We start from the raw sequence: 136,574 nt of genomic DNA on the forward strand, positions 1-136,574 counted from the left end.
TTTTTCTAAAAAAAAAATATACATATATATAATTGTATATAAGTTCAATGTCATAATGATGTCAAAGTTATTTTTCATTTCCGAAAAAATATCAAAAGGAAATAAAAGTATATATATATTAGGTATTATTTTTCTTGATATGGTTATATACGTAGATATAAACAACGTAATATAATATTATAAATAAATAAATATATATATATATATATATATATATATATATATATTGGATTGTATATAGATGCTAACTATATATATTTTTTGTTATGATACGAATATATATAGCCTTTTTAAATTCAATAGAAAAGTATTAGGTTATTATTATATGGTTTTGTTATTATATACGTTCATGTACGTGTTGTTTATTTGTTGTTTAAGTAGCCTACAAATTTATATTCTTCCGCTTTGAAAACTCTTTTGTCCAGGTTAGAAAAATAATAGGGACCAAGTCTTTCGCCTAGCTAATTTTTGCCATATGAGTACATAATTACGATAATAATATACCGTATAATTTTAATACGTGGATTTTTGTTTTGACTTGTTATGAGACTATATTAGGTTAGTTTTTTTGGTTCCACTCACTTTTTCCTCAGGCTCTCTCCAACCCTCTCACTCACGATTTCTCTCCCCATTCCTCTCTATCTTTTTCTTTCTCAAAAATAAAAATAAAAACCCTAATCACCAAATAATCACCTTAATTTCTAAGTTTTGCTTCAAAAATTATAGTGAGTTTTTCCAACCTCTTTTAAGGTACTTTTTCGTGGTCAGTTCATACTCTTTCTTAATTTTTATATGCTTTTATTTCATTTTTCATAAGAAAAAATAGGTTTAATATTCCCTTTTCAGAAATCAGTTTAAAGCAGTGTCAAAATCGCACGTTTTAAAATAGCTACAAATGGTTTTTTAATCTAATTATTTTACAGAGTATATTTTCACATGTTATTTAATTGTGGTTTAAAGTTTAGAATTTTTCAAGTTATCAATATTATTTTATGAATTTATTACTATCAGTGCGCAGACTTGTTTTCTCTCTGATTCTTTTACAACAAAACGTCTTGTTTATATACCTAAATTTTTTTTTTTTTACCTATTTTTGTACACGATCTAGTTTTATATGTTTTTGGTATCTAGTACAAATTTTAGATTTTTCGGAAGCACACAGAATATAGTTGGAATAAATTTCAAACAGTGCGCATAATCGTTCCAAAACAGTTTTTGTTTTTAAAAAGATTCATTATTGCTTTCTTTTACTTTTATTAAATAATATGAGCATATTTTGTGTGTCCTCTGAAGTAAGAAGTTTTCCAAATATTATTTTGCTTTTATAGTAACTTTTATAGATTTATTTTTCAATAATTTATTTTTCAATAATTTATTTTATCGATCCTAAGGGTATTTTTGTAATTTTACACTTTCAGCCGAAATTCAGAAATTTTCAGAACCTGAGTTGTCTTTAGAACTTCTTCAACAAAATCTTAATAATATTTTCCATCGTTTAGGTTCCGAGCCGCTTAGCTTTCCCGAGCCGTCTAGTTTTCCCGAGACATCCACGACCAACGGTCATACTTTCCGAAACATAAGTGAGAATAATCTCACTGCAACACGGATTAGTTAAAAAATAATTTGAATGATTATGTGATCTGAATTGTTTGCGTGTTATGTGTTTTTTTTGTGTGATTTTTTGGAGTGTGTTCGATATGATATGATATGATGTGTATAAGAATATCTATAGCACATCTTATTCTTCTAGCGATGTTATCATGTATGTTTATATCTTATGTCGATCATGCATTTAACGTAACAAACACGAATAATAAGATAAGTAAGCAAGAGAGTCGTACCGTCTCGAGCTACGGAGGTAATTAGAGGAAAGCTACGGGCTCACATAGAGAGTTCCTCATATGTTTATGTTATATGACGGGGCGTTCTATGGGAGGTCACAGCCCCATGGTTCGTTCCAAAGTGTACACTGAAATCGGTACGGCTACTCTAGGGGACACCCGAATTAAAATACGATAGACTTTTAATAGGGTATCTCATGTCACGGTTTAATTTAAAATACTAATAACCAGTTCATGTTAAAAAAAATTACCTCAAATTTTCTAAAGTTTTATAAAGTAAGATTAGTAAGACGGTCCGAAAAGTCGGGTCGTCACAAGTATCCCAACATCTCATTAGCCTTTAACGAATGAGTTAAAGAACCCGGCAATATGACCTAGAAATCCATGATCACTTCAGGATTTAGATCAAGTCTCAATGTGGCCATCATAGCGACCCTGGTTAGTGTGTCGTAACAGTACTTAAAACATCAAAAGGTTGTCCAGGCCGTACACTTACCACAAGTTCAGAATGCTCCCACAAAGTGATTAACATTCACTTGTGTTCCACATATATGATTTTAGATACAGCGATCTAGACATGTATCAATCATCGACCATGTTTTAGCTCACCGTCCGAACTCAGATGCTCAGCATGTGATTCAGTTTAATGCGGAGGCTATGGATGATAGTTGTTATTGATTTTGATTCAGAAAATAATCTACTAATCATATGATGCTAATAAAGTAAACTTCTTATCCAATTCAGTAATCATTCATGTTTATTTATTATCTTCAGTGGACAATATTCCTAACACCTGCAGGGGAGACTTCGAGAGTGTCAGGACGAGTAGAAGATGTCTGTAGGGAGTGAGTAGCAGACGGAGATGGTTGTTCCGAGCCTTGCCTCGGACCATCATGGTCGCCTTCAATCTCTTACAGTTCAGGTTCTGAAGACGACATCTCTTCCCTACACAATAGCGAGGAAGGATAAAATATCATATCCTTGAGTTTTCTATTCTCATATTCAGAAAGTTCCAAAGGTCGATAGTAAACTTTGGAAAAGGCAATCGCAAAGACTGGCCAGTCCCACCCAACCTCTGGTTATACGTGGTACCAATCAAAATCTCGGAAGAAAGGAACCTCATTCCCAGAAGGGAGAATAACATCTCAGATATATCAATAAGTATATCTGAGACTACATGGAACGAGCTTGTCGTTTCTATACATCAAATTATAGAAACAATCAGCTCAGTCAATTTACTGGTGTCATAAGTTGGTCCATTATTCAAACTATAATGACACATGTTTTTGAGTCATAATCATCGATCATTCTCAAAATATCGATTTGTTTTAACAAACCTTCATGTACAATCATTCATGGTCTGTCCATCACTTGGATCAACTTTTCATATATCAAATAGTTTTAGTAGTTAAACTACTATGATCCATGTCATAAGTTTTTTAGAACTTCATCCATAAAGGACCGTTCATCTTCCACTCAGAAGATCCCAAGACCATAGCAAAATCTTGAAGCAAACATGCTTGAAACGAACATGCATTCAGAAAACAAATAATAAGAATAACAAAAGACTCACCCAATAAAGAAATCTTGTGAGAAAGTTGACGAAAAGAAGAAATCGCGTGCGAGAAGACGAAAATTCAGAAATTGCGCTGAAAGTTTAAGAAAATGCGAAATAAAATTCAAAAGAGGGAAATATATATTTATACCTCGATCTTGCAGACGAGATTAAGCGTGCTCAAGAAGCTTTTCCATTGAACAGTCGAGGCGAAGGGTCGCGCCGATTCATAGAAGGATGTCGCCAAAACGATGATGTAACAACCAACTGGTTCTAAATATCAACTCAAAGTGAGTGTTCTCAGAAGAATACCGAGAAGAAATAAGTAAAAGTGAACGAAGTATGATTGAATAAAAGATTATAGAAAATAGTTCCTTACCATTTTTACTAAAACACCAAGAAACTGGAAAGCTGCTGTTACTCATATAAATTGCACAGTTCGAGTGTGAGCTCGAAAGCTCCGAGAATAGGAGATATACAACACCGAGTCCAAGTCAAATAGGTCTGTGGGATATGAAACAAAGAACGACCCAATCATAAGGCAAGAACGAAACCTACCTAGCATAACTTTGAGAAAAGAGAAGCTGATAGGTCACTAATCAAATAAATAAAACACGTGTAAATAAACAAAAACTTAAGTAAACGCACAACTTGATGGTTACTCCGAGCACTTAAGAAAATAACCACCTACTACACACATTTTGGGAGCGGTTATTGAATACCTATCGGGACGTGGGCTAGGTCACCCCACGTACTCAACCCCAAGCACTATAAATAGACGAAAAAACAAATGAAGCGAGGACAATGTAGAATTTACACCCAGAACCTGACCAAAAATTCTTCACTTATCGTTCAACATCATCATTTACATTCTCTCTTTTATTAGATTCGTATGTATTTAGAGATAATCTTGCCTAGATATTTGGAGTTCTCGAAGACTGCGTGCTCGAAACAAAGTGCTCTTCATGAGACAATTGTTGTAACATTTTTATATGTCATCAGTTTGATGCTAGAAGGAGGGGGTAGCATTGAAGATCGATGGTTAGTTCGTCAATTCCAACCGGAGATGTCAACAACACCACCGGCATTGATGCATAGTTCGAGCACCATAGCCGCATATTGCCACTTACTCCAGATGAGCTTTCTGAGTATACATTCCACGCCCTAGCCTGGCATAACAGTTTAAAGATATGAAATAACGCCTCTTAGCTTTGGAGGCAAGTATTTTTGACAAGATGTCACTTAACATGATCCGACTATATCATCTTGGCTGTTGTATTTTGATATCACGGTATTTTATTTGGTCCGATATCCTTGGAAATTTTTTGGTTTTGTTCAAGATTGCACGTGCCAGATTATGAGAATACTTTGTACGCGTTTAATTCGCCTTCCAGCCTTGTTGACCATTATAAAAGAGATATTCTACCCTTAGGGATCTTTTCCAAGCATTATTCATACATTTTGGGTTCTTGAGTGTCTACGACTAGCGAGTCGAGAACATTGTATATGATTGATGCATGTATCTCTATCTTTTGTTCCTGGTTACTTATGACTGATAAAGATTGGGGTCAATAATTCGTGAATTATTGTTTCACGCTCATTGTGATTGACAAAAACAAACACTTGGGTGAGTATTTGAGTGAGAGTGAGAGGATATCAAATATAGGAGGAGGCTGAGTTGAAATTCACGGAAAAATAATGGAAAAGACTTTGAATTGATGATCATTTATATAAGACCACATCATATAATATTGACTGTTTATGATTCAGTGAATTTCGTTTTCAATTGGCAACAACTCTCCAGATACAAGTAATACTGCACACCAGTGGTAGCTAGCTTGGTCTAGCGGTAATCCCACACTCACCTCGACGGAGATGTCATGGGTTCAAGCCCCCATGGGATGCAGAAATGCATGCCCCCTAGGATTTATTCTATAAGTATGTAATCTTGGTCAATAGTGCCACCTACTATGTAATCTTGGCCGATAGTGCCACCTGCACTTTGCACTGCTAATATATCATGTAATCTTGACCGACAGTGCCCTACTAAAAAAAAAAAAAAGTAATACTGCACACCAAACTTGGCTACCATTTGTTTGTTATCTATTAATTTGTGCTTAATTTAATCATCTATCTATCGTATATCACAACATACGGTCAGACTCTCGGTTTCTATATTGTGTGACACTTATCTCCGAATAAACAGAATTGTAAGAAAGATCTTAATTGGACCAAAATTAAGAGCGACCAAAAAAATTAATTTATCAAATACGTTTGGCATTGATTTATCAATTAGCAGTAGAAAAAAGTTAATATATAATTCGGATACTTAAATAACAAAGTGATATATTCAAAATTGAAGTAAAATATTTATTATGAGATTTTGATTGATGGTGATCTTTACTGTTTTGTACTCTTTATTATGTTGTTATTGTCAATGCCTTGAAAATTTTATTGCATTAGCATACAAATTGTCCTCATGTAGCCGACTTGGGAAATAGCTCCCATGGCCGACCTCATAAGGAAAAAATAATTGGACCAACAGATTGTTATCCTAGAAATTATCAATAAGACAATCGCAAAAATTTCAAAAATTAAAAAAAAAAAATGATGGGGTCACTCACACACGTATAAATTGATATATAAAATAATGCCTTCCATTATTTTATCATGGGACAGGAACTCGTAGAACGCTACCTATATATAAAATAACTGCAGATAAATATTTGGGTCAAGCGGTTATATAACCAAATAGAACTTAAGCTTTTGCAAAATAACCATAGTTTGCCAACTGTAAGCAAACTAGCCTAAGTAAGATTAATCTAGGCTGGATTAAATTTAATTTCAACGAACTATAGAGACAGAATGTAAGCTTTATGAAGACTGGATTAAAATTAATCGAGGCAGGATTAAAAAGTCGTAGTACTCTCAATTGGCTATTTTGCTATACCTAATGAAACTATGGCTATTTTGCAAAAGTCATAGTTTGAATTGGCTACTTCATATCATTTTTCCTAAATATTTAACATGGCTATAAAATAAACAGATAGCTTTCTCTTCATATTCATTTCCTAGTTAATTATATATATATATATATATATATAAATATATGATATATATACAATTCTCGTACTTTAATCTTATATAAAGAGTGCAGCATAAAATGTGACATTATATTTTTAAATTTGTAACTTTTGTTTCACTCTTTTCAAATCTATTTACAGAAAACGTCTAAGCTAAAAAATAAATGATAATATTTGCTCATAATTCATATTATGTATCTAATCGGTATAATTTTATATTGTCAAATAACATTATATATGACATCACAAACTAATAGATATATAATTTCACTTTCAGGTAATTAACATTTGTATTAATTTATGTTTTTTTTTCTTTCCTTATTGGTTTCACTCTTAGCCATCTTATCTGTTGCAGATTAATAGTTACCCACAAATCAATTCTTGTTAGTTATAGAGAATCATCACGTCGATAAACTATTTAGTTATAAAAATTATTTTGTCAAAATAAACTATGTCAGGAATCAGGATCCATCCAACAGGTACTATGGTCTGAATATAAAAGACCCGGATTGAGATGGACAAATCATGTCAATGCTCTGCTCGCAATAAATGGAAATAAATTTTTCGTTTCCATAATATTCAATTTGAGGTCGGCAATGACCCTATTCAATTTTTGACGATACGTTACCCACCGTTTTTTTCACCGTCAAACTAAGACCACCAAATCTAAACAATAATGGATATGTATAAAATATATGATATATACTCATCCCTTCCTTTTTTCAACGAATTGAATACTTTTTATTATTATTTTATGACAATATAATTATAAAAAATATTAAAAAATATTTATAATGACATCGATTGCCTGTGCATATCCATCAAATAATTTTTTTTTTCTTTAAATAGATCTGCTTTACTTTACTAATGATTAACTCCCCATTTAACTATCATAGTGAGTATTGACGTTGTTAGTATTTGTCATTTTTATTAATCTAATAAATTGAAAATTATAAGTTATATGTTTTTAAGTCTATCCTTAATATATATACTATTATTTTTTGTATTTAAATTTTGTTTTTATAAATACCCATACGTCTATCTACCCCTAGATAAGCGATATACTCGTCAATTAAACAATTTATCAGTCAATCCGAATTAAGGATCCAACCAAGGTTTGAGATACATTTTACCATTATCGTGTCGATACTCAAATTTTATAAATATATCCCTTACTGCAAGGGTATATCATGGATTTTTCAGTAAACAAATCGGTAAATTTTTCAAAATAAATAAATATAAAATACATTTCCATAACTTTTATTTATATTTTTATTTAGAATTACGGTAAACCCCGGTTTTTATGAAGTTTTTAACTAGGATGGATCGGTTTTTTGCATCACATGATTCTCTATCGATACCGACGCGGTAAATCTTGGTTTTACGAGTATTTCACGATTTTGTACGTTTCGTTATCGGGATCTACCGGTAAGCAGTAACCCACCGGTTACCCCGGTAACTCAAACCTTGGATCCAACAATATATACCCGACATATTTGTTAGATCCGAATTAAGGATCTAACAATATTCTCTCTCAATTTTTACAAATTTATTTTTTTATAAATACATTTTATTTAATTTTAGCATAAAATTATCAAACTTCTAAATAACTGCCACTAAAAATTTGTTAATGGCTAAATAGCCAACTTTCCGTTTATTATAAGTAAATAGTCATTTCGTCAAACAATTTTAACATTCCATATATACCCCTTTGTATTACTTAAATTTGGTCTTTATGTAAATTTGACTATGTCAATAAAAATGCATGATTATTTACTTATAATTAACAAAAAATATCTATATAGCAATTTTATTATGTTCATAAGACTATATATCTAACGAACACTAAAATTATGTAGTTTTTTCTTCTTCAGATACATGACCTTTCTTGAGTTTTGTTAATTATGTGTTTTCCTTCTCAACTAAATTTCTACCTATGCAAATATTAATCGCTAATGACACTCGAAAATTAATACCAAAATTTTATATTTTGTGTAATTTTTACACTAAATTGATAGTGTTATATTAAATTTGGTGTAATTTGTTTAAGCATTATTATAATATAATAAATTTATATTAAATGATTAAAGTGCATATATATTTTAGATTATATACATAGATAATTACATTAAATTAATTTAACTAAAAGTTATTTTTATAATATTATTTTTGGTGTAAAATATAATGTAGTACAATCGGAAAAGAATTTAGTGTAAAAATTATACTATATTTAATGAAAAAATTAAACCAAAATAATATCCAATGCTCTGGCATTGCAACACCAATATTTTTTTTTTTCCAATACTAGTGAAGGTTTAATGCTTTTGACTTCAGGACTAAGAAATAATGATTGCCGAAACTCGCCCTTTTGATATCCACTCATTTCTGTAAACTATTTTTTCAGTTATGAAGAATCTTATTAAGATGTGAGGAGGAGAACAGCAAAGTTATTTTTATTGCTTTACTTATATTTATCTAATTATAGAACTATATCTTTCATGTTGTGATCAATAATTGAAAATCCATATCTTTATTACTATTCTGCGTAGCTTCACTTTTGAAACCTTATAAATATGTTTAGAAACTTGGCATTGAAATATTAAGTGGAAGCTACATTTCAAAAAGAAACATAAAGTATATATAAGCAAACCTATAGATCATTTCCATTCCTACTAGTCGTAGCAAAGATCAAACCAGGTACTTCTTTTGTTCGTCTTATACACATTTATTATTCGTATATGATCTGTGATAGGTAGGATATATAACTTATAGTTTCAAAGCTCTTATTCAAGGTTTTCACTAACTCGCTGTGCTTTATATACGTCAACAATCTTCTTATTAAGCGTCTATAGTACACACATACATTTACTGATTATTCATCACAATTTTATTTAAGTAGCAGTTATGCATATTCACGGAATTATACCTGTAAACAAATTTTTGAAGAGAAGATAAATAATGTCCAAATAACTCACAAAAATATTGAAATTATGTAATACTTAACGAAAAAAACACTGAAAGTACTGAGCCTGCGCAGCTGTTGCAGAAAATGTTATGACAGAAAGTGCGACAGTTGCTGAAATTTAGAGAAATAAAAGATAAACGATATGAGTGCACAAATAATAAATAGACACCAGAGTTGGTAACTCAGTTCGGCAATTCGTGCCTACGTCTGGAGAGCCTTTGCCCGGTGGAAAGCAATTTACTACGATAACGTGGTACAATAAAGATTTACACTCAAAGACTCCCTCGCTAGCTACCCAACATACGTCTATCATCTTCAACAGCAACTTAGGCTCCCCTAAGTACGAGATCCCATCTATTCTCACAGAAAATCTCTCCCGAGACTTCTTCACGTGTTTCCCAATAAAAGCAACTGAAAAACCTAACTTGTTGCTTCTAGTATAATCACCCGTATATAGACAACCAAGCAGAGGTGATAAAACACCTTAAGAGCTTGAACACAGACCGTTCTAAGCTCAGCTAAACACTCAATTAAATCTCTCAAAGGCGTAAGTGTAGAAAGTGAGGTGATGACCTATTTATATGAGAAAACTAGGTCAACACAAATCTTGAAGTCAGATTAGGAGCTCCAGCCCATTATCTCATCAATCAACGCTGGAATCCTTCTTCAAGTCGGAGTAGCGAAGCCCAAAAGTGAATGGACCGAGACTGTTATACAGGACTGTTACAACACAAACTGCGACACTTGTGACCAAAAAAATGTAACAAAGCTAAACGCTATCCGAGAATATATTCCACGTTTCTATATTATTTTGCCAACATTAATTCGCCATTGAATGAAGCAATTGATACTACACTCATTACCTTTTCCGACACCACTACTCACAAATAAAAGGTGAAAAAGAAGGCTGCTTTTATATTCATTTCCTAGTATTATAGTAAATACCTCCCCAGCTTTTTTTTTTAATGTTAACGCAATATTTTTTTTTTAAATGTATTAAGTTCATGGTTATATTTTAGTTATTCTTATCTATATAAAACATTAGACGTTGAATTTTAATTCATGATACAAAAATGGGTAAGTTTTGGATATTTAAAATTTCAATTAAAAAAGTGCATGTATCTCATATCTAACATAGTGCATGTAGACTTTACTGAACTGTTTTCGATTTCTATCTCGTAATAATGGAGATGCCTAAAATCAACACTCAATCGACATAGGGTATTGTAGAAATGTTTTTGTTTTTTTTTAAAAGGGAATAATAGGACATGAAGTTATATTGATTATTGAGGACTTCTTTTGGTGTTGTCTCTCAGAAATTATTGTTAATGGATTCTCATGAACCCCCACTCCAAGAAACCTACCAAATCCTATTATCGCAAAGCTCAAATGCTGATCATCATCATCAACATCACCATCACCATCATGATGAGTTGCTGGTTGAGGATTGTGATCTTCCTTCCATAGATCTCAGCTGTCTAAGCAGTGATGACGTGGCAGAGAGAGAGAATTGCATGCATGAGATCACTCAAGCTGCAAAGGATTGGGGTTTCTTTCAAGTAGTCAACCATGGAATTTCCAACAAGGTTCTTGTGAGCTTGGAAACTGAGCAAAAGAAAATCTTTTACGAGCCTTTCTATAACAAGATTGATGAGCTTAATAGTGGTTATCGTTGGGGAAATTCTACGGCGACTTGTGTCAACCAGCTCTCATGGTCAGAAGCTATTCATCTACCTATTGCTGACTTATCATCAATGAAGGAACGCCAAAGGTATATTAAGTATTACAAGCTGAATATTTTTTTTGTTTATCATTCATCACCATATCATTATTTTTTTAGTAAGTATTTTGTGAATATCATGAGTTTCATCTAAAAATTATGGGTCCATTACGAAAATAACCAATTTAAATATTTGATATTGCTAAATAACTAACGTTTGGTAATTTTTTTATAAATAATCACTTTCAAATGTAAAATTTTCCATTGTGCAACGCGTGCACAACTGAAGTATTCCGTTGTGCAAATCTTATGTCATGCAAATTTGCATGACAAGATTTTGCACCGTCATGCAAGCCAGTTAGCTATGCTCAAAATTTTGGGCAAGTTTGCTGTTTGAAATTCAAAACCGAAAACCAAATGATTTTAAAAGCGAATTTAAGCCAGTTTAATTTATTTCATACTTTTTTTTAGTATAAATGTAAATCCTTTAAATTTTAAGTAAAGCCTTGATAATGAGTATTGTCTATGTTTTTTCTCCTAGTACATTTATGTAATTTATTTTAAATTTAGTATGTTGTATTAATATATTAAATTAGTGGTCAGACAAGAATAACAATCCAATCAAATTGAGAATGTTGTTAGAGTCTTTAACGGCTATCTTCGGCTCCTAGTTCAATAATTTTTGAAAGCCGAACTTGTATATTTGACCTGAAAATCTATGAAGCAAATAAAATCAGAATGCTTCAGCCCAAATATATTTTATAATAAATTTGAATCAATATTTCAACACGAATACTACTTGAGGAAAAAAAAATGAAACGTTATATTTACCCTTCAAAATAAACGGACCTCAAACAAAGCGGTAGCTGACGGAGGTAGTTTAGAACTTATTAGACTATGTTCGCTCTTTTACTTTTACAACTATACAACTGATTTGACAAATTTTCTTTTATGCGTGAAATTCATAACCCTTGATACGCCTTGTAAATGATATTGAACCCACCTACTGTTTTTATGGGACCAAGTTTATTTTCCACTAGAGTACTTTTTTATTTTTCAAATTTTTATATCGGACACTAGTACGCTTTAAAAGTAGAAACATGTGGTAAAATTATTTACTATGATCCAAAGACTGATTGGGAGAATAATATATATATATACAAAACAAGTTTAAAAACTAATAAAAAAATACATTAAATATATTGATATATGCGCGTGTATATATATATATATATTTAAGTATACAAATATATATATATATATATATATATATATTTAAGTATACAAATATATATTAATCACAATTTTGTGATATATCAGCGTGAAAATTAAATTATTTTTCGGACGAACATGGACTTAATGGTCACTTTTTATATTCGAAAAACTACAATGAATCAATTTAGATGATATATTTCAATTAATTTGATAAACTATTATATTAACAAAAAAAAAATTGAAATTATCAGAGTATAAAATTAGGTAAATAGTCAACTAAAACGTTTGGAACTACTATATAACCAATATTTCGTAAATCTTAGGTAAATATTTAATTAAGATTTATGACTGTAAACATATGAAAATAATTATTTACCTAAGATTTACAAAACGTTAACTATTTATCAATGTCAAACTGTAAATATAATTATTTGGCTAATGGACCTTATATTTATAAATTTTTTGTTTGGTTATACGATATACCAGATTTATATTAAAAAAAATGGTATAACAGAAAAAAAAAATTAGATAACTACTAATATGCAAAACTTCCTGAATTATGTTGATATATCAACATATACATCCCTTTCGAGGTCTTATAATCATATATTTATTATAATATATCCTCCTGAACCATGTTACGAGACAAAATCTACAACCACATGATTGTAGTGTATATGTATCAATTATATATACAAAAAAATATTCTTATATACATTATTCGAGTGCATGGTTTATATTGCAACTGTGGTGCTGTAAGTTGTAACCCCACTAGCCAGAAAACACCAATGGTGTACCACGTGAACATAATAGACTATTTTCATTTTTGGAGACCTCCTTTTGTGTTTGGGTCACTGATCAGTCTTTACTCTGTTTCTATATATATATATATATATATATATATATATATATATATATATATATATATATATATATATATATATATCAGTCTTTAATCGGACCCATCGACTTCAGTGAGGAGTTACTTCCCTTAGTTTTATAGGCTGTGACTATGTTCATTTGTTTAGCAGCTAAAAGAGCTGATTCAAAGTAAGGGGTTCCTTTTTAAAAGCTTGTCAGTTGATAGGAATTTATAGGATCTGTCTCAAATTTAATTGACAATAAGAAAGATAATCCCCAGAGTTCAGACTTTACTTGTTAGTTATGTTTAGGTTCCAGACTTATCTTAACTGTAAATAGTAAACAATTGGTCATATAATTGGATCTCAAACCTTCTTGACCTACAATGATGCTGCTTTTTTCCTTTGTTTTTCGTTTGTTTTGTGTTTTTCTTTTGTTTTGTGTTTTTCTTTTTTGCTTAATCCAAACGATAGTAGTTCTTTGCTTGCTCTAAAAGAATAAAATAAAATGGCAAGTGCAGTGCAGTTTTCATTTGAAGTGGCTTAATACGATCATTATTTTTCTGGGAAAAATTTCACTTCTCTAATATTACAAACCAAAAATAGTTTTCATAATAGAAACCAGCCCAAGCAGCCTAGAATATATATATATATATATAGTAAGTGTTTTCATATAATTATTAGTGGTATATAATATAAAACGTTTTTTTTTTCCTTTCTTCACCAAAAAATCGCCCGCATTTGATAATTTTTGTTTTACTTTCGTAGCCTCGGAAAGTTGCACAAAGTATTAAAAAAAAATTATAGAATAATCTTGATTTCAATAACTTCAGCTTGGACTATAACTTCAGTTTTTTTTTTTTTTTTTTTTTTTTTTGGTATCTGATACGATACAATTCATAACGAAATCTTGATGAGGATGTTTGCATTAATTTTCAGAATATATATTCTTTCAGTATATGAGATTCCATTATAATATTCTGTGATATGATAAATTGCTGGGAGAACAAAATCTGTTCATAAGTTACTGTCAAATATCGACATGTACTGAACAACTAAAACAATCCTTTATGATCTATCTATCTATCTATCTATTGATAGTTCAAAGCGTAATAACCTTTAGAATATAATCCATCCACAGGCAAGCGATAAAAAGATTCGCAAAAAGAGCAACGGAAATCGCTCAAACATTGACCGGAATTCTAGTACAAAACCTGGGTTCAGTACAACCTACCTGTTTATCCCAAGAGAACTGTCCTCTGAGCTCGAGCTATCTCCGGCTCAATCGATACCCGCCGTGCCTTTTCTCTTCTTCAGGCCTCGTCTTCGGTCTCATCCCTCACACCGACAGCGATTTCATCTCCATCGTCCATCAAGATCACATCGGAGGGCTCCAATTGCTCAAAGACGGGAATTGGATCGGCATAAACCCTAATCCGCAAGCGCTCATTATCAACATCGGCGACTTGCTTCAGGTACCGCTTATTATTATCAATTCATTATAAAATTGAGCCCTAATCTGTCACTGTTAGGGCATCGGAGATTTTGAAGCTTACCCAGACATATATATATATATATAGGCTGTTAGCAATGGAGTTTACAAGAGTGCGAAACACCGAGTGGTTGCCACCGAAGCTGAGAGATTCTCTCAAGCTTATTTCTACTGTCCCACCGATGAGACTATTCTGAATAGTTGCACTGAATCGCCGCAAGTTTATAGAAGCTTCAGCTTCAGAGAATACAAAGAGCAAGTCCGGAATGATGTAAAAGAGACCGGTGACAAAATTGGACTCCAAAGGTTTCTTCTGTAAATTATATATATACACATGTATGTATTCTATCCGTGGGAGTATATACTACATAGAGAATAAAGGAACCGGTATAAGTCATGAAAACCCTATCTTTTGAAGAAATAAGAGAAAGTTCAGAAGCTGTAACTAGTTGTCACTGTTTAGGCAATGATGTGATGTGTGTGTGTGAATAAAATGGAAAGGAATTTCCAAGTGTAAAAAATAAAAAAGTATGTAGTGCCACGTGATCGGCCTACATAATTGCAGGCAAAAATATGTTGTAGCTTTGCGTGTGTGGCTATTAATATTAGGGATATTTACGATCAAATCTACCATTGGGTTACAAGTTAAAAATTAACGAAAAATAAAAATTTGACAGATCTATTATTAAATAAATATGAAAAAAATTATAATATCTTTATCTGTCACACATTTCATGACTCATCCTGGGCAACGGAAGGAGACGGAAATTCCATTTCCAATAAGCCACCTTCCATTTCTTATCGGAAATGGAATTTCCATTAGACATTTAGGTGTCTTCCATTGCTTATTGAAAATGGAATTTTAATTAAGTTTAATGGAAATCCATATTTTCATTAACTTCCAATAAGGAATTAAAAAAAATAAAAATCAAATTTAAATGGTAAATAAAAGAGACTAAACTGTTAAAATTTTAAAAGAATATACTAATATGTAAAATGAATTTCATGTTTAGTAATAACTTAAAAAAAATAAAAAACATTATAATAAAACTATTACTAAAACATTACAATAAGCAAAAAAATTTCATTAATAGTCATGTTTTATAAACCTAACTATATAAATAAAATTAGAATACAAATTTAAGTATATAATAAAAAGTTATAAACTTAATTATCTAAAAAAAATTAAATTACAAACTTAAGTATATGAAATTAAGTAGAATGGAAACTTAAGCATATACAAAAAAAATTTAAAAAATGTTTGAGTTGTGATTAAAAATGTTAGAATTGGGATGCATTTATAAGAGAAATAAAATAGTGGGTTAAAATTTAAAAAATTTGGTAAATTTTGGGGTCCAATATATAAATAAGGCACAAATTAAAAGCCCACTTAAAAACATCAGCTTGAATCAAACGGTTGTTATTGGGTAGCTTGATTTCCATGTGCTCCTTCCAGCTTCCGCCACCTGTCGGAAGGAAGACTTCAATCCTTCAGCCACATGGCAGATGGAAGCACCGTGAGTCATTTTGGGCGCCACGGAACCCGTCCTTCCGTGTGCTTCCTTACCAACAAGCCAGCATGAGTTAGGGTCATGACACAATTAATGTCTGACACATCTTCAATTTCGTGATACATCTATCACGATATTTTTAAATTTCGTGATCAATTTGTCACAATCTCATAAAAATAGCATCACCGACTTTTTTTGGAGTCCCTATTTGATTTTTTGTTTTTTTTTTTTCATTACCATTATTTCAACACAGACAGGGAAAACATTAGAATCAAAGTTGGAAGACATTGTGTTCAAAGACTCAATCATTGACGAGGCTCTCGACAAAGAATTTACTCTAAACCAAAAAAAAAAAAAAAAAAAAAAAAAATCACTAACCTTGTAAAATAAACGTGTTCAATAAGCGTATCACAAATCATCAAATATCAACCTCTCTATTTCCTGGCCAATCGCATCAATCTCTTCTCCCAACTCGACTTAAATACACTAATATGATCAAATAACAGTGCAAACAAATCATTATTAAGAATTGACAATTAAAAAGGAAAAAAAGTAAAGAGAGAAATGCCTTTTTTGACGATCAGCATTTCAGAAACTCAAATAAAAAAACAAATATTTAACGATATAAATCACAAAAATATAAGTATTTTCATTTTAGTCAATGTTTTATAAATTTTTCGTAAATAATCATAAATATTTCATAAATAGCAAAAAATATGACGTAACCAACATTATTTACACATATTTACTATGCATAAATAAATTTACGTTATTATTTATAAAAAAATTAACAAAACGTTGAGTATGTAAAATTTCTAACGTGTCATATGGCTAGATATACACAATTATACTCCAAATTCGTCAATTGAAACGTCGGCTATACAAGCGAAATGCCCGCGCGTTGCTACGGGATACTTGTCGTGTATTGATGATAATTGATCCTCTAAAGTATTCATTATATTACTTTTGTCAAGATAAATATAACATACTAAATATATAATAATATATGTACTAAAAATAATTTTTCTTAAACATTAAATGACAATGTCGTCGTTTTTGTTTTTTCATGATGTACGGACGATTTATTTTATAATCTAATTTATAAACGTTTTTGTTTTTAGAGTTTTTTTTACTTCATTTAAAGGTATTTATAATCTAATTTTAAACCTATTACAACATGAATGAAAAGATATAGAACAAGAATCAATTAATGCAAAAAGTATAGTAGAATTAATGAAATATAAAAGTTGAAATTAAGCAACAAAAAATCATTAAATTAAAATAAATAAGGCTATAATGAAGGTAGGCAACTAACATTAGGGATTTTGATGATAATCTAAAATTTGACATGAAAGATTATATTCATTAAACATGTTAAAGACTTTAAGTGTTCAGGAAGTTGTGTTCTGTTTAAGAACATGATTCCCCGCGCGGTGTCTTGGTCCTCTCCTTTATATATATATGGAAAATAGTTTCGTGCAAGCTTGTCTAATAGCGTGATTTTTTTTCTGCTCGAAGCCATTAGCATGAACTGATGAACATGGAATTTTGCATGCACACACAGACACATGTATATATATATATATATATATATATATATATATATATATATATATATATATATATATATATATATAGTTTTGTGTAAGGGAACATTTCTTTTAATTTTTATCGATTCAATATTATTTCAAGAATGAAATTGGCGATGCTATAACTAACATTGATAATAATCAGTGCCATAATGCATCGCGCGTGTGGAAAAAACAATATTGATCGGACTATTTACAATGACAAATTTCTTTTTTAATTATACCTGCTAAGTAACAAATTATTGTAAATAGGTTTTTTATTTACACATTTATAAGAATGACCTTTTGTGATATTTTTGTTCAAAAATATCTCACAGACTAATATATATCATTTCAAACACTTTTACTAATTGTCTCACTTCTCAGTCTTTCAAACTCTCTCAGTTCTTAGTCCTCACTCTTCCGTCCGATAACCGTCGACGGTTTGTGACAACCATAGATAAACATACGCGTAATTTGATTTAAAAAATCAAATTATTCTCATTTTAATCTGTCATTCATGAACATATTAATTTCATCGGAGCTAATAAAATAATTGGAATTCATAGGAACCAAGCGGATTTAAAGACAACAACTCTTTTTTTGGGGAAAAAGTTACTCCTAAAGGAGTTTCTCTTGGAGTTTGAGATACACTCAAGCCTTAAAACGATTGAGTTACACTCGAGCCTTATAACAAGCACTATATATGACGAAAACGGACCTTTAAAATCGACAAAAGTTGCATCTAAAGACCATAAAATCGTGTCTATTTTCCGAACATATACGACTTTAGACATGATTCAAGTTCATATGTTCAATTTCTGAAAGAAAACATGCGCGATGCTCAAACTGACACGACTATGCGCATTTGTAGCTTATAAATGAGGAAGGAAAACAAACTTCAGCCAAATGGTGTGAGAAGAAATAGATAATGCGACTTCCAGTGTCTTTTCTTCTCCAACTAGATGACTTGTTTAGTAATAGAAACGAGCAGTTGCGTCGGTTTCTTATCGACTATATATGCAGGTTTAGCAACAGACACAAGAAAGTCTCGTCTCTTCTAATAACTGATTTGGAATGATGAGTTTTTTATCATCGTTTTACATTAATAAAATCACTAAGAGTATTAGAAACAATTTATAAAAATTATGCTTTTAAAACTAAAAAAAAATATATATATATATATATATATATATATATATATATATATATATATATATATATATTAGGACTAAATTTTACTGTATGTTCTTTCTCCGCCGGAAAGCGTGCTTTAATCCAACGAAGTATGAAGCCGTCAGTATGATTAATTTTTTAAATATATATACAACTACAAAATTTACATACTCTTGCCGATGAAAGTTGATGTACAAAACCAAGTTAAGAAGCAAAAGTAGCTGTGGTTAATCATCCATACCTATTTATGTAGTACTTCTTTTCTAGTAAAAAAAAATTTATTTCTACACATTTTGCTAGTTTTAAACTTTTTATTTTTCTTTTTTTACCTAAGAAATTTACAAATTAATTCTCCTTGAACATTTTTTTATATACTAGTCTTTCCTAGCTAATTTATATTTTTGGCTCTATCCCTCTATATAAATACAGACACTTTAGCTATGTTGTTCACTCAAACAAAATCCCTTTTTCAATAGTATTTATAATGATGGCCGACAGATGCCAATTCGAAACCCTAATAATTTCAACTCCGTACTCAATATTCATTTTGAAAAGGAGAGACAATTGGGGATGGCAATCTCACCCATGTGCCCATGCATCCGCAAGATCTTACTCGTCACGAGTAGAGTTTTATCTGAATAAATAAGTAATGGATAAGATACAAGTATTATCCATTAAAAATTATATGGGTATACGTAGGGTATAATTTTTAAATATCCTACCGAAGATCCTACTTATACCTTGTCCGTTTAAAATTATTACTATATTTATGAATTTTAAATAAATTTTAATGTATGTATTTACACTACTACAAATTTGGTTTTCTGATGCGCATGACTTTCAGATGCGACTAGTCGCACCTAAAAGTCGCATCTAAATGACTTTCGGGTGCGACTAGTCGCACCAGATTGTCAACCCGAAGTCCAAAAAATTTCGCTAAAATTGTTTTTTCTTTTGAGTATCAGGTGCGACTAGTCGCACCTGATAGTTAAAAAAAACTAAAGTCGCACCTGATAGTTAAAAAACTTTAAGGTGCGACTTTGTCGCACCTGATAGTTTAAAATTTTAAGCGGGCCAATTCTCCCCCTCATTTTTTCATTCAGTTTAAAAATGGGATAACTATGTAAAAGAAAAGAAAGGACACGGGAAAGAGAAAGAGAAGAAAGAAAAGAAAAGGAAAAAAAGAAAAAAAAAAGGAAGAAGAAGAAGAGGGTTGAACCGAGAGAGAGAGAGAGAGAGAGAGAGAGAGGAAGAAGATGAGAGAGAGAAGGAGAGCGCGAGATGAGAGAAACGCCGGCCAGGAGCTCCTCCACCAAGCCGCGCGCGCGTCCCAGCCGAACAGAGCGCCACCGCCGCGAGCTCCCGTGGCCGCCGCCCGAGAAAGAGACGCCGGGAAAGAGAGAGAGACCACACCGGGGAGGCCGAATCCCTTGAAATAGGTGAGAAATTCTGTCATCCGAAATGGATTTTTTGGATCTAGGGTTTGAAATTCATTTTGGGGTTTTTTAATTTCAATGAGAAATCTCGAAGAATTGATTGAGTTTTGATGTTTAACTAGGCTCGGTGGTGATGTTTATAGCTTGAAATTGTGAAATTGAGATGATTTTGTTGGAATTTCCATTGAATTTTGGACGGGAATTAGGTATTTAGGGTTTTGAATTTGAATAATTAGGGGTTTTGATTTTCTGGACGTGATTTGATGTTATTGTACTCGAAAATATGATTTGGATGTGGTTTGAATTTGGCCGAATTTGTGAAAAAGAAAAACTGTTTGAACTGCCTCTGTAAATCGACGTGGACAGACCGATATGATCTGAGTTCTTATTTTTGGATATTTTACATGGATAGTAGACTGTATGAGGTTTCTAAAATGACCAAGAACATGTAAATCCATTGAGTATTGAATGAGTTATGAATTTCCAAACGTTGTGTTTCGCAGCAGTAAAACGGGATTTCCAGAATTGTAACAGTGAATTACGGGCTGTTTTTGAGATAGCTATTCTTGTCGTATATATGCTTGTAATATCTCGTTAGAAAGCTACATGAGTCTACTTTCATTTGCCGCTAGAATCAATCGATTTCAAGTTTTGTAGCTCGAGTTATGATGGCTTAAGCGCTAGTGGGTCAGGCTGTCGGGAATTCTTTCGTTTGATTTTCCTCACCGTGCGCTCAACCCTTCCTCACTCTCCGCCGTGCGCTCGCTTCGTCCCAAGTCTCTACAGGTTAGTGTTTAGTTTAGAATTTGTGATTAGCTTGTGAAATAGTAATATGTTTAGTTTAGTTTAGTTTGTGAAATTGTAATTAGTTTAGTTTGGGATATACTAATATGTTTAGGTTAGTGTTTAGTTTAAATTTGTTTTTTTTAATTAGTTTTGATATATTGTAATTTATCAATTAGGAATTGTAATTAGTTAATGAAATTAAAATTAAGATTAATAATTGTAATAATGTGATTAGTTTATCAATTAGGAATTGTAATTAGTTAATTAGTTAATTGATTAGTAATTGTAATAATGTGATTAGTTTAAATTTGTTTTTGTTTTAATTAGTTTTGATATATTGTAATTTATCAATTAGGAATTGTAATTAGTTAATGAAATTAAAATTAAGATTAATAATTGTAATAATGTAATAATGTAATTAGTTTATCAATTAGGAATCTAGCTCAATTAAGATTAAAATTAGTTTAGGTTAAAATTAATATATAATCAGCATATTAATTTTTTTTTAAAAAGATAAAGAGCATCAGATGCGACTAGTCGCACCTGATAGTCAAGACTTTCAGGTGCGACTAGTCGCATCTGATGCTCAAGAGGATTATCAGGTGCGGACTTTCGGGTGCGACTTTGTCGCATCTAAAGTCGCACCTGAAAGTACTTTCAGGTGCGGACTTTCGGGTACGACTTTGTCGCATCTAAAGTCGCACCTGAAAGTACTTTCAGGTGCGACTTTTGCACTTTCAGGTGCGAAAAAAGTCGCACCTGATGCTATATTTTGTACTAGTGTTATTATTTTAAATATTTTTTTTAGATTTTTTATTTTTTATTAATAAATGTAATATTAAATGGGTAAAAAAATATTCACGATTACCCTATATTTTTTAGGGTTTTACACGGATCTATACCCTATTTAAAAGTAAATGGATATAAATAGAGTATGGTTTTAAAAAAAAAAAATCATAAGTAAGATATAATTTTGCAGGATATTACTCAAGACTCTAATTATTGTCATCCGAGACAGCCAAGAGATCCTTATTTGTTCCTAGTTATGACTTATTTTAATAGATACGAAAATCTTTCAACATTATTGTGATCAATTCTTTAAAAGCGTGTTCCTTTTTCAACCACATATTCTCAATTCTTTGTTTTTTTACAATGTTGTGAACCTTTCATTGCCATGTGACCTTATAAATACCGTTTAAAAAATTGACATTCAAATAAACTATAAGCAAGTATATAGATTATTTTCCTTCGCCAACATTAAATCAGGTACTTCTATTTAGTCTTTATCCCTCTTGTTTTTATTTATTAGTTGAGTATTATATGATAGGGATATAAATGTTTATATTTCAAAAAGATCTTATACATGATAAACCCTAAATAGTAATTTTGCTCTGTATACGTAAATAATATAGGGATATTCTAATTATTATCTTTAGTTGGAAATTAATATTTACAAACCAGTTAAGTTTACTTTTATAAAGTAATGATCTATTTTTATCTCAAACTCGGGTTAAATACTTGAACAAAAAAACTCAGGTAATGTGGGGATAATAGTCACTTGTTCATAGAAGTGCAAACGAGAAAAGTACGTACTACTTTATACACATGCGGTTTAGTACTATACATAAACAGTAATTTTTTTTTTTTGGAAGAAAATAAAAACTTTTAAATTATACGTACCCTTATGGATTTGAAAACTTAAACGTCTGTCTTATACTAACAAAATGGGTAAAAATCAGATATTTAATCATATATTATGTATACACATTTATACATGCATACATATAGTTACATTAATATACATATATATATATATATATATATATATATATAAGAAAAATTAGTCGAACTAAGCCACTTCAAACGTTGCAATTGTGATCTAGCTCACGTTTCGCACTAGTTTCAAATCTAGCCCAAAAAGATGACGTGTCAAAATTATAGGAAATTGTAGTTACCAATATAACCTTGACTTGATTTTGTGAAAAAACGCTAGCCCACGTTTTGAAAAAATATCGGTAGATTTTTTTTTTAATTTTTTGTCACGTTATTTCAGAAATTTTAATTGATTTCCGAAAATTTTAATTTGTAGCTTTTTTATTTAATTAATGCACATATTTAAATCTAGTTAGTTGACTTTCCTATTCTGCGGTCTAGTTTAATGGGAAGGAAAATAATATTGCTCGTGATATTTTTTAGGCTCCACAACATGAAATTTGAATTCCCAGTTTTTAGGTATTATATTTTATTATGTTTTAATGTTAAATTTTGAAATATATCGCTCATTTAATCACGATATCAATTTGTTATGTGCTCGTTAATTTTTGTTTATTTTGAACTAATCTGCAAATTAACATAAATAAACTACTCGTTAATTTTTGTTTATGTTGAACTAATCTGCAAATTAACATAAATAAACTACTCGTTAATTTTTGTTTATTTTGAACTAATCTACAAATTAACATATATAAATAAACCGCAACTAAGATAATTTATAGAAATAAACCAATTCAAATGAGATTCGAATAAAGAAGAGAGAGACTATTAAGTATGCATTTAATGACACATGTACTCATTAATTACTCAACAACTTTTAATATTATTTTGGAAACAATTTTTTTTCGTTTTAAAAATCAAAACCGAATATTTGTTCCTTCAATTGGTTACGTTGACTAATTCAATCCCCTTCCTTTTATATTTACAATCACGTAATTAACAATTCTGAAATAAAATTACTTAATTTAAATAGTCAAACATGGGTTACTGTTTTATAAACGTCTTTTAAATAATAGGGGAAAATCAGGTATTTTATGTTCGTTTATTATAGTAAATGGTTATATTACAAAATTAACTAAACGTTGACTAAAAAGCAAAAACCATGTTTCACAATGGCTATTTGCCCTTTATATAAATACACTCGCTTCAACTGTTTCAGATTTCAAAGAGACGACTTTTTTTTACTGTGAATAATAAGACAGGAACTTGTATATATATTTTTATGTACTTTCCTTTTTGGGTCATTCGCAGCAGAAATTATTAATGGACTCTCATGAACCGCCACTTCAAGAAGCCTACAAAACCCTTTTATTGAAAAGTTCAAATGGTGATTATCATGATGAATCTGTGATTGAGGATTATGACCTTCCTTCGATCAATCTCAGCCCTCTAAGCAGTGATGACGTGGCAGAGAGAGAGGCTTGCATGCATGATATCACTCAAGCAGCAAAGGATTGGGGTTTCTTTCAACTAGTCGACCATGGAATTTCTGACGAGGTTCTTATGAGCTTGGAAAATGAACAAAAGAAGCTCTTTTACGAGCCTTTCTATAACAAGATTGATGGCCTTAATACTGCTTATCGTTGGGGAAATTCTAAGGCCACTTGTGTTAACCAGCTATCATGGTCAGAGGCTTTTCATTTTTCTATTGCTGATATATCATCACTGAAGGAACGCCAAAATCTAAGGTATTTATCATTAATCATCAGCTTGAAACCGATAAAAATTTTGTGTGTTCTACGCGTTTTTAAATTAGTATTAACAACACAACTCAACTAAATTGTCAATTTTCACAGCATTTAAGGATATCTAGTAAGAAAAAATATACATATATAGCCAACCAATTTTATTCTAACTAATATTGTGGTTGCAATTGATATAGCTAATCTGGTCAACATTGCATATTATTCATTGGGATAATAAATCAATAAACATAGAGGAAAATTATACCCAAATGATCAGCTTAATAAGAAAATATTGAATCTATCTAATATCTTTCCAAAATACTTCAAAACAAAACTGATCACCTTTCATCCCCGGTTCCATAGATTATTTGAAAGCTTTTACGGCTTTATTATCATTAGACCCATGAACTTTATAAGGTCTTGTTAATTTCCATTCATTTTCAATGTGAGATTCCTAACACGCCCGTTCAAAATGGCGACTATTTGCGTTCGTTTATCTTGGGCCGAATCCCAATAATTGAATTGGATACCCGTTTGAATTTAATGAGCTCTAATATCATGTGAAAGTATCATGGGATTCTATCTCAAAACCAACTAGTAATGAGAATAGTAACTCATGATCTTTATAAACTTTTGTTAGTTTTCATTCACTTTCAATGTGGGATTTCTAACTATACTAATCCAATAAGTTTTTAATTCGTCATTAACTGCTACAGCTAATAAATTAACCATTATGTTATTAATATTTGTATATAGTGAATATTGCTAAATAATATGTCCATCGATCTGCGGTCATATTTCTTTTAATTTATTTATGGAAAATCAAACTTTTATCAGTTATCCAACATCTCCTTGAAATTATTTTCATATAACCCCTCCTTAAGATAAAATTAATCCTCCTAGCAAGCTCTTTAAGCTCTGTGTTTATACTAGGAACACGTATATATAACACTTGATAGCTATAGCTCATATCATATGCCTGGTGCATGGTAATATATAAAATAAAATAAAATAAAAAAAGTTTCTGATTATATACATATAACTAATTTTTTTCATATGCACGGTAACATATAAAAATAAATAAATAAAAAAGTTTCTGATTATTCTTCTTTGTTGAAAGATTTTGGATGTTTGCACTCTTGGTATTACGCCCTTTTTATAATCACCTGGATTATATACATACAAATATATATAGTTATTATTGGCGTGCATGGTTTATGTTGCAGCTGGGCCTAGAGGTAGGTAGTGATACTTTAGGGAAACCCTACCAGCCAGAGGACGCCAATGGTGTACCACGTGAACTTTTTTTGTTTTGCTCGAAAGTGCCACGTGAACTATATGATTTTTATTTTTGGGTCACTGGTCAGTCTTCAGTCGGACCCATCAAACGTCAATCACAACTTAGTGCCTTAGTTTCTTAGGCTGTTAGTGTACTTCTGTTTTAGGCAATAATTCGGTTCGATTTAACTGAGCTTTTTTAGGCGACAAAAGATAAATATAGTTAGATTGTGTCGTTCTACGGTTCTACCACTCATATATTTTAGCTGATTCAAGTAAGTAATACTTATTTGGTCATATGATCTTATAATTAGATCGATATCAAACCTTGACCTACGACGATGACAGCTTTTTCTCTCTCTCTCTCTCTCTCTCTCTCTCTCTCTCTCTCTCTCTCTCTCTCTCTCTCTCTCTCTCTTTGATGAGAAATGATAAGAAATTATCATTTCAAAAGAAAGGTCAAGGTTTGAAAACATTTAAATTGATATTCAATTAATTATATTTTGATATTTAATTATTTTACCGTTCCTTCCAAAGACCCAGATTTATTCTCATGATATGTAACCAGAATAGATCGTATCAACAATAGCTTGTATTATATAAGTGATTGTTTATAATAGACAATACGATTTAATATATATTATATATGGTCATGATAGTATAACACAATTAATAAGACGCGTTTAATTTTACTATATAAACAAAGTGATGTAAACAAAAAAAATAACAACTTACCCGCACTACTTTATACAATATAAACCAACCAAATATTAAAGGTATATTTTAATTTTTCAAAAAAAAAAAGGTATATTTTAATTATAAAAACGTTTTTCGAGACATGCCTATTTTTAACAAGCTATTAAATAACGTTTGATTGAACTTGTCATTTTGCTATAAGAACTTTTTTAAAACTACAAAAAAGTACCCTTGCTTTGTAATTTTTTTAACCTTACATTTTCAATTGTGTTAATTGATATACTTTATAAAGTTATGCAAATTTAAACTCTTTTTTTTATAATTTTAGTTACCGTATTCTTCTGAGAGAAATTAATTCGACTAAAGTAAAGCAGTTATAACCTTGAATCGACTATATTCTTCTGAAACAAAAAAAGAATAAGTGAAAGTATTATTCTGTGAAAATTGAAAAGTGGGGATATATATATAATATTTTGTCAAAAATTTAAAATGTTCGATTATTATCATTAGCGTATTTCGTAGTTTTCCCCCTTGATTTTTAATGGCTAGAAATTAACCGAACAATAACAGTACGTAACTTTGCTTGCTCTTTTTAGCATGCAAAAATCATGGTGGGTGTAGTTTTCACATATCATGCAGATTTTGTAATTTGTTATGGTATTTTACGCAATTATATACATATATATATATATATATATATATATATATATATATATATGTGTGTGTGTGCTACTAATGTTATTTAGTACTTGTTAGACGACCGATTAATTTCCAAGAAAATGCTGTATAATTAATTTGTTTGAACCTCTGGATATGTCTGTATAAAGGCTAGCTATAGAAGAATTTGCAAAGAGAGCAACTGAAACCGCTGAAACGTTGACCGGAATTCTTGTACAAAACCTGGGTTCAGTAAAACCTACCCGGTTTTTCCAAGAGAATTTTCCTCCGAGCTCGAGCTATCTCCGTCTAAATCGATACCCTCCGTGCACTTTCTCTTCCTCGGCCCGAGTCACGGGGCTAGTCCCTCACACCGACAGCGATTTAATCTCGGTCGTCCATCAAGATCTCATCGGAGGGCTCCAATTGCTCAAAGACGGGAAGTGGATCAGCGTTAAACCTAATCCACAAGCTCTCGTAATCAACATCGGCGACTTATTTCAGGTAAGACATATCAACTAAATAATAACAAATCAGTGAGCCCTAGCTAATCTGTCACTATTAGGGCATGGGAGATTTTGACGTCGTTAATTAATGAAGCTTACCCAGATATGTTTGATTCACTTTTGACCGTTGGATTTTTAGGCTGTAAGCAATGGAGTTTACAAGAGTGTGAAACACCGAGTGGTTGCCACTGAAGCTGAGAGATTTTCTCAAGCTTATTTCTATTGCCCCACCGATGAGGCTGTTTTGGAGAGCTTCACTGAATCACCGCCAATTTATAAAAACTTCAGCTTCAGAGAATACAAAGAACAAGTCCTGAAGGATGTAACAGACACCGGTGACAAAATTGGACTCCAAAGGTTTCTTCTATGAATTATATATATATGGTTTTTGTTTATCATATTGATGTATATCTTTGGGTTGATAATTCTCCTTCATTCTTATAGGAGTATATTTATTTTATATAAAGAATAAATTAAAGGGGTTTTTAAGTCCTGAAAACCCTATATTTCGAATAAGAAAAAAAAAAGTATAGAGTAATAACATTGTCAATGTCTATATGATGTGTAAGCTTTTTATGTGTAGTATATGGCAAGGAAATATTCCATGTAAGTCCAAGGGGGATGAACTGGGATCTGATACCCTAAAAAGAAAATGTTATAAAGGAAAGTATTTATGTTGACTCTGTAGTGCCAGTGCCACGTGATATGCTTATACAAGTGCAGGCAAAAAAATGTTGAAGCCTGAGCAGCGAAGTAAATAAATAAATAACAGCTATGTGCAGGGAAGTTAGAGGGTGATAGATTTTTTTTTTTTATAATTAATTAAATAATTATATAAGTCTCCCCTAGGCCCTCCCTGATGTCAAATTTTAACAATTCATTCGCTAAAAGTTAGTTATGGTGACGTATCCCAAGTTCTTTTTTTTTTTTTTTTTGATAAATCGTATCCCAAGTTAATCGGTGACCTATCCCAATTAATTTACATATAGTGAGCAATAATCTTTGGTAGGGTTCTTTTTAGAATAATGTTTTCAGGGAAGAAAAAAAAAATGATGAGTATATATGTCCTGCGATTTGAAAGATTTGACCATTCCAATAAAATAAACCAAATAATTCTATTTTGTATTACTTTCAACTAATCAATACCATATTCAATTTAATATAAGAGAGTTTTATAGATGTTAATAATAAACAAGAAATATAAATATCTAAGAAATTTGAAAAAACATATCAATTTTATTTTAATTAACAAATATTTTTACCAGACTGACGTGTCAAAGTGATGTCAACTATTTTTTAACCTAATATATTCTTATTAATTAAGTAATTTTCAAATTACCTAATTTTTACGATTTAAATATTCATTAAAATGTCAATTATAAAATTCCACTTCTCTCTCTCTCTCTCTCTCTCTATCTCTCTCTCTCTCTCTCTCTCTCTCTCTCTCTCTCTCTCTCTCCCATTTTCGAGAACAAATCCTCACACTTCTATCTTCTCCATCTTCGATGCGGATTTTAAAGAGTCGATGTGTGCATAAGCCAAGCCACCAAACCACTCTTCGATTCTTTCTCAAGAGATTCGCTCCAAACCACCAAACCACGCGTATATTTATTAATCGATAACAGCAATCGAGACATTCTATTTTTTTTTCTTTTTGATGATTGAGCTTTTGGGTATTGAAGGTTTTTGTATTATGTGCGAAAACTTGAAATTAAATTGAACTTCCAGTACTTGTTAAGGTTTTGTGTAATAGGCTTGTATTATGAGCTCCTGTCATTTTTTAAATCACCTATAGTTAGTAATCGCTAATAATTATTAATAAATTTCTAAGTTTCTAGTTTTTGTTTTCCTTAAACACGTACTTAATAACCTTTAATAATCGTTAAAAATAAACATTTTTTTAGTTGAACTAAACTAATTCAACGATACAAAGTCCAAGAAAGAGCGCATTCAACAAGTACTTTTACATTTCCAATTTTTTTGCTTGTAGCATTATAGATTGCACAAAATATTTTATTATTATTTGTATATTTATGATTCATCATTTCTGTTTGTTAATTGTATTTTTGGGGTTGTGTTTAGTAGATAATAATCACTATAAACTATTATAAACGCATATGTATGATTTTCAATTCGTTATGGGTAAGCTTTTATTCCTTACAGTGTATATTTAATAAAAAGTGAATGTTGTAAACATACTTGTTATAAACTACTATCGATGATCATTTTAAACAAACAAAAAGATTATTTTTTTTACTTTTTATTTTTTATAAAGGACTCTTCAAAATAATATATTAATGAAAGTCAAAGACTTAGATTACAAAATTAGCGCAAAAAAAAATTCAAAAACTTATACAAGAAGAAGATGAAAAGTGGACCACAAACAATCATAAATAAAACAAAATAACTTGTGGGTTACCCATTTATGCAAGTAAATAGTCATTATCAGATTACTATACAAAACGCGAACGGAAACGTTACAGATTGCGGTTTTAGGGGTGTTGTCCGATTGAGATCCACACCCAAAGAAGAAAATTATACCTTAGATCCAAGATTCAAATATGAAGAAAAATTTTAAATCACTGCGATTAAAGATTAGACGGTACGAAAGTCAGATCTTATAAATTTGGATTATTGAAACATGATAAAAAAAATAAAAAATAAAGCAAAACACGAAGAAAAAATATTACATTCCCCTAGGTTGAGAATCTTCCGTTGATCAAGACCATCGGAGTCTCACTATCTCAATGGATGAGACGATACTGAAGATTGAAAGCCAAAAAATGTTTAGGAGAGAGAGCGGGTAAGGTTTTTTTTTTTAACCTAATTGCGGATAATGCGAAAGGCAATTTGGCGTGGGTACAAAGGCTGAAAATTTAACGTATGTCATTTGGTGCTATCTTTTAGGAGACGATTTTTTAGTACGTGTTTATGTTTTTGCGTGAGCGAGTTCATGATCATTGAGAATTTGATTTAACAAAAAAATTTTATTAACAGCTGTTAACAATTACAAATATATAAGTAGAGAGAGAAAATTAAGAAAATTAAGTCAAATATTAATTAAGTGAAAAAACTACCACCTAATTAATTTCTTTTTATTTAAAATGGCTAAATGAAATTTGTATTAATTTCAGTCAGTTAATAATTTGTGTGGCTAAATTCAACTATTAATCAAATATTGGCTTAAATGCAATATAAACATTTTAGAAAGACTATTTAGCTGCAGTGACCATAAAAAATTAGGTTTAAACTTGATTTGCACTAGATTTCTAAATACCATAAGCTACACAGCAATAAATCAAACAAATTAATTAAAGAAACACAAAACTCAAATATCATTCAGGTTCTTTTCAACCCAAAATTAAAAATAAAACGACAAATCATTGGACATAACTCCTTTCGAATGAGCATCAGAAACGGAGATCCCCCAATCAAGATCTGCATACCCGTAGTCAAAACACTTGAATTTGATGTTTTGAGTGCTAGAATCCGTGAGTTCGAGTTTGATGAGCAAAATATTCTTTCGAGTTTATATTTTCTTATAATGCTGATATTTTGCAATAAATAGGGTTATATATGTTTATGATTTGCATATTTTGGATTGAATTTGATTAAATTTTTTGCATGTGAATAGTTTTTTTCGCAAAAATATTCCGCCTATATTTGAGATTGAATTAGCGTATTTTGGATTTTCATGTTCCTAGGATATCGATTGAATTCATGATCGTGCATGCTAATATTGTGTTAAAGTTTTTGTTTTTATTTATTTTTGTTAATACTTCTTTTAAAATTATCATAAATCGATAGTATAACATTGTCACTACTACAAAAGATGTTTAGATAAAAATCGCTTCTAAAGGCCAAAAAGTCGTATCTAAAAGTCAGTCGCTTCTAAAAATTATAAATGACTTTTTTAGAAACGACATGTCGTCTCTAAAGTTGTTTCTAAGTCCAAAAATTTGGTGCCGAAAATGGCTCTCGCGAAATGGTGGAAAGAGTTTAGAAGTGACATTTGAAGCAGATTGTTACTTCTAATGTTTTCCCGCGATTTCGCGGGTAATATTTAGAAGTGACTTTAGAAGCGGATTGTCGCTTCTAAAAGTACTTTTTTATTTTTTTAAATATTATATTTTTCCGGTTTCTAATTAAAATATGGATATTTCATTTAATTTAATTTATAAAAACATGAAATTAAAAGTTTCATTTATATCAAAATACGTAGTAATATAACTAATTAAAAGTTTAAACAAAATAAAAACGAAATATAATGTGTCTGAACATAATAAAATGTCTAAATAAGAAATAACTAGGCTCAATGTCGTCCTCCTTATGCGCATCTTCCACTTGGTCGATATTCGTGCTCGTCGGGGTTGGGGTCACGACTTCCTCTACTTGATCGAGCCGATGAGATGAAGGATCCTCAAGTGATCCTCGACGTCGTGCCTCTGGGGTGCGCTCGGATGTACGCGGGGAGCTTGATGACGGCGACCCGTAACGGTTCGCAATCTGGCTCAACCTCGACGCAACCTCTGGGTCGAACGCTCCTCTTGACAATGCGTCGTACGCACCAACTAGGTCTCTCACTGCTTCCCGGAGCGTAGACATCTCTTACTCTCGTGAGGGGTCCTCCTGGACTCGAGCTGATGAAGGTCCAACCTCAATATTGTGAGCCTGGGCTTCTAGAAGATCCGAACGAGGGATCAATGGACCTATCCATGTGGCCCAATCACGTCGTGTACCGAGAACAATAGCCATGGCAGCCTCATCCATATAGCGTCTTGGCTCGGGGATTCCCATCGCCCCGAGCTTGTCGTCGTATATCAGCTACCTGATCTACGACCCGAGTCTGCATACAAAAGTTACAAACTTGATTACATTACTTGAAAACATGAAGCCTTACTGAAAATTAAATTAAACTTACATAATATTGTTCCACAAGAGGCGCAGTCCATTCCCCGAGAGTGGTTTGATGGAGTCTCTCCCACGCAACGAGCGATATCTTTATTTTTCTGTAGTTATATATTTGTATAGTCCATGTATTTTGATCAAATCATGAAAAGCGTGTGTTCCTTATTCAATCATATTCTCAATATCCGCATTTTCCTATAATGCTCATGACCTTGTGACCTTATAAATACCTTGAGAAAACTTGGCATTCAAATAAATTATAAGCTAGTATGTGTGATTTCTCTTTTTTATTTTATAGGTATATTTTTTATTATTATGTATTGATTAAAGCCTATGATCTTCCTCGGGAATGGCTGAGCCAGGTAAGGTAGCCGGTATATGTCCCTGAATTTTGGAAAATTAATTTTTTTTTATTAATTTTATATTTTTAACTTAAAATTATATTATTATATATATATATATATATATAAAAAAATTTGTACGCAACGCGTATAAAATTTAGAATTCTTATTATTATTATTATTATTTTAATTAAAATTTCCCCTTAACTTTAGATTCTGGCTCTATCATTGCTTAAGGTAATGATTGCTTAGTATTTAATTAAAACAAATGGTAGTCTGTATTAAAAATAATGAATGTAGATGACTTGAAGAATATATAACTTTTCTTGTTTACCTAATTATTTCGAGTCCATGGATCGATCATCGATCAACACAAGCTAAATGGACAAGTGGAGCCCATAACAATTTCCTAGGCCTTTTATAAATAGTACCTTAGCGTGGTTAGGATCCAATATAAAAGTAAACTAACAGATATCCATAGACGACTATTATAAAACTAGGGCCCTAAACCTATGATTACTTGAGAGAGTTTTTTTTTAGGGATTATTCATAAACTATGATCTCCACACTAGCTTATGACCAAAATCTAATATTTTTAATTTAATCCAAAATTATGACTACCTTGTATTTTTTGATACAAAAATACCCTCAACAAAATATTCTTTTCTTTTTATTTTCGTTTGATTTACTCTCTCTCTCTCTCTCTCTCTCTCTCTCTCTCTCTCTCTCTCTCTCTCTCTCTCTCTCCTTGTGCTTAGCTAAGAAGCATTTTTCAGTGACTTCGTGCTCAAGAACGATTCTTAGAATTCTGAAATGTTTTAAACAATCTATGAAAATCGTTGAAAATTTATTGACATCGATGTCAATAAAATGCAAAAATGTCAATAAATCTTTAAGCGAATTCGCATATTTTTGTTTTTTTTTTTCTAGTTTTTCCAGATTTAAAAAAATATATATACTTCCTGGTGAGCTTTTTCTTCGTCGTGTAGGGTTTCTGATAATGTGGGTTAGTTTTTTTTGAAGAGATATAAGAGAAAAAAAAAACTAAGAAAAATGATAAAAGGTAAAAAGATAATTGCACAAAAAATGTGATCATTGTTTTGGATTAAATTAGACATATTGGATTTTGATCCTAAACTAGTGTGAAGGTTATAGTTTAGGAATATTCCTTTTTTTATCATTTAATATCAATATATATATATATATATATATATATATATATATATATATTTACTAGATAACTATTGATTTTAGCCATCATATATTAAAATTCCCTCAAATATTTTACTCTCATTTTCTCTTGAAATACTTTTTTCGTTCCCTGATATAACTTCCTATCTCTCGTCCATTTCATCAACCCCAACTATAAGGCCTGCCACCGCGACCCCTGCCGCTACCATTACTACGGCACTGTTTGCCCTACTTTTGCAAAGCCGGGAATTAGAGGATGTTGTACTATTTATTTGAATTGAGTAATTGAGTGGATGGGGAAGGGTTTGACATCTTTTGGTGATGATCTCACAAGGAGTGTTGGTGATTGCCGATTGACATCACGTCGAGGCACACCACCGGGAAGAAGAATGATTTGGGGGAGAAGATGGCTAGATACGTGGCGACAAAGTCAACTACGCTCCAGAGCTCCACGAAGGTGAGGTAGTGACATTGATGAAGGCAACGTCCTTTCCGTGGTGGGAGCGGGAGGATATGCGAGACGTCGAATATTGCAAATTTCCACGATCTGAGATCACCAAAGATGATAAATATTTTTGGCTATTAAATTGGGAAAATTGGATGTGGATGCCCCAGCTTTTGTATCCTCTTACTTCTCTTTCCTCATACGAGCATCTCACTTCATTCGATTCATCCTGTTTCGATTTCTCTTGTATCCTCTCGAGCATCTTCGTTTTTTAAGCAATAGGCTTTTATACCCTATTCCAAGTTTGTTACCAAATCAATGTCCTATTTTAATGTTAAATCGTATGTAAACATGAGAGAATGATACAAAAGTCTACTGTCGTAAAATAAGGATTAATTAATTTCATTTTTCAAAAAATGGCTAACTTAAGAGCGTTTGCTAGCTGTTGTCGACGACAACGCTCTCGTCGTTTGGGTATTCATTGAAGACAATTTTAAGTTGAAATCAGTATGACCTATAATTTAGCTTTCTAATTTTTGTAAAATGTGCTTCTGAGTACATATTAATAATTATAGCGAAGAGAATAATTTTCTTTTTCTTGCTTTGCATATGAAAACTGTTCAAATTTTTATTTTATTTTGTCTTAAAACACATCAATCGGTATTCTTTACGAAGCAGGTTGCTTACAATTCAAAAACATTCATTAACCTCTTTCAAATTTAATCGTCATAAATGGTATATACTCACTCATTCCTTTAGACAACTATTAGTCCATTATCTATTTACAGTTAAAACCTGATCCCAAACACCCACAAGAGCTATAAAAAGGCATTATTGTATAACTAATACTTTCATTTTGTTACGGGATAAATTAGTCAGACTCCGACCTGGCTAGTCGGACCGCCGAACAGAAATACGAATCCAGCACCGAGCTCAGGTTAAGTAAACCCAAGGGTCATCCATTAAAAAGGAACGAACCGTTCATAAGTTAAGAACGAAACCCACCGATCAGAACTTCGAAGAGAAGAGAAGAACGTGGGTCAAAGACTAGTCAAAACTAATAGAAAACATGTTTCAAGCTCTAAAACGCACACCTCGACGGTTCAGAAACCGCACGAGGAGCATTAACCGCCTACCTCAGAGAGAGGCGAAAAGCAGTTACCCATAACCGTCCAGAACGTGGGATTGATCACCCCACGTTCCTCAAAGTAACCGTCAAAGACACGACCAGACGAGTATAAATAGAGGCAGCAGCACAGAACGAAGCACGGACTTTTTTACACACTTTCTTTCACTTAAAATCTCTAGAAAACATTGCTCTCTTATATTAGATTCGTCTGTATAAAGAGAAAGTCTTGCCTAAATCACCTCTGTACTCGGAGGCTTTGTACTCGGAGTCAGTATATTTTCGTGAGATATTGTTGTACTAATTTTACAGGTCAACAGTTGGCGCTAGAAGGAGGGGGACCAGCTGAAGAATATGGCTAGTTCGTCCGCACCCGTGAACGCTGTCTCTAACCAGGAGACGGAGATAGAGCACCATAACCGCACCCTGCCTCTCACCTCGGAAGAAATAGCTGAGCTCCTTCCGGAACCCAGCCTCGAAGAACAATTCAGACAGATGCAAGAGCGTCTCTCGGTCTTAGAGGCAAATAACAGGGACTTGAAGAGAAGGTTACAGGCAAAAAGGGTCACACTGCGAAGTGCAATAGTGATCCCAGATGAGGAGCCTTCGCACCGATCAGGGAAAGAACCCATCGGGCAAGATCCGCAGGTTAAGAAACCTCGGAAACATGCCAGAGATCGGTATGAGAGGATGGAAGATGTTTCTGAGTCCGAAAAGGAGCAGTACAGTCAGGAAAAGATTCCTGATCGGTACCAGCCCAGCATGGACAAAGGATATTCAAGCACTTTCAGGCACAGCTTAGACAGCTCAGAAACTGAAGACAGTGCAAGCACCAACAAAACAAACCTTAGAAGGTTGGAACGTCGGATTGAAGAGGTAGCTCTAGGTCAGAAGGAGTCTGTTCCGAAGGTTGGAGAAGCTATCTCCCCGTTCACGGCCCGCGTGTTAGAACACCCGTTGCCTGATCGGTTTAGGATGCCAAGCATCCCAGTATACGACGGAAAGACCGACCCGGGAGACCATGTAGACACTTTTTCCTCTTGGATGCTGCTGCAAGGAGCCGGACCAGAAGTTATGTGCAGAGCTTTCTCTATCACTTTAACTGGCTCAGCCAAAAGATGGTACAGAAAGCTAAAGCCAAACTCCATAGGATCCTGGAAACAGCTGTCTAGAAAATTCATGGAACAGTTTGTCGGCTCCAGTTCAGGAAAAACTCCCAAAGAAAGGCTGCTGGCGGTAAGACAAGCCCATGACGAGTCCCTAAAAGATTTTATTAATCGATACTCGGAACAAGCACTTCAGATTGACGATCTGAACGAAGACTTTAAGCTCTTCGGCATCTCTTCCGGCGTCCGAACAGAATCAGAATTCTGGTGGTCTCTTCAGAAGACTAGTCCAAAGGACTACAACGATTTCTTGAAAAGAGCTCAAAAATATATCAACGCGGAAGAAGCAAGACTGGCGGCAAGAAAAGCAAAGCCGCCGAAGAGCTACCGAGAAGAGCATAGGGAACGACATTCTGAGGACCACCGCCCACCAAAGAAGAGCCGGTCAGGAGCGGGACCTCTGAAACCTTTTTCCAGTAAGTTCGACAAATATCATAAGCTCAATACCCCGATAGAGGAGATATTTAGTCTTACACAGGACAAGGAAGATTTCCCCAAGCCAAAGCCGATCAAGAAAGATATCTCGAAGAGGGATAAAACAAAATATTGCGCTTTCCACGCGGACATCGGTCACCGTACTGCCGATTGTTTCAACCTCAAAGAGGCCATAGAAGCCCTGATCCGAAGAGGAGCATTGAAGAAATTCAAGACCGAGCAAGGGGAGCAAGAGGAGCAGAAAAGAGAGGCGTATGCCGAAATCTCACTCATAGTCGGAGGACCACATGTGGGAGGAACATCAAGGAGCGCTCAAAAAAGCTATGTGAGGGAAGCCTACGCAGGACCCCGGCAGATCTTGTTTACAGCCGAGCAGAGGCCTAACAAGATAGCCAAGTCTAGCTCGGAACCTATCACCTTTACAGCAGAAGATGCTCGGTGGGTGATGTATCCTCACAACGACCCATTGGTCATTTCGGCCTTAATCGGCAACAGGAACGTACACCGGATTTTGGTGGACACTGGAAGCGCTGTTGACGTACTCTATGAAGACACATTCAACAAGATGGGTCTTAAGCAAGACGCGTTGGCTCCTTCCCCCGAGAATCTCTATGGCTTCACGGGAGATTCAATCCAGCCCAAGGGATTAATCTCACTCCCAATAACTGTGGGAGAAAACCCGAGGAGTAAAACCATCAACACAGCATGGATAGTGATCCCCGGGAAATCTTCATTCAATGCGATCATTGGCAGGCCCACCTTGCAGTCCCTCGGGGCCGTTGCGTCGGTGGAGTATTTGAAGATGAAGTTCCCTACCGAACATGGAATAGGTGAAGTAGTCGGAACTCAGGCTATCGCAAGGAGCTGCTATGCGAATTATCTCAAGGAGAGTCAGGACAAAGATGTTCACAAGGTTATGATGATCGATCCAGATTTTGACCCACGCCTCCCGAGCCGAGAAGAAATTGGCCCAGGAGACAAGGTCGAGGAAGTCGCCCCAGATCCAAATCAACCTAAGAAGAAGCTCAAGATTGGAAAGTATCTTGAATCAGGTACCAAAAGTGACTTAATTACTCTCCTATCTAATAGTTTAGATATATTTGCTTGGTCGCAGTCCGACATGACAGGGATAGATCCTCAAATAGCATGTCATAGGTTAAATATAGATCCTAAAGAAAAACCTATCAGACAGAAAAGAAGAGCTTTAAACTCCGAAAGGTATACTGCTCTGAAGGAAGAAGTAGATAAACTAATTTCTAACGAATCAATAAAAGAAACTAAATATCCTAAGTGGGTGGCCAACCCCGTCTTGGTTAAGAAACCCAACGGGAAGTGGAGAACTTGTGTGGATTTTACAGATCTGAACAAGGCTTGCCCAAAGGATAGTTTTCCTATGCCGAGAATTGATCAGTTAGTAGACGCCACAGCAGGTCATGAAATCCTAAGTTTCATGGACGCCTACTCTGGCTACAATCAAATTCCTATGTACGGTCCCGACCAGGACCACACGGCATTCATAACTGATCGGGGGCTATACTGTTATACGGTAATGCCTTTCGGGTTAAAAAATGTTGGAGCAACATATCAAAGATTAGTAAATCGAATGTTCGCCGAATTACTCGGGATCACAATGGAAGCATACATTGATGACTTGTTAGTTAAGAGCCGAAAAATAGTTGAACATACGAATGATCTTAGAAGATCATTCGAACTATTAAGGCAATATCGCATGAAATTGAATCCTCTAAAATGTACATTTGGTGTGTCCGCAGGAAAATTCTTAGGTTTCATCGTTCATGAACGAGGCATTGAAGTGAATCCAGAGAAGATCACAGCCCTATGGAACATGAGACCACCACGAAATATCAAAGAGGTGCAAAAATTGACGGGATGCATAGCTGCACTAAGTCGCTTTATCTCTCGGTCTACCGACCGAAGTATTCATTTCTTCAATATACTCAGAGGCTCCAAAGAATTTGAATGGACCAAGCAGTGCAACGAGAGCTTCGAATCTCTAAAGGAACACTTGGCATGGCCTCCGACTTTGAGAAAAGTACAGGAGGGAGAGCCCTTGGAGATCTACCTAGCCGTCTCGGAGCATGCAGTAAGCTCAGCACTAATCAAGAATGAGGGAAAACACCAAGTCCCGGTTTATTATACTTCGCGGCGTCTTAACGAGGCAGAAGGAAGATACCCGGAACTCGAAAAGCTAGCTTTCGCTCTCATCACTGCTTCTCGGAAGCTAAAACACTACTTCCTTGCACATCCGATTACGGTCCTCACCAATTTCCCACTGCGCCAGGTGCTGCAAAAGCCTGACGTATCCGGAAGGCTAATGAAATGGTCAATTGAGTTGACACAATATGATATACACTTCAGCCCCCGACCAGCAATAAAAGGACAAGCAGTCGCCGACTTCATTGCAGAGTTCACATACAGGCCAGTCGAATTCCCGATTTGGGACATGTATGTAGACGGAGCAGTCAACGAAAAGGGGTCCGGGGTCGGAATTGCGCTATCCAGTCCAGAAGGAGACAAGGTAAAATTCGCATTAAAATTCAACTTTAATACTTCAAACAATGAAGCTGAGTACGAAGCTATGATACATGGGCTGCAAATAGCAAAAGATTTAGAAATCAAAAAGCTCAAAGTATATTCGGATTCTCAGTTAATTGTTAATCAAATGAAATGTGAATTTCAGGCAAAAGGCGAAAAGATGTCGCTATATGCCGAGAAGGCCAAAAACTTAGCAAACGAATTCGAACTTTGCGAGATCACTCAAGTCCCAAGAGCCATGAACGTAGAGGCCGACGCGTTAGCAAAGCACGCCACTCAAGGATCAGACTCAGAGTCAATCCCAGTGATCAAAATTGGGCAGCCCAGCATCGAGCAGGCCACCCACGTGCTTCATATCGAGCAACGAAAGTCTTGGCAAACTCCGATCAGGAAATACTTGCAGCAGGGAACCCTACCCAACGACAAGAACGAGGCTAGAAGTTTGAAGTTCAGAGCTGCCCGATATTTCCTCGAAGGTCAGAATCTATACAAAAGGGGATTTTCCCAAGCTCTACTCAAATACCTAGATGAAGACGAAGTCGAGTACGCTCTCAAAGAAATCCATGAAGGGATATGCGGAAGTCACATCGGAGGCGGAGCATTGGCGCAAAAGATCATCCGACAAGGACTCTACTGGCCGACATTAAAGGCCGATGCACGGCACATAACGCAAAGATGCGTCAAGTGTCAGAAGTTCTCAAACATCCCGAGGCTTCCACCTAATCCGCTCATCACCCTCTCATGCCCGATCCCATTCGCAGAATGGGGAATAGACCTAATCGGAGCTTTGCCAACAGGCCGAGGAGGATGCAGGTATGCGATCGTAGCCATCGACTATTTTTCAAAATGGGTTGAAGCCGAACCCTTAAATAAAATAACAGCCCATGCAATTGAGAAATTCGTATGGAAAAATATCATTACTCGTTTTGGAATACCAGTCAAAATTGTATCCGACCACGGAACCCAATTCGACTGCGATTCGTTCAAAAGCTTTTGTGACAAATATGGCATTAACAAAGTTTTTTCTACACCAGTCAGACCACAATCCAATGGATTGGTGGAGGCCGTCAACAAAACGATAAAACACGGCCTGAAAACAAAGTTAGACGAGCAAAAGTCAGAGTGGGTGGATATGCTTCAAGAAGTCCTCTGGTCATACAGGACCACCGAGCACTCCACCACAGGCGAAACACATTTCTCCCTCGCATACGGTTCCGACGCGGCCATACCGACCGACGTTTTGATACCAACAATGAGAAGGGAAAAATACTCAACAAAGGTAAACAACGAGATGCTTGAAATTAATCTAGACCTGTTAGAAGAAAAAAGAGAAAACGCCAGATTAAGAAATCTAGCTAACCAGCAAAAGGTTTCTCGGTATTTTAACAGGAGAGTCCGACCAAGGTCATTCAAAGTCGGCGACAAAGTCCTCAGAAGAGTTTTTCTCCACACCAAAATCCACCAGGAGGGAGCCTTCAACGCAAATTGGGAGGGACCTTACATCATCCGAGAAGACTTCGGAAACGGGGCCTACCGACTACAACAGTTGAACGGCGATATGGAGAAAAACCCCTGGAACGCTGAGCATCTTCGCCGATTTTACGTCTGATTTGTTTATTTGTTAATTTTTTAAAAAGCGGCTTGGTCGCATGTATCGCGTTTACAAATTCAAAAAGCGGCTTGGTCGCATGAATTATGTTCACTTGTTAATTTTTCAAAAAGCGGCTTGGTCGCCAAACTTATGATTTCAACGAATTTTCTATCTTTCAAATTTTCTACTCGGAGTTTCGAGTAATCACGCGCTTATAATTTCAAGTATTTGTTCATCTTTCTTTCCTCTGTTCGCAATTACTTATGTATCGCATTAATCATCTTTCAAAAATTTCGACAAAGTAAACTGGGCGGCTAGATAACTAACGAACAATTTTTAGAAAAATTACCTAGTAATAGTAGTACTTTACTTTACCAAATTTTTGAAACTAAATTTACACAAAATATAGATCCAACCAAGGATCACTTGTTCAAATCCCGAAAGGGAAAAACAAAAATTACAAAATGAAGATCCGACCTCGGACTGATTGTTCAAAACCCAAGCGGGTTAACAGAAATATAAAAAGAATATATAAAAACAACAACTATAAATCCTATTCCTGGTCGCCCTCCTCGCTAGCCCTTGACTCCGAGTCGAGATCAAGATCCGTCGCATCCAGATTAGGATTCTTCGGACCAAGAAGCCGAACAGCCTCGGTCATCCCAGCGGTATAGAGATCATCGCGCATATCACGATAATCGTCGGAAGCTTTGTACTCTTCCACCGCCGCTAGACGAGCAGCCTCGAGGTCTTCTCGGAACTTTCGAGTTAACTCAGACCTGACCTTGGCTGTCTCATCCTTGGCAGCATCTCTCTCCTTGAGAAATCGATCATTCCTTTGTCTCAAAGAGGTGAGCTCGGAGCCTAGCAGTCCGACTAGCCCGGTCATACTGACAAAATTCTGCAACGATCAAACGATCAGCCACAATGAGTTATCAAAAGAGAAGAGGTACCGACTAGACGAGTCAAAACTTACCGAAATCGCCAAGTCAGTGGCCTGGTTAAGCCTCTCCAAAGGCTCGAGCCTGAGAACCTCCTGAGCCTTCTCGGCAGGGAAACGCTCGCGGAAGAAAGAAACGACCGGAGCCAAAGGATCGGAGGTAGATGAAGGCTCGGCCAGACCCTTAGCGGGAGAAGAGCTCAGAGGCTCCGGAACCTTCGAAATCGACGAGGAAGCCCGTTTGCCGGCCGTCGAAGCCTTAGAAGCCTTGACGCGTTTCGGATTGGGAGGGATCAGCTCGGGAGCAGATTTCTTTTTTGCCATCTGGGCGATCTCTGTTAAGAAACGAAAAGGAAAATAAGAAAAGAACATAAGTAAACTGAGAAAGGACAGGTAAAATACTTACTTGAATAAGGGTAATAATAATATTGGTCGAGCAGGTCCGGGTCCGACAACAGGAACGTCGACCGATCAGCCTCTGAAAGATCAAAAATTTCCGAGTGAAGTGGTCGCTCCTCCTCGGAATATTGCGGAAGGGGACCTGAAACCAAACATAAAACATATAAAAACCCAGAACAAAAGCCCGGCTCAAATTATCAGGCAAAAAATTCTGGACCAAAATCACACCCAATTCCGAGAACGGAGCCCTTATGGGGCATCTTTCATAAGAGGCGTTCCCTTCGACCCAGAAGAAATGATCTTTCCAATTTTTCTGGCTGGTCGGCAGGCGAGTAACCCCCTTAGACTGATCGTCATTAGCCCGAGCATAATAGTAACCATGCTGCCCTGGGGCCGACTTAAAAGAGTAGTATTGTGAGAAATCTTGCAAAGTGACAGGGCGATCATAAATCTTCGCCCACAACACGGCCATCCCGACAAAGATTTTATACACGTTGGGGACGAGCTGGGTAGGAGAACAACCCAGGTCGGACACGAACTGGGAAATGAGTGGATGCATTGGCAACCCTCCGATCACGTTCAAAATGGCCCTATTGAACGCAATCTTTCCGACGGGAGGCTGATCGGCTCTCTCGTGTTCCAAAGGTGCCGAGAGAGTAATTCCCTCAGCTATCTCGAATTCCTCCCTCAACCCTTGTAGATATTTCTCGGTAACCCGAGAAGTCCAAACTTTGGCCGAAAACTGGCCCTCTTTCCGTTCAAAGACCAGGGCCTCTTCCTCTTCCTCTGGAAGATCAACCCCAAAAGTCCTCCCACTTGGACCCGGAGTGCCGTGAGAGCAACCCTCTCCTCGGTCTTGCGAAAGAGAAAGGCTCGTCGTATCACGAGATTCCGACCCGCTCTCCTTCGAAGAATCAGACGAGGACGATAACTCCACGACCATAGTGTCCCTACACGACAGGGAAGACGAGTCAATAACCTTTTTCTCGTTATCAACCCCCTCGGACTCAGGATTGGGAGGCACGCATGACTCATCATATGCCATTACAGGACGGTCCCATCCGATCTCTGGGATATGATACCACACGGGACTTCTGAGGAAAGGAAACTTGGACCCATCCAACAAGGTAACACTATCGGGATCAGGTACCGATCTCCGAACGACGCGAGGATCAAAGCTCAGATCAGGACGCGCAAGTCCACCCATAGCCCTAATGAAGTTGAGAAACTAAGATTCCTAAAGTCCGAAGGGTCCGAATACAATAAATAAAGAAGATACCGATCGCCAAACAACAATCTCAAAACAAAAGGAAGATACCAAAAACAATAAAACAAAAGAGAACAGACCTTACCCGCAAGATTGGAGGTCGGAAGATCCGAGCAAAAACGAAGAAGTCAAGAGAAAATCTGAATAAGCGGGTCAAGCCGAGAACGCTCTGAGATCAGAATTCAGAAGAAAAAAGCGAAATGAATTCGAAAGTTGAGGATAGGCCTTATATAAAGACTTCATGAGCGGTGGAGATTAAGCTTGTCCAGGAAGCCAAACACATCTGACCGTCGAAGCAAAAGACGCTACGGTTCAGAAAGGCCCGATGACAAACGACGTCGTCCTGTAAAAAGAAAGAATAAAGAATTCTACTCGGATCATCCCGAGACAAGTAAGCAAAGATGAACACGGTCACGAAGCAAACCGAAATAGTTCCTTACCATTTTTGCTAAAGAAAAAACCAAGAAACTGGGGGGTAGCTGTTACGGGATAAATTAGTCAGACTCCGACCTGGCTAGTCGGACCGCCGAACAGAAATACGAATCCAGCACCGAGCTCAGGTTAAGTAAACCCAAGGGTCATCCATTAAAAAGGAACGAACCGTTCATAAGTTAAGAACGAAACCCACCGATCAGAACTTCGAAGAGAAGAGAAGAACGTGGGTCAAAGACTAGTCAAAACTAATAGAAAACATGTTTCAAGCTCTAAAACGCACACCTCGACGGTTCAGAAACCGCACGAGGAGCATTAACCGCCTACCTCAGAGAGAGGCGAAAAGCAGTTACCCATAACCGTCCAGAACGTGGGATTGATCACCCCACGTTCCTCAAAGTAACCGTCAAAGACACGACCAGACGAGTATAAATAGAGGCAGCAGCACAGAACGAAGCACGGACTTTTTTACACACTTTCTTTCACTTAAAATCTCTAGAAAACATTGCTCTCTTATATTAGATTCGTCTGTATAAAGAGAAAGTCTTGCCTAAATCACCTCTGTACTCGGAGGCTTTGTACTCGGAGTCAGTATATTTTCGTGAGATATTGTTGTACTAATTTTACAGGTCAACACATTTTATTGTAGATGTTGTGCAGAGAATCAATTACATGTAATATAATCAACAATGAAAGCAGTTGTACGGTACTTCTGATTTTATTGGTAATTCGTATATCATTTGTGATATATTGTGGTATTAGTTAATGTTATTGATATCTCGAACCACGTGGTATATCGTACCACGGAGATACAATGCAAAAAAGGATATCCCGTAGAATATTTGAGCAGTAAATTAGCTAATATGAATTGAAAAAATAGATCTATTGTTGATTGTGATGTTTCTAAGGATGTTCTAACATGTTATGAAACAATTTAATATTTTAGTTAAGTATCACAAGCACATAAAATGAAATTAAATAAACATAAGAGTTGGTAACTCAGTTCGGTCAATCGTGTCTACTTCTGGAGGGATGATACTCCTATCGAAAAGAAAAATTTCACTAGACGATAGAGTAAGTACAACGTCGAACAACCATGGATGATCACCTTCCAAGCTTCATATAACTTCAACCTACCCTAGAGTTTCTAACCTAGGCTCCCTCTTTGTTTGAGCTCCTCTCACTTTCCACTTACACTCTCTCAGTGTTTCAATAAAACAATTATAACAATACATGTTTACAATAATCTGATTCAACAACAAATAGTATAAAACACACCTAGGACGTGGTATTTCGGAGACGATGACTGCGACAAAAATACCTAGATGTGTAACCCTACCAAAGAGGGAAAGCGACCCTTATATATGACATAAACCAGAGTAATGTCCTTGGATAGGGTTTCTCAATGCACATGTGAACTCTCATTGGACAATCGGCATAAGCGCATAAGAATATTAGACAAAAAGCATGTCTACAAAAATCCACGTCACAGTACTGACGTGTAAAGTAGACGTCTCATGTTATAGAGAGATGTTTTCAACACCATAAGGAACAACAATTTTGCCAAAACAAAAACAGTCAACTCAACGTAACAACATGAATAATATCATATATATTAACGTAACTATATGAATAAAATCATATATAATATATCTAGAATTATAATGAGAATAATGGATTTATGAGTAAAATAAAAATTCTCTAGATATCATTATGAAAACTCGAGTTTTGCCGTATAACAAACTTTTTGTAAATTTTTAGTAAATAACCACGAGATTTTATTAACAAAGCTAAAAAGATTAATAGTTGTAAATATTCGTTAATAATTGTAAATAACCATCAAACTCCAATGGCATAAATGGAATGCTAAAACATCCAAACAATACCACATCACTATAATGGTTATTTACTTTATATTTACGAAAAGTTGACTTTTTATCAAATTAATCTCCAAAATTTTGGTAGCTTGATGATTCAATTAATTGTAAAAATAATCATTAATTGAGGCATTTTGGTATTTATGATATTTAGTGTAAATTTGTAATTTACATATATTTTTGCTGGTAAATTTGCGAAATTTGTGATATTTGCGTGGTTTACAAAGCATACTATCAGAGATGTTCAAACCGCTCATGCAAACGTGCGGAAAGCGTGATATCTCTCTCTCTCTCTCTCTCACCTTTATGAGCCAATAAAAATCAATCGCATTACAAGAGCACTCCCATCCACGATGGGGTCGGGCCCAAGAAGTCCTACCTGCTTTTAGAGCCACTCCAAAAAAGGAAAATGGAAAGAGAGTGATGAGAAAATAAAGAAAATTGCAAAAAGATTACGTAGAGACACACGCATCCAAGAAAGAAAAGGGATTCGAAAAACAAAAGGCGGGAAATGTTTGAGAACATTGATCTTGAAATATTATAGATCATTAAGACTCTTCTCTACTCATTATCATTTGTTTTCTTATACAAGGAAAACCTATCACGACATCAAGATTTAGTTTCACTCTCATGTGCAAGAAGTAAATGTTAAAGTAGAAGAGTTCGAGGAATACGATCTAGGAGAAAACGATACAATTTCATGAACAAACTTTTTTCGTTTGTGTGGGATCGATTCGGGGCCGGATACCTGCGGAATACGGAATATACTAGCACAACACAATATATATGCCTCCGTGGCTCCAATCCAAACGATATAATCGACGGAAAAATAAAAGAATGAGACAACGAGATTTACCCAGGTTCGGACCAAAATGTCCTACTTCCTGCTTGGAGAGTGGTTCCACTAACAAATAATAATCCGAGATTACAAAGATTACAAGCCCCCACAACTTTCTCTTTTCTCTCAAAGATTTTTTTCTCTTGGTTGTTCTAGGTTATTTTCCCTATTTCTTTCTCTCACCCACTCCCTTCTTCCTTTCCTTTGTTTTTCTCTCGGGCATACAAAACAACAACAACCCATTTTTGCTTTATACACACAATACAAAGGAAATAAAAAACAATAAAGAAGTGGGACCCACAAAATTAAAGCCACGTTCACAAATCTCCACCTTGGCTTTAAGGAGAACTGGGAACGAACAACAACCCACACCACCGAGAACCACCGTAGAACCACTCTCCACGTCCTCCTCTAGTTGCTCAACTTCGCAACGTTGATCAAGTCGCAACAATGCCGAAACTTGATCCCCGTCACCGCCTTCGTAGCCATATCCGCCGGATTCTCGTCCGTGTGCACTTTCTCAACAACCACGGACCCCTCGGCGACCACATCCGGAATGAAGTGTAGCTTTACATCGATGTGCTTCGTCCTCTCATGGAACATTTGGTTCTTGGTCAAGTGTATCGCGCTTTGATTATCACAAAACAACTCCACCTCATTTTGCGCGATCCCGAGCTCACCGATCAACCCCTTCAACCAAAGAGATTCCTTCACGCCTTCCGTGGCGGCAATGTACTCGGCCTCCGTCGTAGAAAGTGCAACTACCGGTTGTAATTGCGCCTTCCAACTCACCGCACAACCAAACAAGGTGAACACATATCCGGTCAAAGACCGCCTCTTGTCCAAGTCACCCGTAAAGTCCGCATCAACATATCCTCTCAACTTCGCCGCACCTTCATTTGTCCGTCGATAGAGTAAACCAACATCCGAAGTTCCTTTAACGAACCGAAGGACCCACTTCGTTGCCTCCCAATGTTCTCTACCCGGGTTGGCCATAAACCGGCTCACAAGGCTAGCCGCGTACGCTAAATCCGGTCGTGTGCACACCATGGCATACATGAGACTCCCAACGGCACTCGCATAAGGAATCCGCTCCATGCTCGCTCGACCCTCCTCGGTCTCCGGCGACATACTCGCGGAAAGTTTGAAATGAGCCGCCAAAGGTGTTTGAACCGCCTTTGCCTCCGACATCCCGAACTTGGCCACCACCTTCCGAAGATAACCACCTTGAGACACGAATAGTTCACCGCGTCTCCTATCTCGTGTGATTTCCATCCCCAAAATTTTCTTGGCCGGTCCCATGTCTTTCATCTCAAACTCGCTTCCCAAAAGCCGTTTCACGTTGTGGATTTCGTTCTTGTTCTTCGACGCTATCAACATATCATCAACATATAGCAACAAGAATATTCCACTACCATCAACCCACTTGACATACACGCAACTATCAAAATTGCTCCGCGAGAACCCATTTCGTACCATGAACTTGTCAAACCTCGAGTACCATTGTCTCAGAGATTGCTTCAAGCCTACAGAGATTTCCTAAGAAGACACACCTTATCTTCATCTCCAACCTTGACAAAACCTTCCGGTTGAGCCATTAGAATTCTCTCCTCGAGATTCCCATGAAGAAACGCGGTCTTTACATCCATTTGCTCAAGCTCTAAATCATGTTGATTTACCAAAGCGAGCAAAACCCGAATGGATGTGTGCTTCACCACGGGGGAGTAGATCTCGTTGAAGTCGACCCATTCTCTTTGTGTGAAGCCCTTAGCCACCAATCTCGCCTTGCACCGCGGCTTTTCAAACCCGACAATGCCTTCCTTTCGTTTGAACACCCACTTGCAACCAACTACACGTTGATCTTTAGGCTTGTCCACAAGTACCCATGTCTCGTTCTTGTCAAGTGATGCCATTTCCTCTTCCATCGCACAATTCCATAGCTCTTTGTCTTTGCTCATCACCGCTTCCCGATACGACCTCGATTCCAAGTCTTCCAACTCCTCCGCGGCAACCAAAGCAAATGCAACTAAATCGGAGTAACCATACCTCTTCAGAGCTCGGGTTTCTCTTCTATGTCGGTCTCTTGCCAATTGGTACGAGTCTAGGCCCTCGTCATGACTTTCACCGCTTAACTCTTCAATTTCTTCCAAGTGACCCTCATCACTAGCCTCGTCTTTATCCTCCCGATCATCGCTACATCTCCCCAATAGCTCCACCTCAATTTCGGCTCTTTCCTTAGCGACCTCCGCGCTATCCTTCGCCTCTTGAGTAGCCACGGCCATGTAGTACTCGGATTCTCTAAAGACAACATCTCGGCTAATGACACATTTTGAAGCTTCACCTTCTTTGTACCAAAGCTTCCAACCCTTCACGCCCTCGGGATAACCAACAAACATGCACTTCTTTGCTCTCGGATCTAGCTTGTCCTCTCTTTGGTGCATGTACGCCACACAACCAAATACCTTCAAGTTGTCGAGCTTCGGTGGAGAACCATTCCACACTTCTTCCGGTGTCTTGCAATTCAACGCCACCGATGGACATCGGTTTATCAAGTGAGCCGCCGTGTTAACGGCTTCTCCCCAAAACCGCTTCGGCAAACCGGCCTCGAATAACATGCATCTCACCCTCTCAAGTAGTGTTCAATTCATCCGCTCCGCAAGTCCATTTTGTTGCGGGGTTCCCCGGACGGTCTTATGCCTAACCATCCCTTCTTCCTTGATGAACCGGTTGAACTCATCACCCAAATACTCCAAACCATTGTCCGTTCGAAGCTTCTTGATGTTTCTCCCGGTTTGTACCTCTACCATCTTCTTCCATTCTTTGAACTTCCAAAAGCTTCATCTTTATGCTTCAAGATGTAGACCCAAACCTTTCGAGAACAATCATCGATGAACGTGATGAAATACCGGCCTCCACCTAGAGTCAGCGTCCTCGACGGCCCCCACAAATCCGAGTGCACATAGCTCAACGTGTCCCGCGTCACATCCGCGGACCGTGTAAACTTCACTCTCGTGGCCTTGCCGTAGATGTAGACCCAAACCTTTCGAGAACAATCATCGATGAACGTGATGAAATACCGGCCTCCACCTAGAGTCAGCGTCCTCGACGGCCCCCACAAATCCGAGTGCACATAGCTCAACGTGTCCCGCGTCACATCCGCGGACCGTGTAAACTTCACTCTCGTGGCCTTGCCGTAGATGCAATTCTCGCAAAACTCCAAGTCACCAAGTTTGTCATCCCCGAACAAACCTTGCTTACTCAACTCCTTCAAACCTCTATCACTCACATGACCCAACCTTTTGTGCCAAAGGTTCGCCAACGATGTCTCTTGCGGTTCCGTAACCGCCGCCACATCACCGACCAAGGTGCTACCTTGTAGGACGTAGAGACCACGCTCTCTAATACCTCTCAAGTAAAGTAGCGACCCCTTCGTGACCTTCAAGACATTATTTTCACCTTTCCAAGAAAAGCCTTGTTGGTCCAAGATTCCAAGTGAAATGAGATTCCTTCGTAAGTCCGGGACATGCCGCACCTCCGTCAAAATCCGTTCGATCCCATCGTGCGACTTAATCCGCACCGTACCGGTTCCGGCCACCTTACATGACTTGTTGTTCCCGAGCAACACCTCGCCCATCGCGACTTTCTCGTAGCTCTCGAACCAACTTTCATTCGGTGTCATATGGAATGAGCATCCGGAGTCCATGATCCAACATTTGTCGGAATGAGTGGTGGAGACAACGAGAACATCGGAGCTCTCGTAACCGTCAACAACTTCTTGAACAACCGCCGCCTCTCCGTCTCGTCTCTCGGCCGCTCCGTCTCCCCAATTCGGACAATTCTTCACCACGTGCCCTTCTTCATGGCACTTATAACACTTGATGACGAATTTCTTCGAGTTCCGAGACTTCGACCGTGACTTTTTCTTTCCCTTGTCTCTCTTGTCGGATCTACCTCGAGCCGTGAACAAGCTATCTCCGCTAGTACTTTCCATCTCTATCCGTCGTTTGTGTTCCTTTGACTTTAAAGCTCCAACAACCTCGTCGAGAGTAATCTCCTCTCTACCATGTTGAAGAATGTCAACCATATGCTCGTACGACTTCGGCAAAGAATAAAGCAAAACCAACGCTTGATCCTCATCGTCGTACTTCACGTCAATGTTCTCCAAATCGACAATCAACTTGTTGAACTCGTCGAGATGCTCCATCAAATCCTTTCCTTCCGCCATCTTGAATGTGAAAAACCGCGCCTTGAGAAACAACCGACTCGAAAACGTTTTCATCATGTAAAGTGACTCTAGCTTCAACCATATCTCGGTCGCCGACGTGCACCGAATCACCTCCCGCAAGACCTTATCACCGAGACTAAGAATCAAGGTATTGAAAGCCCTCTCCAACACCTCCTCCTTCTTTGTCGCGTCCCACGTCGCTGGAAGCTTATCGGACCCGTCAAGAGCCTTCCCGAGACCCATGTTCCCGAGGTGAGCCAACATCTTCACTTTCCATAACCCGAAGTCATTTGAGCCATCAAACTTCTCAATATCCACTTTCGAGGTCGACGCCATCACAAATCAACCCAAAGCCTCAAGGAAACAATTTATCGAACACTTGGTGTGCACACAAAACCACAACACAAAACCCCCCAAAACTCAACCCAACCTTGCTCTGATACCAATTTGTGGGATCGATTCGGGGCCGGATACCTGCGGAATACGGAATATACTAGCACAACACAATATATATGCCTCCGTGGCTCCAATCCAAACAATATAATCGACGGAAAAATAAAAGAACGAGACAACGAGATTTACCCAGGTTCGGACCAAAATGTCCTACTTCCTGCTTGGAGAGTGGTTCCACTAATAAATAATAATCCGAGATTACAAGCTCCCACAACTTTCTCTTTTCTCTCAAAGATTTTTTTCTCTTGGTTGTTCTAGGTTATTTTCCCTATTTCTTTCTCTCACCCACTCACTTCTTCCTTTTCTTTGTTTTTCTCTCGGGCATACAAAACAACAACAACCCATTTTTGCTTTATACATACAATACAAAAGAAATAAAAAACAATAAAGAAGTGGGACCCACAAAATTAAAGCCACGTTCAGTTTGTGATCACCGACTTTTATCAACTTTTTTGAAGACGTTGTTTTGGAGATGAGCATTCATTTACTCCACATCTTACGGGAAGTGATCAATGAGTACTTCGGCATAAGTATCAACACCACATTCGACATCTTCAAGGAACTCTAAACTCTAAAACGGCCAAGGAAATGGTGAGCCCTCATTTGTAAAGCTAAAATATAGAACATAGCCATATTCAAGTGCCTTGTAAATAGTTGAGAACTTAACAAGTAGATCTTTTTAATCGCTGTACATATATCATATATCTTGCATGACATCGCTTTGCAAAAGCAACCGAACATCTCAAGGCGAGTGACTAAGGAAGATGTGCATCAAGAGGTAAACAGCCATGCCATCATTGTGATTTGCCAATTCATAAGGGATTCTAATCTATAATTTGGAATATAACATACCTATTATCCCAATCTGTCAAGAAAGACCTTCTCGGACAGACTCCTTCAACATGACCACTTTGCTAGGCTCATTCACGGTCTCAGGTGCCTCCAATTCTATAGACATTATATCAATTATGTAAAATCTTTATCAGACTTGGTGATAATACACTGTGTGAAGGGATCTGCAATTTATGTAAATAAAAATGGACAAACTTTGATTTCAAACGGATGTTGTGAAAGTCCTAGCTCTAATCAAGTTGTCAATTGATATCCCAGCCAAGAAGTAATTCTAGGAAGAGTCAATTGAAGAAGATTTAAATGAGAAGAGAGATTAACTGAGTCGTCAGAGTCATTCGAAGAAGATTCAGTTGAATATAAATCTACGAAAATGATCATTTTAATACATTTACATTCAAGTGGTCGATTGTCAGGTTTATATAGGTGTATAAAAATCTAATTGTGCTTACCATTCGTAATTTTTTTCTTTGTAGGATGTGGCTACGTCAAATATATAAATACAATTTGTATCGTATACAATGTATACCTAAATAATGATTTTTTATAATTCAGTATTGTAATAAATTTGTTTTAACTTATTATATAAATATTAATTCATACTTAACTTCTACAAAAATAGAAATTTTAGAAGTTGAATGCTTTTAGCAGCGATAACTCTCTTCTAAATAGAAGCGATATGTCGCTTTTAATTTGTTTGCACTTTAAGAAGCAACTATCTTTCGCAAAAAATTGAGTGGCTCAAAATTTACCTTCTTTTAGTTTTGACACGGCTTTAGAAGCAACATGTCGCTTCTAAAAGTTAGGTCAAATCGATTTGAAAACCTTCTTTTGCTTCTTCCTTCTTGTTCACTCTTCTATGCTCGATTTTTAGAAACCTAAACAACAACAACAAAAACGTATGTACTTCTTCTTCTTCTTCTCCTTCTTATTCTTCTTCTTCTCCTCTTCCTCCTCTCTCTCTCTCTTTCTCTCTCTCTCTCTCTCTCTCTCTCTCTCTCACTACCGGCACGACCTCGACTAGGCCTCGTGTCTACCACCTCTCTCGGTCACTTTATCCACGATATATATATATATATATATATATATATATATATATATATATATATATATCTCACTTTGTTTATGTTGACCTGTAAAATTAGTACAACAATATCTCATGAAAATACACAGACTCCGAGTACAAGGGCTCCGAGTACAGAGATGATTTAGGCGAGACTTTCTCTTTATACAGACGAATCTAATACAAGAGAGCAGTGTTTTCTAGAGGTTTTAAGTGAAAGAAAGTGCGTGAAAAAGTTCCTGCTTAGTTCTGTGCCGCAGCCTTTATTTATACTCGTCTGGTGTGGCCTCGTGGTCGTGTCTCTGGCGGTTATTTTGGGGAACGTGGGGTGATCAATCCCACGTTCTGGACGGTTTTGGGTAACTGCCTCTTATCTCTCGCTGAGGTGGACGGTTAATACTCTTCGTATGGTTCCTGAACCGTCAGGGTGTGCGTTTTAGAGTTTGAAACATGTTTTCTTTTGGTTTTGACTAGTCTTTGACCCACGTTCTTCTCTTCTCTCCGAAGTTCTGATCGGTGGGTTTCTTTCTTAACTTATGAACGGTTCGTTCCTTTTCAATGGATGGCCCTTGGGTTTACTTAACCTGAGCTCGGTGCTGGATTCCTCTTACTGCTCGGGAGTCCGACTATTCTACTCGGTGTCCGACTAATTTATCCCGTAACAGCTGCCCTCCAGTTTCTTAGTATTATTAGCAAAAATGGTAAGGAATTATTTCAGTTTTACTCATGACCGTGTTCATCTTTGCTTATTTATCTCGGGACGATCCGAGTAGAATTCTACATTCTTCTCTTTTTTGCAGGACATCGTACAACGTCGTTTGTCTTTTGGCATTGCTGAACCGTGGCGTCCTTTGCTTCGACGGTCAGATGTGTTTGGCTTCTTGGACAAGCTTAATCCTCGCCGTTCATGTGGTCTTTATATAAGGCCTCTTCTCAACTTTTGGCTTCATTTTGCTTTTTCTTCTAAATTTTTGCTTCGGAGCGTTCTCGGCTTGATCTGCTTATTCAGACTGTGCTCTTAGCTCTCTCGCTTTTTGCTCGGATCTTCCGATCTTCAATTTCGCGGGTAAGGCTTTTTTATCATTGATCTGATACATTTTTCGAGATCATTATTCGGTGATCTGTATTTTCCTTTATTTCTCGTATTCGGACCCTTCGGACTTTAGGGATCTTAGTCTCTCACCTTCCTTAGGGCTATGGGAGGACTTGCGCGTCCTGATCTGAGTTTTGACTCCCGCGTCGTTCGACGGTCGGAGCCTGATCCTGATAGTGTTATCTTGTCGGATGGGTCCACATTTCCTTTCCTCAGGAGTCGCGTTTGGTACCATGTTCCAGAGATAGGATGGGACCGCCCTGTAATGGCTTTTGATGAATCATGCATGTATCCCAGTCCTGAGTCCGAGGGGGTTGATAACGAGAAAAAGGTTTTTGACTCGTCTTCCCTGTCGTGTAGGGATACTATGGTTTTGGAGATATCGTCTTCGTCCGCTTCTTCGAGGGAGAGCGGGTCGGAGTCTCGTGATTCGACGAGCCTTTCTCTTTCGCGAGATCGAGGAGAGGGCTCTTCTCAAGGCATTCCGGGTCCGAGTGGGAGGACATTTGGGGTCGATCTTCCAGAGGAAGAGGACCAGGCCTTGGTTTTTGAACGGAAAGAGGGCCAGTTTTCGGCCAAGGTTTGGACTTCTCGGGTTACCGAGAAATATATACAAGAGCTGAGGGAGGAATTTGAGATAGCTGAGGGAATTATTATCTCGGCACCTTTGGAACATGAGAGGGCCGATCAGCCTCCTGCCGGGAAGATAGCGTTTAATAAGGCTATTTTGAACGTGATCGGAGGGTTGCCAATGCATCCTCTCATTTCCCAGTTCGTTTCTGACCTGGGTTGTTCTCCTACCCAGCTCGTCCCCAACGTGTATAAGATTTTTGTTGGGATGGCCGTGCTATGGGCGAAAGTCTATGATCGCCCCGTTACCTTGCAAGACTTTTCGCAGTATTACTCGTTTAAGTCGGCTCCAGGGCAACATGGTTACTATTATGCTCGGGCCAATGATGATCAGTCTAAGGTGGTTACTCGCCTTCCGACCAGCCAGAAAAACTGGAAAGATTATTTCTTTTGGGTTGAAGGGAACGCTTCTTATGAAAGGTGCCCCATAAGGGCTTCGTTCTCGGAACTGGGTGTGACTCTGGTTCAGAATTCTTATTTGATAAACCGGGCCAGGTGTTTGTTCTGGTTTCCTCATATGTTTTATGTTTGGTTCCAGGTTCCCTTCCGCAATATCCCGAGGACGAGCGACCACTCCACTCAGAGATCTTTGATATTTCAGAGGCTGATCGGTCGACATTTGTGTTGTCGGACCCAGATCTGCTTGACCAGTATTATTATTACCCCTATTCGAGTGAGTATTCTATTTGTCCCTTATCAACTTGCATATGTTCCAGTCTTTTCTCGTTTTCATTTTTTTTTATTTCTTAACAGAGATTGCCCAGATGGCGAAAAAGAAAACCGCTCCCGAGCTGATCCCTCCCAATCCGAAACATGTTAAGGCTTCCAAGGCCTCGGCTGCCAGCAAGCGGGCGGCCTTGTCTGCTTCGAAGGTTTCGAGGCCTCCGAGCTCTTCTCCGGTGAAAAGCCTGGCCGAACCTTCTTCTACCTCCGACCCTCTGGCTCCGGTTGTTACCTTCCTTCACGAGCGTTTTCCTGCCGAGAAGGTTCAGGAGGTTCTCGGGTCTGAGCCTTTAGAGAGGCTTAACCAGGCTACCGACTCGGTGGTTTCGGTACGTTTTTACTCATCTAGTCGGCATCTTTTCCTTCCTTGACAACTTGTTGTGGCTGACCTTTTGATCTTCACAGAGCTTCGTCAGCATGACCGATCTTGTCGGGCTGCTAGGCTCCGAGCTCACCTCTTTGAGGCAGCGGAATGATCAATTTCTCAAGGAAAGAGATGCGGCCAGGGACGAGACAGCCAAGGTTCGGTCAGAGCTTGCTCGGAAGTTCCGAGCAGATCTTGAAGCTGCTCGCTTAGCGGCGGTGAAAGAGTACAAAGCTTCCGAGGACTATCGCGACATGCACGATGATCTCTATACCGCTGGGATGACCGAGGCCGTTCGGCTCCTTGGTCCGAAGAATCCTACTCTGGATGCGACGGACCTCGATCTCGATTCGGAGTCAAGAGCTAACGATGATTTGGGTGGAGAAGGCGATCATGAGTAGAACTTATATTTTATTTTTTTTTGCTTTTTAATTTTTGTTAACCCGCTCGGGTTTTGAACAATTGATCCGTGGTCGGATCTTTTATTATGTAATTTTTGTTAATTCGTTCGGGTTTTGAATAGTTGATCTGTGGTTGGATTTATAATTTGTGTGTTGATTTATCTAAGTTTCTGACTTTGGCGAATAAGAGTAAAAAGTGTTTCTGAAATTTGGCAAAATAAAGTATAACTAAGTAGATTTTCTATAAATTTTTAAAACTACTGAAACGAGTGATTATCCTGCCGCCTAGTTTGTTTTGGGAAGAATAATAACAATTATGCGATTAAGCACCGAGTATTGGAAAGAATAATAAAAATTATGCGATTAAGCACCGAGTATTGGAGCAAAAGATAATTAAATTATGAAATTTTAGAGTACGTGCGACCAAGCCGCTTTTTGAAATGTAAAAACAACACTTGCAACCAAGCCGTTTTTTGAAAGTTTAAAAGATAAAAAATTGAAACGTAAAATCGGCGAAGGTGCTCAGCATTCCAGGGGTTTTTCTCCATATCGTCGCTCAACTGTTGTAGTCGGTAGGCCCCGTTCCCGAAGTCTTCTCGGATGAAATAGGGTCCTTCCCAGTTTGCGTTGAAGGCCCCTTCCTGGTGGATTTTGGTGTGGAGAAAAACTCTTCTGAAGACTTTGTCGCCGACTTTGAATGATCTTGGTCGGACTTTCCTGTTGAAATACCGAGTAACCTTTTGCTGGTTAGCTAGATTTCTTAATCTGGCTTTTTCTCTTTTTTCTTCTAACAGGTCTAGGCTAATTTTTAGAATGTCGTTGTTTACCTCTGTTGAGTAATTTTCTCTCCTTACTATTGGTATCAAGACGTCGGTCGGTATGGCCGCGTCGGAACCGTATGCGAGGGAGAAAGGCGTTTCGCCAGTTGATGAGTGCTCGGTGGTTCTGTACGACCTGAGAAATTCTTGGAGCATATCCACTCACTCTGACTTTTGTTCGCCTAACTTTGTTTTTAAGCCGTGTTTTATCGTCTTGTTGACTGCTTCCACCAAGCCGTTGGACTGTGGTCTGACTGGAGTAGAAAAAACTTTGTTAATGCCATATTTTTCGCAAAAACTTTTGAAAGAATCGCAGTCGAACTGAGTTCCGTGGTCGGATACTATTTTGACTGGTATTCCAAACCGAGTAATAATATTCTTCCATACAAATTTTTCAATTGCATGGGATGTTATTTTATTTAAGGGCTCGGCTTCAACCCATTTTGAAAAGTAGTCGATGGCTACAATCGCGTACCTGCATCCGCCTCGACCTGTTGGCAAAGCTCCGATTAGGTCTATTCCCCATTCTGCGAATGGGATCGGGCATGAGAGGGAGATGAGTGGATTAGGTGGGAGCCTCGGGATATTTGAAAACTTTTGACACTTGACGCATTTTTGCGTCATGCGCCGAGCATCGGCTTTTAATGTTGGCCAGTAGAGTCCTTGCCGGATGATCTTTTGTGCCAATGCTTCGCATCCGATGTGACTTCCGCATATCCCTTCATGGATCTCTTTGAGAGTGTACTCGGCTTCGTCTTCATCTAGACATTTGAGTAAAGCCTGAGAAAATCCTCTTTTGTAGAGATTCTGACCTTCGAGGAAATATCGAGCAGCTCTGAATTTCAAACTTCTAGCCTCATTTTTCTCTTTGGGCAGAGTTCCGTGCTGCAAGTATTCCCTGATCGGAGTTTGCCATGCCTTTCGTTGATCGATCTGGAGCACATGGGGAGCTTGCTCAATGCTAGGTTGCCCAATTTTGATCACTGGGATTGATTCCGAGCCGGATCCTTGAGTGGCATGCTTCGCTAATGCATCGGCCTCTTCGTTCATGGCTCTGGGGACTTGGGTGATTTCGCAGAGTTCGAATTTGCTTGCTAGGTCTCTAGCTTTCTCGGCATATAGCGACATTTTTTCGCCTTTTGCCTGAAATTCACATTTCATTTGATTAACAATTAACTGAGAATCCGAATATACTTTGAGCTTTTTGATTTCTAAATCTTTTGCTATTTGTAGCCCATGTATCATGGCTTCGTACTCAGCTTCATTGTTTGAAACATTAAAATCGAATTTTAAAGCGAAATTTACCTTGTCTCCTTCTGGACTGGATAGCGCAATTCCGACCCCGGACCCCTTTTCGTTGACTGCTCCGTCTACATACATGTCCCAAATTGGGAATTCAACTGGTTTGTATGTGAATTCTGCAATGAAGTCAGCAACTGCCTGCCCTTTGATTGCTGGTCGGGGGCTGAAGCGTATATCATACTGTGTCAGCTCAATCGACCATTTCATAAGCCTTCCGGGCACGTCAGGTTTTTGCAGCACCTGGCGCAGTGGGAAATTGGTGAGGACTGTAATCGGATGCGCGAGGAAGTAGTGTTTTAGCTTCCGAGAAGCAGTGATAAGGGCGAAAGCTAGCTTTTCGAGTTCCGAGTATCTTCCTTCCGCCTCGTTAAGGCGCCGCGAAGTATAATAAACCGGGACCTGGTGTTTTCCCTCATTTTTTATCAGCGCTGAACTTACTGCATGCTCCGATACGGCTAGGTAAATTTCCAGGGGCTCTCCTTCCTGTACTTCTTAAAGTCGGAGGCCATGCCAAGTGCTCTTTTAGGGACTCGAAACTCTCATCGCATTGCTTCGTCCATTCAAATTCCTTGGAGCCTCTGAGTACATTGAAGAAGTGAATGCTTCGATCGGTAGACCTTGAGATAAAACGACTCAATGCAGCTATGCATCTGTCAATTTTTGCACTTCTTTGATGTTTCGTGGTGGTCTCATGTTCCATAGGGCTGTGATCTTCTCTGGATTCACTTTGATGCCTCGTTCATGAACGATGAAACCTAAGAATTTACTTGCAGAGACACCAAACGTACATTTTAGAGGGTTTAGTTTCATGCGATATTGCCTTAGAAGTTCGAATGATCTTCTAAGATCATTCGTATGTTCGTCTATTTTTCGGCTTTTAACTAGAAAATCATCGATGTATGCTTCCATCGTAATCCCGAGTAATTCAGCGAACATTCGATTTACTAATCTTTGATACGTCGCTCCAGCATTTTTTAACCCAAAGGGCATTACTGTGTAGCAGTATAGCCCTCGATCAGTTATGAATGCCGTGTGATCCTGGTCGGGACCATACATAGGGATTTGATTGTAGCCAGAGTAGGCATCCATAAAGCTTAGAATTTCATGGCCTGCTGTGGCGTCTACTAACTGATCTATTCTCGGCATAGGGAAACTATCTTTAGGGCAAGCCTTGTTTAGATCTGTAAAATCTACACAAGTTCTCCATTTCCCATTAGGTTTCTTGACCAGGACAGGGTTGGCTACCCATTTAGGATATTTAGTTTCTTTTATTGATCCGTTAGAAACCAGTTTGTCTACTTCTTCTTTTAGGGCTGTGTACCTTTCGGAGTTTAAAGCCCTTCTCTTCTGTCTAATAGGTCTTTCTTTAGGATCTATATTTAACCTATGACATGCTATTTGAGGATCTATCCCCGTCATGTCGGACTGTGACCAGGCAAATATATCTAAGCTATTAGATAGGAGAGTAATTAAGTTACTTTTGGTACCTGATTCAAGATATTTTCCAATCTTGAGCTTCTTCTCAGGTTGTTTCGGATCTGGAGCGACTTCCTCGACTTCGTCTCCTGGGCCAATTTCTTCTCGGCTCGGAAGGCGTGGGTCGAAGTCCGAGTCGATCATCATAACTTTGTGGACATCTTTGTCCTGACTCTCTTTGAGATAATTCGCATAACAGCTCTTTGCGATAGCCCGAGTTCCGACTACTTCGCCTACTCCGTGTTTGGTAGGAAACTTCATCTTCAAATATTCTATGGAGGCGATAGCCCCGAGAGACTGCAAGGTTGGCCTGCCAATGATTGCGTTGAACGAAGATTTTTCGGGGACCACCACCCACGTCGTGTTAGTGGTTTTGCTTCTCGGGCTTTCTCCCACAGTTATTGGGAGTGGTACTACTCCCTTAGGCTGGATTGAATCTCCTGTGAATCCATAAAGATTTTCAGGAGAATGAGCTAATGCATCTTGCTTAAGACCCATCTTGTTGAATGTGTCTTCATAGAGCACATCGACAACACTCCCAGTGTCCACCAATATTCGGTGTACATTCCTGTTACCGATAAGAGCTGATATGACCAATGGATCGTTGTGAGGAAACATCACCCACCGAGCATCTTCTGCCGAAAATGTGATAGGCGCCGAGCTTGGTTTAGCTATCTTGTTAGGCCTTTGCTCGGCTGTAAACAAGATTTGTCGGGGTCCCGCATAGGCTTCTCTCACATAGCTCTTTTGAGCGCTCCTTGAGGTTCCTCCCGCATGTGGTCCTCCGACTATGAGTGAAATTTTGGCATACGCCTCACCTTTCTGTTCCTCTTGGTCCCCTTGCTCGGCCTTAAATTTCTTCAGCGCTCCTCTTCGGATTAGAGCTTCTATAGCTTCTTTGAGGTTGAAACAGTCGGCAGTGCGGTGACCGATGTCCGCATGGAAAGCACAATATTTTGTTTTATCTCTTCTTGAGATATCTTTCTTGATTGGTCTTGGCTTGGGGAAATCCTCTTTGTCCTGTGTAAGACTAAATATCTCCTCTATCGGGGCATTGAGCTTATGATATTTATCGAACTTACTGGAAAAGGGTTTCAGAGGTCCTGCTCCCGACCGGCTCTTCTTCGGTGGGCGGTTATCCTCGGAATGTCGTTCCCTATGCTCTTCTCGGTAGCTCTTTGGCGGTTTTGCTTTTCTTGCCGCCAGCCTTGCTTCCTCTGCGTTGATATACTTCTGGGCTCTCTTCAGAAAATCGTTGTAATCCCTTGGACTAGTCTTCTGAAGCGACCACCAGAATTCTGATTCTGTTCGGACGCCGGAGGAGATCCCGAAGAGCTTAAAGTCTTCGCTCAGATCGTCAACTTGAAGAGCTTGTTCCGAGTAGCGATTAATAAAGTCTTTTAGAGATTCGTCATGGGCTTGTCTCACCGCTAGCAGCCTTTCTTTGGGAGTTTTTCCTGAGCTGGAGCCGACAAATTGTTCCATGAATTTTCTAGATAGTTGTTTCCAGGATCCTACGGAGTTTGGCTTTAGTTTTCTGTACCACATTTTGCCTGAGCCAGTTAGAGTGATAGAGAAAGCTCTGCACATAACCTCTGGTCCGGCTCCTTGCAACAGCATCCAAGAAGAAAAGGTGTCTATATGGTCTCCCGGGTCGGTCTTTCCATCGTATACTGGGATGCTTGGCATCCTGAAACGATCAGGCAACGGGTGTTCTAACACGCGTGCTGTGAAAGGGGAGACATCATCTCCAACTTTCGGAATAGACTCCTTCTGACCTAGGGCTACCTCTTCGATTCGACGTTCCAATCTTCTAAAATTTGTTTTGTTGGTGCTTGCACTGTCTTCAGTCTCCGAGCTTTCTAAGCTGTGCCTGAAAGTGCTTGAATGACCTTTGTCCATGGTGGGCTGGTACCGATCAGGAATCTTTTCCTGACTGTACTGCTCCTTCTCGAACTCAGAATCATATTCCATCCTCTCATACCGATCTCTAGCATGTCTCCGAGGTTTCTTAACCTGCGGATCCTGCCCGATGGGTTCTTTCCCTGATCGGTGTGAGGGCTCTTCATCTGGGATCACTATTGCGCTTCGCAGTGTGACCTTTTTCGCCTGCAGTCTTCTCTTCAATTCCCTGTTATTTGCCTCTAAGACCGAGAGACGCTCTTGCATCTGTCTGAACTGTTCTTCGAGGCTGGGTTCCGGGAGAAGTTCAGCTATTTCTTCCGAGGTGAGAGGCAGGGTGCGGTTATGGTGTTCTATCTCCGTTTCCTGGTTAGAGACAGCGTTCACGGGTGCGGACGAACTAGCCATATTCTTCAGCTGGTTCCCCTCCTTCTAGCGCCAACTGTTGACCTGTAAAATTAGTACAACAATATCTCACGAAAATACACATACTCCGAGTACAAGGGCTCCGAGTACAGAGATGATTTAGGCGAGACTTTCTCTTTATACAGACGAAGCTAATACAAGAGAGCAGTGTTTTCTAGAGGTTTTAAGTGAAAGAAAGTGCGTGAAAAAGTTCCTGCTTAGTTCTGTGCCGCAGCCTTTATTTATACTCGTCTGGTGTGGCCTCGTGGTCGTGTCTCTGGCGGTTATTTTGGGGAACGTGGGGTGATCAATCCCACGTTCTGGACGGTTTTGGGTAACTGCCTCTTATCTCTCGCTGAGGTGGACGGTTAATACTCTTCGTATGGTTCCTGAACCGTCAGGGTGTGCGTTTTAGAGTTTGAAACATGTTTTCTTTTGGTTTTGACTAGTCTTTGACCCACGTTCTTCTCTTCTCTCCGAAGTTCTGATCGGTGGGTTTCGTTCTTAACTTATGAACGGTTTGTTCCTTTTCAATGGATGGCCCTTGGGTTTACTTAACCTGAGCTCGGTGCTGGATTCCTCTTACTGCTCGGGAGTCCGACTATTCTACTCGGTGTCCGACTAATTTATCCCGTAACAGTTTCTATGTTCCTTCCTAAGTCTAACCCTAACTCTAACTCTAAACAAAACAAAAATGTTCGAGGCTGATTCTCCTCGTAAAAGGTAAGCTTTGAACCTCGTCTACGAATTTACATTCATTTTTTTTGTGTATTGAGAATTTCATAGGCCTAATTAGTTATTAGTCGTTTCTCATTTGGTATTTATAGTACATATTATTTAGCTTTGCCTAGCTGTTCCATTCCTAAATCACGAATCACAATGCATGTTTCATCTATCCCTTGAAAGGAAAACAAAAAACTAGAAAATTGGAAAATTTGCGTATGATATATTTAATAGGGAATCTGAAGAAAAAAAGGCCGGTAAAGATGATGGGGCCCAAAATGACCCAAATCAACACTTCCAAAAAAAAACTACAAATAACAATGTTAACTACAAAAAACACGAGCGGAGATTTTGATAAGTGGTGCGACTTTGAAAACCAGCCATTGTTAGAGAACTCGACAATGACAAGAAACGAGGAGGACGATCGGAAAACATACGGGAGAGCATTGTTGAAGAGGTGAAGAAGAGCAGTGGGGTATCGCAAGAGGAAGATTAAGTATGATAATAATGCGAGAACCGCTTTATGAAGGGGTATTTAAAATTTATAGACGGCGCTCAAATTTTAAACAAGTATAATGGGAGTAATTGAGGTCGGATATCAAGTATACTCTTGCCACGTGGTAGCGAGAGCTAGAACCACGACAATAAACGTCGTATTTTAATAATGCATTGTGTGTGTTAGAATATACGGCACTTCATTTTTTTTTTTTATCCAACTTAACTAATTTGTATTCCTCAAAATTATTTTAAATGGTTGTACCGTCTTTTACTGCGCTCCGTTATGTGTCGTATTTGTAGTAGTGAACTGGCTTTTAAATTCAAGGTAACGTACATCAATCTCTGCATATATATAATAAACTCTGATTGTTACCATATAATATAATTGAATACACTACTGCTATTTAACGTATATCTCCATCTCTCATAACAAAAGAATGTTTAAGCCAAGACTAGATTACCCTCTTCAAGTTGTCCTTTCTAGGAAGATACATTACATAAGACTATATCGTTGACCAAGACTTAAAAGTTATTTGCGTTGGTGACTTAGTGTACACGTTTTCTTTTATATTTATTGGCCTATTGGATCAATAAATACGAGAAACTATCTATACAAATTAAAATAAGACAAAGGGAATCTTTACTGAGTGAGAAATTAATACACAAGAGATATATATTAAAAACACGCTTTGAAACAATCTCAATGTCAACATTTGACAACTATTTTATCTTTTGGATTTTCATATATATATATATATATATATATATATATATATATATATATATATATATTTTAAACTTTTTTTAAGTATATTTTGTTATAGAATTTTTATCGATATATCTATCAATAGCCATCGATATTATTGGTAGTCGGTATTGAAATTGTTATAAAATATCCGTCGATATATTAGTAAAATTAAAATTTCGGTACTAGTATCCGTATCAATATATGAAATTTTGAGTATGAATTGCACTGATTTTCTAAAAAAAAAAGAACTCTCTTTTTTTCGTTGTTCAATGGTGGCATTTATAAATATTAATACAAATAAATAATCAGAAATTGTAAGAAAAAAAATTACTGATAGTATTAAAGAAAAACTATTAATAAAAAAAATTAAAATATTCTAATATGTATCCTTAAGATGTTACACTGAAAAAAGAAAAAAGGTGTGAAACGAATAAATAAGAAAGGAAAATGAGTTAGGTGTATGCAAAATTGAAGACCACTTCTTTGGAGGATTAATGATTTTCGTTGATCAAGTTTACTTACAGTAAATTATATATATAATATATATTTGGTAAATAAAGAGTCAATGCTAAACTGGAGTATTACGAGCTCCTAAATTTTTTACAGTTGAAATTCCAGATATTCTCCTAAACCAAATACAAGGTGTTACTTATGAATCTGATTTGGACTAGGATTTTATTTCGAGCAAAAGGACTAACGATTAAAGACTACAATTATGCTAACGGTCTTCAAAATATGTGTAATAATTGTGCTATTTATTCTCTGATTAAAAAAAATGCAAACAAAAAACTTTGCTATTAAAGAAAGATATGTGATCCTTAGACAAAATCAGAAATAATTTTGATAGTTTATTAAATATAGAATTATTAATTATCATCGTCAACTATTTTCTCAGGAATTGCGTTCTCTCATATTTATAAAGAAGTCAATATAGGAGGTTATAATTTAGTAATTTTAGTTTTTTTTTTAGACTATAAATTCATTTGGTTGGCTGGAGAAACCGAGAAAGTTATAAGGTCCGTAATTAATTTTAATTTCATGATTAATAATAGATATCTGTTAAAAGCGCGGAAAATTGGTCCGACCGGTTTTTTTTTTTAACCCAATAGGTACAAAGAAATCAATCTTCCCAATTGATTTTGTCTTAGACCAATAGTAAAACCCGTCAATAAACCAGTTAATTTAGGTTGACCGGTCAAATTGCTTCTTTTAAATAAGACCCACCACTCCACCAGTAAAAAAACAAAAAAAACAAAAACAAAATCGAACATTAAAATTATACGAAGTATTTATCAGCTAAAACCCCCCAACAAAACAATCACCTTTGGAATTTCCAAAGCATATTTCTCTTTTATTAATAATTATAATAATCAAAAGCAACTTTTCTTTTATAAAATAATTAAAGCAAAAGTCACACGTATATCTATCTATACAGCTTATCATTAGAAAAAGACTTACCATTGGTCTCTCTCTCTCTCTCTTCGCTTCTCATCTCATCGCCGGCAAGACAGAGAAGCCATGGATTCCGGCGGAGGCAGAGGCTGTTGCCGATGCTGCACAAGCTTCATTTTCACCCTAGGACTGACGGCGCTCTTCCTCTGGCTCAGCCTCAGACCCTCGAAACCCTCGATCTCCGTCGACCTCTTCCAAGTCCCGATCCTCAACAAAACCCTAGCCTCGACCTCGAACACCACGGTCTTCGTCAACCTCAGGCTCTCCAACGGCAACAAGGACAAAGGAATCAACTACGACGACCTGAACCTGACTCTGCACTACCTCCGAAACTCCTCCGATCGCAAGAGCGGAGTTCTGATCAACAACGCGACGGTGCACCAATTCTACCAGGGCCACAAGAAGAAGGCCATGAAGAAGTTCAATTTCACCTCCACCAAGTTCAACTGGACGGAGATCAGGAAGGGCATTTTCGCCAATGATTCCTCGACGGCGGTTTTTAGGGTTGATTTGGTGACGGCGGTGAGGTATAAGATCATGGCTTGGAGGACTAAGAGGCATAGGATCGAGGTTGGTGCTGACGTGGCGGTCAACTATTTGGGGACTAAGGTCAACAAGAAAGGTAAGGTGAATAAGAAAGGGGTTAAGCTCTCGGCTGGGGATAGGATTGGGAATAATAATAATAATAATGTGGGTTTGGTTTTGGTCATTCTTGGAGCTTGGTTTTTCATGGGAGTTTAAAATAGGTGATGAAGTTCTTAGCTTTTGAACTGAAGGTTTTTTTTTTTTTTTTTTTTTTGGGTGGTGATTGGATCTGATTTTAGTAGTCTCTGTTTATTTGTTTGTTGTAACGTTATGATTTGTTTGTTGTAACATTATGTAATCTGAAGAACCCTGGGGGAAGAAAAAATTCTAATTCTTTTGGTGGCTGAAGAAATGTCCTTTTTCTGGGGGTTTTTTTTTAATGATGATATGAGGTTTAATTATTGTTTGTGATGAAGATCATGGCTTAAATGATAACATGGCTGTTTTGTTTCACTTATAACTAACATAACTGTTGTTTTGAATCTATATACTATAGACAATTGTAGATTTTGTAATTTTGTACAATAGATTTAGACTAGCTAGTTCCGCCATGTTTTGTTTCTTAACTCGGTAAAAATAATAATAATAATAATAATAATAATAATAATAATAATTACTGGCTATATATAAATGATGTCATAGAAAGAGAATTTTTTTTTCGAGGGGTACATAAGAAATAGTGTGTATCCAACGAAGATACAATCACCGGTCTTATAAATTATTTAGCAGCATTTATTCGGAAAATTATTTTTGCTGTATTAATAATTTATAATGCATTAATTAAATATTGTTAGATCACGTAATTAATTAATTTAATTTAATTTTAAGTTGGACCTTTTGAATACGGTAAAATTCCAGCATAAGTAAACGCCTACAATGGGAGGTAATTTCTCAATATTTTTTCTTCAGCTAGCTGCTAGATTTGTGGAGAAAATCATGTTACTAATTATAAAGAAGATGGTGGATAAAGTTGTTGAGATATTCTCTCACCATTGAATAAGAAAATAATATATTGACCCTTCCTATTTAATCTCACATAAATGGTTTTCTTATATTATGGGGAAAAAAATAAAGAAATATTAAGACCAAGATTTTGATCTGATGGTTGAGGGAGAAAGTAAGAATAATAGTCAAGATCTAATAGATCATAATTGACTATATATAAAATAAATGATTAAAGTAATGAAGGAAACATTATTCTTTCCAAAGATATATTTTTACTACCGCTATAAATAGAAGCATGGGAGAGCACTAAAACTCACGCAAACTAGAGCCAATTTCCACTCCCCCTTTCTCTCTGTGAGCATCGGAAAATTTTCTCCCTCTCCATCTCCTCTGAAAATCATGATTCCAATCCAAAAAACACGACTGTGACCTGAAACTCTGATTCAGTGATCGTAGTGAGATAACGAGTATGCCCATACTTTATTCTTATTCTTCCGGAGATCACGACTTGGAAAATTACGGTGTCATCTTTGGAAATCCCAACGACGAAGATCATATCGTCGTTGTCAGAGTTACAGAAACAAGAAGGAGATCCATATTCAAAAAACTAAAGATCGAGAATCGGAGCTCATAATTGGATCAAGAAAACTCGAGCAAAGAATAAGTAGCAAAATGCCCGACCCGTAAGTTTTTGGAAAACTCATTCTCTGCTATTATTGCTTGGTTCATTGCTCTCTACTATTTAGAATTCAAATAGCAAATCTAGATCTTTATTATAATCATATAATTGATTAGCTCTCACATCGTAGTTATTTATATTCCGTATGATTATAGGGATGCAAATGCCCAACAGGAGCCACGATTGTCCTCTTCGATTCAGAGACGAACAATCAAGACATCAAAACTCATCTCATTTCGATTATGCTTGAAATAGTTCTTGAAGTCCTTCCATCCCGCAGGCAGTTTCTTGATGACCGAGGCAAATTGGAACGACTCACTAATAGTAATCCCTTTAGCATGAATCTTGTGGAGAATAAGTTGCAGCTCTTGCACTTGAATCACCACGGTCTTCGAATCCACCATTTGAAACTCGAGGAAGCGGCCCACAATATACTTTTTTGAGCTCGCATCGTCAGTTTTGTATTTCCAATCCAATGAATCCCAAAGCTCTTTGGAGAACCGTTTGGAGCTATAGCCATATATAGCGAGTCGTTAAGACTAATTCATCACATAATTTTGATACAGGTAATCAAAATCTTTCCACGCGCTAAAAGCCATTAGCACTTTTGAATCAATTTCCTCCTCGCAGGGAGTCGGTTGATCTTTGGTCAAGAACCCGGCAAGACCAATTGTTGTCAAGTAGAACAACATATTTTGTTTCCAACACTTGGAGTTCAGCCTCGTGAACTTCTCGGACCTCTCGTCCAGCATAACTGTGGTAGGCACACGTGTCACATAACCGCTCGGAGCTAGACCCAACAGGTCTATTCTCGGCCATAGCCGGCATCGAGGTTTGTCCTACCGCGGTGGGGACTTGAGCCGTGATCATATACGGGGGTGTTCACCATATTGGGAGTCTTGGTGATGTTCCCATCAACGCTCATATGTTTATCGTGTCCTCCATTTTCACAAAAGAAATCAACAAAAATAATTTATTCAATAAACCAAAACGGAAAATTAATGAAAATAAATTCAATATTTTTCTTCCTCATAAACTGTCTAAACACAATAAAAATAAAAATTAAAAAAATTAAAAAAAAAAAAAAACTTCAAGAATGTTAGCAATATTAATAAAATATTGTGCGATAATATAAAGAAAATTTTCGGAAAATAATTTAAATCATTATTTCATAAAACAAATATAAAGAATACAAGACAAAATAATGTAAAGAAAATAAAAAAATGGTAGAACAAGAACATAATCGAAAAAACAAAGCGTGGAAGTCTGATGTACGGTTTCTTTGAAGCTTTTTATCACCCTCCCACAGGTGTCGGATTATTTGAGCGAAAACCTACAAAGATACAATGACAAAACAAAACGAGCTATGCATTGCAAGACTCGACTTCGGAAAACTAGAACCACGGTCATAAACTACCACCGGACAACAAAGGAAAGCAAAAAATAATTTCTAGAAAGGAGAGAGGAAGATGAGACACTTGGTTCGATTTTGGTGTGTTCCAATGAGAGCTCAAGGTCTCCTTTTATAAGAGAGTAAGGTTTGGGTTACAGCCTCAACATTGATACTCGAATAGGCATTTAGTGTGAGTTAATAGTTGCGATTACAAACGTTCACAACAGCCCTCTCGGTTAGAAAACCGTTCACAATTCAAACGAGCTCATAACTGCTCGGTTATAAGCATAACTCACTATATATATAACCATTTAATAAATAAAATTATGAAGGAAAAAATAAGCCAACGTCGACGGCGGTGGCGCGCGTCCATGCGTGGTGGACTTAGGCTCGAGGTCCGTTGAACGGTTTTCTTGAAGCTTTTTATCACCCTCCTACAAATGCCGAATTACTTGAGCCAAAGCCTCTCAGGATACAATGACAGAACAAGATAAGCTATGCACCACAAGAATTGACTTCGGCAAACTAGAATCACGGCCATAAACTACCACCGGACTACAAAGGAAAGCAAAAAAAACAATTTCTGGAAGATAGAGAGGAAAAGCTAAGAACACATGGTTCAGTTTCGGTGTGTTCGAATGAGATCTCAAGATCTCCTTTTATAGAGAGTAAGGCTTGGATTTTAGCCTCAACGTTAATACTCGAATAGACATTTAGTGTGAGTTGATGGCTGCGATTACAAACGTTCACAACAGCCCTCTCGGTTACAAAACCGTTCACAATTCAAACGAGCTCATAACTGTTAAGCATAACTCAAACCAATTAATAAATATTTATTTAATAAATAAATTATATAGGAAAAAATAAGCCAAGTCCGGTCCGGCACGATCGACGTCGGTGGCGCACGCCCGTGCATGGTGGACTTGGGCTTGGCTAAGCTCTTGGCCCTCTACAAAACTAGGTCACCTTTGAGAACCCAAACCCTTGAGCATACGTTGCACATATAAGCACAACAAAGTCCACATAACTCTTTCATGTGGGACTCTTATATGTACACACTCAACCACAATACATATCATTTCTTTCACAATACTTTATTTTTTTCAGCACGTTTAGAGCATCAATTTCGCATTCAATATATCTTTGATTTTGGCAAATAAGCATTCAATCTTATACCCGTGGCAATGAGGATTAAGAATAGGATAAATTACATAAATACCCCCTGAACTTTTGACCATTTAACAACGTGATCCCTATTTTTATTTTTCTTACAGCGTCGCCCTTGAACTTTGACAATCTTACAAACTTAGTCCTTCCGTCAAATTTTGGAAGTATATTCCGTCTATTTTAACTTGTGTAATAACTTGAATATTTAAAATTACCTATATATCCTTTATTTAATTATTTTATATTTAAAATTAAAAAATTTCATTTTTCTTTTTGTTTGTTGTCTTTTTTTAATACTTTTTTTTATACATTTCCATTATACTTTTTTTTCACGATAATAGAAAATTAATAATAATTCATTTTTACAATTCATTTTTATTAAAAAATGATATTTTACATAATTATTTTATTTTTATTTATTTTTTTATATAATAAATAATAATTTTTAATAATATTAAATCATTATAAAATCAATATTTTTTGTTATTTTACAATTTTGTCCCTGTTTAAATAGTCACATGCCAATCACATGGGAAAAAATGGATGGATTGTTGAGAAAAATAGACGGAAGGACTAAGTTTGTAAGATTGTCAAAGTTCAAGGGCGATGCTGTAAGAAAAATAAAAGTAGGGACCACGCTGTTAAATGGTCAAAAGTTCAGGGGGCATTTATGTAATTTATCCTTAAGAATATGTTGAAATTAATCAATTCCAATGAGTGGACTCCACTCAAATCTTAGCCACAAATTAGCCACTCATTTGGTAATAAATACTCTTTATTATCAATTATTCCAACAGTTTTTTGGATTGCAATTACTTGTCACTGTGTGATTTGTGAAGAGTTTGTGAGCTATTTTAATCAACAAAAAAAATAGGAAAATAGCCAACTTAAACGTTTATCATTGCTAAATAGCCAATGTTTGGTAAATCCTATGTAAATAGCCGTAAATATTGACGTGGCCTAATATATGGAGGTGGCTATTTATCTAAGATTTACGTCTATAAATATATATAAATATATCAAAATGGCTATTTATCTAAGATTTACAAAACGTTGGTTATTTAGAAATATCAAACGTTTAAATTGACTATTTTTCTAATGGACGTTTTAATCAAAGCTAAAGAGACTATAGAGTCAATGGCGTTAAAGACTTCATAATATGAACAATTATTCTATCAAAACCCCACAATTCAAACAGATTAATGATTGTTCTTCAATACATTCCCAAACTAATTTAATTAATTGTTGAAGAATTGTAATTTTGTAACCTCGGTAAGGAGCCCTTGGGTCCCAAGGAAATCAGCTCCTTGTGGGAGCCTTGTCCGTAACTGTACTTCGATGACCACAATGAGATCCGAGATCTCAATGGTTAATATGTGGTGAGCCGTGACCATGCACGTCTGATCAGCCGTTGATAAGCGCGTTTTAAACGTGTTTGTTTGTACTCTCGGAAGTGAAAAGAAGTTAGTTCGAGAGCATTTTCATGTGTTTTGGAGTGTTTTTCTTAATTTTTCAGAGTTTGAAAGTTCAAAATGACAAATAGAGCATTTGAGTACGACGGGGCAATCGCAAGGAGTTCAGAACATCTTTCGGATCTCAATTCCGACACCCGGAGCTCAAGATAGGTGGTTCAAGGTGAACCAAGCGATGCACAAACTTCCAGAGTCCTGTGCGTTTGCCCTGTGCGGCCCCTGTGCGGTGCACAGCCCTGTGCGTTTTCCCTGTGTGGCCCCTGTGCGGTGCACAGGCTGCCCAGAAGACCTGTGCGGTGCACAGGAATACCTGTGCGGCGCACAGGCCCCGATTCCCACTTTTTTTGTCACGCGTTTTAATTGTAATCCAAGCCGTTGGATGCGATCCGACGGCCCATATGAGCTCCGAAAAACCTAGGAAACCTACAAAAACACTTTAGTTTATTCAGAAACATATCTTTGCTTTTTGTTTTTAGTTTTGTTTTTCTTCTTCGGCCGCAAAATCCCGGGAGAGAAGAAGCGTTCAGAGAGGATCATCGTCGCCACAATCTCGTTTTCATCATTCACAGTTTTCATCTCTATTCTCTGAATCTTTGGAACTCCCGTTTTTATTAATATAATTCAGTTTTATTCATGATTGCTTTATATTCATCGCCGTTTATTTCCCGTTCAGTCATGCACTAAATTCACTAAGGGCTATGGTGTAGCAAGTTAGGAATATGGTTATGGATTCAATCATGTGTTGTCAATGGTGCCCACAAGAAGAGTTGTAATCTTTATTTTGTACATTTGATGTAATAAAGTCTCATGAAGACTCTTGCTTGTAATTGCCTTTCATTAATTAATAAAGTTGAAACGTTCATTCATTCTTTCTTTGTTTGAAGCTTTATGATAAAACCTTAGTCTTTTAGTCCATAAACAAACTTAACAACTTACGAAGAGACAAATGTAGATTTGCATGAACAAACTCTTCGTAGTTTGCTTAAAACGATATATTCGCAATCTTAGGGTCAAAGGACTATTGACCTCAGTACGATTGTTAGAAGAATCTATGATGTCTGGTTATGAGGCATTGAGAGTTGGAGACTCTATAGTTCTTCTAGGTATCTTTCGAAGGTACTGAATTGACCAGTGCACTTCTAGAGACAAGATAAGAACAAACCATTTAACCTCTTATGTCTCGAAGTCACTATGTATGAATTGCATCATGCTTACCTTAATCCTGAAATGAGACATGCCATTTCACAGCTTAGTATTCTCATTTGAGAAAGTCAGAGTTCGGACTCACTATGTGATTCCGAACAGGGCCTATTGGTGAAGTACTAAGTTGTGAGTATGTCATGAGTAACTTTGTGAAGTTCTCATAGATATGGAATTCATGTACAAGATTGCTGAAATGCAATGCATGTCACCTCATGCTTTGTTCCTTGGAGTGTGAATAAATGAACTGGCCAGTGTCCAAATTGAGTCCTGACTCTTTTGGATGAAACAATGTGACTTGTTAGCTCCTCGTCAATACATTGTTTCTAACTTATTCACAAGCGACAAAGGAGTTGAGGAAATAACAACTAGAAGGGTAAAATGGTAATTTAGTAAATCCCGACTAGCTGATGACATTCATGAAGGGTAGCATAGATAATATTCAGTGGATCCGCTCATCATAATTAGGTGAATTCTTGAGTAGAAAATAAATTCATTTGAACCGAGAGATTTTCAGTGTCAACTCTTTAGTGGAGTCAGTTGGCATTAAGCTAAACTTGGAAAAGGTTTGTGAACTTTTGAGTCCAAGTGTTTAGCTCAAGCTTTGTTCATTTGGGTCCATGAGGTCACTGTCACGAATCACATCGATAGGAATAGTTAAACTGGAAGCTAAGTCAAAACGAGAACGAAAATAGTCAAAAGGGTATTTTTGTCTTTTGAGACAAAGGATGAAATGAATGTCAATAAATTTTTTGACAAGTTCATTTGATGACTTAATGTCACTCGGCCATGACTTGATCATTGGGCCTCGTGAATTAATTTCATTTCATAAGAGTTTTATTGAAAATTCTTAATGGGCATTTTTCATGTTCTCATGAATAAATGAAGAAGCTCCTTCTAGAGACATGTTGGGCGCCTACCCTATAGAGAAATAGGAGAGTTTTTTTTTTGTGCATAAATGTATTTAGATACTTGCCAAAAGAAAAAGAGGAAACAAATTTGCATAAGGATGCATAAGGAACTTCGGCCACATGAGATAAAAGGCAAGGCATGGAACAAAATAGGAAACAAATCCAAGGCTTAATGAAGCCTACCTTGGCCGAGTATGTCATAGAGGAAAAGAGGAAATTGGCTCATGAATATGTGATATTCTATAGAAGATGAAACTACCTTATTGAAGGTAAGACCTCTCCTATAAATAGGAGCCTCATTCTTCTCATTTTTCTCATTCCACACAAGTTAGAGATTGAGAGACTCTCTCTCTAGACATTGTGGCCGAAACTCTTCTCTCTCTCTCTAGTTTATTTTCGATTTTTTGCTTTGGAACCTAGGTCCTCACTTGACCTAGAGTTTAGCTCTGCGACTTCGAGACTCGTTCTTAAGTCGTGGTGTTTAAAAGTGCCCACTCACTGATTCCTTTTATTTCGAGTGATTTAGTGATAGAAACTATCGTGGTTGCTCGAGGTGCCGAGGAAAGAAAGAGAGACGTGCTGCGAGGAGACGAGCGTTGCAAACTTTCCAAAAGCTTCTACAAAGTTCAAGCTTCAAGAAAGGTTAGTAAACTTCTATACTCATAATAGTTTTTAATTACATGTACTTGCTCTTTGTCTAGGTTAGTAAAAACTGTTTTTACATGAAAAGAAATTTTTTAAAATTCCGCCGCTTCCCGAAGCGTTTAATCTTTTTCTTAAACCCTAGATCAATTCCAACATCATGTCAAATTAATGTTCATATACTCTATCATGTTTGTTTATTTTAATTCCGTGTGTAATGCTTGAATTCGATTAGCTACCGTGTTCATGATATTAGGATTGCTTAATGCTCGGAAGAGATTAGGTTAGTCGTGCACAAGGATTAATTTACCGGGATACATTCCTAGGCTAGACATAGCTAGGCTGTTTCGGAGTCGTGTGAACGTTCTTGTTTTTAATGCTAGCCGTTGTTTTTAGGGGTTGAGATCGATAGAATATATCCCGGCATAAGTTTAGATTCTTAGATGTTCGAGAGAAATCTTAGATTACCATTATCGTGAGCGTGATTAGCAAACATAAGAGTGTGTGTTTTGTGCGTAATTCCCGAATCCAAACCATAGGAATAACTTGTGAAGCCATAGTTCTTGCTTTCTCACTATCGTAATCTTTCGTATTTTAATTGTTTTTAATTTTCGTTTGTTTTGATAACCATCATAATCTTCAAATCATCGAGTTCAATTCGTGCTAGTAATCTTGTCAATTTAATTAAACATTTTCCTCGTGGGATCGACTCGTACTTACGAACTTTACTACTTGAGCGACTACGTGCACTTGCGTACGGAAAAATCGCAACAGCCGTTGTCTTCTCGAGCGCTTTTGGACCGAGCTTTCAGAGAGGCGCTCCCGTTGTCTCATCTCGTAGAAGGATTGTCCTTCAAGATCGCCTGAGCAAGCACAATTTTTTACGTTCGGCCATCCAATAGTTGAACTATTGTCCCCGCGCAATAGATATCTATCATTCCACTAAAAAAAATTACCCCAAAGATTATGGTTAGAAAAGAAGTGAAGTGTGTTCTGTTTTATGTTTCTTGCTAGTCAAAGTGCATTGACTCATCCTCCCGTGAGGAATTACTAAACTATTTTACTCCTCCATTAATTAAAAAGTAGTTTTTTTCTTTGATAGCTTTTGAATTCGAGAGCATTTGCAAGTTTTGAAGCCTTTGTGATCTTTGCTGTGAACGAATGATTCAAATAACCGAATATACAACCCTGAATTCTTGGAGTACCTCAGGATTTAGGTTGAACTTACATTGTTACCATCAGTTGTTATTACGATACGTCTCATCATAACTATTACTTAAACGATGTACTTAATTGAAAGTTGTCCAGGTAATGTACAATTGCTCGCACTTTAGTGAAATTTATTCACCGGCGAACCGCATAGATCTCAAACCTATCTACTTAGGCATAAATTGATCATTGACTAGTTTAAGAGATTGATTTATACTTCTCACACCCAATGTAGATGTAAATCACAGTTGATGCAGATGGCTAAGAGTTTGATGAATGTTCATAAATCATATACATGAAATATTACGTCTAAGCCAGTAATAAAAATGGATAGTTATATTATTAAATCAACCAATAAATGTTTACTACATACTCTTCTATTAGACAATAATCCTAACAATCTTAACAACGAAGGTTTTAATAAAACAAAGTTCTAATTGCTACTTCTAATCGTTGGCATCCGCCTCTAGCCCAATGGGCTTCATGGACTAGTTTAAGTGATCTCTCAGACCCACTCAAATTCAAGTGACTAATTTTTACTTAATCGTCAGTAACTTTTCGTCAACTCATTTTACGAATCTGAAACGTGATGTGATATCCTTAAGAAAACGTGATCGTAATAAAAATGGATATTTATATTATTAAATCAATCAATAAATGTTTATTACATACTCTTCTATTAGGCAATAATCCTAACAATCTTAACAGCGAAGGTTTTAATAAAACAAAATTCTTATTGCTACTCCTAATCGTTGGCGTCCGACTCTGGCCCAATGGGCTTCGTGGACTAGTTTAAGTGATCTTTCAAACCCGCTCAAATTCAAGTGACTAATTTTTACTTGATTGTCAATCACTTCTCGTCAACTCATTTTACGAATCTGAAACGTGATATCCTCACGAAAACCGTGATCGCAACTAATCTAATATTATTACGGAGTATCCCTCTATTCATCTTATCATAGTTGATTCGCACTATGGACTCAAGCTAAAATAAACATGGGTAAAAGACAAACGATCAATTTCTGTTTTTCTTTCATTTTTTTTTTAAATCTCAAGGATATTCTACTAGAATCTCGAAATTGCACTCTCAGTATTATTAGAATTAAATTTATTCGATAAGTTATGAAGACATTGGATGATGGTTGGGCGGTAGTTTTGAAATCGTTGCCAGCTCTCCGAAATGATTTTGAAATAAAATGGAAAGAAAATAAATGAGAGGGAAATGAAAGAAAGTGAAAGTGAAGGAAATGAAATTAATAAGAAGGAAATGGGGATTTTGTATGTCCACCGATCAAATTTAAATATATACAAAAGATGTGGTAGTTTTTTTAATGTAGAAAAAAAGGAAGTGGCCTTATTTTACTCATAGATATATCCATGTCCATTTAAAATAATTTTGATCTAGACAAATGTTTAAAGAAAATAGCAACTAATATAGAAGCATCTAAAACACACTCAATTTAATTAGGCGAATATATTAAAAAAAATACTCTTAAATTATAATTGGTGGGTTTAGCCATTTTAGACGGGTATGAAATTAGAATATATTTGTCCTACTCCTACCAAGAGCGGAATCTGGAAGACCAATGCTTATGAAATGATTATATTTGTCCACACATTTTCATAGTGGAATAACACTTAAATTAATAAGGGAAAATTATTAAAAAAAAAATCAAATAAAAAAAACAGTTTTTAAGGTACAACATTTATAAAATAGTGGATATTTAAAAAAAAATTAATTAAAGCTTTTAATATTAATGTTGCTAATGTTGTAAGCAGAGTGCTCGGCGATCTCCTTGGTATCACATGAACGATTTCTTGAGCCAATTATCTTGGTCTCCCTCGTATGTGTGGTCAATTTTAAATAATAATAAATAATAAAAAAACACGAGCTTTCCGAGCGGTACATGATAACGCTGGTCGTGGAATTCTTATCAAAGTCATTGTTGTAGCTCTCCCATCATATTTTATGGGGAATTGATTTTCGGCCCGATTCACGATTCCAAACGATCCACTCACGTGTTGACACGTGGCAACAAACTGCCACGTGTCAACACGTGAGTGGATCGTTTGGAATCGTGAATCGGGCCGTATAGCATTGCTCTTTTATGATGATCTTCCAGCTCTCAACCGGCCTTTGTGATGAAATGGAAAAACTTATGGCAGAGATTGTTCAGTGGCGCTCTTGGGACAAGATTTGTTCCCCTAAAGGATCTAGGCTGCTTCGATCAAGCACTCCTAGCGAAGCAAGGTTGGAGAATTATATATGCTTAGGTTTTTTTGGCGACGAGAGTGCTCAAGGAAAAATACTTCACGCATAATTCATTCTCTTGAGGCCGGTTTCGATTTTCAGTCTCCTTCCTTTGGCAGTCATTTATGTGCATTCGAGATGTCTTGGATACATGATATTGTTGGAGACGGGTAGCTTTTTGGTATTTTTAAGGATCATCGGATCCTAAAACCCAACTTGTTTCTTCCGATTTACTACGAGAGTGGGATCGGGATAAAACAGAGATATATATCACGAGGATAAAAGAGAAAACATAATGGCACTACGATCACAACGGAACCTACTCGGAGTATTGATGTTTGGCCTAAAACAAGAGTTTTATTTATAAATATGTTCACAAGTTCAAGAACTGTAGAGAAGGGAAAAGAGATCGATCCCCTTAACGATTATTCATGCAGCAAAATTTTGTCAAGGAAAACCACATTTCAGAAGCCATCTATCTTTGCGCAAAATGCAAACCAAATGTACCAATGTCTGAACTTTGGCTATTGACTGAGATAAAGTCTTCAGGATCTCATAAAATCAAACAAGAAAGACCAATTCGGAAGAAATAACAAGAAAATATAAACAAAGAAAAATAAAATTCGCTTTGAACCGCAGAGTCGGGAATCAAATTCTTCTCACTTTCCACCGTCTTGATAGCGTCCTAAATTACCCGAGAGCAGGATCAGAAATCAGGGCCCAAAACGCCGTTGCCTGTTCAGTAAATACAACAGTGTCACAAGCCTCAAACCAAAATTAGATACATTCATATATTGGCTGGTTCATCAAGATCAACAAAGTTTTAGTATTTAGCTGATTTAGATCCCCAAGCTAGTCAATAATCACGGTCTAAAAAAAAAAAAAAAAAAAAAAAGAGAGGAGCTAAATGCGAGAATTCCAAAATATTTCGAAAAGATATACTAAACAAACAAAGGATTGTTGAGTCTGAGATTAAAATATTTTAGGTACTACGACTAAAACAATATTAAAAATAAAATAAAAAAGCATGAAGAAAGAAATGAATAAACTATATAAAAAAAATAAAAGTAAAAACACCGAATGTAAGAATTTAGAAAATCCAAAGAATAAAAAAAATAAAATAAAAAATAAAAAAGCACTAAAAACTTACACGGTACGAGGCTTCCCGTGAACGGCAAGACCTCGGGAGTATTCATTTCGAATTTATCCCAATAATCAAGCTCCTTCCATTTCTGACTTTTGAGATTGTACAGATAATACCGCATCCCTGTTATGAAAAAGATCTCGTCCTCGTTTCCCGCCACAGCTTCGAGCGTATCGTGTTCCGCGCAGGGAATACGGCTGCCGCCCAAATCTTCCCAATCGTAATCGTCGTCCCCGTACTTCAAAACCCAAACTTTCATCGACCAATCCTCGTGACACGCGGCCACGAGGCAGACCTTTCCACGGAGCTCAGTGAGATACACGAATATGCCCAACTCCACGGGACTCTCGATCACCGAGAATTTTTCGTCCCCGTCCAAAATAAGGATAGACTCGGGGTACGGGGGATCGTCCGGATCAGGAAGTAACCAATAGGTTTTACCGTCCACAAAGACGCTCTCGCAGTTACACGGGACCGCCGGAGCCTTCCCCATGGCCCGCCACGCCCCGGAGCTCGGCGTGAAGACCTCGCAGTACGGGACAAGCTCCTCCGACTCCGACTCGGGGTCGGGCTTTTTCAGAGCGTAGAACCGGTAGACTTTGTACTCGGTGAACCCGGGCCCGAAGGACATGCCTATCTGGACGGGCTTGTCGGAGCGGGACCCGCGGGGAAGCACGAGGATCTCCCGGGTGACGGGGTTGAAGACGCGGATGTCGAGCTCCTTCGAGTCGACCTCGTTCTCGAGAACGTCGTCGAGCGACTCGTCGAACTTCTCCGGGACGTAAGGGTAGTTGGTGAAGCAGATCAGGCCGTTCCCCGAGCAGTTCATCCTGAAGAGCGGGAGGTTGTCGGAGCCGGGGATGTTGATGCTCTCGAGCACCGTGCCGTCGGTGTCGACCATGTGGACGTCCATGACAGGGCCCACGTAAGGGAACACGGCGTAGATTCGTTTTTCGAGGGCCGAGAATCTCGTGAGCTGGCTCTCCACGAGGCCCGGGGATCGGATCACGCTCCGCCAGTGCGAAGATACGGATCGGAAAAGGACGAGGTCTTCCGCGGGAAGCCGGGACAGGATGTTGCAAAGCACGTCCTTCGAGGACTCGACCTCTTCCCATGTTCCCCTGATCACCCTGGTCTCTTTCGCGGAGTTTTCGCCCATTTTGGTTCGCTTGAATAAGACCCGAAGAAATTTTATTTTTTTTTACTTCCCTGTATATGAAGAGGGATGTGAGATCAAAGTTATAGTTTATTTGATAACTTTTCTTTTGAATTATCAGTCATAATATGGTACGGCAGCATATCGGGAAATAATAATACATCTTTTATTGCATTTGAAAAATATTCTATAGCCGATAAATAAATTAAGTGCAGAGAGATTGCAAACAGTTGACCAGATAAAGAAGGAATAAAATCAAACACTAAAGGATCTTCTCTCCTTTTTTGTTGGTTGTATAATTATATGAAGAAAAAAAAATAGTGATAAACTACATTATTGCATTTAAAGAGATTCTATAGCCGATAAATAAAACAAGTGCAGATAGAGAGATTGAAAACAGGTGACAAGAATAAAAGGAATGACATAAAAACAAACACTAAAGGAGTTTCTCTCCTTTTAGGTTGGTTCTATTATTATCTGAAGATAACTAGTGATAAAATACATTATTGCATTTAAAAGAGATTGTATAGCCGATATATAAAGCAAGTGGAAATAAAGAGAATGCAGACAGTAGACAAGGAAAAAAAAGGAATGACATAAAATCAAACACTTAAGGAATTTCTCTTTTTTTTTTTTTTTTGGTTCTATAATTATATGAAGACGGAAATAAACTTGTGATAAAATACAATTTCATGATTAGCCAAAGGCTGATCAATGATTCACAGCATCACTATGACATTCCACGGTGACAAAGAAAGGCATATCGATCTTCCAAATAGTGACAATACAAGTATCATTTACAAGCGAACGCAACTCTAGATCCATGATCCATCTGACATTCGCTAAAAAAAACGATACTAAGCATATCTCTCGAAAAAATTTAGACAGATCTCACATGTATAAAACAACATTTGGTACACTTTCAATCGAAAAGTATACAACACAAAACGTATATCCATATGTTATCAAGTTTTGTAACCCAGCACTAATCTGAACAAAATCTAATAAGAAAATAAAACAAGGAACTCACCAAGCACGCCCTTTGGATGATCCGCCACAGAGAACACACAAGGCTAAAGAACACTCGCTAAGATATGGATCGAGGCCTTATTACAGAGGAAGAGGTTGGTGGAACGGAATATTGCGGGCGATAATGTTGAGGAAACAAATAAACGGCGGAACTAGGTTTTTTTTCTTCTTCACAAAAATGTGAATTTATAGAGATCTCATCATACCCTAGTTGAGAATCTTTACCAAGTTTGGAAGATTCTTATCCTTTGTTGAAACACAATTTGATATACCAACAAATGACATGCCGTTTTTTTCATCGTTCTAGAAGTTCTCTCTTACGCCAGACCCGAGTCGAATCCATAAGGCAATCTACGACAAAACTATAATATCGGCCCATTGTTTGTAGTCATAAACATTAAAATCACAATAAAGGGTGTGGATTAATATCCGCTATTATAAACGATTACTCACATTACATCACTCGGAAATTGAAATTTAATATACTTGAACAAAGATTATCCAAATCTAACCAACCGTGTCAACTCAATATTATGGGATAAAACTAAATCCTATATACTTTTTTTTTCATTAAGCATTCCCATTCATCAAATCGATATGACATTGTTTTAACATGTATATAAATGGATTCCCTAGCAAATATTTTAAAAGCCTTTCTCATGAATCAATGCACGACTTATATAAAAGCACAGGACTGGAAAGAAACTTTAGATTATTGATAAACGTATTAAATATAAAGCCACACATAGCGTTTGCACTGTAAAATATGTTGAACTCGTCGCTAAATAAAAATATAATAATAAAATAAACAAGATTTCGATCCGGGGAACACGGTAAAAATCATGGCCCTTTAGCATAAGCAGGCAAAGATAAACACCGAATCATATCTTCGCATAAACACTGAATCATATCTCCACCGCCGATAGAAACACAACATTTGATCATTTATAAGAGTTGAATTTCATAATCTTTTCTATAGATCAGTTGTATAATAAACAGGCATCCTAAGCATACCCCAAACAGAAACATAATGTATAAATCATTCATCTGCAAACTGTTCTAAGTTTTTACTGCTCACAAAAAAAAAAATATCAATGTGCTTCTAAGACTATTTAGAGAACTAGTGGCAGAGGTTTTGAAAAATTAATATGAAAATTATATATTTTTAATGATAATTCTTTCATCCATCAAACTCAAATGAGTAACCATGTATGTTTTAGCTCAAAAATCAAGATTAAAAAAAAAAAAAAAAAACATGAAAAAATTAAGAATCTCTCTTTCTCTTCATTTCTCAATTTTGTTGTTTGGCTTCGATTTCTACTTGAATTATCTCTACTAATAAATTCACTATCTCATATTCTAGGTTTACATTTTCAATATTCTGTTAGTCATTACACCTCCAAAAATAGAAATTCCGAATTGAACATTGATGTGCAGCTAAATCCAAATTATCAATCCCCAACTAGAAAATCACGAACTTTTCGCAGAAAATCGCAACAACGAGAGATAAACAAAACATGAAATCGAAAGAAGCACAATTTTATTTTACCAGTATCTGAGTCACATCTTTTTTGTCGTCGTCCTCTTCCATGGAAAGCAGATAGAGGTATTTCTTCTTCTTTCTCTGACAATGATCCGTAACGGTATTTGAATCCTTGCTTTTCCATGACTTGATTTATTTATGTAGATGATTGATCGCACAGAGAGATACGGAGAGAGAGAGCCTGGATTGTACTTCGCTAATAGCATAGGAACTTCTGATGAAAATAAAATTTGTGTATTTATTTTAGAGATCTCTTAATTTTATTTTATTTTTTTCCTGATTTTGGTTCACTTCTAATAGCAACTCGAAAATAAGTCTAATTGATACGAAAAATAGTTAATAATATAAAATCAGTAAAATAGTCAAAATTTATAAAAAAAAAATTAAAAAAAAAATCTATAAATATTAATTATTATTTGTCAATAATTTTTTTTTTTTGTTACAAAAATACATACAACGAGATTTGATTTCTTAAATAAGAAAGTCCATAACTGTCTTGGTGACTCATGTCAAAAATTGGAACGGCGACTATGGTCCATAGTATTTCTATGTATGCGGTGTCGAACTTTCGACTTAAAAAAATAAAAAAAATTTGTTCATAAGACGGTAATGAGATTCCGGTGTCTAGATAATGACCCTCAATAAGAGTTTATACCGCTCGTGAGTTGAGATCGGTTATGTGAGTCGAAGATAGCGGGCGGTTTGGACTTCCAACGGTTCGAAAATGCTAACATGACGATGTTGGCCAAGTTGGGCGGGAATGTGGCAAAAAACTCAAAGATGATGTAAATAAGGACTCTTCAACAACTTTATTGCCCGAAGAAGGACTTCTTCTGTGTCAAGAAAAAAAAAAAAAAACTATAGCGTCTAGCTGGTGGAGAGACTCGGTGAGGGATTTTATCAAGACCAACTCTTGTTATTTGGTTAGGAATGGAAATTCGATCCAGGTATTTGAGGATTTTCGGGTCTTTGAGGACCTAACGATTTTTTAGGAGATTTCGAAGGTCATTACTATTCAAATATAAGTTAGTTCAACAAAATTGTGTGATGTTTCGTGATCAGTTGAGACAGGTAATGGAGGTGATTCAAATTTTTCAACAAACAAAGGATGATGCGTTATTGTGAAATGGAGTCTAGCGATTTTTTGGTGAAATCTGGGACAGGGTAACGACATAGAACTTAATGTGATTCTAATAGTGAGATGTGGTCAAAGTTATTGAGAGCAAAAAGTAATGAGAATATTTTTTTTTTAAGGTTGGGTGTGAATTGCTTTCTAGTGATCATACGCCTATCGCTTCTCTCAATGAACCTAGATTCTTTGTATCGGAGTTGTAGTGTTAGTGAGGAGACCATTTGCCATATTTTCTTTAGAGAAATTGCCCCATTTGCCACCAAGTTCATAACATTTTCTCACTTTCCACCAAAAGACTAATTTTTCCCAAAATGCCACCATCTATGTCAACAATGTAGACATCTATTTTTTTCTTTCACTATGAGATGTCAACATTGTTGACATAGATGTCAACAATGTTGACATCTCGGTGGCATTTTGGGCCAAATTAGTGTTTTGGTGGAAAGTGGGAAAATGTTATAAAATTGGTGGCAAATGAGGCAATTTCTCTTTTCTTTAAGTGTGACATCATTACAAGCCTATGATACGTTGAGGCTTTTGTCGGGTGTGGAATTTCTCCGACAACGCCGATGGGAGAGCTTTGCTGGAGACAGTAACGCAGGAAATTCCGATGTCCTAAAGTAGAATGGTCGGGAAGTTGAACTCCTCAACAGATCTTGGCTCATCATAGATGACAATTGGTCATGGAGGAGTATACGGTGCTTCAAGGTGCAACTTGGTTTGAAGCGCATCATATGACATCTATGAGACATAAAACCGTGGATCACTATGGTGGGTCTAAGGCCTAGAGACTTAGGGTGCCAGAGAAATAACTTTTTTCGTTAAGGTTTTTTTATTATATAAACATTGAAGATATAATAACTTAGTTAACATCTAAAAAAAACCATTATAATAAGATTAAAAAAAAATATTAATTTTTCAGAAACACAAGTGGTTTTCTGGAAATGATAATCTAAGATATGTATAACATATATATTATAATCCTATGATCTCAAGGGATTGATATAGTGGTAAAGGTAGTTCTTAGAGCTCCACCCTATAACTCTAAATATTAGGAAAATTGGCAGTAATAATACCATTTGCTTGACACTTATCAAAAATCATCCAAAATCTAAATATTGACACATTTATTACCAAATCGATCACGTACTGGTTGATTTCGTGACACATTTGGTCACAAACCAATTGATTCCGAGACACATTTGGAACTAAATGTGTCAATATTTAGATTTTGGATGATTTTTGTTAAGTGACAACTAATTGGTATTATTGTTGTCACTTGCCCTAAATATTAAACATCTTCAATGGCAAAAATTCTATAACTTTATATTAGATGTAACTTTTACACCGAATGAATAGTGTTGCACCAAATTTGGTGTAACACTATTCATTTGACGTTAAAATTACATCAAATGTTTAAACATGATTTTAAGGATCCATTAGATATATAACCTTATTTTAATTTTTACTTTGCAATTTAGTCAACTTATGGTAAGTTTTGGGTAAATAACCATGACCAAATATTTACATGCGTAAATTGACTAAAATACAATATCAAAATTCCCGCTAATTTTTTTTCAAATTTAAAATTTAAATAAACTTTAATTTGAGTATTAATTAGTAATTGTGATAAGGAAGGAAACAAAATTCACCACACGTTATCAATATTTATATTGTTTGTTGACTTTTTTTTTCCATAATTTAAGGAATCAGTTGATTATTCAGTTTTTATGTTTATTTAGGATTATTTGATTTTTCAAATAATTTTAAAAAGATTTTGGAACATTTTGAGACAATTTTGTCGATTTATATAATGTATATTAACGGCTATTTACCGCTATTGATTTTTATTATTGTATATTAACGACTTTTTACAATTATTAACTTGTATTTTACGAACATTTTTGCAGTGATCAATATTTGAATCTGTTGACTATTTACAAAAATTGATTTTTTTTTTTTTAATTTCATATGAGTAACATGTTGTAACTGTTATTTACAACTACTTACAGCTATTTACAACTATTTAAACATATTAACTTGAATATGGTAAGAAGACATGCTTTGACTTTCTTTATCCTCCGCTCGGTGTAGGCCGTCTGCACCATGAGCGAGCACGATCTGCACCATGAGCGAGCACGATCGGCCGAAAGACTTGGCCATGAACGCTTCGTTGGTGAGCAGAGTGCTCTGCTTCCTTTGGATCCTGCGTCGAACCAGGCGTTTCAAAGGTCAAGATGTTCTTCAGCAACCGGATCCGAACTCTCCTCGTCAGCCTATCTCCCATGTACGCGAAGTTGTAGTGCTAAACCAAGTTCAACACCATCGACGCCACAGCCAAGGCCGCGAAGATCTCGCAGTATAGCCGGATCCGGGACTGTATCTCCTCGTGCGTTGGAGCGAAAAACGTCGCGATCATTCCTCCAATCGTCAACGCGTACGATTTAATATAAGAAGCGTTGGTGATGGCGATTTATAAGTTGGGAGAAAACGAGTCAGTTAATTGCTTTCCCACTTCATATTTTGTACATATCATTTCGTCTTCAATTATAGAAAAATCGACATGCAAATCCTTAGAGGAACCGAAGAAAAAAACAAAACAAAAACTTTGCCCTTACATCACGTTTGGCAGCAAATCAACTTTTCTCACCTAAATTTTGCACTATTACTACAAAAGTTTTAACATTGCAAGAAAATATTACCATAAAGATAAAGTTTTTTAATGGTGTATTATATATTCCCAAAAAAAATGTTGTATTATCTATGTAATGAAGTTTATTAATTTTTAATTTTTATTAACTAAAATTTATTTTTAAATAATATATTATTGATTTATATTATACGTTATACATAATTAATAAATAAAATACAATTATATTTTTATTTATGTAATTAGACATAACTAAATAACTAAATAACTAATAAAACTAAGACATTTAAACTAAAAAAATTAAAACTAATTAAGCCACTTGAAACGTGATTATTTTATCATAGTCAATGTTTTAGAAAATGTAGCAAAATAGTCGAATTTCTTATATGGCATATTTATGAGCGTGTACTAATTTCGTTTTTGCCGTTCTTGATTGTTGAATCGGTTTAAACCGATATTCAAATTATATTTTATTTTTGCTAATTAATATTAATTGTTTTGTTAACTATATTCCAGGGAGTAATTAAGCTCTCACGCACTCTTCTAATTCAGCCTTGATGAAAAAAACAACAAGACAAACAGTCCTTTGCTGTACATTTCTTACGCCATGGTAGAAAATAGATCACTCATAAAAATGCTCGTTTTTTTTTTGTTTGGATGTTTTTTTTTTCTAATTTCTTATGAATTGCGTTAAGTTTCGATGTAAAAGTTAATTACCAGGACGCAAATATTCAGCGCTTCCTTTTACACAACGAATTTTTTAGGTTTAAACTTTAAACTAGAACTATTCTAAACCATCACGCAAAAAAAAAAAAAAAAAAAAAAAAAAAAAAAAAAAAAAAAAAAAAAAAGTTGTAAATTGCCAATCTCTTATCTCCTTTTAAAATTTTAGCCAAAAATTCATTTATCAAAGAACAGTTCATCAGGCCGAAGTAAATTAAATTAATTAAAACAATTAATTTAATTTACTTCGATCTGGTGGAGTATTTTCTTAATAAAATGAAACTTTGACATTTTTTTTAAAAAAATGGTGGGTTATTGAGCTACTAATCTGTAATTGTAAAAAAAAAAAAAAAAAAAAAAAAAACTTTAAAACAAAAGCGTATTATTATAATATTATTTTTAGTGTAAGATATAATGTAGTACCATTTGAACAAAAAAAAAATTGGTGTAAGAGTTATATCATATTTGGTGTAAAAATTACACTAAATATAGTGTTAGCATTGAAGATGCTCTTAGAATTTTATAAGTTACCGGTTCGATTTTCTCTAGAAGTAATATTTGAGGCTACCTCGAGACCATGTGAATTTTATAGAATTTACAAAAATATATTATAATTTGATAAGAGTGGTAGATGAATTTCGGTCACCCTAAGAGCAATAATAATAAGAGTAATACTAATATAAAGAATTAATTCTTTTTTTACCCCCTGGACTCATACCTCGATTTCATTTCACCCCCTGGACTCAGAATTGTTGCAGAACTAATCTCAGAACTTAGATACGTGTTACAACTTGCCACTTCCGTCAGTATTTGGACGTTAAGTTTAACTTTTTGATGATGTGTCAATATTCTAAATACTTTTAATATTTAAATATTATTATCAGATTAAATAATTCAATCTCTCTCTCTCTCTCTCTCTCTCTCTCTCTCTCTCTCTCTCTCTCTCTCCTCTCTTCTTCTTCTTCTTTTTTTCTTCTCTGCAATCAAAACCAACAATCAAAACATCACAAAACCAACCTAAATCCATAAAAATATCACAAAAATCCAAAAGCCCCAAATTCCAACATATATTAATTATTTTCTCAGTTGTGTGTTCGTGGCCAGGAAAGAAAGAGAATGAATTCGAGAAAATGTTTAACCTGAGACCGTAGTCTCAACCAAACCAGAGGCTTACATCCTTACCCTCATCGGCCTCGGACCGTACCACCACATGAGACCCGAGCTCCAACAAAGGCAAATGTGCAAGCTCAACGAGGCCAAGAGGATCCACGAGCACTTCCGATCCGTGGGCTTCGAGCGCCTCGTCGAGCTTCTCCACCGCCTCGTGGGGCCCGCCGTCCAGGCCTGTTACAACACGTACTTGGACATCGATGACCAAGACTTGGCCACCGTGATGGCCGTGGACGGGCTTTTCCTCTTTGAGCTCCTCTGCTTCCACGGCGTCTCCGGCGACAGGACGGCGAGATCTGCGCCACCTAGCGGGGGGAGATTGGTCCGGGATCCGAGCTGCCTGAGGGAATCGATGATGCTCGAGAACCAAATCCCGATCCTCGTGCTCAAGGTACTGATGCTCATCGAGTCGAATCACGAGGCTTGAACCAAATCGCGAGACGTCAATCACTCGTTTGCCCGCTGATATCCGAGGCTTGAAATCGCTGAAAACGCTCGATCCCTGGAGATGTAAGTCTCTGGTTTCACTGCCTAAATCGATCGGCGAGATCTCGTCTCTCACAGCTCTGATCATATTCGAAGGAGTAATCGAGGAGCTTCCTGAATCCATAGGCAATTTAGAAAACCTCGTTACTCTTGGACTCAACTCGTGCAGAGAGCTTAAAAAACTTCCGGATTCGATCGGAGACTTGAAATCGTTGTGTCGGTTGCTAATGAAAGAGAGCACGATCACAGAATTACCCAAAAATTTTGGGAATTTGTCGAGCTTGGTAGAGCTTCAACTCTCGAAGAATCCACGAGCTCCGGGCTACACATCACAAATTTTGGGAATGTTGGTTTTGATTACAGAGAAGAAAAGAAGAAGAAGAAGAAGTGAGAGAGAGAGAGAGAGAGAGAGAGAGAGAGAGAGAGAGAGAGAGAGAGAGAGAGAGAGAGAGAGAGAAATATTGAATTATTTCATTTGATATCCAAAATGAGGGATATTATGAAAATGCCCTCTTGAATTTATAAAAACAAAATATAATGCCCATTATGAACAAAAATAAATAATGCTAGCTCATTTGATTTCTAAGATCAACGGTAGCTCGGTCACCGACAGCGGAGAGAAGAAGCTCCTTCTGGATCTGAGCTTAGCCAAGGCTCAGACGGCCTGGGAATCGGCATCGGTCCAAATCTTGGTCGTGGTTCTGCTGAGCCGCGCGAAGAGCCTGCTGTTTGGCTCCGTGGAGGACTACACAACGGTCGCCAATCAATGCCTAGCGTTTGGCAAGCGATTGTTGTCCAAGAAGAGCGAGAGCCCCGGCCTTGGCGAGGCTCTGAAGCTTTCGGTGCCCAAGAGGAGGAGGAGATTGCACGCCGATTTGGATTTGAAATGGCTGTCAATTTGGCCGAAGCCAACCTCGTTCGTGTTCCATTATTATCGAACCACCACCCTTACTTCGTCTTCTCGCCTCTCCGATTTCCTCGGCGCCGAAGACTCACCGGAATCGAAGGATCGGCGTTGTTGCAACATTCCTCGCCGTTGCAGAGAGATAGAAGAGTTTTATGGTTGTGGCTTTCTTGTCGTTGTGGAAGAGCTTTTTTGGATTTTTTGTCGTTGTGGAAGAGTTTTTTTTTTGGTGTCTGTCTAGATGGTAAGGAAGAAGAAGAAGAAGAATGTGGGAGAGAAATTTGTCTTTTTGTCCTATAATTTTTTTTTTGGTTTTATAATAATAATAAGAGAGTGTAATTATTAAGGTCATTTTAATAATTTCAATCATTTTATCCAACACGTGATGAGCATGTGTTCAATTTCCAGTTTTTTTGACGATAAATGTAACAGAAGGACTAAAAGTCAAACTCTGTCTATAGCGAAGGAGCAAAAAAGCAGTTTTTTTTTTCAAGGTGCAACTTGTTAATGGTGACATAGTTGAGGGACCAAAAATGTCATTTATTCTTAAAAAAACGTTATCAAGTTCATTTAGCCCACTTGAGCAAGTTTATTTCGGCACACTTTTTCTTTTTCATTTACCCCGTTTGGGCAAGTTTATTTAGCCCACTCTTTCATTTAGCTCACTAGGGCTTTTAATACTTCCTTCTCCAGTGTGCAACACATACGCAAGTCACGCAACACAAACAAAGTAGTAACGCGTCGTTTCGGCGACAAACGAACGACAAATGACGATGAAACAAAAAATGTTCTCTTCGCCGGCCGCTAAGCCACCGCTAGCGGCGGTGCCGGCGACTTTCGCCGGCATTTAAACCTTGAATTAATCTAAATCTTTGTATTATCCGATCTAAACCTTCATAAAACAAATTAAATTCAAATTTCTTTGGTGGAAATATGTTCTTATTACTCGTGAGAGTCCAAAGCCCGATCAAGACTACAAATTAATCAATTATTATTGAAAAATCATAAATAATAAAAGTGTCTTAATTTGATACTAAAAATTTGATAGATAGATTTGAGTTCTCCATTTTTTTTTTAATTTCTCATTTTAAAAAATTGATAATTTTGTTTTCATTTTTTTATTCAATTTTTTGAGTTCACTAAATATATAGTCTTATAAACATAATAATATTATTTTATAATCAATATTTCGTTAGTTGTAAATACGTAATTATGTTTTTATTTATTAATATAGTAGGTAAATACCTAAATTTAAGTAATACACAAAAAGATATATATATATATATATATATATATATATATATATATGGAATGTACGAATTATTTTTCACATGATCATTATTCAAATGATTATTTATTTATAATTACCGAAATGTTAATTATTTAGGCATTTAATTTTGAGATTTGTAACTAATTAGTCCACTTTAAATATGTGATTTTGGATCTAGCCTATGTTTGATAATTTTTAGAGATATAGCCAAATGGCTTATGTGACAATAATTAAGGTCTGATTTGCCCTTATTTATTAATAAATTCGTCACTTTCTCTATCCTATTTTTTTTCAAATATTTTTTTTTGCATCAAAACTTCAAAAATTCGTATATTTCTCATACGAACTCGAAATCGAGTGATTTCAAATCCTACAAATTCGTGGCGTCGAGATCTTCAAAAATAGACCCAATGTGTTTAATGAAAAATTATGTTTAATGCATCATATTTACATTTTCATTTTTTTTTTATAATTTCAAAAAATTCCCGTTATTTCCATATTTAAGGTAGATTTTTCTACATCTATGGTATTAAACATTATTTTTCATCAAACACAATGGATCTATTTTTGAAAATCTCGGCGTCACGAATCCATAGGATTTGGAATCACTCAATCTCGAGTTCATATGAGATAGATATGGTTTTTTGAAAATTTTATGTAAAAAAAGTATAAGAAAAAAATAGGAGAGAGAAAATGACGAATTTATTAATAAATAAGAGTAAATAAGACTTTAATTATTGACACATAATCATGTTGGCTATTTTCTTAAAAGTTGTGAAACATACGCTAAAAACAAATTTCATTTTGGCTATTTCGCTACAATAACCTTTGCTTTTTTAGTTAGAAATTTGTAAATTTGTATTCTTTGTCGATAGGTCTCATATTCGGTGACCACGTACGAGCAAAAAAGAAAAAACATAGACCGAGGAGTGTCGCTCAGAATCAGAAACACAGCGAAATGAAATGCGAGGCTCAAAGGCTAAAACCCTCGGCTCTCTGTTTCGCTCGGCCATTAAAGCACCGCCTAAGTCCAAGTCCAAGCCCGAAACCCTAGACGCCATAGCCGAACACGACCTAGCTTCTTCCTCGACCGTCGCGCTCGATTGCTCTGCTCTCAACCTCTTTGTCTCTGCAACGAGTTTGGCAAAAAAGACTGAGGAGGAAGCGGAACCTTCGGCGCTCGATTCGCTCTCCGCTTTCGTCTTCCCTGGCTTGAAATCCGTTGTTCGCTCGGATTCAGGTCTGTGCGAATAAGAAAAACGTCCTCTTTTTCTTTTTTTACGAATTTGAGGAAGTTTCGCTGGAGGATTTGAAAATTATGTGAAAACTTAGCTTCTGTTTTAAGTAGCTATTTTGTCTTTGTTTTCTTGGTGTCTGCTCAGAGGTAGTGGAGGAATCGGCGCCAAGTGATGAACCGAAACAGGACCATCTGACACACCATATATCTTCTATACTGATCGGTACATGTTTGTGCATTGGATTTCGGTTCTATTTGAGAAAGTTGGGTGCTTTTTGCGTTTTAATTGATTGTTAAGTTGAATGCAAAACAGTAGTACTTAAAGTGCTTGAAAATGAAGCAATGATTTTTACTATGTTGAAGAGAATCTTGGTGAAGAAGCTCAATAAATGGTCAATCAAGATAAATGAAATTGATATGATCCTCGGAGTGATGACGAAACAAAGGTATTTGAAAGGGCCAAATTCCAAATTCAAGGGTTCATGACTCCAACGAAGAATTTCGTGAACCCTTGAATTTGGAATTGACTCTTTGGAATACGTTCGTTTCGTCATCACTCCGAGGATCATATCAGAAATGGGCGTGTGTTCCGCGGTAAGACTCTACTGAGAGGATTGTATGTTTCCATGGAAAGATCAGTTCGATTTATTTAGCAACGTTCTTCTTGATTGGTATTTGAACCGATTGTGTCATTACACATATCTTGGTGGAGAATTTATTAAATTGGTCTGCATTTCCATGTATAGACCACTTGTTTAATTTATTTGGCAATATTCTTCTAAATTGATATTTACATAATCTTCTGGTCCTGTCGCGTGTGTTGCAGCTGATGCTTTGGTGAAGTCGCATCATTTGGAAGATGAAGAAGATGACGAGGATGACGAGACAGCTTCGGAGAATGAATTGGACACGGAGTGGATTCCTTCGCTCTCCCATCACAACCTATCATTGCGCCGCAAAGAAATCGTTCAAGACAGAAAGCTCACTTGGTCTTTCTCGACCTGTCAGGGTGGTCGCTTTAACCGAATGGTCAACATGTGTGCAAAGAAGGTGGGAATAGAGGCCGCTTCCGAAATTTTCGGTAAATTAGGGGTACCGAAGGGCGCGGCCGAGTACGATGCAATACTAAAGGTGTGTGTAGAGACAGCCAAGCTTGACAACACCGAAACCGTTATTATCGAACAGTTGAACAAGGCTTTCATGTATTTCAAGTCCATGAAAGAACATAGTTTTAAGCTAGAAGAGGATATATACGGCCCCTTCGTTTCCTACTTAATTGAGATGGATATGGTGGAAGAGTTTTATTTCTTTAGCGATATTATCAAAGATGTGAATCCAAGTACATCTCCTAGGTTGGGTTATTATGAGATGTTGCTGTGGATCACGGTCGATGACAAAGAGAAGGTCCGAGACCTCTGTCATTACATGATGACTGAGGAATGCGACACAGATTTAATAGGTGTGTTTCTTCTTTTTCAACGATTTCTCTGTTTGCTCTTGTTAATTACTTTAAATTTGCTCCTCTGTTAACTGATAACCAATGTTTGAAAATTGGCAATTGCCAAGTCATTTTATGAACATTATTAGTATAAACTCCAGTCACTCATTCTCGATTAGAAACTGTTTTTTATTGCACGTACTTATTTCTGACCTGGTACAAAAATATGAGGATGTTATTTACTACCAACCAATTATACATTTGGCGAAAGCTTTTGTGGCACTCATTCCTTTTGCTCTCGTTGCAGAAAATTACTTGCTGGCACTCTGGGAAGGTGGTCGGGACAAAGAACTTATAGAGCTTTTGAGAACTGTAGACTTTTCGACTTTCACTTCAACAGACAATTTACTAGCAATATTCAAATCGTTGGGAAAGCTGCAATGGAATGATGTTGTCGAAAAATTCCTTCTTGCATTCAAAGCTCGTGGTATGTTCATGTGCTGGAACGCATATTATTATTTTTATAGATGCTTTAGTTGAAATGCAATTGGTTGCTGGATTGAGTTTAGGATATTCGTAAGTTTATTAATTCTGTGCTTTCTGGTTTTTATCGATTGCTTGAGAACTGTGATTTTGGTAGAGGGATAATATCAGGGTTTACGAGTTGCAATGCCTTTTTAATTAACTTGAAACGCCATGCCAATGATTGTCTCGCTTCTGAGCTATGATAAGTGTTTTTTTTCTTTTTCTTTTTATCATCTAACCTCATTAGTTTGGTCGTTCGGGGTTAGTTCATTATTCGTAGGCCTCTTTCTCTCTGTTGGGCGAATATTATTATACATATACAACATATATATATAAATAAATAAATATATAGCATCCTTTTGGAAAAGATCAGAGTGCTAAGTTGGTTCTTTGGATTTTTTAAGAACCTCAAACACAGATTGAAAATTTGTTTTGTACGTTGCAGATTTCAGAGACGAAGATCTCTCCGATTTCATATGTAGTCATGTTGTCGGAAATCCAAACTTAGCGGTGAGGAAACTTCTCTTGAATACTGCTGGTAATTACTTCAGTCTGTTGTCTCAAGAGGCACATTTGCTTCTTTGTGTAAAATATGACATCTGATATAAAGACGAGGATCTCTGTATGGAATATAATGTTCAAAAGTTGTCTTGTAATAAAAATGGTAAAATAATTTAGGATTGTCTTTAAAAGTGTCCAAAAGACTAGGCGTGAATGGGATACAATCATATGTTCCCTTCCGTGTTATTTGATTCAATCGCATTGTTTTTTCTTTCTTTCCTGAAATAGAACTTTATTTCCTGGTCCCTCTTAAATAAACATTTTTTGTGAGTTTATCATCTATTATTTGGGCTTTGAAGGTTGAAGATGTTATCTTATCATTCAAAAACCGGCACGCTAAGCTGGAAGTGAAACCTTCATCTGCTTCGTATGAAAAGCTCATCCGACACTGCTGTGGGTTACGCGAGGTATGACTGACCGGCTCTGAAATTTCTTTAAAATTGTCTCTTATTTAACCTCTCGGCTTTCTTCATATAGTGGTTGCTTAGCTTTCTCAGTTATCAAGTATGACGTACAATAATACCTTAAAATGCTTTCCCTCAAAAGAATATCTGTTGTGCTCATATAGATGGAGGCTGTTCTACGTTTGATCGACGAAGCCATTGACAGTGGTCTGACAGTATCCCTCGAGACGATACACCACGTTTTACAGAGCTCTGAAGAATCTTACGACTTTATTCTGGTATTTCATGATCCTTAACCCTTTTTTAAATCTCGAAGATTCTCCACATAAATGACGATGAAGGATAGAAGCTAAACAGAAAATGTGAAGTTCTTCCATAAGAAAAGAGAGGAATTACTGCTCGTCACTGTATGATCCTTAAACCGTCCCATTGAAGAAAGAAAAAACCCAGCCGGCAATGTTATTTCCCCCTAAATTTCAATAATATGGCTTTGCATCCCTAACAGTTGTTGGTCTAGCACTCAGGCCCTTGGTTTATTGCTCTATCCTCTCTAAAACTACTCTCTTAGCGATTGCAAGTGTTTCCAGTTCCCCAAATGTTTTGGGTCAGGCCGAGAGATCTAAGGGGCTAAACCTTAGCTTTAAAAAAAATTATATAAGGCTTTGCATAACTAGTACGGTTAATCCTAGATAAAAGGGAACTGTGATTTCAATCTGTTGAACGGGATCCCCTTCCTTCCCAACTCGCATTCTGTTCCAAAACCAATGAAAAAAGAAAGAATGAGAAGGGAAAAAAAAAGACACCGACAATTAGTTGAATAAAACTGGAAGACTTTTCCACTTGATGTTGAGTTTGGCTTTCTTTATCTGATCCTCAATACATTGCGTTGCTCTCTCTTTCTCACTCCTTCGCATGAGCCTATTATGCCGTTTGTTTTATCCTTTACGCCTACGTATTTTACAGGTTCACCGAATATATTCCCTGATCCGTGAGTTCAAGATAGAGGCTGACGTTGAAACATTCAGGATGATGATACATCTGTGTGTGAGAATGAAAAATGTAAACACGTGCCACATGTTCCTTTTTTGCATTTTCCGAGTGTTAAATATTCTGAGGGTGATTTAATTTGTTTTATAGATGGAAGTCGCCAAAAATATGCTTAGGGATATGGAGGAAATGAAGCTGGCTCCCACATCCACCATCTACAACATCCTCATGGTAGCATGTTTGCAAGAGGTAGTTTTTCCCGAAAATATCTGATGCTTATCACGTAGTTATTGTATCTCTATGCTTGCATGTGTGTAATAATTCAATCAAAGCTCGAAGGAACTGAATGGACTTTTAGAGAGTAATATGTTCTTCTGGATTTAGCACGATAATGGCTCAATTTCAGACCAAGCCTAAAAGGACATTACTGTAGTATCTCTTGCAAACACGCTTAAGAGAGATACTACAACTATCTCCACATCGCCATAAAGGTTGTGAGTTTGCGTCGTGAAAAGTATGTAAAAAAAAAAATTTGTCAATCAGACACAGATCTTCTTTTACTACTATGCATCTTTTCCCAGGTTTATTGTAGCTGAATCTGCCAGTTTTTTGTATCTGTAATCTGCAGAAAAACTATCTGGGGGTGGAAAATGTTCTGAAGCAAATGCAGAAGGCAGACATTCAACCAGATTCGTTGACTTTCAGCCATCTAATAAGAAAATCTGCCACTGAAGAGGAAATTGACAAGGTAGATGTTTATTTCGGAAAATGAAATATATTGTTGCAAAATCTGATGATGATGCAAGTAAAAAAAAAAAAATTAAATTTTTTTTTATTTAGTAAGTGTGGTTAAAAATGCGGTCATTTTTCTTACAGAATCTAAATAAAAGCTTGTTTAATTTCACCACCAAATTCAGTTTGTAATTTACTTTTCTTTTTTTTTTTCCCCCTTATGCTCACAGAACTTGCCTTATTCTCTTTTAAAACACAATTGTCACATTTTTTAAGCGAAATCAACTACTTTACGCGTCGTGTTTCTGATGCTTTGAGCAAAAGGCAAAAGTTTCTTATCCGATACCGTACAGAATGTTGATGTCACGTTACTTTCATAATCTTGAGATGCTGATATATATGTCTCTCACTACAGTACTGGGAAGTACTCCAGAAGTCGGGTGTAGATGCATCAACACCTGTTTACATGGCACTTATACAGGCCTACGCAAACTGTGGACTACTTGAAAAGGCAAAACAGGTATATATATATTAATTTGCAAAGAAATTTGTGCTACTGTTACCTAAGGAGGTAGTAATATAGTTAGAAACTAGTCATTAGTTGATCAAACTCATTAGATAAAAAAGAGTGTAAAGAATATTAGGGTGATTCTCAAGCTTGTAAGTATCTCTTGTATTTTCCCGTTTCCTTCTTGATGAATCTCGTTTCACTTGTACGAGCTCAGATTGGAAGTTGGTACTTGATTAAAGATCATGTTTCTAGGTTCATACGTGGCTAGATGAGACTTTGCAACGTCTTCATGGTTCCACTTTCTTCCCTTAAACACGAAATCGCTAAACGGTCTAAATCCTAAAGTTGGGGTTTCGTTTTTGGAATTTATAAAGTTTTTTTCTGTTGTTACGATATGGATGAAGTGAACCTTACACGTTTTCATTTTTCAGGTTGTCGCCGGAAAATGGATTTCAGGTAGAGAAGCGTATAGAATCAAGGGTGTGCTTGTTAAAGCGCTCGCAGTACATGGCCAATTCTCTGAGGCGCTCAAAATTTACAAAGAAATCAAGGAAGCTGGCCAGAAAGTAGGGCCTAAAGCTGCTATCAGTCTCCTTGTGAGTTTCTGAATTATCCTCTTCAATTCTGTCGTAAATTATTGTTCGAGGATCACTGTGACAAGTGACAACAGACGGTGATATTTCAGAGCATTTTTTTTTAAATAGAATTATCTTTTTCCCTTCTACCAGGAGTACTACGAGTCTGATGGAGAATCAAATATATTGCTAGATTTGCTAGAAGAACTAACTGATCCTGAATATTGGTTAGATGGTTGCGCCAGAGCTATCCTGAATTGTGTTCGGAGAAAGGATTTGAGGTTCGTTGGTATTTCCGTTTCTATCGCTCCATGTTTTTTTTTTTTTTTTTTTTTTTTTTTTTTTTTTTTTTTATAAATATAATAAGCTAGTACATTACAGCTTCAATTTTCTCATTTTTTATTTTGTTTCTCTCAACAAATAGTCTCGCTACCAACTTGCTCAAGCGACTGAAGGATAAACTCTCTGCTGATGATGAAATGATTCTAGAGGCGATTCTTGACGAGGTTTGTTTTTCCGTCCCTCTTTCTATATTATTATTATTATTATTAAAATCATTATAGAAACAACATAACAGCAAAAAATGGGACTTGGTGAAATTATTTCAAATTCTTTTTTCCCGGGTGTCAAAATTTGTTATAAATTTCATCCGGAGCTAATTTCAAAAAGCGCCCTCTCAAATATTTCAACGGACATCCAGTAATTTTTATATTTTTATTTTTTGACATTCTGGTTTCACTTCTGTAAAATCGTGCAGGTATTCAATGTGATCGGAGATAAAGAGAGTACGCATTTGCAGATTGGCATGGACTTGCTTCGCGTTGTCAAGAACGAACTTGGCCTCGCTCCACCGAGGAAATGCCTCGATTTTCTCCTCCACGCCTGCGTTGCCGCCAAAGATTTGGAAAATTCCCGAGCAATCTGGAACGAATACGACGCCGCCGGTCTCCCACACAACATCATAAGTTGCTTGAGGTATATATATATATTATATATTTTTTTTCGCCGAGTCAATTTCTGCATTGAAAGAGCGATCATCATATATGAATTCTTAATAGGATGTACCAAGCACTTTTGGCCTCGGGAGATCACAAGACCGCAAATATATTGCTCATGAAAATCCCCAAAGACGATCCGCACGTTCGGTACGTCACGAGGGCTTCCCAGGTCACCTTTGCCGGTTCTCTCATGGAAAACACTAAGGCGAAGAAAAAGAAAAAGAAAAAGACAGAAAAAAAGACACTGAAAGGTCTTTGATTAGGTATTTATGATCACAGAGGTAGTAGCAATTTTTATTGTAGTATTTCTTTTTTCTTTGCAACCCCATAATTTTTGCCTCCAATTTAGGGTGAATGGGGTTATCTTGGCATCCAAGAAACAGGCAGAATTTGCCATACTAATTATTGCAGCAAATAAAATTCCCACCATAATTATTACCAGCAGTGCTATGTTAAAAATCTTTTTTATTTTTCTTCAACTACAAAAAAAAAAAAAAAAAAAACTGAGTCTCAGAAGGAGAGAGCAACAAGTATGGCTTGCCTACACCGAGCCTTGGCCTGCTCGAGCCTCTCCCCGAGAGTCTCCTCTTTCTTGGCGGCTTTGACCATAGCCAAATCCATCTCCAAAAGCCTCAGGACCCGATAGAGCTCCGTGACCATCCGATCGTCCACGTCGCCTTTCTCCCTCAGAACCTCGGTCTCTTCCCGGGCCCGCTCGGCCACGATCTCCCCGGTCTTGGCCAGAAGCTCGGTGGTCCCGAACTCCATCCCCATGAGAGTCTCGAGCTTCTCCAAGAAGTCGGCGATCACCCAACCCTTGGGCTTCTCGATCTTGATCTCCTTTGTCCTCTTCCACCCGATCTCGAAGTTGGGCGGCTCGGGAGCCATGAGACCCTCTTTTCTCTTCCTATCCCTGGTTATCACCGACGGCCTTCGCTTCTCGATCGGAAACTTCTCGGCGCTGTTGGTCGTCGTGTCCGAGCCCGGGCCCGGGAACGGCGGTTCGGGGCTGGGCGGGGAATCCGAACCGGTGGTGCATTTGATGGAAGATAAATTTTGGTGGGGTTTTCTTGTGGCAAGTGTGTTGTGGTGGAAAAGAATGAAGTTTGGTTGGGTTTGGGGTGATGAGAGAGAGTGGTTTGAGTGGAAGAGAGCTTGGAGAAGAGTAGAAGCTGAAGCCATGGAACCTATTGCAAAGATAAGGCTTTTTGTCCGTATTTATATGGTCTTTGGAAAATATCTAATATTCCTTTTTTTTTCTTTTCTTTTTTTTTTTTTCTTTTTTTTTTTTTTTTTTTACTTTTTTCATAGTAGGGCATTAAAAAAAATCCCACCAAAGCCGCAAACCCATATAGTTTATGTAAAATAAAATATACAAGTATCTTTTTTTTTTTTTTTAAAATTACAATTATCTTGAAAAAATTCATTCACCACTAAAGAATTTTATGAGAATAAAACTAGGTTGATTAACGTGACAATCAAGTCACAAAAAAGTTTAAAATTAAGGGGAAAAAAAAACACAAGTTGGACGATGCAGGGCAATACGATGGTGGAGCTTCGTCACTTTATAAATTGGACAATGCAGGGCACAATCGACTTCCAAAGACATTGAATCTGGAGATCAAGAAATGACTTAGAATCAGAAAGTTTTTATTCACAAGAACACTTCTTTCAATAAAATTCAATCTCGTCGCCTTAAAAATTCAGTGTTTGTTTGATAACTGTCATAATACAACTCACAACGTTTTCAATTTGAATTTTGTTTTAATGAAGAAAATCAGAAAACAGATTTTTAGGTGTTTTCTAATTTTTTCACTCAACTTTTTAACTTTCTTCTCTCTCCCCCATTTGTTTTTTTTACTATCTCCTCTTGACATCTCATTTTCTCCTCCCAACATCATTTCATCTTTCTCACTTTCGACTATCGAATTTGTCTTCGTTTTCCTAGAAAACTCAAGCTTTACAACTCTGGCAAGAAAACTCAAGCATAAATTGAGTCGTGATCCTCTCATCGAGTTGATCAGATTCCACTATTTTTAGCCAAAATTAAGTTTCAAAATATAATAGTTGTCGTTCCGATTCCGGCGACAAACGTGGCATTTTCCGGTAGCTTTGTGACCAATTATCAAAACGAGCGGTACGACAATAATATTCGCAGTAAAAACTTTCAATTAATATATATCTCAACGCTTAATTATTGTGTGGATTATTACATTACAACTACAAAAAAATTGAATATAAAATTTAAAGTTATTTGAAAACAATTACAAAATATTAAACTACAACTAGAAAAATTGAAAATAAAAAACAAAAAACAGTTTGAGTGAACTAACAAAAAAACCACAGTATTTGAAGAATATTTTTAGTAATAAAATTGTCAAATTTTAAATTTTATTATTTTGATAAAATAACATGAATTTAATAATATTTCCGATAAAGATTCCTTCATCTTAGTGTTTTAAAAAAAAAGTGATCTACAATTCCCATCCTAAAATACAAGATACGCTAGTAAAATGAACTTAAATCTACAACTAATGCTTCAAATTTCAAAGTTTCGCAAAACATATTTTTTTTTTAATACATGACACAGTTACTTGTTCTTACAAAATCTAAGGAAACGACACGTCGTTTTTTAAGTGACGAAACTTTTTTTTTTTCCCTGTATCGCATACACAAACAAACAGACGATCTTCTTCGTTACCTGAGAGAGAGAGAGAGAGAGAGAGAGAGAGAGACGGTGGTGGAATGACGAAGTTCACGGTGGGGTCGGAACCGGTGGTGGGTTCTCTCACGTCGGCGAAGAAGAAAGACTACAAAGTCACGAACAGGCTTCAAGAAGGAAAGCGTCCCTTATACGCCGTCGTTTTCAACTTCATCGACTCTCGCTATTTCCACCTCTTCGCCACCGTCGGAGGGAATCGAGTCCGTACCTCTCTCTCTCTCTGCTTTGCAATCAAACAACGGAAAAACCTAAAAGCTATCATTTTTTCTATTTAAATTTAAGAAGCTTCGGTTTTCCTTAGTTGGTGGAACTAAATTTAGGGTTTGAAATGTATTCTCATGTTTGTTCGTTTGTTTCCTTAATGGCTGTCTCAGCTGACTGTTTCCTTCCCGAGAAAATTGCTTTCTTTGCAATAGAAAGTAACAAACGCTTTGGATTTTAACTTCATTTTTTTTTTCTATTTTAGTTCATGAAAGAAAAATTAGGGTTTTGAAATGTAGTTCCGTCTTTGTTTCTTTAATGCTTGTTTCAGGTGACTGTTTATTTTCATGCGAAAATTACTTCCCTTTTGCAATCAAACAGCGGGAAAACTCAAAAGCTTTGGATTTTGTAACTTCACTTTCCATTTTAGTATGTTAAACAAATTAGGGTTTTGAACTGTATTTTCATGTTTGTTTGTTTTCTTTAATTTTTTTGTTTCTCAGGTGACTGTCTATCAGTGTCTTGAAGGAGGCGTTATAGCCGTGTTACAGTCTTACATTGATGAGGATGTGAGTTGTTTTTGTTTTTGTTTTTTCCAAGTTTCTTAATTTGTATATTTTATTTTCCGATTGAATGATAAGAAAAATAACATTTTGTCAAGAGACTTAGACTTATGTGAGTCTAAAATTGCGATGTAGATCAGAAGGACGAGTCTTTTTACACGGTGAGCTGGGCGTGCAGCAGAGACGGGACGCCCTATGCTGTCGCCGGTGGAATTAATGGCATAATCCGAGTCATTGACACGGGCAGCGAAAAGATTCACAAGGTTTTTTCCCATATTGTATTATCTGTAGAAATTAGTGCGAGTATTAGTGCATTGGTGAAAAAAGTACAAGGTTTGGTCATGTCTCATTTATGTGATACTTATGGTATCAGAGCCCACAAAGCTCAAACGAGCATCGGTCTCAAAAGAATGAGATCCGGCCCAAGAGGGGTGATTTAGCTCGAGAGATTTAGTCGTATGCTCTATTTTAATAAAGTTTTGGTTTTTATAAATACCTCGGTATTGTTGAAACAGTAGAGATAGTGTTGAGGTATTTTCTTACAATGAACGTTTTTTATAAAGGCGTTTAGCTAACTTTCTCGTGCCAGGGACCTTACAAAGGTAACTATGGTTATGGGCTAAACCTTTAATCGCCAAGTGGTTTTGAGATTGGACATTTGATATTTAACAATATGGAATCAAAATATCTATTTCTTTTTTACGGGTTCGCTGGTATATAACGTGGGATTTTCTTGCTGTGCAGAGTTTTGTTGGCCACGGGGATTCAATTAACGAAATCAGGACTCAGGCAATGAAGCCGTCGCTTATCATTTCTGCCAGCAAAGTGGGTTTTGTACTTTCCACTTATATTTTTTTTTTGTTAAATGTTTGTCTTGAGTTGTATGTTTATGGGTAAGATTGAATTAGGACGAGTCAGTGCGGTTATGGAACGTGGAAACCGGGATATGCATTTTGGTGTTTGCCGGAGCGGGTGGGCACCGAAATGAAGTCTTGAGTGTGGTGAGTGAGTATAGAACTCGACTTTTGTTTATTTATTTATTTGAGTGCTTAATAGGAAATGGTTTAAGTGATTAATGGTTCAAACTTGGTCTTTGACATTTACAGGATTTTCATCCTTCAGACATGTATCGAATTGCAAGTTGTGGTATGGACAACACAGTGAAGATTTGGTCAATGAAAGGTAGAGCTTGATAATCAAACTACTCGAAATATAAAAAAATAAAAATAGCCTTTTGAGGTATAAACTATAATACTCTCTTTGCTATCTGTGCAACAATTTGTTTGTGTTGTTATGAGTTAATAACAATTCTTAGCTGCGTCGTTGATGATTTTCGCGGTACCTGACTTTTCTTCCAGAGTTCTGGACATACGTAGAAAAATCTTTCACGTGGACTGATATTCCGTCAAAATTCCCTACAAAATATGTGCAATTTCCTGTGAGTGGTCATCAACTAATTCAAGTTCTTGCCTCTATTTTTTTTAATGTGGCTGATATTACTAATTTTTCAGATGTTGATAGCTTCGGTTCATACAAACTATGTGGACTGTACTAGGTGGCTTGGCGACTTTGTCCTTTCAAAGGTATAAATTATTTCAACATTAATAACATAATTCCATGTTTGACCATGGCTATTTTTTTGCCCCTTCATTTCACGGAGGAATCATTTGATATAATGTTATAATTTTTGCTTTCTGATGTACTGGAACATCAGAGCGTGGACAACGAAATCGTGTTGTGGGAACCCAAAATGAAGGAGCAATCTCCTGGGGAGGTCAGAAACTGTTTTTCTTTTATTATTGAACTTTTAGTTTTACTCTTTTGTGCTCTGATCTTGTTCCCCCGAATGTTCTCTTTTTCAGTGTTCGGTCGATATACTTCAAAAATACCCAGTTCCTGAGTGTGATATTTGGTTCATTAAATTCTCATGTGACTTCCACTACAACGCAGCTGCAATAGGTAAAACCCAATAGCCGAACATGACATAGTTTAGTGAGAGACTTTTACACTAGAGAAAACCAAACTTCCCATTTATTATTATTGTTATTATTATTTGTTACTTGAACCTCTTATTAATTTAAACTCGCAGGGAATCGAGAAGGGAAGATATACATCTGGGAACTTCAATCCAGCCCTCCCGTTCTTCTCGCGAGGTTGGTTCTCTTCTCTTGGACACTGCAGTTTCTTATCTTAATTTCTTTTTTCTTTTTGTAATTTATGTGAAACATAATTACCGTTCACTGGCATACTAGGTTGTCTCACGCCCAATCAAAATCTCCGATCAGACAAACGGCTATGTCTTTCGACGGAAGGTGAGTAATAATATACATCAAGTTATATGCCATTGAATCTACATACATTATGTGTCGTTAACACAGAAATATGATTCTGCCGATGCAGTACCATTCTCAGCTGCTGCGAGGACGGGACTATTTGGCGTTGGGATGTCATTCCTACACAAACCTAATTTATTTATTTATTTTTTTTGTATTAGTTGAGGTCTAGTGGAGAGCCTTGGGAATCCTTGTAATGTAAAGCCTGAATTTATTATGTACTGAGTCTTGAAGAATATAATTCTGCATCGAGATAAAGAGAACAAAATAATCGGATGAAAAGCGGCCATTCTCACACGCCACCATGTATTTGTCTATAATTAAAATAAATAAAAACTGTAAAACCAGAGGCAAACACAATACATTACTTTCTGAATGTTTACATGAATATACTGTAGACCGATATTTAGATACAAAACTTTTAAGCTTCTTTGGTGAACAAAAGCTTCCCCTCTTTATACGTATACTCGGCATTAAAACTCAGTATATGCTATATACAAAAAAGAATGGTTGCGAATCTCAATATTCGTAATTGGGACTTGTTTTCAGATCCCAGACCTTTACTATAATGAACAAAATTTGGATGAGCATCGGTGAGCTATATCTGAGTCCGTAACTGTGTCAATAATACCTGCATGCTATCGAGTTTCTGTGTAAGTTGGTTGATTGTAGCGACATGCGAAAAAGGGTCGGAATCGGAGTTGGAATCAGAATCGACGAGGATGCCTAATAGAGTTTCACATTTAGCCTTTGATTCTACGATTGCCTCTTCAAGGGAAGCCACTGTTGATTCCACGCTTGATTGCTGTTCTCCGTTGCCGAGCCTTTCTGACGAGAAAATCTTTTCAATTCCTTCGCTTCCTGAGATTCCATTAATCCATAAACAAATTTTCTTTAGTCCTCAGTTTGAGACTGTCGGATTCTCGTCTATTAAACAATATACGGAGGTCATATAAGTTTTGATTACATGATTGGTGTTTTTATTATACAGTTACTGGACATCTATTATTAATTTTTTTTTTTTATGACCAAAATTCTGTCTTTTGTTTTATCTGTAGTTTGTTTTTTCCTCTCTCGTGAAGGCGTAACTTACCGAGATTGCTTAGTTGATCCATAGCTGCTTGGCCAATGGAACCCTCGAGCTTGAGTAGTCGTATAATTCCAGCTGTAATCCGACCCATCGAATCGACTTCAGATTTGCACAAAAGGGCAAGATGTTGCAGATCATCTTTTGTAACTATTGCCTCAATCTGTGTACAAACTTTTGAGATTAAAAAAAAAAAAAAAAATCATATTAGTTGCGAGTTAGAACTACATAATTACCGGTTCTTTGACAGAAAATTTCACATTTTCGACGATCCACTTCATTTCCTGGTCAGCATTGTCCTGTGGCACCACAATACGAACTTCGAGATTTATTCCTCCTTGAGCCCCTTCAGCTTCATTTATTCCATTTTCCGGCGAACGGATGCTTTTCTGGGCGTGGGGCTTCAATGTCTGCAATCCATCTATGCCAACCTGTAAAGAAAATTTTAAGAATATGAAATCAGGAACAACATATCATTTCCAGAACAAAAACAAAGTTGAAAAACAGATTCTACAAAGATTTGAGGTTATCTTTGCACATGTGCCGCCTTAAACGGAAACAATTAATACATATCAGTAAATCTTCTTACCATAATCAATTCAATGGGATATTTCTTCATCCCATTAGACTTTCCGTTGGTCGTGCTCTTCGGGTTACTTTTTGCTTTAACTCGTAGATTCTTGAAAGTTGTGTGCCAACACCTTTCTTCTCGGCCCGTGTGGTCAGAAAACCACCAAGTTTGTGCCATCTCTTGTGCACCTTCAAGAGCAAATAACCAGTTCTTCAGCTCTACAGAGACATCAATGTCATCTGGGCTCCCCACGTGCAAAAGCCCACTTTCTTTTTCATCTCCCGAACTTCCATCTGAATAAAAAAATAATTGAAATCATGAAAAAATTCATAATTCTCTATTTAAAACATGCACATGCGATCCATTTCGTACCTTCGAGACTATCGACTAGAGATGGTGTTTTGAAAAGTTTCGACAACGGTCCCGCCCTTAAGTTATCTAGTCCTTTCGAGAGCCCTTTTCCAGGACCACCATCGGGACCGAGTACTCCAAAGCGGTGCAGCAGAGCTTCGGCGTAATTCATTCCTCCTCCTAAGCGAAGCCCCGAAATGCACGCTGACACACTCAGAGAATGGCACTCGATATCCGCTTCATCCAAAGGGATCATATGTTCAATAGCTATATACATAAACGGGTCAACAAAGATATTTGGTGGTCGTTGGTTTCCTTGGTTGTGCACCCAAAGGACTGGTTTAAGCTGAGGATATCCATTCTCGCACACCGAGAGATCGTTTCCATTTGAAGGTAATGCTAAACCAAGGTTTCCTTCGGTGTCGACGCAATCCACCTCGACATTATCCCATTGTAAAGTGGACGAAACAGCAATAGCACCACCAAAGGTCCTGTGAGTAACTTTGACGAATAGATCATTTCCAACAAACTGTACCAATGGCATATCCTGAACGTTATCAGAAGAAGAAGACTCCAAAAATCTAAGCCTTAGGTCTTTCACAACTAAACTCACTCCTGTATCACTAGGAACCTTATCCATCAAATTCCCAGAAGTTTTCGCACCGCTACTTTTCTTTTTCCTTGCAGCTTTTCCAATGCCAACGATCTTTTCACTTACACTTCCCAGGTACGCATAAAGATCGAGGACAAAAAATAACTGTTCAACGGACGTGTTCGAACTATATTGTTCACAAGCAACCCCGACTCTGACAATTCCACCTGGAGGAGGCACATTTGTCAATGGACTCCCGTCAGCAGTTACCATAGCTACTTCAATACGGGCATCTTTAAGCTCAACGCATCTCCACTGGCCAGTGGTCGGGTTCAGAGAACTCTGGATTCCAGTTGAGCCTACAGATGTTTCAAGAGATAAGCTAAGCTGCGACGCTCCAGTGGTCCATTTCTTCTGGCTGGCATCGACGGGTTGTCCCGGCCAGAGACAAAAGCAAGCCGGATCCTTCTCCAGTTTCAGCAGCCTCAGTTTTAGTGATGGGGACTCGGAAAACAACAAGTTTTCAATATGAAGCCTTGCTCCGGTGAAAGGATTCTTGACTGTATCTCCATTGCTTGAAGTACTGCTCAATTTTGATGGATCCAAAGGTAAAGTAACATCCAACTCCTTGAGTCTGAAAATCAATGAATTAATGGAGAAATCTGGCAAAACTGAGCCGGGGTTGACAATAACCCCATCGGCAAGGAAGGAACATATCCGTAGACAGGATTCTTCTTGCAGGTCAACCTGACCGATAAACAGGACTATTATTCTTCAGAGGTTATAAGAAATTAAGACGTGCCTCTAGGGAAATTGTTCGATGAAATTATTAAGCGTACCATAAGAGGTTGACAGTTGATAACTGTTTGTGTAGCAAAGGATGGAGGGATTGGGGAGGGCTTAGTTTGAAGGGAATGGAGGCATAGTATAGGGACACCCTTGATTAACTGCCATTGCTGTTCACCGAAAGGATTTATAGGAGGACAGAAGTTCTTGGCTGTCCAGAGAAAACCATGTAAAATCAAATCTTAAATGATAAACTGAGATAGCAAGCATATGTAGACTAATCTTATCACTAACCGAATTCAGGAACAGAAACGGGTTCCTCTGTAACAGCTTGCATCGATGGTTGCACTAAGGTGCATGGTGGCCGTGAAAAAGTATCCCTACAATAGAAAATAGTTAGATTTTGTAGCGAGATCGTGTATGTGTAATTAGTTGTATTTGTAGAATTACCTGTTTTTTTTTTATATTTAAGGATATAGAAGTTAGACGTCGCTAAACTTTATCTATAATAGCTTCTTGTACTCTCTAATTAGTTAGGGTTGTAGTCCTATTCGAGTCATCAGGCTTAGTAATGAAACTCAAGCTATTTTATCGACCAAATATACCCATCTCGACGGCCATTATTATTACTAATATTTTTAGTTTTTTAGGAGAAACAAACTATTTATTAAAGAAAAAGAAAATAAGAATTTTAAAGGCAATGACACTGTGTCCAAGTGAATATTCAGTTCTGTGTCAATCCCATTCTATTCCAGCAAAAAGTTTGAATTGAATTTAGTAAATTCCTTTTACAATAGAACACAATGCTTAGTAATAAAATAAACAACGCCAATAATAATATGTTTATAGCACCTGATAATAAATAAAAGACATGCATTAGGCTGGATCAACATGCATTATAAACCAAATCATTAAACTTATATATTTCCAAAAGAAAAATTTCGGAAATACACTAGAGAAAAATTCCAGGAAAGAGTTGGAATATAAAGAAACCTGCCTTAAGAAAAGTCCAGCAACCATAACCTTTGTCAAGTTGTTGTCGTCCTCTGCATCAGAAACGCTAGTCTAAAAAGCGAAAGCATGTACAAAATAAAATCCTCAGAATCATGATGAAACTGAAATTTGGGAGGAAATACTGTCAACTAGGTCAACAAGACTACTATCAAGTTTCAGACTATACCCGAGAAAAGAAAAGTGACTGCACCAAAAGTTCAAGCTGAAATTCTGCAATGTAATTGACATATTTATTGGCATGTTAACCATGAGTATTTTCGACAGAATTAAGCATTGTAGATGTCCATAGTATCAATCATAGAATACATAAAATCAACTCAATTTTCATGGTAATCCCTAACCTGTATCCTTAATACATAGAAATATATGGTCAACAACAATAGATATCAGCGAACGCCCAGCTGCTTCTACAGATCTCTGCAACAAGTCAATGAAGGAAATAAAACCAAGTTATAATGCATGTTTTGGATTTGCAAGAGAACATATTAAGACAGTAAAAAGGAATAAAGAATAAAACCTGCTGAGCCTTTGGATCAACATCTCCACGATTTAGACAGACATAAAATCCAGTCAAAAAGCGAAGAAGAGCACGTAATCCTGCAGTATGTCATGAATATGAATACGGAGTCAGACCTGTGCTAGATATATAACATTCTGCCAGAAACTTTGTGTTACGTGGAAGTAAATATGAGTCAAATGATACTTTCATTGGTGAAAACAAGCTTAGAAATACATCCTTCGAGTGCAATAATCTCTAACTAACAGATCAGATCAAATTAACAAATAAATTTAAAGAATATAGCTGTTCTTTACAATAAGAATCACTTGCAACTTATCTAACTACAAAAAAAAGGGGGCGCTCTAGATATATAGCCATATGAAAACTTAAGCTTTGCCATATAGCAAACATTTGGTAAATTTTAAGTAAATAACCACAAGATTTTATTAACAAAGCCAAAAAGACATCAATAGTTGTAAATATTTGTTAATAATTGTAATTAACCACCAGACTCCAAAGATATAAATGGAATGCTAAAAACGTCCAAACAATGCCACATCACCATACTGGCTATTTACTTAAAATTTACAAAAAGTTTGATATTTGGCGATTCTCCAAATTTGGTGGCTTAGTTACTCAATTAATTGTAAAAAAAAATTTAAAAAAAGACATTAATAGTTGTAAATATTTGTTAATAATTGTAATTAACCACCAGACTCCAAAGATATAAATGGAATGCTAAAAACGTCCAAACAATGCCACATCACCATACTGGCTATTTACTTAAAATTTACAAAAAGTTTGATATTTGGCGATTCTCCAAATTTGGTGGCTTAGTTACTCAATTAATTGTAAAAAAAAAATTAAAAAAAAAAATATTCAGATAATTCATGTCTTTCCGCACTATGTATTACCTGGTTCACTTAGTGCAGGACAAATAGCTTCGGTGATATGTAACTGAACCTCAAGCCCAACTGGACTATTTAAGTCGGTCCTCTGCACTGTGATCTGGACAGGGTGACAGACAGAAATTAAGCTTCCCGTCACCCCGTGCTCTATAGCCTCGGATGATGAAGTGATAAATTCATCAACGACTAACCCTGTGATTACAATAAACTTACATATGCTTCTCCAGATATTCCTTCTATAAAACGCTCCCCTCCAAAGAAAGCTCGCTTAGCACCATCGTCGTCTCTTCGGGTTCCCCCTTCTTGGGAACACGCTACATTAGCATCCATGAACATATCAGGATGAGGTAAGAGATCAATAGACAGTGACTCCCACTCGAGTTTCTGGAAAAAAAAAAAAATAATAATAAAAAATTAGCCAAATAAACCACCGAAATCTAAGAATTGCTAGATAGCCAACTTTTTGTAATTTTTTTGTAAATAGCCACCTCAACTTATTCACGACACTCTAAAAGACAAAAATACCCAAAAACATTCTCGCCTATCTTGGGTTTTTTTTTGTTTTTTTGCCTTTTTGAGTGCCGTAAATAAGTTGAGGTGGCTATTTACTAGAAAATTTACGAAAGGTTGCCTATTATACAAAACGCTAAAAGTCAAATGGCTATATAGCTAAAAGACCAATAAAAAAGGCATTTGCATGATAATTCAGCACTCACACGAAGCCTATCACAGTGAAAAATGTATATCATGGACGCAGATAATAACTAGGCATACACAAACAATAAGAAACTTTAAGACACGCAAAACATTGTGAAAAGGAGGCTAATCCCTATAGATGAAAGGAATAACTTTTATACTAGCAGAGTAGGGTCTTACTTTGAACACATATATGTACTTGTTGTTAGCAGAGAAGTCGCGTGCCTCCTTCAGGTTTACAACCTGTAAATAGTATATTCGGTAAAGGTGAGGTCAAACGTGGTCAAGAAATCAACCCAATGATCATGTCAATATTTCACCTGCCAATCTTCATTAGTTGTGTACAGCAAAAGATTGCGTATAGTGATGGATGCTAGAGGCGAAGCCCTGAGCCAGCAAGCAAACGAGAGGGTAAAAAATGAAGGGAGGTTTTAACTAACACAACTTTAAAACAGATACAAGAAGATGAATAAAAACTCTGAACGTGGGAAGAGTGAAGAATTTAAGTATATATTTTAGGCTCTGAATTCCCACACAATAAGTAATTACCAGCTCGCCCCTCCTTCCTGTCGAGCGCCCCCACGAGTTTCAATCAAGAGATTGACGGTACGAATCTCTACAGTCATTCCATCTGCAATCTGAAAAGCGTAGACGATTAATTGTTTATACATTATAATATCTAGTTCAATGCATGCATTTAGCCAGCATTTTTTTAGACCAAATAAACAATCCATAACCCCATAATAGAAAAAACCCAAACCTTATCGGCAAATCCATAACCACTACCCTTCTTGAAGCTAGGGGATGACTGAGAACTGCATATGGAAGCAGAATTTTTCGACTTATTTGTACCGAACGCTCTGCAGAATCATTAAACGAAAACCAGAAAATCTTAAATCGCATTACCTGCCCGGGCTTCTTTGAACATCTGCATCGGGATTCTCCTCCAGAACCAAATCAAGTCTATCAATCTGAACGACAATCGGCTCTACTTGTACATTACTCACCGATGGAAGCTAGCAAAAAAAAAAAAAGTTATTGTCAATCTAATAAACAACAAACTAATATTATCCTAAAGAAAACTCACTCTATTCATTCAATTCTTTTTACTAAACCAACATATCTCCACTTGTTTATGTTCCCAACAGCAAATAGGTATCATAATTTACGTCCAAGCTTATCAGACTAGAATCCATACATTCCAGAGTCCATTTAACTCAATCCTCAGCGATCAAAGCATAAAATCATTCAAATTGTTAACAAACAAAAAACCGAAATGAATCACCAACCACAATCTCCAGTTTCCCAACTTTCGCAGTCGTGACGTTCAGCGCTGGAGGCAATCCGATGCTCGAATGCAAAGCGTCGCCATCGATATCTAATAAAATTAAAGATTAAAAAAAAAATCTTCAATCCAAATCTCGAGATCATAACTTTGAAAATGCAGCCAGAACAGGCACGAACGATGAATTGAGCTTAAAAAAGAAAGTTACTTTAGCGATATACCTAAATTGGAAAGCTGTACGGTCCGTCCCTGCAACTTGAACTGGTCTCTGGAGAAGGACTTTAACCAGTACTTTAGCGTGTATTCCAATGCCCTAGCGAGTATGGACTCCATTGCTGTCGCTGCTCGGACCTCGCAGAAGCTTATCGATCCACCACCGCGAAGAATGAGCGAAGGGCTTTCAAATCCTCGAAATGAGCATTTGACAGAGAAAAAAAAAAGTGGGGATTTCGGTCTGTGATTGAGCTCTCAAGCAGTATGGAATCTCAGAACAGAGCAGAGGAGAGAGAGAGAGAGAGAAGGTGGCTCTCACGTGCGAGGCGGTGTGTCCGTACTTTTGGCACGTGCTCTCTCGGTCTCTCTCTCTCTTTTTTTTTTTTTTTTCTTTCTTTCTTTCTCTCTCTCTCAACCTGTATATTGTGTCAGAATGTTGATTTGTCATCGTGTTAGTGACTTAGACCAACTCCATCGGATAACACTATTTTCTACTCTATTTTATAGTACATGTCACATCAAACACTACCTCATCTCCAACCGAATTCTATTTTTTACACCAAATTGAAATATTAATTTTATATTCAACTTTCTCTTATTTATTTCTATACCCTTATATTTATTTAATATATTTTAATTATACCACTTATTCATTATTTAATAATGAAGTATTACTCCATAAAATTATTGAAAATACAAATTAACACAAAGTAAACTTAATATTTATCAAACACAAAATACAATACAAAACAAATAACATAAAATAAAATAAATAAAAAAGTACAATTACACATCTGAATTAGAATATCTCTCCCACAAATGGTCGATCAATGCATTTCGGAGCGTGATATGTGCATCTTTGTCTCTTATTTGTCTGTAGCGACTGAAAAACTCATGAAATCGTGTATCATCATTCTCCGCTAATTCAACCCCCAATGGTGGCGTTTCTATGTTAACTTCAATGGGCACATTGAGATCACGCTCATCTTCTATTATCATGTTATGCATTATTATGCATGTAGTCATTATATCTTTTAAGACATCTTTTCTCCAAAATCTTGACGGTCCCGCCACAATTGCAAACCGTTTTTGGAGAACTCCAAAAGCACGTTCTACGTCTTTTCTACAGGATTCTTGCTTCATTGCAAAATATTGTTTTTTTCGACCACGGGGTTCTCGAATAGTTTGAACAATAGTAGACCATTTTGGATATATACTATCAGCCAAATAATAACCCATATTATACTCATTTCCCTGTATGATATAATGAGCGGGAGGAGCAATACCTTGAGTGAGATTGGAAAATAGGTGAGAAGACTCTAACACGTTGATGTCATTGTTGCTTCCCGGCATGCCAAAATAAGCGTGCCATATCCAAAGATCATAATCAGCCACAGCTTCTAGAATAATTGTAGGTTTTCCGCTACGACCCGTATATTGTCCGGCCCACGCGGTAGGGCAATTTTTCCATTTCCAATACATACAATCCAAACTACCCAACATTCCCGGAAAGCCACGTTGTTGACCTATATGGAGAAGTCTAACAACGTCATTAGGAGTTGGTGATCTTAAATATTGCTCAGAAAATACCTCCACCATTGCTCGGCAAAACCTCTTCGGGCTTTCAATTGTCGTGGACTCTGCTATTTTGCAGTACTCGTCTGTGGCATCTGCCGGAAGACCGTAGGCCAGCATCCGAAAGACAGCAGTTATTTTTTGAAGTGGTGACAACCCAAGTCTGCCAGCACGATCCAACCGTTGTACAAAATAGTTGTCGTGACTTTTAACAGCATCCACTATTCGGAGGAATAAAGAGCGAGACATTCGATACCTCCGACGAAACATGGCCTCGTTGTAGAGCGGAGATTCTGAGAAGTAATCATTGAAAAGTCGCCGGTCTGCACTCTCTCGATCCCGATTGATGAAAGCACGTCCTGGAATCGAGCCTCCTACGTTGCGCTCAATGGTTTGGTCGACGGCATGTTCGTTGAGAATTTGCATGATCGTGATATTATTTTGGATAATTTGATGACATATAGCATCCTCCTGCTCATCAATTTGAGCCATTTGAAGTTGAAAATCATTATCAGAGGAAGAAGATGATGAATTAAAACTCATTTTGAGAGATGAATGATGAAAGATGAAGTGTGTTAGAGAATGTGAATTCAAATTCATTTGAACCGAGACTATTTATAGGGCGTTGAGTGTAGATTCTTGATGGGTGGTGGCATTGAGTGGTCACATCACGTCAGAACCCGGGAAGCGTGAGATTCTTGATGGGTGATGGCATTGAGTGGTCACATCACGTCAGAACCCGGGAAGCGTGAGATTCTTGATGGGTGATGGCATTGAGTGGTCACATCACGTCAGAACCCGGGAAGCGTGAGATTCTTGATGGGTGATGGCATTGAGTGGTCACATCACGTCAGAACTCGGGAAGCATGAGATTCTTGATGGGTGATGGCATTGAGTGGTCACATCACTTCAGAACCCGGAAAACGTGAAAGCTTTGGTGAGTAGTGGCATTGAGTGGTCACATCACGTCAGAACCGGTTCGGGAAGCGTGAGAGCTTTGATGAGTAGTGGCATTGATTGGTCACATCACGTCAGAGCCCGGGAAGCGTGAAAGCCTTGGGTGAGAAAATATTCTATAAATAATATCTTCCATAAGTTGTGTTTTCATCCAAAAAATTACTGAGCCTTGAGTACGATACATTACAAGAAAATGACAAGTCGAGCTTCTGGATACTCTCATGAAGAAGACCGACTTCTTTGTCAAGTTTACATGGAGATTTCTCAAGACCCTATCATTGGTATATACCAATCATCTGATAGTTTTTGGAGCCGTGTTGAAAACAGCTACAACAATGCAAAAAAACCAACTTCGGAGATGCGTTCAAAGCGATCAATTCAGTCCCGAATCCAAGTAATTGAGAAAGCAACAAGGAAAATCCATGCATGCATTCGGCAAATTGAGAATAGACACCCGAGCGGTGCTTCAACTGAAGATATTGTGAGTATTTTAACTATTTTTATCTTTTTTTTTAATATTATGTTATTGTAATTGGTTATATATCGACTTGCAGATGGATCAAGCTAAAGTGTTGCTTGCAGATGATGAAAAATTCAAGAAAGGTTGGAAGTTTGATCATGTGTGGAACATCATCAAGAATTTTGAAAAATTTCAAGACGGAGCCTCAAGTGCGAGACAAACATCTCGAGGTTCGTGTTCTTTTTCGGAGTCCGAACAACAAACTCCTGAGTCGGTTAGACAACCATCTCCTTCTGAGCGACCGATTGGAGTGAAAAAAGCTAAACTAAAAATGAAAACGGATGACAAAGTAGCTTCCTCCATCAGCAAGCTTGATGAAGGAAATAAACTACTTCTTGAGCAGATGAAGAAGTCGGGTGATATGAGGGAACGCCTCTTAGAAAGTATAGATATGGCTAATAATTTGAAAACAATCAGAGAAGAAAATAAAATAATGAAAATGAATTTAAATAAAATATCAGATCATCAGGTTCGTGCATTTTGGGAAGCTGAACAAGCCAAAGTTTTACAAAAGAGAGCCGAACAACAACAATCTCAAACACCATTTCCTAATTCCGATTCATATTCACAATATTTCACCGGTCTTGGAGGATCCGACGCTAATCTCCCTGAGTATTAGTTTATGTATTGTCATTTTATTTTGTTGTATTGTGTTTTTTTAATGTTTTTTTTTTCATTTCGATGTCGTTGTAATGTTATTTCGTTTCGGTATTAATATTAATGTCATTTTAGTTATTCCCAAACTCCAAATGTCAATGTTGTATTTTAAAATATTGTGGTCTTTTAAAATATTTAATACATAAAAATAATTTTTGAGATAAATATGAAATAATTTTATAAAATAATGACAATTGAGTAAATAATACATTTTACAAGGACTAAATAACAAGTAAAAAGTATTTTTGGCGTAATGAACAGTAAGCGCCATATATAGCGCAACAAAAAAATAAAAGTCACTTCAGCGCTATTTTAGTGTTTTTTTTGGCGTACGGCTGGAGTAAATCAATACACCAAATCAGTCAAATAGAGTTCGGTTGGCGTTGGTCTTAAGTGTTGTGTAAGTGTAAGACATTAAAAAATAGATTTTTTTTTAATAAAGATATAAAAAATAGTTCAAGGATGAAATATTTGTCCATGATTTAGGATTATAAAATATTGATGGAAACATTATGTAAAAAATATTGCTATTACAAACGGTTTTCAATGTTAGTACATACTACATAGTTCAGTAACTACGCCACTTTGAAATAGAGTTTGTGGATTCAATAATAAATATCTTTCAAAAAATATATTTTTCGATAGAAATATTAATAGCCGTCATGTAAATTATGTTTATATTCCATCAAAATAACTTAAAAAGGTACAAATCGGATGGTGGTGAAATCCTCTCGCTTGTTATGTGTCTCGTCGTAAAGTTATTAAGGTCATATTTGGTATTCGTTTGAAAAAGTGTTTTTCACTTTTTAAGTGAAAAAAATAGGAAAAAAAATGGGAAAGTAGTGTTTGGTTAAAATTTTCGGGTAAACTTTTTAAAAAATTTTGGAATTGTTTTTAAAACCGGGTAAAAGAAATTGGAAACAGAGTAAAGGTGTTTTCCGAAATTTTTTTCACTTTTTTTCTCGCGTGTAGTCACGGGCCTGTCCATTTACCCTAGTCTGTCCTCTGTCATTGTCGAGCAACAAAAAAAAAGAAACGCAGAAGAGGGTTTTTTGAGAGCAGATGATGAGTGCGTATTTTACGTACGAATCCGCTCTCATTTGACTTAGATTTAGCGCGTTCTCAAGTGTTTTTGATGGTTTTTGTGTGGTTATAGTGAATTTCAGGTCAACATAGATGAAAAGTAGCTGTCGGGTCACATATCGATGGAACGGAAGTAAAAGCAACAAATTTGGAGTCAAAATGAAGAAAATGAAGATTTGGAGGCTGGTGCGCAAGACCTCGCGCCGCGACCAGAAGACCTCGTGCCGCGACCCCTGCATTTTCACGAACACAAAAAGTTCCAGGAGCTTCTCGCGGTGCGCCTCGCGGTGATCTCGCGCCGCGACGATGCGAAGAAAGGAGCCTCGCGCCGCGAGACGACGAATCCTGACGAAAATAAAGTCGAATTTTGACTTAATCTCAGCCGTTGGATCGTTTTTTTTAAGGCCCAGATCAGTCCAAAATTGTACTTCAACCTAAACCACTATAAAACATAACTCAGCCTCTATTTTTAGGTTACGCTTTATTTTATTATTGTTTTGGAGAGCTTTTGCAACGGAGAGAAAGCTTATCAACGGAATTGACAAAATCCGATCAGCCGGAACTCCATTAATAGTTTTTCTTCTTCCTTCTATTTATTTTCTGCTCTTAATTTACTATTGTGTTCTTGAATTCCTTTTTCGTTATAATCATGAGCTCTCTTCGTCATTCTATGCTAGTTTTATTGCGTTTAATCACTCTCCTTGTGTTGATCATGGTCATGAACACCGTTAGAGGCTAAGTCTTTAGCGGGGTTACGATGTAGTCGGGGTTAGATATAGCTTAGGGGTTTCGTTAGGGTTTGATTAGTTATTAACTATTTCATGAATATGTTTGCTTGTGTGGAAGTGTTCTTAATGCATTCTTTAGCTTGATCACCTTTAGAATTGTTTAATTAGAGTTTTTAGCTGCTCGAGAGAGAGTAAAAATTCGTGCCCTTTTTCACTCATCACATTGTTTTAGGTTGCTTGACGGCTTAGACGAGTGTGTAATCGTTAGAATTCTCGCGTTTAGTGCATGTGGTTGTTTTAATAGGATTAGAGACCGAGAGGATAAGTAATCCGACAATTGCATAGGTTCGCTAGATCACTCGAGAGAGGCTAGGGAATATTAATGAGAGAATGAGATTAGCTTACATAGGAATAGTGGTAATTGTTCGTTCCCGAAACCCCGATGCTGTGTTACCTGGTGAAATCGCAACCCCGTAGTTTTCTTTGCTTGTTATCTCGTGTTTGTTTCTCTTTTATTTTTACGTTAATTCATTTGCTAGTTTTATAAACACATCCATCAACAAATCTGTGAAATCAATTTGCTTTAGGTTGTTTAACGTCGCTATAGTAACTAGTCTCTGTGGGATCGATATCCGTTACTTACGTAACACTATTACTTGTTCGATACGTCCACTTGCGTGCTAGTTATAAAAATATCGCAACAGCAGATCCGAGAGAGAGAGAGAGAGAGAGTCGCCGGAGAGTTGTCGGTGAGTTTCTTCTCGTTCTTCTTCTCCGTTCGTTCTTTTGAGGTCTCTGCTCTAATTTTTTCTTGGTTCAAATTCTTCATTCAAACGCAGGTGGCGTCGAGTTGTTCTCTGTATAAGGTTGGAGAGCGATTTTTTGGAGTAGGAGAGGACGAGACTGTGTGCGTTCGCGTTCTCCAGCAAGGTAAAATCCCTAATTCCTTTTTGTTCTCGATTTCTAGGGTTTCGAATTAGAGCTTTTGATGTGGGTCGGATGATTTCTTCGTGCTTTGCTTATGTTTGGGCTCGGTTTGTGGTCGTTGTTCATCTGAAATTATGTGTGGGTAACAGTTTTGTTGATTAAAGGGTTTCGAATTACGTGTTCTGATTTGGTTCGGATTATTGCTTTGCTTGTGTAATTTTTTTCTGACTCTGGTTTGGTTCTGGTTTTACCTATATTTTTGGATTTCCGGTTCAGAGTGAATTCCAACCTGGGTGCGCTGACCGGCTCCTTCGTTTTGTAAGTACCTCTGATTAGTTGTTCTTCGTTGACAAATTTTTCTCGCTGCGTTTAGGATTTGAGTGACGACTTTGATGTTGTTACGCGATCTGTGTTCTGTTCGATTCCGTTTGAGCTGTGTTCAATTGGTTTACGATTTGGTAGCGGCAATCTAGATCTATACTCTTGTAACGAATTCTGAATTGATTAAATTAAATCTGGTTGGTGTTTGTAAAACATAGCATTTTTTAAATTTGTTTGTGGATTTTTTAATATATATGGATCTATTTTTTTTCATAATTAGTAAAAATAATTTTTTTTTTCATTTTTTCGTGATGAATGTCTAGGTAACAATTTGTTATGTTCATTTTTTTTCTTGTTATGTTCATTTTTTCATGATTAGTAAAAATAATTTTTTTTTCTATTTTTTCATGATTTTTCGTAATGTGTCTAGGGTAGAAACTAGAACGGAATGGGTTTTCTTTGTCTTCCGTGTTTACCTGTTCATTATTTTGAGCATTGTTCATTACTTGATTAGAAATCTAATGATCCCGAGTCTTTTTATTGTTAAATTTCGGATATTTCAGGTTTATAATAACCAAAATTGTTATGTTCAGTCGTTTGCAAAGAAAATTTTTTCTGATTTTTTTTTCTAATCATCATGTAGTATTATGGCAGCTAATCATCATGTGGGCTATTTTTTTCTTTTACATCTTTTCATGAAGTTTAAATCACAAATATTACGGATATTTTTTTTCTTCTTTTTTTATACTATGTTTATATGGTTCAGTTCTGTGAAAAATGGGTGACGGCGCTCATTGGCCGGACGAGGCTTTGGCTAAGTTCATTGACCTTTGTCATGAAGAAGTCCAACGCCGCATGGGACCAGCTCAATTTGACAAACGATCTTGGATGAAAATTGAGCTGGAAATGGTCGGTAAGTTTGGTAACGCCTATAAGGTTGATAAATTGAAGCAAAAGTGGCATCGACTTAAAACTAGTACTAAGATCTTCCAAGGACTTATGGAAGCCATTGGTTTTGGATGGGATACGGACACGAATACAGTGACTGCCGATGACGAAGTTTGGGAGACGTATATACATGTATGTTGCTTTTTTTGTGTATTTAGTTTATATTTGTATTTATTTGTTTTATATTTGTGTATTTAAGAATCAGCCGGTGTGTAATATTGTTTGAAATTGTGTGAATTAGATATAGGTATTTCTTCAATATTTGACCACAAATATTCCAGATGAGTTATGTCAAAATTGTGTGAATTAGACACTGGTTTGTTTGTTTTATTTGTGAGACGAAACCAGATGAGTTATGTCAATTCTTTTGTTTTCAAAAATAATGTCAATCATGATTCATAGTAATTCTCTGAAGCCATAAATTTTGAATGGTTAGTGTAAGAAATGAAGCTTTAAATTGGAATCATAATTATTCATTCATATAAAAGTATATAGGATCAATCAAGTCTTTATTCCTGATTGCTTGCTTTTTTCATTCTCTTTTGCTGTCATTATTTTCCTGATTGCTTGCTTTTAATTATTTGCAGAAATATCCGGATTAAAAAAGGTTCAAGAAAAAGGGATTGCCGCACTACGACAAACTAAAGGAAATATTCGCTGGTAAGTCGGCAACCGGTGCATTAGCGATGGGACCAGGCCAGGTAGCCGCCATCGGCCAGGCTGCAACAAGGGCTCGGGAAAAGAATCCGTGTGTATCGACTGCGGGAAGTGCGCCTGATGCGGAAGAGGGAGGGGGCTCATCTGATGAAGCCCGGGAGGTCGAGAAACAAACGGAGAAAAAATCTACTTCACGCAAGAGGAAATCCTCGAGTAGCAGTAAAACCAGGTGGGAAGAGGCAATTGAATCCCAAAATGAAACTGAGCGCTTCACAAGTGAGCGGTTGTTTTCTTTTTTGGAAGAGAAAGAAGCACGGAGAATGTCTAGTCAGGCGGACTCGATGACTAAAGACGACGTGCTTCTGAAACAGTGTGGGGCTAAGGTTACAAGTCTTCGAGATTCGCTTTCGTTGAGACAGTACAGCGGATTCATGATGGATCTTGTGAATAAGAAGGACTTGCGCGTTCTTTTCATGTCACTCCCGGACGAGGCGGTGTTACCGTTTGTGCAAGGCTTAAATTATGATATGTAGTTTGATTTCTGATTTGCGGTATATTTGCTTTTACTTTTATTTGGATTTGTGGTTTTATTTGGATTGAGTTTTATTTCGGATTTGTTTTTTTTATTTGGATTGAGTTTTATTTCGGATTTGCTTCGAATTTGGATTGAATCTTATTTCGGATTTGTTTTTTTATTTGGATTGAGTTTTATTTCGGATTGTTTTTTATGTGGAATGTGTTTTATGTGGATTGAGTTTTATGTGGAATGAGTTTTATGTGGAATGTGTTTTATGTGGATTGAGTTTGAGTGTTATTTGCTTTTAGTTTTATTTGGTAGTGAGGTTTATTTAGTAGTCTTGTTTGTTCTAATCTTTGTCTTGTTTGGGTAGTCTAAGACCATGTATTCAAGTGGTGACGACGAAGAGAATGTGGTAGAGGCCATGCTTCTTCGTCAAACACGGCGGCATGATCAAACAAGGCGGCGACGAGATGCCGAAGAATCACAACGAATTGAACGCCAACCCCGGCGAACGACCACGGAAAGTGGAAGTGAGTACGTGTATGCTATGTTAAATAATCCCAACGGAGAGCCCTTGTTTGAGATGTGTCGCATGTACAAGGACCCATTCATAGCAATCGTTGGACTGATTCGGCATTTGCTCCCGCCCGGTCACATATCACCAGAAGATTCTTTCATGATGTTCATGAAAGTTCTCGCACATTCGGACCGGAATAGAGCTGTTCAAGACCGATTTAATCACTCTGGTGAGACCGTTAGCAGACATTTTGGATATGTCCTTGATGCAATAACTCAGTTGGCACCCGACGTCATAAAGCATCCCGGTTATACAACCACACCCCCGGAGATTGCCAACAACCCAAAATATTGGCCATGGTTTAAAGTAAGTTTAATGAATTTATTTTATCTCTAACGTAAGTTATATTAATTATCAAACTAAGTTTTGTTCTAATATTTTATAAAGGATTGCATCGGCGCTATTGACGGTACTCATATTGGTGTCATCGTCCCCGCTGCGCAACAACAGAATTATCGAGGACGGAAAGGAATATGTACGACGAATGTCATGGCTGCTTGTACATTTGACATGCGGTTTACGTACGTCAATGCCGGATGGGAAGGTTCAGCGTCCGATTCACGAATACTACGTAAGGTATTACTGTCTAACGATCCATATTTTTTAATACCACAAGGAGGACAGTACTACGTAGTGGATAGTGGATATCCTAATGAGCCAGGTTTTTTGGCACCGTATCGCACCGTACGATATCACCTATCCGAGTTCAGACAGAACAGGCAAATGCGTAGACCCGAAGAACTTTTTAATTACAGGAACTCGTCGTTACGCAACGTGATAGAGAGATGTTTTGGCATCGTAAAAGCTCGGTTCCCTATTTTAAAGCATATGTCACGTTATCCGTTAGAAAAACAATGTCGTATAATTATGGCATGCTTTGTATTGCATAATTTCATAAAAATGTACACAAATGAAGACCCTTTGTTTACAACATGGAATCAAGATGTTCCTCCGGAGGACATTAAAGGTCAAAGTTCTGAAAGAGTCGGAGGTCAAGGTGCGTCAGAAGTTGGTGGACCGTCGTACACAAGCGCAACTACACAAGCTCGACGTGCACATTCCGACTTTAGAGATTTTATTGCTCAAACTATGTGGGATGACACTAGGACAATATGGAGCTTTAGACGCGACAAAAGTCGTGTCTAAAGCTCCAAAAGTCGCGTCTATTTACTTACAAATTTCTGGGCAGCAGAACGACTGGCAGATTTCTCGAGCGGCGGAATGATTGGTGGACCCTTTGGCAAACCTGAGAATTATGGGAATCGCGCACTCGGTTCACGTCTGAGTTTGTTTTCCCTGTTTCCAATGGGCTATGTTCCCATGGTAAGACCCATAAATGTTACAACTTACAAGAAGGAAAGAAAACAGGGAATATACTGAAATACAACACAAGCAAAGATTGGTCTGCCAAATATCAAACCTTTAACCAACCCACAAGATTATCTGAAATTGTACCCAAAATTGAAGTAAGACACAAATTAACAACAAAACTCAAATGGAGCATCATCTCACCATAATCTGAGAGCCAAAATTAAAATCGACGATAGACAATATTTGTGACTTAGCATGTAATCTTCGAAATTTTCAAGTGAATGACTGACATTTTTTTTGAAGCCATAGCAGCCATTTTGAGTATGAAATACGAATAAGAAATAAGATTTTCAAAAAAAAAAAAAGACAAAAAATTGCAGACCCAAAAGAAAGAAAAAAAGACCATTTGAAATCATGATATCATATCAGAGAGACCACCACGACCAAATCTCCAATTCACACTCTGTCTCTAAAATACCACAGATAAGACTGACCCATTAGCTTTATCCAAAAACAAAAAAAAAGTCACCCATTACCCATTGCAAATTAAGTAAAGGAAATTTGATAAATTATGTAAACGGAATTCCCCAATTCAACACAGATAGAAGGAGAGATCACCTCAAGGAGGGCGGAGCGGTGGCCGAAATCGCGCGGGGCAGAGATAATTTGGATTTTTGGGAATCGCTGGACCTGAGAGAGTGACAGTGAAGGAATCCAGAGTCTCAATCCAAAACTCACGGGAAAACAGAGATTTCAGCAACCAAAATTCATCAAGAAATGGGTTTCAAACCCTAGAAAATCATGAAGGAATTTCAGAGACCAATTTAGGAAATTGAACGCAATTCTTACCTCTTAAAGCTTCACCGATGTCCACTACTCTTTCTTCTCCGGTGACTTTCCTCGGTCCACCGTCCTCGTCTGGCTCGCGGCGAATTTCTTGTTCTCAGCTGGAGCGCGCGCAAGCTTGAGACGGGTCTTGGGGGTTTATCGCCGCGCGCGGGGGGGAAGAAGAAGATGGTAGGAGAAGAAGATTATGAGTCGGTGATGTTGTTGTGGTCTGTGGTTGTGTGTGGTAGAGAGTAGGGTCGCGAGAACCAAGGAGGGATAGAGACGGCCATCAATTTCTGGGAAACTGGCTCGCGCGCGGATCGATCGGAAGGAGTTGATCGAGGGAGTGGAAATCGTGGGAGAGAAGTCTGGTTAATTTAAAACTAGGTATCGAAATCTTTTTATATATTTCTTCTTTACCCTACAGACGCGACTTCTCGCGTCTCTATCTTTAGCGACGAATAAATATAGACGCAAAATTTTCTCAATATTTCAACCGAAGTTCAGGTATTCGGTTGAGTTATCCTACAGACGCGACATGTCGCGTCTATTTCCTTTGCGACAAAAAATATAGAGACAAAAATTCCAAAAAATATTTCACCCGATTTTTACAAATTAAATCGTCTCCATTTATTTATTTTTTGTTTACCTACAGACGCGACTTCTCGCGTCTTTTACTCAAATTTTGAGCCTGCCGCGACATCTCGCGTCTGTAACCAAAATGAAATTAATAAAAAGCGGGATAAACATCGCGCTAAAATTTTTAGTGAAATTAGTTATCAGACGCGACAAATCGCGTCTGTAGTACCAAAAGTTGCGTCTATTTAGACGCGACAAGTCGCGTCTGAAACGTGTCGTGTCTAAAGCTTCACTTTGTACTAGTGTGATTATGCGGAATGATTTCATATTTATGATGACAAAAAAAATTTTGTATTCAATCTAAACAATAATGTCATATTTATATTTTGTGTAGTTAAATTTATGTTTAAAAAAAATTTTGAGTTAAGAAATTGTTTCCATTTTCCAAACAGTTTTCCCTTTTCATTTTTTCAAAAACAAAAAGTCAAAAGTGTACCAAACAGTTTTTCCAGTTTTTTCAATTTCTCAAAAACAAAAATGAAAACTGTACCAAACAGCTTTTTGAAAACAACTACAAAACAGTTTTTAAATACAACTACAAAAATTAGAAAACAAAAAACAAAAAACAGTTTGAGTTAACTACCAAACACAATCTAATATTTCCAATTGAACTATATGTACACATATATATATTTAAGAAAATTTCATTTTTCAGTTAAATAACAAAATTATTTTTAAACATTCTCCAAGACGGTTTTTTTTTTATGTGAAATAACAAATGAATTATTCAGTTTCAGAATTTTTATTAAGTACACTCAAGGAATAAAATGTCGCCGAAATTCCCCGAAAGTCGGCCCGAAAGTCGTCCCGAAAGTCGGCCCGAAAGTCGTTGCCGGAGAGACAGCGGCCGACGACACGCGTGAACCTCGTTTCATCGTTTTTTTCGGTGGAAAATCGACGACGAAACGACATGTCGTTTCCATCACAGAATCCAAAACCCCAAAAAATGAGCATAAATCCTAACTTCGAAATCCAATCCGAGAAAAAGGATTCCTCACCTCAATCCGTGAAATTTTTCGTTCCCGGTGCTTCCTCGTCCTTTTTTCGGCGGTTACTCCTTGGTTTGGCGTCTCGGCGGCTCACGGCAGTGGTTGTTCGTCCCTGTCGGAGCGCGCGGTAGAGGGAGACTCGGTGATGGTGAAGCTCGGTTGGTGTGAGGATTTGAGCTCGAATTTTTTTTCCCTTTGTGTCTGTAGATGTGCGCGCTAGGAGAAGAGAATGAGAGAAGAAGAAAGAGAGAAAAAGAAGAATGATAAAGAGAAAGTGAGGTGGCGTCGAGAGGGAGATGAGAAGGGAGAAAGAAAAAGAAGAAAGAGAAAGAGAAAGTGAGGTGGCGCCGAGTGAGAGGAAAAGGGAGAAAAAATTGCCACTTGGCACTCTCGTGTCATGCCACATGTGCACAGGTGGCCCATCCACATTTTGACACGCCTCTCCCAAAACGACCCCTTTTCATCTTTTCCTTTCAATCTCGTCCTTCAAAATGTTGCACATAAGTCCTTTTAAAATAAAATCTCACAATCTTGTCCTTAATTAATTAAAAATAATCTTGAAAAATAACTGAGAAAATTATTATTATTTCACATTATCTTGAATATATTTAAGGGATCTCGGAATTTATTTCCACTCTTGAGATTTTTAAGTCTCCGAGTATGTATAAAATAATATCGAGTTTACTCGAATATTCTTATTCCGAAATTTCGTTGACCTTAAATATTATTATTTTCCAAGATATTTAAAATTTAAGGACGTCTCATATGCAACAAAAATTTGAAATAAAACCCGTCTATCTTATTCAAATTCACAAGTCTAGCGTTTATAAAAGTTTATACATTACAATTTTAAATTTGAACTACATTTAAATATATATATATATATATATATATATATATATTTATGTGTTTGTTTCGCCACATTATTTCCGTTCGGTTTTCCGTTGGCACGGCATTTCACTTGCCTTTTTCCACATTTTCTCCGTTCGATTTTCCATCGGCATGACGATTTTCCGTAAATCAGGAGGTTCGAAACGGCAACGAAAACGGCATTTTTTTTTCCTTGAGTACACTTTAACAAATTATTTGTTTAAACTTTAGAATTTTACAGAATAGCCAAAGTCGCATGATGATCATTATGCTTATTATACTTAAGATAACAATTAAAATCAATCAAATACCTCATTCGGAATAAAATGTAAAATATAAATTTGGTAACATATACTCGTATCGTCGCTTTTTCTCTCTAACAAAATAGAAACCTATTTCTCTCTATTCTCCAGATGTCACACCCCGTCCCTTGAAACAATTTTGTCTCACTTTTAGGGAGTAAAGAGTTTCAGCGTGAGTCGATGATAGTGTTGGTGGAAGTGGGGTGACACTAATGGACAACGTTGCGATCGACGCGAGGTGGTGTCGGGGCTACAAAAAATTATTATAGTGGTGACGAGATTTGATTTTAATTTAATTTTTTTCCAGTTTTATGGTGCTTGTAAACATTTTAATTTGTTGTTGCGTGTTACTCGATTTGTTTTAGATTGAAGACAGATAAGCCGCCTTCCACTTTCCCATTGTAGGTTTCTTGTTAGGTTTTTGCTTATACAAGTTGAATAGTCATTTTTTCATGGTCATTGTGGGTGTAGAGTTCGACCCTCTTGAATTAATTGTAAATAGGCCGAAAAGCCCAGTAACTCTAGAAAGCCCATGCGACCCAAAACGACATAAGGAATAATATCATTTTTATGAGGTTGTCGTTTGTCATTTGTGGCTGCTAAAAAGTTGATTGATCCTGGCCCATAATAAACTTCATGAGTCCAGCCCATCATCCCCAAGAAGCGTTCGCGAAGTCAAAGTCAGCAGAAGGTGCGCGATCTCGCCATGAGACTCGGAGTGTTAACGATTTCCACCGAGTCAATTCAACTAAGCGATATGACGTGGTGTAACGAGAAGCGATGAAGGTCGAAGTCGCCAGTACATGTCTCCGAGGATTGCGCGCTCCGTTGCGGGATGAATTCATTTCTTACGAGAAGAAATAGACATACTTTTTCGGGTTATATAGGTATATAGCCACACTGTTATAAGGGTTTTAGTTTTAGCCAACCTCCTGTTACTTTCCTATTAATAGCCACAGCAATCTATTTACATCATGTTAAAAGACGTGAATGAACTCAAATAACTCTAGCCAAATTCTCGCTCATTATTTTCAGCCCATTAATTCAAATAGAAAACAAAATATTCGGCCATAACTACTCGCACAAATTGAGGGAGCATTTAAAACTCCATTAATGCAGATATCTATACTCTTTCTTTATCTCTACACAACCGATAAAAACAAAATCAACGCTCTACAACATCGACCGACGCTCCACCCTCTGCAACATCGGCTCCGACACTCGCCCAGCCTCTACAACATCGGCCGACGCTTGTCGATGGTGACGGAAAACGGACTGTGCCTATCGGATTGGATTAGTGGAGGGATTACAGGATTTCTTGTATTATGGTGATCCTTCATTTTTTTTTCTCTCTTCTTCTTCTTCTTCTTCTTCTTCTTTTTCATCGGAATTGCTGGTGGTTTTGAGTGTATGAGATTTGTTTCAGTGATTGTGAATTTGCTGAGATTTTGATTCTGGTGAATTCTTATCCAGTATTGTAAATACGACGTTGATTTACAGTTAATACCAATTGTTTCATCGTGATGCATTGTAAATACAAAGATGATTTACAGTATATTCGTGTAAATAAACTAAAAAAAATTCTGGAAATATTTGGACGTTCTAAAATTATGAAAACAAATAATATCAATAAATGAAGAATATATTAACAGATTTTATCCATAATGAATTGCCACGAAAATATAAACTAATTAGCTAAAGTCAACACTGAAAATTTCCAAATACACGTTAACAATCTTTCCAAATCGGTTAGATTCAAAATTAAAAAAAAAACTGCCTAGTTATTAGCGGGCGTAATAAATAAGGGCAAATGTGTAAAACTAATTCAATTAATAAGATGCCACGTACGCAAGATGGCTATTTACATGAAATTAACGAAAGGTTGGCTAAAACCAAATTGCTAGTGTTTAAGATGGCTATGTAGCCAATTATTTGTACTTTTTCCTTATTATCGCCATTATCATTTTCTCTCTCTCCTCAATTTTATTCTTCGAGCTCGCTATTAGTCGTCCGAATTGTTGACTCGGCCTTTTTTATTGAGATCGTGCTACTAATAAAATGCTTGAACTGTAATAGGTTCTATATCCGTTTATGTGTTGGAAGTATACACACGACTAGCGAATACATGTATTTAGTTTTAGATTCACTCTAACCTAAGCCCGTAGTTTGTTCTTATATTAAGATACTATTCTCTTATATTTATGGATATTGTACATAAATTATGATGAAAAGCTAAGTGCATTTTCTTCAACAAAAAAAGAGTATAAAATGTAAAATATGTATAATCTCGACTAACTTTAGAAAGAAAAAAATTTGATTTTGGAAATAATGTTATCTTAGAACCAGTGTTTTAAATGCCGACGAATTTCGCCAAATTATGCGGCGGCGCATGTGCTGGACAAAAAATGACCAGCGAAAGCTACAATGTCGTTTTTCAACTTTATGTCATTGGAATTTCGCCAAAACGACAAGTCATTTGTCAAACGACGATCGGTCGTTTTCGTTGTCTAAAACTTGATAAAAGTCGTTGACATTCGAGGAAAATTGAACGAAACGGTGTGGATCTAGCGATTGTTGGGCGAGCCACTCCAGCAACGAAACGTCCATCAGCTTCTCTGAGAATCCATTTCGCCAGACATTCAGGTTTGTAGAAAATGGTGGTGAAGAAGCAAGAGAAGAAAAAAAATAAGATGAATGATGAGAGAGAGATTGAGAAAAAGGTTTGCGTATATATCTATAACATAGATAATAAATAGCACATCATCTCCCACTTTCATCCTGAAGCCACCACGTAGCTTCGCCAGGCGGCGACACATGGCGGCTTTCATTTTTTTTCTTCAGAATAATATCAAATTGGTAAAAAAATTATCATTAGGTAAATAAGTTCTTTAATTGCTCTTTTTTAGTGTTTTAACATAATTTTTCTATTTCTTTTTTTTTTCTTTGTTATTTTTCATATTTCCAGATGGGTATTTTCTTCGACTAATTATAACTTTTTACTAAATATTAATATGTTGACAAAAATTAAGAAAATAAATTTGGACGAACAATTTTTATAAAGTAAAATTTTAAAACAAATGGAAAACAAAAATTAATAAAAATAATAATTAAAAGAAATATAAACCGGGAAATTGTTCGCTTAATACGCATATATTTAAATAGAACTTTATTTTCTTCGATATCTCTCTATACTTTTTTTTCTCTTGAACTTTTAATCACTTTTTTATAACTTCGAATATTGTAAAATCAATTATATTATAAAGATATAAATAAGAGACCAATTTTTTTTTTGGATTTTGAATATTGTAAATTCAATTATATTAAGAAGGTATATGTAGGAGAACAAAATATCATATTAATATTATAGAAAACCGTTGATATCTCAATATTTTACCATTGCAAATTTTAACGTTATAAAATCAAATTCTTAACGATTTCAACGTTAAATGCACGCATAGCCCTAAGAAAATGAATGGGCCGTATTTCCCCTATTTGTATTTATATTTGGCAATTTATTAACATTTTTAGAGCAATTTATCCAAATTTCTATAACATAGATAATAAAGAGAATATTTCTCCCACTTTCATTCAGAGGGCGCCACGTGGTTTCGCCATGCGGCGACACGTGGCAGCTTTTAGTTTTTTTGTCCCCTTCATTTTTCTCCATTTCTCTACCCCCTCTCTCTCTCTCTCTCTCTCTCTCTCTCTCTCTCTCTCTCTTGTCTTCTTTCTCTTTCCAACACGCGCGCAAGCGTGTATATTCAACTAGTAATTAATAAGAGAACAATCATATCATACTATTATCTATATTGATAAAAGGCTTATTGAAATAATAATATATATATATATATATATATATATATATATATATTCGATATTTGCTCTTTTATTTAATAAGAGTACTTTCATAGTTTTATTTGTGATTGGTTATGGACAATGGGCATGTGGCATGTGCCTTATGCGTGTGTCACACTGTGTGACTAGAGTACTACAATCTCATTAATATTATATATATATATATATATATATATATATATATATATATATATATATATATATATATATATATAATAAGAGAACAATCATATCATACTATTATCTATATTGATAAAAGGCTTATTGAAATAATAATAATATATATATATATATATATATATATATATATATATTCGATATTTGCTCTTTTATTTAATAAGAGTACTTTCATAGTTTTATTTGTGATTGGTTATGGACAATGGGCATGTGGCATGTGCCTTATGCGTGTGTCACACTGTGTGACTAGAGTACTACAATCTCATTAATATTATATATATATATATATATATATATATATATATATATATATTACAAGTCTTATTACAATCTTTTACTTATGCTTGCAATCAATATATTAACATATTATATATATATATATATATGTATATATATATATATATATCCTTTAGGTTGTTTTAATATTATTATTATTAGCCGAAGCCTTGGGATAGTTATGTAATTGCTCAAATAATAAGGAGTCTTGTGTTACTAAACCAGTCAATTATGAGAAAATATATAATATTACCATCATTGATAATAGTTAAAAATATTACTCGTATTTTATTCTTTAAATTTCTTGAATGGTCCGAGGATTTTATGGAGTGGCGTAAAGAAATGCATGTTCAATGCACTTATAGCGCTATTCCATTATCAGAAAAAGAATTTCCTAAAAACTGGTTAACAGAAGGTCTTCAAATAAAGATCCTATTTCCTTTTCATCTTAGAATTTGGAATCCTACTTGGGGAGATTTGTCCAATTTCTGTCGAATAGTTACCAGAGATTACCAATGATACCTTGATCAAGGTGCACGGCAGGCCCATGCGTCTACGGTCAGATGAATGAACCACCGGGGGCTCGTATGAGAGTTGGTTTGAATTGGTCAGGTGCTCTTTTACCTTGGAACTGCAACATCAATGTCGGAGATGCTTTGGTCCCGGTTCGAACCCGGAACTAGTCGGATGGAATAGACAATTTATTTGGGTTTGCAATGTTATAGTTTGACTTTAACACTTTGTGTTTTCTTCTTTGATATATTTTGTGGTGTGAATTTAAGTAAATATAGAACACTGATATATCATATGTATGATTTCAAGTGTTTTAAATTTAGACTATATTTACAAATATATATATATACTAATTTATTTTGCAACATTATTTTCGTTCGATTTGAAAACGACATTTGAAAACGGTATTTTATTTGTTATTTTTCACGTTTTTTCGGCTCGATTTTCCGTCGACGTGTCGGATTTTCGTAAATAAAGAGACTTGAAGCGGCATCGAAAATGACATGTCAAATGGATGAGTAAAAAATTAGTATATATGACGGGCAGCATGGCAAAAATAATTGTTATATATATATATATATATATATATATATATATATATATGTGTGTGTGTGTGTGTGTGTGAAATTTTAAAAAGTTGACGATAAGTAATAATATTGTTACATGGAAAAGTTATATGAAAAAAGAAAGTCATTTAAAAAAAAATCCTATGCTTGGAAGTTCGCACGTGCTAACATCGGCCTCTTGTAACTTTGGATTATTTATTATTTTGGTTAAATATTATAAGAAAAACAACCCATAGAAGATGTGCTCTGTTTCCAAGTGTGTCACACGTGTTTTAGTCTCACTATCTTACACTTTTATGTTAATACGACGGGAAATGATTTTAAGCGCGAGTACGACTCACAACTTTTCTCAAAAAGTGATAAACACTGTTGTAAACTGTACACTTGTCAATCCTTGAGTGGATCGTTTAAATTCGTGAATCGGGACGAATAGCAGTTCTCTAATACGATAGATACATAGTAAGTATTGATTAACATAAAAAATAAAATTATTACAAGTTATTTCATATAAGATGTCAGCATATATTGCTTTCTATATTAGCCAGGAAAAAAAATCAAGAAGTTGCACAAAGAGCCTCTTACTAAGAGTGTAGAAACGAAACCCAATTTCAACGACAATATCTTAACTTTCCCGGAGTATTATTTTTTAGAAACGCTAATTATGATCAATTTGTAAATAGATAAAAAAACTATACAAGCTCTGCATAAATTCGAGGAATAAAACATTAAAAAAAAACGTATGATGACCGATGAGCTGTGCCATTCTATTGAATTTAAATGTATGGGGATCGGAGCCACCCGGAATAAATGAAGTATGAACTGAATTTGTTCTTTATTTAGTTTCGTTATATATTTTATAATTGATAATTGGATCGATTGATTATCATTCATCACAATTCACAACATGTTTTGCTTGTACAATTTATTTTTATTTTCTACTCTATCACGTGAATCAATTGAAAGGTAGAGAGCTGGTTTTTGTACGCTACTTTATTGTATACGAAATTTAATCATGACTTTTTTTTTTCTTTCTAAAGGGATGTAATCATGACTTTTTTTTTCCTAAAGGGATTTAATCATGACGTCAAATGGACATATTGCAGATTCATGGAAAAATGGAAAGCAACATGTGACTTTTTGGAAGTTGGAATACTAGGAAAAATGGAAAGTAACATGTGACTTTTTGGAAGTTGGAATACTAAAATCTACGATGAGCCCTAAACATTGTTGTTTCCCAGCAAAAAATTCTTTCGTACGTATTTACTACGAAAATGAGCACAATCAATCGGTTCTAGAATTAACTCTTAGGTTCTATCATATCTCAAATTCTCAACACATAAGTATTATGGCATCTTCAAGTAACCATTAACAAATGAGTCAAAGAACCCGGTAGTACAATCAAGAAGTTCATGACCACTTCATGATTTAGACTAAGTCTTAATGTGACCATCATAGCGATAGTGGTTAGTGAGTCGTAACGGTACTTAAACGACACATCAACAACTAAAGTCCGTCCATGTCGTACACTTACCAAAAATGTAGAATGTTTTCACCAAGTGATCAACCTTCACTTTCGTTCCACATAGGGCCGGCCATAGGCTAAGGCGGGCTAGGCCCAAGCCTAGGGCCCCGGATTTGGAAGGGCCCCCAATTTTTTTTTCCTATTTAATGAACGAGGCAACAAGCCTTTCTTCCGCCTGACCTAACGACGCGAGTCACGCGACCTAAATGAAGAGCCACCTGCGAAGAGCTTCTCCTCTGCCTCGGCGACCCAAACGAACGACTCCGCCGCCTCCGAAACGAACGACTCCTCCGCCTCCGCGCGACCCAAACATCCTCTGCGCCATCTCCTCCGCGCGCACGTCAAGTGAAGTGAGCTGGTCAGCACCGAGCGTCCGACTCCGACCGAGCCGGCACCCAGCACCGAGCCAAAATTTCTAAGAACGGATTCGATTCGAATCAAGGTGAGGAATTAGAAAAGGGATTCGATTCGAATCAAGGTGAGGAATTAGAAATTTCTCCCCAAATTTTTACTTGAGATTGAGATTTGAGAATTAGGGATTTCCTTCTCTCTGGTTTGAATTTACCCTGCGTGTTCCGCTGAGTTTGAGCAAGCAATTAGGTAGGTTAATAGGTATTTGATTTTATTTGAGTTTGACTGGAAGAGTCCGTGTATGATTCTTTTCCGCTGAGTTTGATAATTGATTCCCTGGTTTGATTTTTCGCTGAGTTTGATTCCCTGGTTTGATTTTCCGCTGAGTTTGAGCAAGCAATTAGAATTAGGTATTTGAGTTGGAGTTTAATCGGTAAACTTCGATATATATTCGTTTGAGCAAATTGGTAAACTTCGTTTGAGTTTTTATATTCGTATTTGGGAGTAAATTGTATCCAGGAATGCAATTGGCTACATGTATTTGGCTGTAATACAAGTCTCTAATATTAATACAAGTCTCTAATATTAATACAGGGAGCAAATGGGGAGTTTGAACATACCAAGCAATTGTTTTTATGTTTTTTTGCGTGTGAGCATCAGGTATTTGGCTGTAATGCAAGTCTCTAATATTAATAGAGACTGTAAATATCAAGCAATAGTTATGCTTTTTGCGTGTGAGCATATTTGGCTACAACAATTAATTTGGCTGTAATTTTTTTTTTTTGCATCTGATATATTTATGAACTTATTTTTAATTGTTTTCAGCAGTTAATTTAATGAGTTCAATTAGAAGATACAAGTCGGGTGCAAAAAAAGAAAAGAAAAAGATAAAAAAGAAGTTTTACACAAGAGTCAAATTGGTTCTCTCGATAAGTATTTTAAAAAAGATGTGGTTACGGATGAAACAAGAGTTGAAGTCGGGATTGAGAACGAACAAACTAGTCAAAACGAGAAC

At 36.6% G+C, this 136,574-nt stretch overlaps 7 protein-coding genes and 2 pseudogenes across 13 annotated transcripts; 5 read left to right on the plus strand and 4 right to left on the minus strand.

The window, feature by feature from the left end:
• Nucleotides 1–10,772: 10,772 nt before the first annotated feature.
• Nucleotides 10,773–15,208, plus strand: LOC149398443 (gibberellin 2-beta-dioxygenase 8 pseudogene; annotated as a pseudogene). The gene is made up of 3 exons (XR_016296984.1): nt 10,773–11,215; nt 14,381–14,714; nt 14,820–15,208. The product of XR_016296984.1 is annotated as a gibberellin 2-beta-dioxygenase 8 pseudogene (transcript).
• A 9,036-nt stretch (nt 15,209–24,244) lies between these two features.
• LOC149398444 (gibberellin 2-beta-dioxygenase 8 pseudogene) lies at nt 24,245–28,293 on the plus strand (annotated as a pseudogene). The gene is made up of 3 exons (XR_016296985.1): nt 24,245–24,669; nt 27,468–27,801; nt 27,943–28,293. The product of XR_016296985.1 is annotated as a gibberellin 2-beta-dioxygenase 8 pseudogene (transcript).
• A 38,126-nt stretch (nt 28,294–66,419) lies between these two features.
• LOC149398445 (protein NDR1-like) lies at nt 66,420–67,377 on the plus strand. Its single transcript, XM_089614035.1, has one exon. The coding sequence runs from the start codon at nt 66,507–66,509 to the stop codon at nt 67,179–67,181; it is 675 nt and encodes a 224-aa protein (XP_089470161.1). The 5' UTR covers nt 66,420–66,506; the 3' UTR covers nt 67,182–67,377.
• Nucleotides 67,378–79,356: 11,979 nt separating this feature from the next.
• Nucleotides 79,357–84,004, minus strand: LOC149398446 (F-box family protein-like protein). Of its 4 annotated transcripts, none has more exons than XM_089615703.1 (4): nt 83,773–84,004; nt 82,225–82,574; nt 80,045–81,247; nt 79,357–79,629 (listed from the first exon to the last, which is right to left on the minus strand). In XM_089615703.1, exons 3-4 carry the CDS (start codon nt 81,195–81,197, stop codon nt 79,601–79,603), a joined length of 1,182 nt encoding a protein of 393 aa, XP_089471829.1. In that variant the 5' UTR covers nt 81,198–81,247; nt 82,225–82,574; nt 83,773–84,004; the 3' UTR covers nt 79,357–79,600. The 4 variants fall into 4 exon arrangements, with proteins under 4 accessions (XP_089471829.1, XP_089471827.1, XP_089471830.1 ...); XM_089615701.1 differs by having other exon boundaries at nt 82,225–82,585; XM_089615704.1 differs by lacking the exon at nt 82,225–82,574.
• An 8,973-nt stretch (nt 84,005–92,977) lies between these two features.
• On the plus strand, nt 92,978–100,340 carry LOC149398447 (pentatricopeptide repeat-containing protein At4g04790, mitochondrial-like). 2 transcript variants are annotated; one of them, XM_089615078.1, is made up of 16 exons: nt 92,978–93,341; nt 93,484–93,561; nt 94,165–94,797; nt 95,084–95,263; nt 95,747–95,811; nt 96,162–96,269; nt 96,431–96,544; nt 97,230–97,325; nt 97,404–97,502; nt 97,882–98,001; nt 98,401–98,505; nt 98,928–99,092; nt 99,225–99,352; nt 99,496–99,577; nt 99,829–100,046; nt 100,130–100,340. In XM_089615078.1, exons 1-16 carry the CDS (start codon nt 93,065–93,067, stop codon nt 100,326–100,328), a joined length of 2,667 nt encoding a protein of 888 aa, XP_089471204.1. In that variant the 5' UTR covers nt 92,978–93,064; the 3' UTR covers nt 100,329–100,340. The 2 variants fall into 2 exon arrangements, with proteins under 2 accessions (XP_089471204.1, XP_089471205.1); XM_089615079.1 differs by lacking the exon at nt 93,484–93,561.
• A 100-nt stretch (nt 100,341–100,440) lies between these two features.
• Nucleotides 100,441–101,340, minus strand: CRR41 (potassium/sodium hyperpolarization-activated cyclic nucleotide-gated channel protein). Its single transcript, XM_089615080.1, has one exon. The coding sequence runs from the start codon at nt 101,249–101,251 to the stop codon at nt 100,580–100,582; it is 672 nt and encodes a 223-aa protein (XP_089471206.1). The 5' UTR covers nt 101,252–101,340; the 3' UTR covers nt 100,441–100,579.
• Nucleotides 101,341–102,715: 1,375 nt separating this feature from the next.
• FIE (Transducin/WD40 repeat-like superfamily protein) lies at nt 102,716–106,185 on the plus strand. Its single transcript, XM_089614707.1, has 13 exons — nt 102,716–102,991; nt 103,496–103,561; nt 103,696–103,818; nt 104,300–104,380; nt 104,464–104,556; nt 104,662–104,737; nt 104,914–104,993; nt 105,067–105,138; nt 105,270–105,329; nt 105,418–105,514; nt 105,645–105,708; nt 105,808–105,867; nt 105,956–106,185. The coding sequence occupies exons 1-13, from the start codon at nt 102,815–102,817 to the stop codon at nt 106,020–106,022; spliced, it is 1,116 nt and encodes a 371-aa protein (XP_089470833.1). The 5' UTR covers nt 102,716–102,814; the 3' UTR covers nt 106,023–106,185.
• Nucleotides 106,186–106,225: 40 nt separating this feature from the next.
• LOC149398450 (amino-terminal region of chorein) lies at nt 106,226–114,309 on the minus strand. Its single transcript, XM_089614705.1, has 20 exons — nt 113,899–114,309; nt 113,682–113,770; nt 113,299–113,408; nt 113,153–113,207; nt 112,942–113,030; nt 112,713–112,779; nt 112,573–112,635; nt 111,910–112,080; nt 111,703–111,796; nt 110,807–110,886; nt 110,631–110,706; nt 110,456–110,499; nt 110,273–110,340; nt 109,570–109,655; nt 109,329–109,486; nt 107,919–109,236; nt 107,565–107,839; nt 107,212–107,406; nt 106,982–107,138; nt 106,226–106,749 (listed from the first exon to the last, which is right to left on the minus strand). The coding sequence occupies exons 1-20, from the start codon at nt 114,008–114,010 to the stop codon at nt 106,487–106,489; spliced, it is 3,570 nt and encodes a 1,189-aa protein (XP_089470831.1). The 5' UTR covers nt 114,011–114,309; the 3' UTR covers nt 106,226–106,486.
• Nucleotides 114,310–114,443: 134 nt separating this feature from the next.
• Nucleotides 114,444–115,964, minus strand: LOC149398451 (uncharacterized). The gene has a single exon (XM_089615931.1). The coding sequence runs from the start codon at nt 115,955–115,957 to the stop codon at nt 114,677–114,679; it is 1,281 nt and encodes a 426-aa protein (XP_089472057.1). The 5' UTR covers nt 115,958–115,964; the 3' UTR covers nt 114,444–114,676.
• Between the last annotated feature and the right edge of the window lie 20,610 nt (nt 115,965–136,574).

Source organism: Urtica dioica, chromosome 5 (genome assembly GCF_054948205.1).
Source record: "Urtica dioica subsp. dioica isolate 48M chromosome 5, U.dioica_male_clone48M_v1_H2, whole genome shotgun sequence".
NCBI lineage: Eukaryota > Viridiplantae > Streptophyta > Magnoliopsida > Rosales > Urticaceae > Urtica > Urtica dioica.

Coding starts and splice junctions, on each gene's coding strand:
- LOC149398445 (XM_089614035.1), top strand. CDS start 66,507: ATGGATTCCGGCGGAGGCAGAGGCTGTTGCCGATGCTGCACAAGCTTC.
- LOC149398446 (XM_089615704.1), bottom strand. CDS start 81,197: ATGGGCGAAAACTCCGCGAAAGAGACCAGGGTGATCAGGGGAACATGG. Junction 79,630..80,044: donor CACGGGAAGCCTCGTACCGT/GTAAGTTTTTAG, acceptor TTTACTGAACAG/GCAACGGCGTTTTGGGCCCT.
- LOC149398447 (XM_089615078.1), top strand. CDS start 93,065: ATGCGAGGCTCAAAGGCTAAAACCCTCGGCTCTCTGTTTCGCTCGGCC. Junction 93,342..93,483: donor CGTTGTTCGCTCGGATTCAG/GTCTGTGCGAAT, acceptor GTGTCTGCTCAG/AGGTAGTGGAGGAATCGGCG. Junction 97,503..97,881: donor TGGTAGCATGTTTGCAAGAG/GTAGTTTTTCCC, acceptor TGTAATCTGCAG/AAAAACTATCTGGGGGTGGA.
- CRR41 (XM_089615080.1), bottom strand. CDS start 101,251: ATGGCTTCAGCTTCTACTCTTCTCCAAGCTCTCTTCCACTCAAACCAC.
- FIE (XM_089614707.1), top strand. CDS start 102,815: ATGACGAAGTTCACGGTGGGGTCGGAACCGGTGGTGGGTTCTCTCACG. Junction 103,562..103,695: donor AGTCTTACATTGATGAGGAT/GTGAGTTGTTTT, acceptor GATGTAGATCAG/AAGGACGAGTCTTTTTACAC. Junction 105,330..105,417: donor AGGAGCAATCTCCTGGGGAG/GTCAGAAACTGT, acceptor TCTCTTTTTCAG/TGTTCGGTCGATATACTTCA.
- LOC149398450 (XM_089614705.1), bottom strand. CDS start 114,010: ATGGAGTCCATACTCGCTAGGGCATTGGAATACACGCTAAAGTACTGG. Junction 113,208..113,298: donor GTTCAAAGAAGCCCGGGCAG/GTAATGCGATTT, acceptor TTCCATATGCAG/TTCTCAGTCATCCCCTAGCT. Junction 107,139..107,211: donor AATTTTCTGTCAAAGAACCG/GTAATTATGTAG, acceptor GTTTGTACACAG/ATTGAGGCAATAGTTACAAA.
- LOC149398451 (XM_089615931.1), bottom strand. CDS start 115,957: ATGGCTCAAATTGATGAGCAGGAGGATGCTATATGTCATCAAATTATC.